Here is a 110705-nt window from a genome sequence, read left to right as displayed (position 1 = left end):
CAGGAGTACCGACGCTGCAGCAGTGTGTGCAACAGAGCGCAGCCTTAAGCTGTTTAAGAACTCCAGTCACGTTCCTTTGCACGAAATAAGATCAATCCCCGCGCCATAAGAAAGAGCAGCTGCCTTTTGTTCGCGAAGGGAACTTGCTCCTGTCGCCCAATGGATGCTAAAAAGCGTGCCAAATTCTCTTGTCCTCCATGGGCAACTTTCCTCGTTTCAAGCAAGGCAACGCCTCAGCACTTGTGACTGTTTAGCTGAACCCGGAAGTTGTGCTCTGTGGGCGAATCTACATTCGTAAGTCTAATTCTCGTGACAAGCTCCTTCTTCGCCGAGGACAAAGCTGAGAGCGAGAGGCCGAGCGCGGGAGCGCGCGCGCCCTCATGGCGAAGCGAGGAGGACAATGCACAGCCGCGTGCGCAGGAATCATGGAGGGCGCGGGAGCGCGCCCCCGCATGGGTCTCCTCACCGCCGCCTCAGTGACTAATTTTCTTAGAAGTTTACAAAAAGACAAAATGCAAATATTTTCCCAACAGTTACCGTACGATAACCATGTGCGTTGTTAAATGCCGAGTTGCATAATAGCAGTGTTTAATCTCGCATGTGCCAGACCCTAATGAACGCACAGTTTAAGACAAAGCAAAAATCCGGGGCATTCGAATAAGAACGTAAGAAGAATTCAGCTGGATTAGGCCATCATTGATCCAATGGTCCTTCCAGCCCAGCATCCTCTTCTCACAGTGGCCCACCAGATGCCTGTAGGAAACCTGAAAGCAGGATTTGAACCCAGGAGCACTCTGCCCTCCTATGGTTTCCCGCAACTGGTACTGAGAGGGATTGCTTCTTCTGACGGCGGCAGTGCATGGATGGGCATTGCGGCTAGTAGCCATTGATAGCTGCCTCCTTCATCTTTAGAATCCATCCAAGTTGGTGGCCATAGTTTATGTACTGTGTGAAGAAGTATTTTCTTGTATTTGCCCTGAGTTTTCCAACAGTCAGCTCTGTTGGATTTTGTCCACGAGTTCCAGAGTTATGATAAGCAGAGAAAAACTTTTCTCTGTCCGCTTCCTCCATGCCATGCCTGCTTTTATAAACTTCTGTCATGTAGCCTCTGACTTGCCTTTTCTCTGAACCAAAAGATGGCAAATGCTACCACCTTTCTTAAGTTTCTCCATCTTGATCATGTTGATTGCCTTTTCCTGAACCTTTACCAACTCTATAATATTATTGCACACTGCCCTAATCTCCAAGTGCCCCAATCTCCAAGTGGTGTGAGATTCCAGGAGTTCTGGATGCTTGACCAAGGTTCAGTTTCCTTGGAGTGAAGAACTGTGGAGATAGTGGTATCTTTATGGTATAGTGGTACCTCAGGTTAAGTACTTAATTCGTTCCGGAGGTCCGTACTTAACCCGAAACTGTTCTTAACCTGAAGCACCACTTTAGCTAATGGGGCCTCCTGCTGCTGCCGCGCCGCCAGAGCACGATTTCTGTTCTCACCCTGAAGCAAAGTTCTTAACCTGAAGCACTATTTCTGGGTTAGCGGAGTCTGTAACCTGAAGCGTATGTAACCCGAGGTACCACTGTATATGATTTATTTACAACCTGAGCATACAATGGAGGGGCCCACAGCATTGACACCCCAAGAGGGTCTTGCTTCTCCTACAGCTTTGGATTCCAGCAGAAATCAGACATGACTCTCTCATACAGCTTCTCTCCACCCCCCCCAACTCAACCAGAACTGTACACAGTATTCCAAATGCAGTCGCAGCATAATTTGTAAAACTGCATTTTGATACTGAAAGATTGGGAGGTTCCTCTCTTTCTACTCTTCCCATGGAGGTATGTCTGCCTACTGTGCAAGCTGAGTGGCATCCCAACACTTCCAACGTAGTGGAGCATAAATTCCCACCGTGGTTCTCGGCCTTGTGCCCTATGCTGGGAAGTTGCCACTTCAGTTATAGGAACCCAGCCTGCTCCAATGATCTTTTATTTAAATGGAGCAAGGGTGGCTCTGCGTGTACTGGGGCTTTTGTGATGGTGTTCTTTGAGTTCCAGGATGACAATGGGGCGTCCTCACTGGTGCAGGGGAGGGGACTAGTACTACAGGCTCATGTTGCGGATGTGCTTCTGGGACTGGCCCTGCATGCAATTTCCTCCTCTGGCTCAGAGTTCTCCATCTTATCTATCCCCTGAAAAAGGGGAATCTGATCCCAAGGTCATGACACCAGTGGTCTTTAAAACTGTTCTCCCCATGTGTTCTCTGTTGTGCAGTCAAAAGGGTACTTATGAACAATTGTGTGTGTGTAGATACTGGGACTGGAACCCCCATGTACAAGACTCATTTTTATTCAGTATTTATTTGGAGAATGCTTTTATCCCACTCGTCAGCTACGGATTGAGTTGTTTACATACAACAAAAAATACAGCCCATGCCCTCAGACTTACAATTTCCACAGACATAACACAAGCAGGAAATGGATTAGATAGAGGAAAAAATAAGCAAACTTGCATTCATATTCATAGGTAATTGTTCTGAAGACCAGATCGGATAGAAAAGTTCAAGGAGAGGAGACACCAAATATTGCTTTCTCTCAGCATAAGAACATAAGCCAGCTGGATTAACCCAATGGCCCACTTAGACTAGCATCCTATTCTCACAGTGGCCAAAGAGTGTGCCTGCATCCTTGCTTTTCTCTCTCTTACAGCCTGATGCAGTGGCTGCTGCCAGGCAACATTTAATGGAGGGTGAAATCTTACTTCTTAGCAGAGGTTGGGGCCTAGCATTCTTTCTCTTCTTTGAGGCAGGCATGGCTGTGCCGGGAGATATTGTGTGGGTGTATCACCATCTGTAGACTGGCTTGTTCTGTAGCGGTTTTTCACAGCAGCGCCATTGCCATGCAATCTGTGACTGATGATGGCATCAGTGGTGTTGCCATGGATGCTGATGATGCAGCTGGCATTGTTGAACCATTTTGTGCTTCTTGGAGTGGCATTCCCCCACTCCTGTTACCACAGATTTCTTTTGCGTCTGCTGCAGGAGCTACAGCCAGGACCCTGTGCTTTAAACAGTTGGGTAAATGGCAGTCTTTCCACAGGCGCTGGTTTCTTTCTCCAGCACAGAATTTTTTTTCCTTCCTTACATTATTTCTGCCTGCTGTCAAAGGCACACTGGCCCTGCCAGAACAGTTTCTGGAAAGGTGATAACTTTGTGGAAGTAGATATTAACGGAGAAAACAAGCACATTCCACTGCCCCAGGTCCTCTTGCATAACTAGCATAACAGTAGCATAACTAGGACCAGGTCAGATGCCTGCAGCCTAACCCAAGAAAGCACATTCAGACACAGAATACCTCTGGTGAGGAGGAAATTATCATAGATGCACAGACATCTCAGGTGTTACCATTTACCTCCCCATGGTAAACTCTCCATGGAATGGGGACCTGGAATGCAGAAAAATATGCCTCAGTATAGAAGTGGTTGGCTAGAGCATTTTCTAGATAAATTCCAGATGGGTAGCCATGTTTGTTGCAGCAACAACTCCAACTCATCCTGTGGTGCCTTTAAAAGACATGGCCGCTTGTTGTTTCATAGGCAAGAGCCTACTTTTCCGGAAGACATTGGTCTGGAGGGCCTGTGCTAGATAGCTAGTGATGGAGTGACCCCAGAGATTCTTAGTTCTTTTTAAACACCCCTCATAGATGTTGCCCCCCATTAGATTAGAACACTATTCCCCTGCAAGCATATCTCTTGTGTTAATGCAATGGTGGGGAACTGATGGCCCTCCAGATGTTTTGATAGACTATATCTCCCACCACCCCTGGCCATTGGCCATGCTGGCCGGAGCTGATGAAACAGAGCCAGTGTGGTGTAGTGGTTAGTGTGTTGGACTAGGACCTGGGAGACCAGGGTTCAAATCCCTACTCGGCCATGAGGCACACTGGGTGACCTTGGGCTAGTCACTGCCTCTCAGCCTAACCTACCCCACAAGGTTGTTGAGAGGATTAAATAAGGAGGGGTAGAACTGTGAACACCACCTTCAGCTCCTTGGAGAAAAAGGTGGGATATAAATGCAATGAATCAATAATAAATCAGTTATAAGCCTACAACATAAGGAGGACCAGATTTCCCTTTGCTCTTTAAATGGCTCCTCCATTAACACAGCAATTGGATGGTCATGGCGGTAGGATTATAAAAAGTCCGACCTAGTTCAATAAGTTCAAAGGTAACAGGTGTTCACAGAGCCCTGTGCTAATATTCCCAAAGACAAAACATGATGACCATCTAACAATGTATATTACTACTCAATCATTCCTTCCCAGCATGGGAGAGCAGGCTTTCTCTGCAAGTGGAATGTTGATTCCTGCTGCTCTCTAGTGGCAAAAACTGAAATGTTGCATTTGAAATGGAAAAGCAGCTTCCCCCTCAAGTCTAAAAAACAAAATTAAGCAGACCTCGCAGGATTGTTGTGAGGCCAGCTCTATAGTGTGTGTGTGTGTGTGTGTGTGTGTGTGTGTATATATATATATATATATATATATACACACACACACACATACATACATGAGGAAGTATGGGATAGAAAGCAATAGAAAGATAAATATTGCTCCCTGTCCTCTTCCTTCAACAAAGCCTTTTGTTAACTACTCTGGCCTCATCTTACATTCCAAGTGCAATGGTCACTGATATTAGCAGCAATACTGTGCACTTATCTGAGAGAAAGCCACAGTGAATACAGGGAAGAGGGGTGTCTCAACAAAATGTCTCTGCTCCCTGCCAGTGTTAGGAAGTGGCAGCAGTTTCAAACAAAGGTCAGATGGCAAGCCACCATTTTAATTTTCCACAATGAGAAATGTCAATGGCAGGCCTCCAGGGCAGTCTGAGGTCTGTCATTTTAATGTCCTACAAAGCCCTGGACCAAGGTTACATTGGAGTCATTATAGGAAATTAAAATATCAGCTCCCCAGACTGGAGGGAGCAGGAGTGGGCTCTACTGTGGGGCTGGGGCCTCAACAGCTGCCCAAGAGTGCCACATGCTGATACCAGCCCTGGCAGTGGGGCTTACTTCTGAGTAAACTTGCACAAGGTTGTATAGTTAGAGAGACCTTCACCAATCTCAAGATGTTTTGGTGTGCAATTCCCATCAGGCCCAGTCCTGGGAATTGTAGTTCAAAACATATGGAGTGTACTAGCTTGGGTAAGCTCAGTACAATCTGCCCCGGGGTGGGGCCAGTGCTGTAACCTGCCTGCCATTGGCCAAATAGGCAGGCAAGCTGCAATCCACTTCCCAGGCCTGGGTGAAGCTGAAAACAGCTCACTCAAGCCCACGAAAACCCCTCGTCTTCAGCAGGACCACTGGATTCCGGGGAGGTGGTGTTGCCATCGCACAATGGCACCTGACCTGGCAGTAAGCATGATTACACAACAGATGAGACATGTACTAATGGTTTTTCAAAATTTTATTCTCATCTTTCCTCATGCTTCCACCAGTCCCTTATTTTTATTCAAGGCCCTCCCAATTGCACCCGATGCTACTACTGCCCCCCTGGATCATTCTAGTGCCCCTGCGGGGGCGGTATCGCCCACTTGGGAAACACTAATCTATAGTATAGAAGCACTAACACATTGGCTTTCTGCAACTAGGTTGGAAGCAATTTGGTTTGGTTTTTAAACAGTTTGATAACCACGGTGGATTAAAATCTGTATGCATCAATGCATTAAGGAAGAGTATTCTAGTCATCATCTTTTTGGCAAGCTGCCTTTTTTTACTCTATTATATTTCTGCCAAACTACTTGAAATGTAGCCTGAACCTTGTCCTTGCCAGGGAATCATTCGCCCGCATCCCCAGTACCGAAGAGAGAGCAAAAAGCACCAGGAAAGATTCTTCTTTGGAGAAAAGAGTTTATTGTAATCTGTGCACAGAGACAACCAGCAGAATAGCTTCTGAAAAACTGGCTGCGTCGCAATACACTTCAGCAAACTTTCTTATACTTTCTGAACATTCTCCCCCCTCCCATACCTTCCCCAAACTTCTCCAATCAGCTGGCAAATGTTCAACTTATTCCCTTATATGGCACATCTATATTGCTTGCTAAACATTCCATCTCCCTCCTACATGTCTTTCTGCTGGCTAAGCACTCCCCCTCCCCTTTTGCTTATACGTGTCTTTCTTATCTTTGCATTACTAAGGCAGGAAGCGCAAGGCAGGAAACGGCCTCCTTAGCAGGCCTGGTTAAATTTGCAAACAGCTGCAGTTTCTTGCTAGCTGGCAAGGCAGGAAATGGACTCTTGACCTGCCAGACAGATTTAGCAAACAGCCACTGGCTGTGTGCTAACTGTCTGACCACAATTGCAGAAGTAAGGATTAGCACAGGATTAGCACAGAAATTTACTGCAGATAATATTTGAGAGCAACCCTTCTTAGGTACAAGGTACAGAGAATATTGAGAGAAACCCTTCCCATCTCCCTTCAGAAAGACTTTCACTTTAAGGGACTTCCGGGTTAGCGCCATCGACTAATGGCGGATTCCCTCCGAGCTCCGGAGGGAATCGGCTCCGCAGGATCGGGTCTTGTCCGCACCGGCGACGCGGGGACCCTTAAAAATCACAGGCGCTGATGCCTGTGAGCGTGGTGACTCGGCGGGCACCATTTGCACCCCCCCAAACCGCGAAGGAGCCTTTTTAAAGGCTCAGGAACGGGGACGGGGGACGGCGCGGTGCTGTGAGTAGATTGCTCCTTCTGCGGAGCGAAGCCGTATGCCATTGTCGGAGAAGCGCTGACTTTTTCCTTGGAACATTTGGACTCAAAAACAAGAACCCGTGAGTAAATATGGAATTTGGAATTCAAACAAATTTTTGCTGAATTGGTAACGAGCGGGGAAGGGTCAAAAAGGAAGTCGCCCCCCCCCTCTGTGTAGATACTTTAACGCAAAGAGCTTGCAACTTAAGGTCGAGAGAACTCTTTTCTTTTTTATAAAAAAGCCTTCACGGCTTGACGCTATAGAATTTTACCGGAGGATAAACCTAACGTTAGGAGCTAAAGTTTCACCCCCCCTGAACCCGGGGGTGTCCCGCGAGAGAACCTGCTGAGGAACCATTGAAGATTTTGACAGCTGTCAAAATAGCTGTCAAAAGGAAAGGATAAAGGGAACTTTGTCTTTGTTGCATCTGCTGGCTATATTTGTTGCAATTTCTGGAAAATAAGGGAGAGCTGCTACAAATTAACTTGCTTACTGGTTTTTAAACTGAAAGACATTGAAGGACTAAAATCCCCCTTCTGGGGGACAGAGACACTACAAGAATGGCTGAAAGAAGCAAAAATCAGACTAAACTCAACAAAATACTGGTTCTCCTGGGAAAGTTACAAGATCAGACAGATGTTTTGACTACAAGTGCGAACACTCTGGCCCTGGCAGTAAACAACTTTGTTGAAACTGACAGGGAGTGGAGGCAAGAAGTTTACACAAATCAACAACAAGAGAAATTTGAGAGCCATGAGACTATGGAAGAGACACACGTTGTTTTTGAGGAAAAGGAAGGTGGAGTGGTAACTTTGCAGATGTCAAGGGAGAATTACAGTTTGGGGCCTGGCATGCAGATAACAAAGGAGAATAAAAATTTGAGGTGGAAAGTTTGGACTGAGCTGGAAATTGTAAATTTGAGAGTGGAGCACCTCATTAGCACTAATTTTAAATATGGAGGGCCAACTGGAAAAATCATGGATTTTGTTGGGTCAGAGCCCCTCCGAGCCTTGGGGCTTAACCTAAAGGACTATCCAAGAGGCCGGCAGAGAGGAACTGAGGATGACTTGAGAGCCTCGGACGTGAGATCTCCAGGTTAAACAGTATTGACTGATGAACACTTATTGGGGACCAAAACCGGGAAAGGGGGGGGGTGGAGTTTGGTAATCCAAAGGGTACATAATTATTAATTACTTTGTTTTAATTTGTTTTGTCATTTGTATGGAAGTTGGGAAAGCCGTGGAAGGGAAATATTGACCGACTTTAAGAAATATGTTAAAGAACAAGAAATGATGCATAAGATGTTTAAGATTAGATAAGTTAAAATTGGTGTTTAAAATGGTTAAAATGAAATGAAAATGAGGAATGCAAAAACAATTTAATGGAAGAATGAGGAAAGGTAAAATTACAGTATGTAAAAATCATTAAGTTAAGGTTGAGAATTAAGTAATAAGGATTTGCAGGATTAATAACTTGAACTGGAATACAAGAAGGGGAGGGGTGAGGAGGTCTAAGAAAGAAGTTATATGAAAATAAGCAATTGAAATTCAATTTTTTTTTAAATTGTCTTTTTTAAGTTTTTGTATTTTTTGTTATTTTCTCTTTTTCTGTGTGTCTATGTCTATTATTGAAAATGCTAATAAACATTTATAAAAAAAAGAAAGACTTTCACTTTAAAACTCAGTTATTAAATTAATCTTCTGTAGTTGTAATCCATCAAATTTAAATGAGATTATATGCATGCAAGGAGAACCACCCGCTCATTCTCATTGGGGAATTCTTTGAACAGTACACTACTGGAAAGGCAAGCAGAGAAGGATCAGAGCTTAGTGGCAGAGCATCTGCTTTGGATGCAAAAGGTCCTAGGCAGAAGCCCCAGCACCTCCAGGTAGGAGTGGGGATGTCCTGCCTGAAACTGAAGAGCTGCTGCCTGTGATATAGGCAAAACTGCTAAATGGATCAATGGTTTGACTTCCTATAAAGCAGTTTCCCATGCTCAGTCTAGGTACATATGCACCTAGTTTAAACTGAATAGCAGACCACTTTTGCTTGCAGTTGGAATGCAGCTTTAAACACTGGCATTTCTCTTTATTAAATTAATTGTGATATCTTAGCATTTTATGCATTTTGTATTTTTGTTTTTATCTTTTCTGGTTGTAAATGGCTTTCCTGTTTTTAGGCTTTATTATATTTAAAGCAACATTAAATAAAATACTATTGGACAGTGATGGATCCAAAAGTACCCCCCAAGCTATGTAGCTTCTTCAATTGCAACATAGTTGCCATCAAAAGCAGGCAGCCACTCAGCCATCCGGTCTAGGGAACCACCCACTAACAGGGCCTCAGCCTTATCTGGATTGAGCTTCAGTATGTTGGCTCTTGTCCAGTCTATTATCGAGCGAAGGCAACTGTCTAGCACACCAACTGCCACACTTGCAGATGTGAGTAGTGCTTGCGCGCTTTCTTTTCCGAGCAGGCCGTACCACTCTGGGTCACGCCGGGGCGGGAACTGAGCGCGCCGCTTCCATTCTCCTGAAAAGGGGCGGCGTGGACCATTCTCAAAGAGAGGGGCAACTTCATTTGTGCGTCAGACCATCGCAAATGGAGGGAGAGGAGCCGGAGAAGAACGGCGGCGGCGCCGCCAAAGCCTGTACCATCCCCCGCCGCGGTACAGGGGGGAGGGTGGCGTGAGGTGAGCCGGACGGTACCATTGTGGCAAGGCGCGCGACGGGGACGGGAGGTGCCTCGTGCGCTTGCGCGAGGGCGGCGGGCGGGGCCTTTCTCCCGGCGGGCCTTGTGGTTGGCGGGTGGCCGCCTGTCTGTCTTGTGTGGCTGGCTGAGGGGGAATCGCGCGTCGCGTCGGCTGCCGGTCAGGTCCGGTTTGGGAGGCTTCGATTACGCGGCGGTGGCGACGACGACGCGGCGGCGCTCCCTTCTTCCTCTTCCCCCTCCGCGGCTCTGGCCCGCTTCCGCGCGTTGACGCAGGTAGAGGGGCCCTCCCTGCCCGGGCCGTGTGGGAGGCGCCCGGTCTGCTCCGCGCCTGGACGTTCAATGCTCTCGGTGGGTGAGAGGACGACGACGAGGCGGCGGCGGTGGCCGGGGCCTTTGCGGGAGGGGGGGATGAAGGCGCGGGGGGGAATGGGGGAAGGCTGAAGCACGAGGGGGAGGCCCGCGCAGGCGGGGGGCGTAGGGAGGGGAGCGAACGCCGCTTTGAGATCCTTTACTTCGATTGGGGGGTGTCCCGGTATTTGTGGGCTGTCTGGGGAAGGAAGTGGGGGGACGGCGTGGCGAACTGGGGAGCTGCTCGGTGGGGTGGGGGGAGAAGGGGTGGGAGGGAGGTCAAGACATTATGGGGGTGAGCGTTGAGGGTCATCAGTGGATCTGCACAGGGCCCTTTTCAGGCCCTTCGGTTTTCTTTTGATGGCGCTGTGAATTTTCCTGAGTGGAGAGAGGGAGAGCCACCCATGGGACTTTCGAGTTAGGAGGTTTCTGTGGTGGTGAGTGGGTTTAAGGGGAAGAATGGGAGGCAGGCTGGCAGGGAAAGGAGATGGGGAGGATGCGGAATTTAAAAGGGCATGGGGATTGGGAAAGGGCCATTTTCATACGCTACTTCCTCTGGTGGTTGTGCGACTTGCAGTGAATGGGGCCACGCTTGAAATTTGGAGTAGGAGGAAGCGGCGTCTGAAGGAAAGAGTGGCTAAGTCTAAGGCAGACACTGGGAGCCGGCAGGCTGGGGTGCTGGCAGCGGGGGGGGGGATGTCTGGGACTGGGTCTGAGAAGCTGAACTACAGGAGGGGCCTGGTCTGTTCGAGTTTGGGGAGAGAGATGTCCATCATAGTCATATATTTCTTTTTGACGTTTGTAAGCCCCCCCCTTTTTTTGAGTGGTTGCTTATAACATAGGATGGAAGATTGATTGTATGGTTAAAGGGAGGATTACTAAGGGGATGCTGTGAGGAAAAAATGGGAATACCACAGGAAGGTTTGCAGAAATGGGGTAGGCCAAAGGGAAGAGAAGGCCTGATTTGGTGGAGGGAAGAAAAGTCTTTTCAGACCTTTCGGTTACTCTTATATATTTATTTTTACATTTATATCCCACCTTTTCTCCATGAAGCTCAGAGTGGCATGCATGGTTCTCTTCCTTAATTCATCCTCACAACATCCCTGTGAAGTAGGTTAGGCTGAAGTGACTGGCCCAAGAACACCCAGTGAGCTTCATCGCTCCGTTGTGAAGGAGGATGGGCAAAGTTGTTGATTTGTGGAGGAGTGGTGAAGCTGGCTTGACCTGGCCTAGGGGCAGTACTTTGTTTTAAAAGATTACTTTTAAAAGAGTGGTCATCATGGAAAGGAAATGTACTGGAACAGTGTAGAGCTTTAGCAACATGTGAAGGGAGGAGACCTGAAGGAGCAAAAACTTTGGATTTAGAAGTAATACAAGTCCTCCAAGGAACCAGAAGGTAAAGATAAAGGGACCCTGACCGTTACGTCCAGTTGCGAACAACTCTGGGGTTGCGGCGGTCATCTTGCTTTATTGGCTGAGGGAGCCAGCGTACAGCTTTCGGGTCATGTGGCCAGCATGACTAAGCCCCTTCTGGCGAACCAGAGCAGCGCACGGAAACGCCATTTACCCTCCCGCCGGAGTGGTACCTATTTATCTACTTGCACTTTGATGTGCTTTTGAATTGCTAGGTTGGTAGGAGCAGGGACTGAGCAACTGGAGCTCACCCCATGATAAATATTATACCCCAATAGATGATAAACATTTGTAAATAATAGGTATGCTATCTTTAGAATGATTTGCTTTTTGTCTCTTGTTCTTACGGGATAATTTTTTGTTTGAGTTGCCCAGAAAAACATACGTACAAACTTGGTAAAGGAGGGTCATGGTGTTGTGGGGCATACTAAGACAAAAAAGTGGAGGCTTAAGGAAGGATTCGTAATTTGGAGGGAAAAAAGGGAGGGGCAGCTAGACCACAAGGAATCAGTAAATGTTATGATGGGGAAATGCTACAAGGAAAATTGCAGGTTAGGTAGGAGCAGTAAGAGAGTAACAGCATAAAACTGAGCCTTAGGATCAGACCTCTGGAAGAATGGAGGAAGTGGGTGTGTACTGAAGAATGTCTCCCAGGGGGACCTACAAGTCTCTAGAAAGGAGGAGAGATTATGCAAGTGAGCATCAAGGCTGGAGCTTCAAAGATGTGCCTATAGCTTGGGGAAATAATTTGGAAGCTAAGTGGAGGTATATGGAAGGACTGTGTAGGAAATACAGATGTTGAGGAAGGTATTTACAGGAACTGACAGTGTTGAAAGACCAAGGAGAAGAATGAGTGTGTGTAGGAAGAGGTGGTGGTATATTGGAATGGAGTGCAGGACAAAGCCTGGAGTACGTATGCTGCCACATAGTTTAGAGGTTTATCAAGGAAAGCTGGAGCAGATTTGAAAGAAAGAAACAGAGGCAGAGGTTGCTGGGGAAATAAATGGGAAGTGAGGTTGCATTGAGTAGTCAAACCTAGAGTGAAGAAGTACAACAAAGAAGTGTTAGGTGATAAAAGACCAAGATGGTGTAAGGAAGCATAGTCTAGTTAAATCATTAAAAGGGGAGTCTTTGTGCTGGAAATAAGTTTCTTGGGGGGTGCATGAGATAAAAGCACAGGACAGCCCTTGACATTTGAAATCTGCTGGCATCCCCTGGGTTTCTTTGGCTATGGTTTGTTACAAACCACTTTCCCCATGTGAAATAACTATGTGTGTGTGATTTTGGGTACCTATGAGCAGACTAGCACTTTTCGCAAGTTGTAGTATGAACATTCTCTCTGCTTGTTGAATGAACAGGGAAGGTTGTGACTCAGAACTGCAGTAGTAAGGGAAAAAAGGCACCTCCCTATGTGACTCAAAGTGCAGAAATGTTATCTTCACTTAGACTTCTGTGGGGTTGGAATGTCTACAAGAGGTGGGAGTTGAGGTCTCAAACTAATATATGATTTTATTTGTGGTAGTGAGGAGGAATCTTTTGAGCATGCCGTGGTTTAGCTATAGAACGTCTAGACACGACTAAATTGAAACAGTTTTCACTAACACTTTGTGAATAATTTTCAGTTTACTGTCCACATTTTGAACTTTGTCCTTCCATAGAACACTGCACTAGTTAACTGTTGAGGGGCCTTATTAAGGAATAGAGCTGATGTGATTGTAGTGTTGCTTGTAATTTTTTAAAATTAAAAATAATCTCTTCAGGCTCCTGCTTCTTTTAGCATCAGAATCAGAAGAATCTTTATTTGCATCAGCCACTAGCCATAGCAATAAAATATAATGTACTGATTCTTTTTGCATCTTTTCTGATATTGTTGTATAGTTTTACTAAAAAAAGTGGTGTCTTTGACAAAGACACTTTACTGATAAATGCTTTATAACAAGGGTGGACAAAAATGATAGACCAATTTAGGTGAAACAAATCTGATTTTACCAAATTTAGTTTTCAGCTACAATGTTTTATTTTACATATACACTGGTCTAAAATTAAATCTGAATTTAAATTGCAAAAATATTTATTAAAACTGGATTTTTGACTCATAAGAAGCTGCTTTTCTTTGTAAAAAGAGAATGCTGGGGAAAACATACTCAGTTATCATACAACACTACTGTTCATCTCCTTATATTTTTCTATTCCGAGGAGATGACTGCAATCCTCTATGCTTTCTTGGGAGTAAGAAGCTCCTCTGAAATTGTGGGATTTAACATCAGAACTAAAGTAACATGGGATCAGGCAGCAGCACAAATCTAAACGGACAGGGGACAGACTATAATTCAGTTTTGGAACACATGTTTGGCCTGTGGATGTAACAGGTTCAGTCTGGCATCTCCAGGTGGGGCTGGAAAAGACTTCGCCTGAAACTCTGGAGAGCTATTGCCAGCCAGAATGCAGTATAGAGCTAGATGAAAGAGTTGTTTTACTTGCTATAAGACAGCTTCCTATGTTTCTAAAGTGAAGAGAAAATTCATTTTTTTAACAAGTGACTGGGTTGCATTCTTAAGAAAAAAACTTTTATTCTTTTTAAATCCACATAATTGCTCTGTAGAAGTGTATAGTGTGCCCACATGTAGATAATTTTATGGGACTACCGATAGTGATAGCCAGAAGTGCAAATTGTGTGTCTGTCTGTGTGTGTTTTCTTTAAAGTATCTCTAACTACCAGATGTTGTAGGCTAATAGAGTGGATATTGATTGTGCCATGGTATCTGGCTGGCCATTTCTGATAATCAGAATGCAGAGGATAAATGGACTTAGTCTAATTAGTGGATGCAGTCCGGTCTAACATAGTACTATGTTAAATAACACCATTCTATAAAAATATTATCCCCTAAAATAATATTTTGGGTTTGATCTCCCTGCTATAAGTTCCTTATAGTAAACTTGCTTTCTGAAAATAAATTGCACCAACTTAATTTTCCGTGTGACCTGGAGGACATCAAATAATTAGTCATTTGGGTAAACAAAACTGCTGTTGATATACCGTATTTTTTGCACCATAACACTCACTTTTTTCATCCTAAAAAGTAAGGGGAAATTTCGTCTGTGCGTGTTATGGAGGGAATGCCTACGGGTGGCATGCCTACGGATTTTCCTCCTCTAAAAACTACGTGCGTGTTATGGTCGGGTGCGTGTTATAGAGTGAAAAATACGGTAGGTCATAGAAACTTGTGGGTGGGTCATCAAGTTGCTAGAAGCTGACATCTGGCTTTGATTGTTGACTATAGAAAGATTGGCTATTTATAAAAACAACACTTTCCATCCATCTACATATTCTACCCTCCAATTGGAAATGTAACTGGGAACACATTCACATAATTGAAAGCTTAAAATTGGAAATCCATCAGCTATCTTCTAATGATTTTAAATTTAATTTACTTTTAGAATTATTTGCGTTCCCTTACTTTTTAATTCTGGAAAATACTGCACATTTCAGAATCAGTTTATGAAATAAAAATGCAGCAAGTGCTTCCCAATTTTCCCAACTCTCTGCCTCTGTCTGTAAGAGAGTTTTGTCAATTAACCTAAAAAGTGTAACTAAATTATTTTGTATGTCGTCACTTTGGTATAAATACTGGAGTTCTCCAAAAGGCATGCTATTTACATAGTACTTTGAATCAGAGAGAGAGAGAGCGTGGCACTTCATAAATACTAACAGAATTTGGATCTCAGGCCACTTCAGAATTGGCCTTTTTAGGGAATCTGAGAAAAATAGTGCTTGTCAGCATGACACCTGTGGACACACATAGGTGACACTGATGCTTTTCCTGGTGCCTGAAAGGACCATTGAAATGTGAAAGAAGCATTTTACTGTAGCCAGTTGATTAAGCTGCGGTGTGTGCATAGTGCCCATTACAGTTTCTAAGGTTTGTAAATGTGCCCATGATTCCAAAAGGGGTGAACTCTGATGTAGAAAGAGCATGTCTATACAGTATAAATAATGTTTCTTCGTCACTCTAGATTACTCACGTTAAAAGTACAGTGGTGCCTCGCAAGACGAAAAGAATCTGTTCCGCGAGTCTCTTCGTCTAGCGGTTTTTTCGTCTTGTGAAGCAAGCCCATTGACGGATTAGCGCTATTAGCGGCTTAGCGGATAAGCGGCTTAGCGGCTTAGAAAAAGGGGGGGGGGAAGGAAAAAAACACCGCAGGAACTCGCAAGACATTTTCGTCTTGCGAAGCAAGCCCATAGGAAATTTGTTTTGCGAAGCACCTCCAAAACGGAAAACTCTTTCGTCTAGCGAGTTTTCCGTCTTGCGAGGCATTCGTCTTGCGGGGCACCACTGTATTTAAGGGGTAGACTGAAGTGGACAGTAACCTGAGACTGTTAGAAATACTTTAGAGTTTGCACAGAATACGGCTTGTAAAGGTGAATGAGGCATTTGTGATAAGGTCAAACCTCAGTTGTTGAATGTAATGCATTCTGGAAACCCGTTCAGCTTCCGAAATTTTCATCAACCGAGGTGCGGCTTCTGATTGGTTACAGGAGCTTCCTGTACTCAAGCGGAAGCTGCATTGGACAGTCGACTTCCGAAAGCCAGAGCATTTATTTCCAGGTTTTTGGTGTTCGGGAGCTGAAACGTTCCAAAACGTGGGCGCTCGGGAGCCAAGGTTTGACTGTAATGGGAAGGAAGTGGGCACAGTGACTGAGCGATAGGAAATTTAAGGTGAGATGGTGAGTTTGCAGTAGAAAATGTTCTTGTGCACATCCTCCTCTGCTCCATCTACTGTGGATATCTACTTAGTTCCATTGATGAACTTAGTAGCACTTGGGAATGAAATGTTTGTCCAAGAACTCATCTAGGATAATGGGCTCACATGCCCTTGTTACTAAGCTTTCAATAACCTGCCAGTTTTTGTTTCACTCACCTGTTTTTTTATTTATAAAAGTAACTGACATTCCTTCTAGGCAGGTGAAGCATGGAAGAGTGTTGCTCTTGCTAGCCTGGTCAGCTTCACTTCTTCTGTAGTCAGTATGGGAACCAATCATGGTGGTAAAGCAGAAAGACTGCTCAGCTTTGCCAGTCAAATCTGTTGAAGGAAAGCACCAATGTTGGCCAAGCGAATAGTTAAAGACAAGGCTGTGCTTAATGTGTATGTGTTTTGTATACAGGCATCTCTCTCTCTCTCTGGGCCTGGAAACTTGAAAAATTCAGGGCACTTGGTTATCAAAACCTCTAGAAATTTGATAGCACTGCCTGGAAATTTCAGGCAGATCTAGCCACAGCTGGAAAACATTTATTTGTATCTGGTCATTTGTGACAACATTACTTTCCATTTTCAGCACTTCAATTATATTTTTTTTGTAATTGCTTTCAGGCTGTTAATCCTTAAACCCTCTGTGCAGCACTAGGATTAGGTTTTTGCATCTTGGATTGACCACATTAAAGCTTGCAGTTCTATGAAAAAACTATAAATATATTTTGTGTAGGACAATTTTAAGCACTGGCACCAAAATGAGCATATGTATGTTTTAGGCTGCTTTGCTTCCGAGGTTGTAAAAGGGAATGAACAAGAATGGTACTTTTTCTGGGGGTACTCAATGGTACGCACTGCTGGCACCTTTTCCCTTAGAATAAAAGCCCTGTTTAAAAGTGTGGCACTTACTGTAACAACTTCATGGTGAGTACCAGCACCCTTTTTTTCTAGAGGAAAAGCACTGTACAATAATGTTAAAGATGACCAAGCAACTAACAGTAGCTTTTGTTAAATTATTGCAAAAGGGCTTCTTTGTTAAGATTTGGGTACTATTTGGGTAGCAGATTTCTAGAGAGTGCACTGTTAGAAAAGTAGAAATGGAAGTTGTTCATGATTACATCAAACCACAAAATTACATTGAAATTAATAGGCAGTGTTAGTTGAGTTTCTCAAGGGCATAGGCCTGCAGCTGTGCAACCCATGTCCACACAAAGGGCAGGAAGTTGTTGGACCTCTGTAGAGAAGAACAGAGAAAAGATAAATTTGTTCCCAAATGTGAGCAAACTGCATTATACAGTGGTACCTTGGGTTAAGTACTTAATTCGTTCCGGAGGTAAGTACTTAACCTGAAACTGTTCTTAACCTGAAGCACCACTTTAGCTAATGGGGCCTCCTGCTGCCGCTGCGCTGCCAGAGCACGATTTCTGTTCTCATCCTGAAGCAAAGTTCTTAACCTGTAGCACTATTTCTGGGTTAGCGGAGTCTGTAACCTGAAGCGTATGTAACCCGAGGTACCACTGCATAAGGCATATAAAAGAACTTTGGAGGAGGAAGTGCATGGTTGCATGAATGGGCAAAGAGCAGGCACCTCTGTCCATGTTAACCAGCACCATGAAACTGTTGAAAAGCTGGCTGCTGTTCAGAATCTTGGCAGACTCTGGCGTGTATTTATTATTGGCTTGCTGAGATGTGACAGTATTTGATCATGGTAAAATTATATCTAACAACATTCCAAAACCTGTTCCCTTATTTCTGTGCTATTACAAGTTAAGTTTTAAGAAACAAGGAACTTTTGGAGATTTGTCCCTCAAATAATTTTTGCTGCTTTGAGAAAGCAATTTTTACACTACTCTTCATGGCAGTTCATTCTAAGCATACGAAAAATAATCAAGTGTGGAACTCAGCTAGAAGTAAAATGAGTTCAGATAAGCTAATCTTACAAGAGGTTGCTTGCCTATACTGGAGGGTAATCTCTGATGAATGTCTGACAAATTAGCAGGTTTTGCTTTGTACTATGTTGTTGTGCTATGCTATGTTGAAAGGTGATCCAAATAACCTTTTCCAAAGTATGTCTCTTGCAGTCCTGGAAAGGTACAGCTGGTGCAGTCCGTCTTATGGCCTCAGTCCTGAAGGCAACAAGCTGAAATGCAAGCTGCAAGGGGGGTCTTCAAAGGCAGGGAGTATTTTTGGAGTAGTTCTGTCTGCAGTAGGAAACTGAACTAAAAGTTGGGTAAATCAGAAATGTAGGCATCTAGTACAGATGAATTTGTTACTTTTAAAAGTTTATGGGTCAGCTAGATGCCATTGTAGTGATCCTGGTTAATCTCTCCTGGACAGCTATAAGCCCAGTGCCAGGCTGTTGGCAGGTTGCTTTATCTCGGACTCTGCTATCTGTGATTCATGAGATGAGACTAATGGCCTGCCAGACCACGTTTATATAAAGTTTCAGTCAGTGTGTAAAAATTATTTAGGTCCCAAGCTTCTCTGGGTTCCCTAAATCACAGATTACAAAACTTCCTTGTGTTCACCCCCGCTCTGCTTGTTAGTGTTACAGAACTCTAGTTGTTCTGAAATGGTGTGCGATACCTTCTTTTGGGCTTATATTATCATTTGCCATTTACTTCACTACATGCTGTTCTTTAATTGCTAGTTCTCAGGCAGCAAAAGGCTCTCATGTGCACATAAATTTATTGTGTACAAACCAATCTGCAAAGAGTAAAGCCCTGTTTTAGGCTTCATTTCTTCTAGGGCACAATAGGGATGAAATCTGGAATATGCTTTGCGTTCCTAGACAGAATACTGGACTCCGCAGAAGGTGCCTTTGTGCATGTTGATAACACATTTTCCTGACTCTGAACTATAGGTTATTTGCTCTCTTCCCACACTTGGAGAGCATATGGCATGACTGTTGCATAGGCCAGAGATCTAGCACCATTTTCTCCTTAAAAATTAAACACCCCACAGCGTATAATGTGCAACCTGGTCCTTCCCCACAAAATTCACTTCTGGTTCTGTTCAATTATCCTTTTATAGCCTCTTTTTAAATATATTCTCACCCACCTCACAATCAAACAAACTTCTTATTCTCTCGCTTAGTCCTAGAATTCAGTAGTAGGGCTGAACCCAGATTTGTAACTTGCCTTGGAGTCTTTGGGATAATAAAGCAAAATAAATCTTTCTTTATCCTTGGGAGACTGTGGTAGGGTTGCTAGTTCCCTTCAGTTTCATCAGTAGGACAATAAGTTAAAGCATTAGTTAATTTATCATGGTCAGTTTTAATTGGTGGACAAATTAAGATGTTGAGTTAATTTTGAGACTTTTCTGATATATTCCTGAAGTAAGGTTTGGGCATGTATATAATAGCTGGATGTTAAGTAGTTGTTACCTTACACTTGAGTATCAAGAGGTTTTGATTTTTAATAAGTGGGTAGAATTAACAATTTGACTTGACAAGCATATGTGGATTATTTTATGTCACTTTAAGACATTCTGTGGTTTTGGCAGGAAAGAGAATTAACTTGAGATGCTCTTAAGCAGCTGCAAATATTTTTTTCTGGATGAATACCTTTGTAAGACCTCTTGCTCTTAAAGTTGGTTTGATAATCCAGGATGGTAGTCTAGGAACACTTTGTCAGCAGGAACTATGTTGCTCTTAACACCTTCATTGCCAGGGAGTTGATACCCACATACAGATTTTCAGTTGTGCAATCGCTTGCTTAATAGCTAGACCTTGGGAGTAAATTCCCATTTATTTGGGAGAGCTTTGCCTGGAGTGCAGAAATAAGGAAGAAGATCTGGTAACTTTCCCTTTATGTAAGCGACTTACCAGTATCCTCTCCATTCAGTTTTGTATGACTTCACACAAAACTACTGGTTTTTTCATTGTTAAAAAGGAAATAAAAATGGATCTCTTCCTCTAAGTATTACACAAAACATCAAAAGTTCTTTGGTACCTGTTTATTCTAGCTGGAAGAGAAGAGGGGCCAAGCTCCCAACAGCTTTTGTTCTTCTCCTTAATGGGTACACTTGTTTCCATATTCTGTAGCTGCAGGTCTAGTGATGGTTTTGAAGTAGTGATAATGCTAAGATTCAAGTGTAGCATTCTGTAGGAGAAGATTTCACAGTTGAATCCAGTTAATATTCCAGAGCTCCACTCACACAGGTGGTGGTGCGGGGAAGACTAGACCTCAGTTAGGTGATTGAGCACACCTCTGTCCTTGCCCCTGACAACTTAACTAAAATGTTGTCTTGTTTTGGAGCATCACTTAATGGAGGCAATTAAGAACCTGCAAAGGAGTGACTAAGGGCATGCCAGTGGCCCACTGTTATCTGAGTTAATTTTTTAAATTGTATTTTATTAAAATTCTATGAACAGTGAATAAAGGCACACATGACAACTGGGAGAATCTTTTCTGTGATTTGCCCTCCTGCTTTTGAGTACATAATGTAGAATTCTTCTACTTGGTAACATGTTGCCTAGTCACCACTGGTGACTAGAAACTGCCCCCTCCCCTGGAGACCAGTTGTTAACTCAGAGCCCCAGATTTGCAAACAAACTTTTGGACATGCTTCATTCTGTATTGATTGGATTTTGGTCAGTTCTTAGACCTAGTACATCTGGACCAGAAACCACCTTTGTTTTGCAAAGCTCTGCTGTTTTTATCATCTTAACATTGATCAAGATCCAGTAAATGAAGGCAGAACCTCAGTCAGTAGATTTGTCTGTATTGTGTGACTATAGTCTTTGTTTTTGGAAGGAGATTCTACCTCTTTCTGTGTACATTTTCCTTAAGGCCGTCAGACGGTAAGGTGTGAAATAACTCTAGCTGGCTGTTATTTTTGCTTCTGCCATGTGAAATCTATTTGAGGGCTAGCTCATAGTTACTCAATGGCCTGGTTTGGGCTGTTATTTAAGGCTTCATAAACCATGGTTGATGGAACAAAGGTCAGGGCTGAGCACTCCTCATGCTGGTTTTGGTGCAAAGATGCTAGCTTGTATTGAGCCAGAGTACCCTGTTGTGTTTGAAATGTGCCGCTCTGGCTTAATATATGTTAACAAATCAGGAATCCTGGCTTATTTTTCTAGTTTGTTATCAGATACTAAATCAGAGTTACCTAGTTACAATGTAATAAGAAACCTTCAAATAAATGCCACACACTCAGCCTCATAAACCATGAATGACCATCTCTCGAGCCAAGGAATAAAAAGACAATTGATTACTTCTTAGAAACACCTTTACTTCACAAGTTTGTGGACTGAGCTCTGCCAGTGAAAACACATTCTGGCCTCAATTCTAGCAAACACAAGCTTAGTTTGAAAGCGGAAGGGAAGAGTTGAGAACTGAATGTTCATTAGACAAAACTGTGAAGAGTAAATTGGTGACAATTTGAGCCAGAAAAGGTTTTGATCAGATAGGATCTGTGAAAGGGAGCCAGTAATGAAGTTACTGTGTTTGTGCCACTGACCTTTTTGTATACTCCTGTGAACATCCATCTATGTATACTTTTTTTAAAAAAAAAAACAAACAACCCGTAATTCTGGAACATTTGATTTTTTTCAAATTCCATTTTCTAAAGTTTGAGATTCCTCACTCCCCCCACAAAAAAGTGTGTTTTTTTATTTGTATGCGTTAGTAGACAGTTTACTAAAATATAGTAACCTTTGTGAATTCCTCTAAAAGCCTGGTTTGAACAATACATTTTTTCATGTTAAATTTGTGCCTCTAGATAGCCCACACTCAATTTCTTAAAATGTTTCTACCTTTGTGTTATTTTCCTTACCTAGCTTGTAAGGTTCTATAGTAGTTGGACCATGATACCTGATAAAGTCTCATGTAAAAATTAAAAAAGTATTACAACTAACGAAATTTAAGTTTTTCTGATAGTTGTTGACACAGTTGCAGGTGGATTTGCATTCATTTTTGCTGAACATCTTGCTCAGCATTCCACAGGTGAATTTTTTGCTGTCATATGTTGGAAAGGCACAGCTGAGGAAACTGAAGAGTAGGTGCATAGTCTAGGCTTGGTTGCTACCCATGAGAAATTTCATCCCCATGGAGACTACAGAAGAGAACCACAGCAAGCATGTTTATATGCAGGCTTCAGTGTCTTCTGTGAACAGCAGCAGTTATACTAATTCCTTCCCTCTTGCATCTAGTTTACATAATTGAATCCCCAGTGCTAAATTGACTAATAGATGCTTTGCATTCAATACTCTTTAAATTAGAAAGTTTTCCTACTACAGTGCAGGCTATATGTCTCTGTACAACTTCAGGACCTGGTAGCATTGAGACTTTGTAGGGTGATGGACTGTGTTTTTTTTGTCTGTGATTTGTTCCCTGGCTTAAAAGATTGAGCTCTGTTTTTATATGCTTTTGCACTAATGATTTACTGGTTTTATGCTATATTTTTGTTTTAATTATGTGTATTGTTTTAGGTTGTACACCACTTAAGAGATTTTTAAACTACTAAGCAGCTTCTAAAAAATATGGACTCTTGAGTGTGGGACTCTGCCTCACTCCCTGCCTTGGAAGTAGGCTTTGAGACAGAAAGATGCATATGCAGCCTCCATCACACAGCATGGGTTTCTTGTACTGGAGCTGCTTGTTGGAAATCTTCCTTTCAGCATTGAAAACTAGTCATTCTTTAAGCTTAGAAGGGAAAGACCCACACAGTTCTGTTTCTGCAACAGGTGAACATGAGATTAGGCTGCTTTCAGCCTTTCTGAAATTTATATTTGGAATTCCCATGTTGTGAGGGCTAACATACAGTAATTTTCACATGTAATAAGTTTTGTAATTTGATGTGGATGCTTAGTAGCACTTTCCAGGACAAAACCCATCTGTATTAACCATGCAGAATAGTGTGGAGGAGGATACTGTTTGAATGTTTAACTGTAATATGTAACCAGGCTACATAAAATCCTTTCCTTGGTGCATTGTCTTAGATGATATACGTCATAACCTTGGTAAGGATCAACACTGAAGTGAGCAGGTTAGAATTTCCTGGTATTTGTTTTATACTGTGCGTCACGGAACAATTTGCCTTGTGAAAATGTGAACTGGACTGCTCTTGGCTTTCAAGTTCCTTTTGGCACAACTTGTGTGCATGTGGTTGAGGCAAACAGAGCACTTAATGAAACTTTCAGCTCACATGTTTGAGTTGAAACCAAATCTTCCACAAGCAGTTTATGAAAGGTAAAAGATTTTTATGGATAGCATATGTTTCTTGATACGTATTAAGGGTCCTATTTGCTATACTTAAGGACTATTTCAAACTAAGTTGTGATAATTGCTTGAATCTGCATGCAGGGGAAATAGTGCTGTGTGAGATTTGGAAACCCTAGGATTGCAATCACAGACAAGGCATAAGGATCAGATAGTATTATGAGCACTGGCCTTGATTAATCGGAATGAGCATACAGATCACAGAAATGTTGTTTCACTTCGTTAATATATATTGTTCACTCTATGACTAAAGCAATTTCAGATACTTGTTTGCCATTTGAAATCTTAATGCTGTAGGTGTTTTGATGCTTCTGTACATATAATCTGTGCACAGCTGTCTCTAAACATGAATATTTCCCCCTCTCTTAGGTTTTCCATTCGAATCCACGTCACACATTTATGGCGATTCTGAGCGTCAGGGCAGATTTCTGCCGGGCCCAGCACAGCACCCTGGCTGACAAGTGAGCTGGGGGCCAGGGTCCTACGTGCCATAACGAAACTTTGCCTTGAAGACTCCAGACACCAAGACATAAGCCTCAAATATATGGGGATATTTTCTGCACATTGGACACCTTTTCCTCTTGGTGACACTAGAGAAGCAAAGCTTGGCCAAACACAAGTGGAAAGAAGATCTGCCCTTAAATTTTCTTTGCGCCTCACCAGTGCCTAAATGTAATAAAGGCTGCCTATTTTGTGCATGTAGTAGGGCAGAGTCTTGAGGAGAACCGCCTGTAGTAATTGAGGCTGAAGTTGAAGTGCAGCACGTTTTAAGCAAATCTGCTTTTCTTGAAGTGAAGAATCATCTTAAAGAACTTAACAAGGAAAGCTCTGATCTATCCCCAGACCCTATAGTGATTTTTTAAATGTTTTCTGCTGTGAAACGTTGCAAGGTTTGATTTTTTTTTGGGCCACATCACTCCTCCTGCCACTATGAACCGTCCCGCTCCAGTGGAGATTACTTATGAGAGTATGCGCTTCCTAATTACCCACAACCCAACCAATGCAACCCTCAACAAATTCACAGAGGTAAGGAGGCTATCTGTATTGTATGTTTGAACAGGCAGCCAAAGAGTGCGCAAAAGATGCAGGCCAATGTAGTAGTCTACCTAGATGAGTGGTTTTCAAATTTTCTTCCGGGAAGCCTAGTGGAGGTGGGAAGCTTATCAAGGACTCTTCAGTGGAAAGACCAGTAATGGTAGACAACTGTACCCTGCAGTTATTGAGACCAGATTCCAACAGATGATAGCTAAAAGGTAACTTGCCCAATATTTCCAAACTTCCCCCTGGCAATACACAGACATAGAAATTGCTGGGTGAGTTCTAAAGTAAGTTCTTGATTAATGTGGGACTAAAGTAGGGCCTAGTAGATAAATTCTCTAGAACTCTTATCCAAAACCCGCAGTCCCAGGATTTCTGGAGTGTAAAGCTGCAGTGACTCATATCTTGCATGGCCTATTTATTTCTGGAATCCCCATGCACTAGGGCTGCTTGCTAGTCTTTCTCCCCCTTCACCTCTCTTCCTGTAGGGTTACCCCCAAGAAAAGGCACTCTTCAAGCAGACCCCCTTGCCTGGAGCCCACAACAGTATGTGGGTTGAAACAAGTTAACACATGAAATATGAAATATGAAAGCAGGAAAGGCCAGAATATAAATACAGTGTTCACACCTAGTCCAGGGATAGTTCGGCCATTGATACACCATGTCTGTAACTTTGTTACCTCAGTCAACAGAGCAACAGGGTTAGCAGGAATCATGAGAGAAGCGATGACCGGCTTCATGGTCTTTCATGATTGTTTACATAGCACACACACAAACATTGTGATTCTCAGAATATCACCATGTTGAATATTATGAAACCGTTACCATGATGTGGACTTCAAACTGATTTTGGAAAATGTATTGCTACACCATCCAGCCCTAGAAGGCACAAGACTGCAATTACTAAATTGACCTACAAAGTGTCCTCCTCTCTCTTTTCATTCATCCTGTTCTAGCCTCTACACCAGATACTGGAATTAATCAGTGAGACTTAATTGAGGAATCATTCAGACACGAATAAATTCGGGGTGGCTAATCACCTGAGAGTTCTTCAGGGTGATGTCACAACTGGGGAATTTTGCTCTCATTGTGTATTGTGGGTAGAATGTATGTTAAAAGTAAATTAAGGGATTTTGAAGTTCAGCTTGTTTTTTTTTCCACATTTTGTGTTTGTGTGCCTTAGAATTTATACTTGTAATGCATTTCCAGGAAGCCAGAAAACAAGGCTGTCCTTTAGACCAGAAATGTCTGAGGCTACATAACCCAGACAACCACATGCTTCCATGTGTTCCTTTTTCTTGTTTTAGGCCACTTTACAAGTAATACTTTTCAGTACTTACCTCTCTTCTAGCTTGTAAAATGTTAAATGTGTTTTCTTTTATGCTACCATATGTTCTCTCTCTTGTTTTGAATAACTCGCTTCCAATTTAAGGACAAGGGTGCTTCTTAAACAAATGGGATGGTATCCAGCTAAGTCTTACTTGGGGTGAGCACACTTAAACCAATGGTCATGACTAACTTGGGTCCATTAATTTCTGTGGATTTACCGTATTTTTCGCCCTATAAGACGCACTTTTTCCCCTCCAAAAATGAAGGGGAAATGTGTGTGCGTCCTATGGGGCGAATGCAGGCTTTCCCTGAAGCCTGGAGAGTGAGGGGGGTCGGTGCGCACCGACCCCTCTCGCTCTCCAGGCTTCAGGAAGCTATCCACTAGCCGTGGGAGACCCAGCTCTCCCAAGGCTAGCGGAGACCTTGCCAGCACCCAGAAGCTTGGGGCGCGCTGAGCTCCGCTCGCCCCAAGCTTCGGGATTAGCGTAGCACTCCGCTAGCCCTGGGAGAGCCGCGCGGCTCTCACAGGGCTAGCGGAGACCTTGCCAGCACCCAGAAGCTTGGGGCGCGCTGAGCTCCGCTCGCCCCAAGCTTCGGGATTAGCGCAGCGCTCCACTAGCCTTGGGAGAGCCGCGCAGCTCTCCCACGGCTAGCGGAGACCTTGCCAGCACCCAGAAGCTTGGGGCGCGCTGAGCTCCGCTCGCCCCAAGCTTCGGGATTAGCGCAGCGCTCCGCTAGCCCTGGGAGAGCCGCGCAGCTCTCCCACGGCTAGCGGAGACCTTGCCGGCACCCAGAAGCTTGGGGCGTGCTGAGCTCAGCACGCCCCAAGCTTCGGGATCAGCGCAGCGCACCTGGGGGGGGAATAATTTTTCCCCCTTTATTCCCCCCCCCCAAAAAAAAACTAGGTGTGTCCTATGGGGCGAAAAATACGGTACTCTGAGCAGAACTTGGTGGATACAACCTAGGATGATTAATGTTGGATATCACCTACTAGGCTTTAGATTATGTTTTAGATGATTTTGTGCTGCAGATTTAAACTTTTTGAAATACTATTATTCAAAGATTTTCAAAATATACAGATAACAGCCATGGTAACAAATATTAACAATAAACACTGTTGCAATAGTGTGCAATGCAAAGTCAATTACATTAACCTAAAGAGTCTATCCAAAATTTGCACACTTAAACTTAACCAGTTGCAAATTAAATAATGAAGGAGAAAGGAACAGGCTTTGTGCAGCTAACAAAGCTTTTAAGAGCTCTGTAGTTCCAGCTGTTTTAAGAGAAGACGCTCGTTGACTTCTCAGTCTGTCACACCCATTGCTTCTTTGTGGATCCTTCCATTGGCAGGTCATCCTTTCTGCTTATCCTCCTTTACACCCTGCTGTTTCTGGACAGTTGAAGTATGTGCAGCAGTAATTCAAGGAAGAGATAGTTTTCCTTGGAAGGCTGCCCCAGGCTGTCACCTGTCATCAGTTATTCATACAGCTTTGCATGCCTCTGGAAGCAAAGGTATTTTTTCACTTGGTATGAAAAGTTGATTTGACTTCATTTTTTTCTAAAAGGAGCTGAAGAAGTATGGAGTGACAACCTTGGTGCGTGTCTGTGATGCTACCTATGATAAAGCACCAGTTGAAAAAGAAGGAATTCAAGTTCTGGTGAGTATAAAGTTCTGAGAGGGAATTATGATTCAGCAGAAAATGGTGGGGTTTCTTGAACTGCCTAGTGGTCTTGCTACTTAGTGAGATGGCACTGTCTGGGCTAGCCTGCAGCTGTGGAACTGTGCAACACTTGGGCGTGGATTCTGGGTCACTGAGCAATCTACAGTCCTGCCATATCAGGTGCATTCAAGTATTTGGTTAATCAGTTTGGGGGATTGAGTTCCAATGTCTCTGTGTTTCTCTAAGGATAGACTTTTGTGAGTATTAACTAGATAAACCTTGCCAGTGGGGATACCCATCCACCTTCAGCTTTAAAGCCAGGAACAAGTGTGTGTGTGCATGAGAAAGTGAGTGACACGGCACAGTACTATGTTTTCTTGGCTGGAAAATGATTTTGTCCTGGGAGAAGGTGTGTGTGTGTGTGTGTGTGTAAATTGCAGTAGTTCAGGGCCGGGGGAACTACAGAGGCAGCAAAGTAAGCCGCCTTTGCTGCCTTCACTGTCACTAGGTAGGCTTGATGATGAGCCCTCACCAGTATTTGATTGCATTTGACCAGAGTTTTCTTCCACTCACATTTGAGCCGCCTCCCAGCTTGTTTCCTTGACTTAAGCTATGGAGTATAACAGGGAGCCAAGTGAGCTCCACAAAGCAGGAGGGGGCATTCAGGAACAATTGTGTCATCAACAAACCCAAATTTAAACACACATGTTAAAAAGCGGTTGAAAACATTTTAAATTTCTTTAAACAATTAGGACAATAATAACAGCAACAGAATCCACCAACAACCACCCCCCTAAACAATACCCCAACCCAAGATTCTGTTCATCTGCCTCAGCTTTTGTAGCTGGAGTCGGTCAGGGCCCTACCCTCCCAGGCCAGGTGGCAAAGGCCTGCAAGAGAGCAGGTTCTCCAGAAGTCACAGCCAGGATAATCTCTTGTGTCAAGCAATGCCTGGAAAATAATCTGCTGCAGCATGAAAAGGTAGTGATGAGAGAGATCTATGTTGCGTGATACTCAGACTACTCTCTCCTAGAGGTCAACAGCATCATCTTGTGACTGTAGGCCAGCCCTTCCTCTTGCTCTTGTTTTCTCTAGTGTGACAGAAGAATGGCCACTTATGGTGTCCTTGATCTGAGCAATTGCAACAAGCAGCTTGCTATGTATACCTCATTCCCCACCTTTGTCTCCATTGCCTGCAGCAGTAGTTCAGTCCATTCTGAGCGGACTATCTCTAAACCAGTTCCACAGGATAAGGAACTCTGCCCAGATCTTTCCAATGCTTTGACTTACTTCTGGGCTCTTAATTTGCCAGCAAAACCTGAAAAAACTGTTAGAAGAAAATGGAAATAAAAAACCAAGATGTTCTAGTCTCCCAACAATTGTGTCAGAACCATCCTGTGAGATAGGTTTGGCTGAGGGATAGCTACACTACCTCAAAGGATGGTTGTAAAGATAAAATGTTTGTCCAGACTTTACTTGTAGAGATGTTTAGGAGATGGGACACACAAAGCAATTGCTTATTCTACCCTAACACATGGTAATAGGCCATCAGAATTAGACATAAGCTGATTGAACTGGTAGTGTTCAATACATTTAATGCAGGAAAAGGCAAGGGAGGTGGGGTGGATAATGCTGGCATTGTTCCATGCCAGCTGCTGACACTTCACAGGTTCATGTGTCTGATTTTAAAAATAGCTTGTCTAAACAGCAGACAAGGCTTAGGAAAGACAAGGTTGAATTATCTTCTGAAAATGTTTCTGCAATATAGTGCCTGCAGAAAAGCAGGTGTACTTTTGAAAAAACAGTAGACTTTCCTGAGGCAGCTGTGAGATCAGGATTGGCCCAAAATGCATGTCTGCTGTCATTAGGTGCTGAGCGATAACAAGCTGAGAGCAGAGTATAAGCTGAATGATTTGGTTGAACAAGCTGAAGTTCGATCTAGGAGATTCGTTGTGTGGCCTTTGGCAAATCCTTCTGGCTCACCATCAGTTCCCTCATATGTAAAATTAGGATAATTGGGGCCAGCTTCACAGGCTTGTTGTGAAGGCAAATAGACATGAAGCAAATGTAGCACAATATAAATATTACTCCCAGTAGCAATGAATGCAGCGTCTATGCTTCTAGACTCTTTTAGGGCTTGTTAATCTAAAGGCTTGATCTTTTGAGCTGTGGAATTTCCTCAGTGCCACTTGGCTTGTTAAAAGAAGAACTCAGTGCTTTCCTGGATCAGGCCATGCTTAATCAAATTTAACTGAATGTCTGCTAGGGGGAACTTTTCATTTGAGTGATTCCACCACTGAATGTCAGTTCTTGTACTTCCTTTAATCTGCCCATTGGAAGTCCCCCTGGTGCTGGCATCTGGCCTGATAAGCTGCTGCAGTGGAAGCCTTGTTTAGCTGTTAACCTGTGAAAAACCCCAGGCTTTGCAGTCAGCATTGGTAGTCTTATTGTGGTGCTTGAGGTCTATTCTGGGAACTGTGATCAGCGGCTGACAGTTTCATGCTGATAACGTGGTGTTCTGTTGAGCAGGCATCTCAGCAGAAGAGATACAATGAAGGATTTGCTCTTTCCTTTCAGCTCTCAATGGATCTTTCCTCAGGGTGCTCAAAGGAAGACATGTTTTATCTTTCTGCCCTATTTGGGGTCATATCTTTTGTCTATGGCCTTGGCTCCTCCAAGCCTGCCACCTCTAAGTTTCCTGTTTTCTAAGAGGATTCTACCCATTCTGTCTCTGCCCCTTCTGCTCAGAACACCTTTGTAGGGTGGTGGTCTTCCCCTTCCCTCCAAACCGTGAAAAGACACTTTTGAAGTTTTGGTTTCTATTTTCTAATAAAGCAAAAGCAATAATGGCAACTATAAAAAAAATAAGAGAAGAAATCAAAGCAAGAAAAGTGGGATACGAAGAGAGAGGAAGGAGCAGTAATAATATATAATAATTATAATAATAATAGCATTATAATTCCGGGCAATTGTCCTTCATAAACATAATATTCAATAGTGTTTTTTCATAGGAATCCATGAGAAGAGGGGGGCTGCCAATCATGTTCCTTAACTTAACACTGCACTTAAACAGATAACATATTAAATATTTTGTTATGGCTAAAACAATAAAACTCCCTCACCCTGAGCCATGTGAACATTGTCTCCTGTCCCTCAAAAGATACCAGCCTTGTCTCCTTACTGCCCTGTACTGTTTGGAACTACCTTATGATCATCAAATCACTCCTAAAAGCTCACCTTTTCCTTGAAGCTTTTGGCACAGGCCTTTAATTTCAACATTGTACTGTAACCCAGCCTTAACATGTGTAACTGAAACAACTGCATATTGCTTCCCTGTTTATCCCTGCCTCCCCTTCCATGTGTTTGATTTCCCCGTGTTGAATTTAAGATTATAAGCTTCTTGAGGCAGGAATCTTTCTTCATGTACAGTCATACCTTGGGTTACAGACACTTTAGGTTGCATGTTTTCAGGTTGTGCACCGCGCCTAACCCGGAATTACCGAAATGGGTTACTTCCTGGTTTTAGCACTCGCGCATGCGCAGAAGCGCTGAATCGCGACCTGCACGTGCGCAGATGCGGTGCTGCAGGTTGCAAACGTGCCTCCCACACAGATCACGTTCGCAACCCGAGTGTCCACTGTATTTTGTAAAGTGCTGTACACACTAAAGGTGCTATAAATAATAATTTTTAAAATATAATATATGAACCAAATTAGCATCAAAACAGTGTATTGATGCCGCAATAAAATGCAGACCATAAAAGCTTACAGCTGATATCCCTCCCAGATATCATATTCAGTATTCAAGGTATTGCTGTCACACACATGAAAATGAGAGTATGCTTTTTTCTCTTGTTATTGCCAAAGTGGTATAATTAGTTGCCAAATTTGTTTTGTTTATTGTAAAACAGATTTATATCACTCTTCGTTTAAAAATTCAGACACAACACACGGATAGTCAATTAAGATCCAATAAATACAGGTTGCAGGTACAACAATTTAGTGGTAGCAGTGCCCAGAGTGGGAGGGGAGAAAAGGAAAGTGCAATGATTCAGGCAGACTTAAGTTGCATCTGCCTGAGAAATGGGATGGTTACGGGTCTTCTGAAAAGACGTGGGGTGGCATTCCACCATGCTTTGAATACTGAGAGGAAGTAACATGTTCTGTCTCCTTCCAAAGGACTGGCCATTTGATGATGGAGCACCACCTCCAAGTGAAATCGTGGATGACTGGCTTAACCTTTTGAAAACAAAATTTCGTGAGGAACCTGGCTGCTGCGTTGCTGTACACTGTGTTGCAGGGCTTGGAAGGTAAACTTCCTGTTCTCAGATTGGAGAGGTTGATTTCAGGATTTCCTGTTTCTTGCAGCTGAACCTGTGATTTGAGGTCTGTAGCACAACGAACCCACCAGTATATTGAGACACATTTGGTTGTCTGCTAGGATGCTGACTCATTGGTTTCAAACACTGCTGTCTTCCTCCCCAGCCATTTTTTCAAGACTCCTAAATCAACAGGGATAGTTCTCATCTAACACCAACCCCATGCTCCATTGTAAAGCACTGCAATTAACTTTTAAGTTTTTTACACCATGAAGAAGAATAGGCCCTTGGGTTTTTAAGAGGAGACCTTTTAAATCACTAAGTTTGGCTTAGGCACTCTTGAAGCAAGCTGCCCACAACTAGGACAGCTGCAAAGTAGTAAATGGGTAGATAGTTCCTTCCCTTGCAATCATGCTTATGCACGAGGTAAGAATTGTAATCTGCTGGTGCATGCTGTGGCTCTTGATGATTTGACCTCTCCAGCTCCCTTCTTAATTGCAATTGCATTCCTCAACATGATCAATATTGTGAAACAATGCACTTGCTAAAATTGGAGTGCCAGGAACTGCTGCCCTGAGCTACTTTGTGCCACATGCCAGCAGGACTGTTAACATTTGGTCAATGGATCAGTTTATCAAAACATTTTTACCTTAAATATTCCCTTGATTAATTGGAAAATCTTTAAAATAAATATTTTAAAGTATTTTTAAAAACTGCAGGTGGCAGGTACTTTTCTTTAAGATGCATCGCCCATCTAGTCTCAATTATAGTTGATAAACTTTTTAACTGAAATGTGCAAACAGTGTTGCTGTCCTATATTGGGCACCCATAAAGCTATTGATTTCATACTGCATGCAGCATTAAACAAAGCAGGCCAATATTGTTCTATAGCTGAGAGAGAGAGAGAGAGAGAAGCAGTCTTGGGCCCATGGCTGCACTAATTGGATCTATTTTTGAGAGGTTTACTGGACCTAGTTTAAATTTGTATTGATTTCTCTTCTCCTTCCAGAGCCCCAGTTCTGGTTGCCCTAGCACTCATTGAATGTGGAATGAAGTATGAGGATGCTGTGCAGTTTATAAGACAGTAAGTGTTGCCCCTCTTCTCGCTTTCTATAGCATTCTTTGCATTGAGCAATCTTCTGTCACAAGGTTGGTTAGCAGCTGCTGCTTCCTCATAGCATTGCTGAGCTTGTGACCTACAAAAATGTTTGAGGCCTAGGCACAGTCCCTCCTTCTGGGTGGTGATTAGACAGAATTAGCTAGGCTTGTGACTTGGGCCACTTGGATATAACATTCACTTAAGAACAAGCAAGCTACAGAACTGCCCCCCCTCCCAGTTTTCTTTATTGGGAAACTGACCAAGTCTCTTGGAATACAGAATAAATGTAGCCTGTCTTGGCTGGCACTGCTGATCTTAGGCATTGCTTTGCTACAACCCAGCTAGTAGAAGTCAGTCATTCCGAAGGAATCCAGAGTTGGGGGGGCTAGCCGGTCAGAGAGCCCCCTCCGTCTGCTTTTAAAATACGAGGTAGATGGCTCTTAGGCACATCATGCTTTTCTTTATTTATTTTAATGAGACACTTCGCTCTACATGAACTGTAGCCTAATGAGTTCACCTCAGAGCAGAGATAGGCATTTCAATACAGCCTGTGTTTACTGATTATTGTATTCTTACCTTACCTTTCCTCCAACAAGATCAGAGCAGCGCACATGATCTCCCCACCCCATTTTATCCTGTATGAGGCAGGCTGGGCTGAAAGGTCATATCGGGAGTCATGCTAAAGTTAAAGCTTCAGCTGGTGTATTTAAACTGCAGTTTCCTGGTTTGTCCAGTTAAGGCAAATTGAGTTGTGCAAACCATAATTAAAGCAGTATATTTATATTTATACCATCATACCTCGGGTTAAAGTCGCTTTAGGTTGAGTGTTTTCAGGTTGCGCTCCGTGGCGACCTGGAAGTAACAGAACGGGTTACTTCCGGGTTTTGCCGCTCGCAGATGCGCAGATGCTCAAAATGATGTCATGCGCAGAAGCGGCGAATTGCGACCCGCAGACGCGGGTTGCATTCTGCTCAGGATGCGAACGGGGCTCTGGAACGGTTCCCGTTCGCATCCAGAGGTACCACTGTAATGGACACTTTAATAATATTTGTTTGTGCTGAAAGGAGGAAGAAGGGGAGTGCATGAGCCTAAGGTACACTGGAGTGTGTTTTCATCTCAACAAACCATAGATTTATCATGTCTGACACTGGTGAATGACCCAAAGTCACATAATGAGTTCCATAAACTGAGTAGGATTTTGAACCTGAATAATATATTATTATTTTTCCTCACAGATTAGAATTTGGCTGTCACTATTTAGGCTGGGTTCTTGGGTTAACTTGATGGTGTAGGAGCCATATCTTTCCAACACCACCGGGTAACACAATAAGTCTGGGGCCATATGAGTTCCTTAAGGCTCAATATAGGGTCTGGGGGGATCTCATCAGAATGAAAAATACACCTGTGTTTGGCAAGCGAGTTTGTGGACCTCCATGCCAGTGTTTAATGCATTTTCCAAAGACTGACACTAGCATGGGGAGGAGCTGCAGTGAGCTTTTCCTTTGTGGTTTGAGGCTAACATTGCAGAAAAGAAAGAGTGACAGTAATGTAATAACTCTGTCTTAATTAACTAAAGCTTTTGTTGATCAACCTATTAAACTGATCAAAGCTTGCAGTCCTACTGATAATTTATAGATCCAGTTTCATCTGCATATGCACCTCATGTTTTCTTTCTCTTGGCTTCTGCCAAGCTTGAAATGAAGCAGAGGTACCATATAGGAAGTTAGGTATGAGCTGTGCAGGTCTATTAAGAATGTCAGACAAACTTGCTGGATGATGCTAGGATCCTACTCTCACAGTGGCTCAACAGTTGCCTGTCGGAAACCAGCAAGCAGAATTCAAGCACCAGAGCAACTGGTATTGCTGCCTCCAACTGGAGAAATGCATTTAATGTTTGTGCTTGAGATCTAATGTCTTGGATGTGCTTCTGTTTCAGGAAGAGGAGGGGAGCTTTCAATTCTAAACAACTGCTCTACCTTGAGAAATACCGACCGAAGATGCGATTACGCTTCAGAGATGCCAACGGCCACTGCATTATGCAGTAAGGGGGAGGCCCTCCATGAAGTCTTGACGCTATTATGGCTGTCTTTTTGGACTCGTGGAACCTGGAAATGTAATTCTGGAGCTGAACGACATATTTACCGTAGTGGAGTGGGTGCTCCTCTGCCTTTGTCCCAATGATGATGATTGTGATAAAAAATAAAAGTAAAAGTAAACATTTCAGTGAAGGATTGTCTTCTCATGTTGCAGTCTGAACATCTGCCAAGAGACGAGCATTATTTGAACCTTCTGTATTTTTAACTTTTTGGAGAGAGATAAATTAATAAAATGAATTCTATGTCTCAAGGAAAACCAGAGTATCAGACTGTGCAGAAACCATTGGAGCAGGACAGCATCCCTCACTTAGGTCCTAGCCCAAATTTATTTTTTAGCTTTGTACTAGTTATTCCTCTTACTGGTGAAAGATGGCAGACAGAATTTAAGGTGCGCCTGTATAGCTAGTATGTGGTTGGCAGCCTTAATCCCAAGTGGGTGTTCCAAGAAGTTCTGTACATTGCGTTTGCAGCTGACAGGCATTTGGGGAGAGTTGCTTTTGGTAAACCTATCACAATGGGTGAAAGTCCTTTTCTTAACTGAACATTTTCAGTTATCATTCAGTTAACATGTAAACAGTCATTTGAAATGAAGGATGGCCTACTTTGTAACCCTTGGGACTCTGTAGCTGAGGATCTGATCCCTCTAAAAGAGTGATGTGCGGATGTCCAAATCACACACATTAAGGCAGGTGTTTCAGATGGGATCCTCTTTGCTGAAATGTTGCCCACCATTTGGCTGCAAATAGATTTCTCTAAATAATTTGGAAGTTAGCTTCCTGCCATTTAGGCAGAAGAACTGACACAGAATAGGAAGAGAATAGGCATGTGTGTTTGATTAAGGTTAAAACAACTCCTGTTATAAAATCTCGATGGGAAGGCTGTGTGCTGCTTGTCTGGATGATCCCCGCCTCTCTGAAGGGAATAAACTTGAATGAAGTCTAGTTCTAATAGGGCTTTGGTGCCCATTGGCATCTCTTGATCTTGAGTTCTCAATGCCTGTATTTTTCCAGACTGGGCTCATGTATAGTTTACTGTAACCACTGATTGCCTTGTTTCTGACTTTTCATCAGGTTCTTAAGGGAGCCTTGCTGGTTGCACACAACCAATGCCTCATTGGCATATGCTGTATTCAGAGCGTAATAAATACGGAGAATGTGTCCTGAATTTTGGTCAGAAGGGCAGAAGAGCATTGCTTGTGCTTAGCTAGTTTTAGGTGACCTCTTTAGGAAATTGCTTTGGCTAAGCTGGGTCCACAGTTGCAGTGCCAACAGAACCCATGTCCCTTTCTTCTATTTTAAAATTTGTTTGGCTACTCAAAATTATGAATTAGCTTTCAATTTAGTCTCTTGCACAGTGTCAAAGGCTTTGGTAAGTCACTCTCAGCAGCTCTTTCAGTGGGTATAGACAAGGCCTTACAGACCTTATAAACAGGGCACTATTTCTGCGTTGCATCTGATCACTTAACATTCCCTTTAAACATTTTTAGTGCAGAAAGTGGATCACAGTCTTTAAAGCTCCATACAGACTTAAATCAATCTAATTGTGATGGTACTATGCCAATCAGTTTAATTTGTGGGTGGCTTAATAGACTTAAGTCTGAAAATGTTGGCTACAAATGCCATCTTTCCTCTAAAATATGGCATATATTTGGAGTGGGTGTTGGCATTATATTTAAAACATGCAAATGATCATAGTACCATGGACTGTGCGTTAAAAAAAGAGTGCTTATCTGGAACAATGATTATAGGTTGAGAAATGTGGAAAAGAACAGGTTGTTGAATTTTCCTCCTCATCTTCTGTCCCATTTTGCCCTCGTGCACATAAAGGCACAAATTGTCCTTGTAACTAGTCTCACTTCTACAACACGTGTAAGAGTTTTTTGCTTTAAAAAAAGCTACAACTTAAGATGTTGTAGCCAAATATAAAACAGCCCCAGACTTGTAGAACAAGTGGATTACTTTTGTTTTTCCTATGTATAGTTTTGTTTCTCCCCCTTTTAATTTCACATCGATGTATTACAGTATATTAGCTTGTATTGCAACCTTAACAGAACTGAGAAGGTGGGGCGGTTAAGCGCACAGGGATGCACGTTCTGTCATAGAGTAGAAATGCTAGAGCTTCATTGTGAGTCGGGCTCAACAGGCACAAACATTTCTGGTTCAGCACTTGGAACACAGTGCAATAAAATTCTTACTGTATAAAGTCTCCTCCCTGGTTCTCAGTGAATTTTGTTTACAACTACTAGCTCTGGTGGTATGTCAGGGCAAGTACCTGAGGGTGGTGGTCCTGTGAATTGGATAGAGGGGGTTTGTATGCACCACTTTAGTAGAATAACCATGCCAAACTGGTACAAGATACTTTCTTCAGACAAATAGCTGTGTGTGTCAGATATGCAGTCCAACAAAAATTGATCCAGGAATGAGCACTTATGTTTTGCTGTGCCTCTTGGTATCTGGGAAGCTAGGAATGAAATGCACCATGATCAACATCAGATTTTTCTCAGGTCCAAGCTTTGGCCTCCTGCTGGCTTGTCAAGAGCAAGAGCCCAATGATCCCCCGTACTGACAGAGCCAGTGTGATGTAGTGGTAGACTGAGTTTGGGGAGGCCAGGATTGATTCATATTGCTAAGTGATTCTGGTAATATGATGTTAAGATGATGGTTGTGATAAAGGACAGTCACATGAATGGTGCCCTTGGCACCTTGCATGAAGAGCAGTGTGCAAATGTGATATTGGGCTGTGGAAGCATCTTTTTCCTGGATATGGTGAGCTGTGGCCATCACATGCATCAACATCCACAAGACAATCACTGTGCTAAAAATACGGCTGTTACCAGCTAGTAAGATAGTGCTCAGTAGAACACAGTTGTCAAAAGTCCTTGGCTGGATCTCACTGCATATGCGATATAAAACCTGGCAATTCACTAATTACACTTGGGCCCAGCTCTGTTATTATGGGAAACCATGATTTCCTTCAATGTGAATGAGTTATGATGAATTTTGTACACTCCAAAACCGTTTTGTGCACCAAAGGAGGAAATCTGAAGCATATGCTTTAAAAGAGAAAACAGGATTTGAAGTCACCATAGCTCAGTTCGTATGAGACTGTTAGGGTTGTGCACCACATCGGGTGTAAGATTCCTGCATTGCAAGGGGTTGGACTAGATGACCCTCTTGGTCCCTTTCAACTGTGATTATGTGATTTGATCCTGGCTTGTTCTCACTGATTTGAGTTTAAGCCTGCTGCAATTTTGCAGTATAACTGTCATGCGGAACTATAGCTTGTTTAAAAATGTAAGCAGATGCTTCTAAACCCATCACGTACAAATCATGAAGGGAATACCCAGCTCCAAGTCTCTGCAACTTGTCCAGGAAACCATGATTTTACACTAGGTGAACATTAACTGTGATGTTACAGATCATTACCTCAATATCTGCTGCTTTCAGAAAACAACTGAGTTTTGAGAAGGTGGCACCTTCCATATTCTGACTCTGTAAAGGCTGATTCACAGAAACTTATTTTTAGGTAAATGAAACTCTGAAGTTGCTTAGAATACAATCAATAAGCAGGAAGTACTGAAGTAGTTTGAGATCGGATCTCCTGCAGGAATTGGGAGGGGGAGGTATTTGCAAGCTTATTCAGTACTGGAGTTTGCATGTGTGTATTCCTCATCAGCTTACAAGACTAGTAGTGTTCATCTAAATAGAAAAAACTTAAAGGGAGATGTGGAAGTTCCTTTTCCAAAGTATCAGCAATCTGTTGTTTCCAATCATACCCCCAGTCTACCAGATAATCATTTTTATAAATTCATACATTTATGAGGGTATATTGACACATGTCAATAACCCAACTTTCATAAGAAAGTTATAGTAGCTATACATTCGATCATTTCTTTCCACATGATACCCTATTGCTTACCAATATAATTGTGGATTAACTCTGGAAAGAGACTGAGACTGCAGATCATAATGAACCGGATTTAAATACATTTGTAAAATACATGAAAAGAAGCAGACTATCCCGAACAGGTTCCAGCTGGATAGTGGCAGTTCACCCTCCTCAAGTGTGGCCTGCAAGAAATCTTTTCTGACCCTGGTCTATCAGGGTTTATAGTGGTACTTACCGTATTTTTCGCCCTATAGGACGCACCGGCCCATAGGACGCACCTAGTTTTTTGGGGGGGAAATCAAGGAAATATTTTTTATTCCCCCCCCCCCCCAGGTTTGCACAGCCATCCCCAAGCTAGAAGAGGGAGACGGAGCGCTCCGTCTCCCTCTTCTGCCTTCAGGGACAGCCTCTCTAGCCTCCGTGGGGCAGCGGCTTGCCCCGCTGTCCCCCGAGTTTGTGGGGCTGGTGGGGGGGAGAAGCAAGCTTGCTTCTCTCCCCCCCCCGCCAGCCTCCAAATCAGGTCGGGGAATAGCGGGGTGCCGGCGCTGCGCCTCCCCGCTGTCCCCGGAGCTTTTGGGCTGCAGGCTGCTGCCCGCAAGCCTTGCGAGCCCGCGGGACCTCCCGCCGGGCTTGCAAGACTTGCGGATAGCTTCCTGAAGCCTGGAGAGCGAGAGGGGTCGGTGCGCACCAACCCCTCTCGCTCTCCAGGCTTCAGCGAAAGCTTGCATTCGCCCCATAGGACGCACACACATTTCCCCTTCATTTTTGGAGGGGAAAAAGTGCGTCCTATAGGGCGAAAAATACGGTAACTGCCTTCTCCACCCAGCAGTTTAAATTGTTTGATTTTTTTTTAAGGTGGGTCATTGCTTCAGCACTGGCTTATAGTACCTGGCATGCAAGTTTTCATTGAAAGGAATGGCTTCAATTGTCTATGCTTGGATAACTTACAGGTTAGGCTATTGCAATGTGCTGGATGTTGGAACTGTCTTTGAAGATGGTTTGGAAACAACAGCTAGTGCAGAATATGGCTAGAACAAGAAGAAATGAACATAAAACTGGTTCTGGTCTGGCTGCCAATTTGTTTTTAGAGTAATTTAAAGTGCTTTAGAGCCCTACACAGTTCAGGACCCCTATACTGAAGAGAACTGCCTTTCCCCCATATGAATCTTGGACTTTTGGGATCAGCATCTGAAGGAAGGTGACAAGGAAAGTTTCTTCCCCAGAGCCAATTTGTCTTCGTATTTATTATTATTGTTGTTGTTATTTGTACTGTTCTCTCTTTTTTTACATGTTGGTTCTTGTGGGGTGGAGGCATTCTGCACATACCTTTTAACTGCACTTTCTAGTAGTTGTTCTAGGGGTTGTTTTTTTAAATGAAAAGTAACTTAAAGCAACTTACAAAATAAAAACAACATACATTAACACCAACTGAAAACTAAAACAGAGTCAAAGCTAAAAACATGTTCATATCTATAAAGACAGACCTAGGGCATCCCACCCACGGAAGGATGCTGCAGATAATTAAAGGCCAATGGCTTGGTGGACGAGGAACATTTTTGCTTGGGGCCAAAAAGACAGAAGTGTGTGTCTCCCAGGTGTGTCTCCCAGGGGAGAATGTTGCATAGGTTGGAAGCCACCCCCAAGAAAGCCCATTGTGTCAACACCCTCTGCAGCCCCCTTGTTAGGGAAAGTGGTAAATGAAAAAGTTCTCGTGTCAGGTGAATTTCACCCCTTCTCTGATGTGACCTGTGAAAATGCAGCATTTAAGCGTTGATTTTTTAAAATGCTGAATTATTTATTAATAGTTTTAAACTGTTTTTACTGATAATTTGTGCTTATGTCCTGGAGACGGGCGGGTGCCAACACGCACGTTGATAATTTTTGTAAACCACTTTCGGAGGCAGGGAGGAATCCGCTCCGAAGAGGGGGGGGGAACCCCCATTCTTAAACGCTCCTGCTGCTTTTCTGTCAATTTTGCCCAGGCAGGCCCCGCCCACACAACTCTTAACAGCCGGCCAACGGCCTTTCGTTTTCAAACCCCAAGCCTCGCCTCCTCCTCTTTGTGACGTGCGTCTAGGCAAAGAATCTGCAAGTTTCCCGCTTGATCCAAGGTCACGTGTCGCAGATTCCTATTTATCCCCGCCCCGTCTTGGCGTCGTGCTGGCGTGGGCGGCGCTGCAGGTGGAGCGCGAGGAGGCGTAGGAAGGAGCCAGCGCCCGGGAAAGAGGCTCGTGTGGCAATCCTTAAGGGAGAAGCGCGTGCTTGTTGACTCTCTGCATTTTCCCTCCCCCTCCCCCCCAATTGTTCTTCCCCATCCTGCGCCTGTTTGGCACACCCGTCTCGTTTTTTTGAATCGTTTCTGAGGAAGGGAGAGGGGTGTTCTAGAGTCGATAGGAGAGACGGTGGTCAGCTCTGGAGGGAAACTGGAGTTATGAAGAGCTCTTTAGGTTCCAAGCCAGCCTATCCTCTTCCCAGAACAATATATATTATTTTAGTTACAGATAGGTAACCATGTTGGTCTGCCAACATGTATCTGAAGAAGTGTGCATGCACACGAAAGCTCATACCATGAACTAACTTAGTTGGTCTTTAAGGTGCTACTGGAAGGAATCTTTTTATTTTATATATTATTTTACTGACGGTGGAAGTCTGGGCAGCTTTTAAAAGCAAAAGTAGTTTAAACCTGCCTTTCTGGGCATATTGGCCTTTCAAAGTAGCTTACAAGACACTTAAACACATGGAAATTATTTAAATAGGGGAAAACGTAGGTGTGTATGTGTATATTGTATACACGCACACTGTGTGTGTGTGTGTATGTGTAATACATATATATATATATATATGCAACACAATTCTGCCAAACAGGCTTGAGTAAGAATGCTTTTATTAGTGTGGTTTTTTTAAGTGATGAGGCTGTACCTATATTCCTGTGGAGGGAGTTTCAAAGAGTGTACGATGGTGATATTAGTTGTTAGGCTGATATGAACATGTATTCTATGTGGATAGTAGCATCACAACATCTGGCAAGAGGGAACACCTCTAGATATGCTGGGCTTATCTGTTAATGTGAACATGTACATTCTGCACATGTGTGGCTTCTGCAGAGCATGTGCAAAGCTGATTTTTAAAAATGTTACTTTTGGTCCAGCCTATATATTTTGAGCGTGCATAGGGTACATTAGTCTTTAGAGACATTGAGGGGGGATTAGGAGGCAGAGCTGATGCTGTGCCTTACACCACACCACTACCATAATTAAAACCTTTTCTTTCCTACCACAGTTTGCAGCATTTCCCGAAATAGGCAGGTTGCAGTCAAGGTGGAGAAAACAACATGGGTCAATGAGCACCTTGCAGGAAAAGAACAGTACAAGCAACAGTTAGCTCTTACTCTGAAAGACATTGCAGATAAGATCTCAGAAAGGAATCTGTACCATCTGAAAAAATCTCACACAGACTGTTGGCCTCTGAAACTTTGTCCGAACCTTGGCCAAGCAGAATGAAAGGTATAGCAACAAAATTAACAAAGCCTTGCTATGTGCTTTTGAAAGATACCAACCAGCAAAGAAAACAAAAACATTGTTTAATGCATCTGAATCCAAAGAAATTGCCACAGAAAATGCAAAACAAAAGGAAGGACGGTATTTATGAAAAACTAAGGGTTGCTCTGTTTGACTTGTTGGATAAAAATTGTACTAAAAAGCTAAAGACATCCCCCAAGATTAACAATGCAGGGGGACAACTGGAATATGAAAAAGTGAACAAGGTGGGAAGTGGCTTGGAACTTGACACTTCTGTTCAAGTGCTAAGTTCTGGAGAATCAGACCCTGGGGAAACAAATAATGATTTTGGCATTAAAGCTGAAAGAGCAAAATCTACAGATATATCTGCCCTATGTGATGAAGGTATTTTTGCAAGATTTTCTTCTAAGGAATCATGCCATGATAATTCCATTATCCATCATTGTCATGAAGAAGGAATTGAAAAAGAGAAAGAGTGTTTAGATACTTCTCCAATTCATGAGACGCAGTATCAAGAGTATCAAGATCTGGACACATCACCTAGCTTTTTAGGAGAAACATCAGTCAGTGATACTAGTCAAAATCTGATAGCTACTTTTCATACAGAAGCTTTACAGACTCACAAAATGTATTCCTCTTTTTCATCTGAAAATTCATTTAGTGAAACCAAGGTCTCCAAAATATCCCGAAGAATGGGTGCTGCTTCTCTGTTGCCTGATACAACTGTTAAGAAAGCAGACATATGCCAAGCAAACTCTGAATTTGAACCTAACTTTGTTTCAGGGGCCAATCTTAAATTAGACTTGAAGGACACAGTTTCTGACGTAATGAAAAGTGAGATGTCCTTAGGAGAAAGAATTGTTTCAGATTCTATGGATGCATCGGCTGAAGAATTTCTCAGAGAACAAGTGGGTGTGGAAGAACATGAGACTCTAAACCCAAACAATACCTTGTCTGGGAACATGAATATGGATAGTTGCTGGTTTCTTCTGAAAATTGATGAAGTTATAGATCAGGAAGATTCTGTGTGTGCCACAGATGAAGAAAACAAATTCAGAGACCTGGAGTGTGGAGATGTTATTTTAGATCATGGTCTTGACTTTCCACAGTTGGAGAGCAAGTCAGGGTATCAGTCATTCACAGATGGCACTGCAGTTACCAAGCTCATTGAGAAAAAAAGAATGTCAAGTGATCACCAAGAGGACTTGGATGGCGAGATCAACAATGTAGAAGAAAGTGTGAATACTCAACCAGCCGAAGAAAGCAGTCCTGTGCAGGTGTGGTTATAGTAGCATGTTCACTGTAGGCTGGTGCAAACACTACTGTAGTTAAGAGACCAAGAGTAAGCCAATTAGGATAGCATATTCCCTCCCCCTATTCCACATGCTTTTTATTGTAAATTCTTCCCACCTGGCCTTAGCAGCCGTTAAGTAATACCCATGTTTGTCATATGTATCTTACCTTTACATCCCAGACAGGAAGCTCAAAGAGGCTGGCAGTCTTGGTAAAATGTATCAATTAAAATAGTCTAAAAATGTAAGTCCCAAATAACCTGCCTTCCCACTTCACCAGTGATTTCTAATTAGCTTCAAACCTAATATAGAATAGGGAAAATCTGTGGACTGTTTTAAAAATTATTGTAAACAACTTAAGTCATTAGCAGGATTGACATAAAAATGTGCAGTTACAATTTAAAGGGGATACAAAAGGAAAATTTAGTAAACAGGTTTGAATTGGATATGCAGGGGTAAATGATACACCATAAGTAATTGCAGAAAGCGGGGAGGGGGTCATTAAGATTTGGCACATTGACTGTAAACTTAGTCAAAATATTTGTAAAATGGAAAAATAAAAAAGAATTAAAAAAATTCTAATTAGTTTCAAACCTGGGTTAAGAATCTTGGTGAAGTAGAAAACCTGAATATTTGTATTTTTTAAAAAATGGGATTTGTTATTTTATCCTATCGCAGTTTCAGGACTATTTATAACATAAAAATATCATCTATGAAAACTGGCCCTAAAATGAGACCTCTACAGAATTTCATGATAAAAGCCTCAGCCAATCCCGCCAGAGTAAGAAATGTAATTCCTCCTGCCATACTTGGCAAGCTTCAGAGAACACTTGTACACTCTTTAAAAATTATCTGGATTTTGAACACTGATGGTTGGAAAGGTGTTCTTTGGGAACAGTGAGTGTGGGGGATGGGTGATCTGTTAGATATTTCTCTTAATCAGCCAACTAAAAAACAGATTGCTTTTAAAAGTTGGTTTATAATTGGTGTGTTCTCTTTCTGTCCAAGGAGGAAGAAAGCCTGCGACCACATCAATCTCACGGTGTAAAAATGGTCTTTTACGTATGTCATCTTCTTACTGTCCTCATTGCTTTATGGTTATGGTTTGGTGAGGATTAAGTAATACATCTAATTTTAATGCAGTATTTGAATTCTAGGCTTTACCATCTTATTTCTCAAGTTGCAGTATGGTTATGCAACATAGCTCCTTTAAATTTAATAATAAAGAGGTAGGATATACAACTTCAGCACTGGGATGGAAATAAGCTGACTCTGATTAATTATCCCCTTGAATAACCGTTAATTACCTACCGTAGATGCCTTGTTCCAGGTTAAAACTGGTCAGCTTTAGGGTGCTAATTGTAATTTAAGGTTGCAGTCTTCTCAGAAGTCCCATTAAATTGGGAGTAAGTAGGGCTAGGACTGCAGCTTCAATTATTAGCCCTTTGGGCATGTTAATATCAGAAGGGCTGTAGCTCAGCATGCAGGTCCAATGTTTGTTTAATTTCATTTCATAAAATCTACCATGTGATTATAAAAAAAGGTCAAAGTGGTTTCATGTGTGGCATCTCCCAAGTAGGGCTGAGAATGTCCCTATGAGAGCCTATGCCCAACCATTGTGGGCAGCACTAAGCTAGATTGACATTTCTTCCCATGTTCTCTGGAAATACAGCAGATAAAATATTGTGAGGTTATCAGGCTTGACGTGAAGAGTCATATTCCCCTGAATCACACCAACGCCTAAAGCTGGGCCTGTTCTCTGAAAGTTAATAAGTAGTTCTGTCTCAGTGTTCTGAACTACATAGGCATTTGGTTATGTACACAACTCTATGAATTTGTAAACTGATGCAGATTAACTTTGAGCTTGTGATGGCCACTTAAAATCTGATAATGGGGCAGTTTGCACAGCACTACTTTTGAACCCCAGTGTGTGTTTGTGATGGCCTGTGGAGCAGTCTGCTGCTGCTTCATCTTGTGGATGTACTGAATAGACAGGTGTAAATCAGCTGTTGCACACACAGGTTAATCTGCGCCAGCTCAGTAATTACTTGCAACCCAGCCTCTCTCTGCAGCTATATTTGTGACTATCTTGTAGATATGTGTCTGTGCTAGAGCCAGCTCATATGTAGGCCTATTTGTTTTGTCTTACCAACAGCCAAATGGAAGGGAGAGGAAAGCAAGAAGCTACAGACTTTCCAAAAGGATCAGTTTTGTAATTATGAAGTGAAATGAGGGGTGAAAATGATCCTAATCATCACAAGGAGTTGACAAATATCAGTATTGCAGAACAGAGGAATCAGATTCTTCTAGTGGACTCTTCTTCCCTTGAGATTTGTCTCTGGGATGTTGAGATACCACACTTTTTCATCTCTCTTCTTTCTCTAATTTTATCTTTTTGTATGTGGCTTTTTGCCCTCTTGCGTCTCTGCCCCCTTAGGGCTTGCGTGGCTGTTGGTTGCAGCAGGCCTGGCTATAAGCTTCCCCTAGCCAATGGTGCCTCTGGGGCTGGCCAGGGGGTTCTGGTTGCCAGGATGAGGGAGCCCAGCCAGCCAGTCCACTAGTCCTTGCTGTGGGGAATGGATAGACAAGTGGGGAGTGAAGAGGCACCTCTCTTTGGGGAAAAGGGTAAAGGGCTGTGGACTCTGCAGACAAGGGGTGACATAATTGGGCTTCTGAGGTTTGGAGCACATTTCCCCACAGGGAAGCTGCAGAAAGAATGTAGTTGGTCAAGGGAGCTGAGGTCCCCAAAAGGTTGAAAACCTCTGCTTTAGATAGTTGGCACTTCTGAAATCAGAAGTGGTTCAGTGTGGGATGGCCAGGCACTGACTGGATGAATTGAACACTCATATCCTAGTGCTTTTGGTTGAAGCCTTGCTTTTCCATGATTGCCTGGAAGTGGAATTAGAATGATAGTTCTACACAGTACTTCATGTAACTCAAGCAATATCTATTCCTAACACCCAAGATCTTCCTATAATGTTGAGTACTGTTTAGCAAAGGTACACATCAACATTAATTAGACACTTACACCCTCTGACTCTAATATTGTTCCTTTGAGGTAACAGAAGATGCAAGGAAGATGTTTTTAATTTAAGGTGTAAAGTTCTGAAAAGTCTTAATGGAACTTTGCCACCATTTGCTTGTGCAGCCGTTGGGCCTGATGTCATCACATGATGATAGTGAGGCTGACTTGATATCTAGCAGGTCAAGTCAGGTCAGGTCAGCACTTCCCCATTACCATAATGCCCTGTTTTAGGGTTTTATGTAAGCTGCCACTTGGGGTGGAGGGGATCCCACTTGCATCACTTCCACCCAACAGGCAAATTGGGAGCTCTGTTACCTGTGGAGTGACACCTCTTAAACCGGCTCCTCCCCAGTCCAATGCAAGAGGGGGTTGTGATTACAGTGTTAGTTGATTAATCAATGAGTTTCAGTTTATAATTTGTGAGACTGCTAGTGAAGGGCACATGTGCTTATTAACTGGTAGAAAAATGTATATGATCAACAATTTTTTCAGGTTGCAGTCACTGGGGGAGTAAGCGGCACTGAATACAATGGGTTTTGCTTCTGAATAGGATTCTGCTGCATATTGATTGACAGCTGCCTTTTGTTGCTACGATGATTTTTTCTACATAACACTAAAACTTTCCTCAACCTTTCTTTTTACTATAATGACAAAGTGACTTAAATAAGGAGCTGTCCATAATTTTAAAAAATAAAATAAAATTGTGTGACCATGTAAATATTAATGTGAGGTAGCAAGTAGAGTCACGTTAAATTGAGTGTACAGTCTGTCCACTTTAGATTTTGCATCTGTATTACAGATACAGAAAAGGGCAAAAAACACTCTAAGAGCCTCTCTCTTGTCCTGCTGCTTTATTAATGTCCAAAAAGAAATCAGAGAAGAGGCATTTGTAATGGAAACGAGCGCTTTGATCAGTTTATTATACCTACATTACAAACCCAAATGTGTCAGTTAATGCCTTTTAGCCTCATGTATGAATTCCTGTTCCTGGATCCAATAAAGCAGAAAGCTTAGCTGCCAAATATAGATCCATGTTGGGATTTACGACAGTTCCCACTCCTCCCCCATACTCTCCTAGTCTTATATTTAAAACCATTTTCTGTTTGATTCTATTTGTTCTATAATTTACTTCTTTTAGGAATTGTCTGGGTCAACAGTCAAACTCCTTGGAACTCAAACTCACGGTGATGAAATGTTCACTTTGGGGAAGCTCATAGAACTGGAGGATTCATCAGATGACGAGGTGCACATTACTAGATCCCATTCAGTATATATTTCCCTCTTACATTGCAGCATGATGAAATAACTGAGTAGAATGCTTAGCAGCTGACAGCAATAAAGGTTAAGATAGTTGAGGAAGCTCCTTTTTAATGAAGATGATTGGATAGGAGTTTGCAATAAGTTTCAGGCCTCTTTCTGCTTCGTAGTGATGTCAAAAGCTTATTAATTTGTTGGAAGCCGAACTTGTCTCTGGTGCCAGTCATGCTGCAGAGGCTGTGTGAAAGGAGAATGTGACTGATACCTCTCAGCACTGAGCTGGCTAAAGGGAGTATTTGTTCATCCATCCCTTTGTTCATTGTTGCGTTTTTTAAATCTTGCCTCTGGTGTCAAGTGGATTGCCTTGTTGAAAAATCCAGCAAAGCAAATGCCATGCAACAAAAATATCCCCTTTCTAAACTTCCTTTCTTGCTATCCTTGCTGCTGAAATATTATTATTATTCATTGAAATCTGCATGCAGCCATTCAGTCATAGATCTCGGGGAAGTTCACAACACAAAAACACAGTATAAAACCCACAAAATATGTAATATAAATAAGAACAAAAACAAACCAAGTATCTTCCCAGCAGATTTAAAAGGGTATCAGATGTTAATCAACCAAAGGTTTGATTGAAGAGGAATCTTTTTGTCTGGCGTCTAAAGGTGTATAATGAAGGGGCCAGCCATATCTCCCAGGGGAGAGCATTCCACAAAATGAAGAGCCACAACAGAAAAGGCCTGTTCTCATGTTGCTACCCTCTGGATCTCATGAAGGAGGCACAGGAAGAAGGTCCTCAGATGATGATCTCGGTTTGGGTAGGTTCATCTGGAGAAAGGTAGTTCTTGGGATATTGCGGTTCTGAGCCATTTAAGGCTTTATAGGTCAAAACCAGCACTTTGAATTGGACCCAGAAGCTAATTGGCAGCCAGTGCTGAAACCATCTTGCCCAAGTGAGCAACCTGGTTGCCAGATTCTGCACCAGCTGAAGTTTCTGAATCGTCTTCAGAAGCAGCCCCATGTATCACACACATTGCAGTAATACAGGCTAGAGGTTATCAGAGCATAGACAACAAAACTTAGGCTAAGTGGATGGGAAGGATCACAAGGAGAGAAACCCATCTCTGCACTTCTCCCCCTTAGAAACTTACAAACCATTCAGAGTGGAAAGCTATAGACCAGCAATATTACTGACAGATTGACTTAGGAATGCCAAGAAAGCACCAAGTTGTCAATTCCTATCATAGACAGAAGGTATCCTGTTGGTGAGATGGGTAAAGAGAATAAGAAGTATTGTACCATTTCTATTTTGTCGGTTTGATTACTTATTTGTGCAGCACTCACACTGCTTTATCTGAAAAGAGAAATTTAACATAATGAGCAGATCAAGAATTTTCAATTAATTTTCAATTAATTTTTAATTAAGAGAATTTCAGTTTCACAGAAGAAAATGAAAAAAGAAAAAGAAGAAAAAAGTGCAAAGAAAAATAAAAAGAATAAAAAATTTACACCCACACCCACCCACCCACTGTAGATATATAGAGTAGGGTATAGCAGACTAAATAATAATAATAATAATAATAATAATAATAATAATAATAATAATAATTTATTTATACCCCGCCCTCCTCGGCCAGAGCCGGCTAACACCAATAAAATTACAGTAAAAACATAATAGGAAAAAACTAATTTAAAATCCAGGTTAAAATGCAATTTAAAATGCAGCCTCATTTTAAACATTGCCCATAGATCAAAAACCATAAGGGGAGGGAAACAAGGGTCAGACTGAGACCAAACCAAAGGCCAGGCGGAACAGCTCTGTCTTACAGGCCCTGCGGAAAGATGTCAGGTCCTGCAGGGCCCTAGTCTCTTGTGACAGAGCGTTCCACCAAGTCGGGGCCAGTACTGAAAAGGCCCGGGCCCTAGTTGCGACCAATCTAACCACCTTGCGACCTGGGACCTCCAAAATGTTGTCATTTGTGGACCTTAAGGTCCACGGGGCATACCAGGAGAGGCAGTCCTGTAGGTACGTGGGTCCTAGGCTGCATAGGGTTTTAAAGGTCAAAACCAGCACCTTAAACCTGACCCTGTACTCCACTGGGTAAAGCACTGGATGAATGTGATCCCACAGCAAGGACCCTGTAGGGAGCCTCGCCGTGGCATTCTGCACCCGCTGGAGTTTCTAGGTCAGTTTCTAGGCAGCCCTGTGTAGAGCGAGTTACAATAATCAAGCCTGGAGGTGACCGTTGTATGGATCACTGTGGCTAGATCAGGGCGAGAAAGGTAAGGGACCAACTGCTTAATATGGCGGAAATGGAAAAATGCCACCTTTGCTGTGGCTGCAACCTGTGCCTTCATGGAAAGGGAGGCGTCAAAGGTTACACCCAAGCTCTTTACAGAAGGTGCTGGCACTAATTGAGCCCCCGCAATATAATCAGTTACACTTGCATTTTTCTATAGATATGTACCGTAAATTTCACTCCACAACACGCAGATTTTTCCTCCTAGAAAGTAAGGGGAAATGTCTGTGCGTGTTATGGAGCGAATGCCTACAGATGGCGGGGGAATCTGCTGCAGTTGTGAGCAGTCCGTGGCTCGCTTTGAAACAGCAAAGCAGGTGTAAGCGGCTCCTGTCAGCGAGCCGAGCTGGGGAGGAGGGAGAGAAGCAGAGCGGGCTTGGCTGCTTTAAAACAACCCCGTGCTCTCTGTCCCTGCCTGCAGTTTTTTGCTGTCCGATTTTGGATTAGCCACTGTAGGGGCTGTGTGTGTGCTTGAGCTATCGTTCTCCTCCTCCTGCTTCCCGTTCACTCTCCCTGCCCTCTCCCTCCGACTTTAGAATTAACACTCTGTGTGTCTGTGTGTGTGTGTGAGAGAGGGCTCCTTCTCCTCCTCCTGCTTCCCATTCACCCTCCCTGCCCTCTCCCTCCGACATTAGAATTGACACTCTGTGTGTCTGTGTGTGTGAGAGAGAGGGCTCCTTCTCCTCCTCCTGCTTCCCGTTCACTCTCCCTGCCCTCTCCCTCCGACTTTAGAATTGACACTCTGTGTGTCTGTGTGTGTGTGAGAGGGCTCCTTCTCCTTCTCTTGCTTCCCGTTCACTCCCCCAGTGCCCCTGCGACTTCCAGCGCCCTGCGACTTTAGGGCCAGTTCTCTCTCTGCGTGTGTGTGTGTTTTGACCTCACTGCGCTTGTTGGGGGAGAGTGTTGGTCGCAATTTTTCTTGATTTGTCTCAGAGTGGTTACTATCATGGTTTCCTTGCCGGGGATGAGGGAGAGACGCAGATCCTGCTTGTTCTAAAGGAGCAAAGCCGGAGAGGAGCCTCTCCTGCATTATCAGCAGCATCCTTCTCCACACACCCCACGCGTGCTCCTTGTCCCTTGAGTTCTTTTCCTTCCCTCCCCACTTAAAACGTGGTTACAAAGCACGGATCCACATGGATCCTCAGGATTTTTGCACTAGGTCACCCCAAATTCACCATCAGATCACATAGCATATCCATGGCTACAGCCTGCACCAAAAAACACACGCACCCACTGTTTCATGGGGCCGCAATGGCGCAAAAACGTGGTTACAAAGCATGGATCCACATGGATCCTCGGGATTTTTGCATTGGGCTACCCCAAACTCACCGTCAGATCACATGTCTGTGGCCACAGCATGAACCACAAAAATCATACACCCACTGTTTCGTTTAGAATATTTTTTTCTTGTTTTCCTCCTCTAAAAACTACGTGCGTGTTATGGTCAGGTGCGTGTTATAGAGCGAAAAATACGGTAAGTACTGTTATTGTCATAATATATATATGATTGTTGATAGCCTACTATATCCTGTATAAATTATTTCCAAATGCCAATATATTTCTCCAAATGAAGTCTGTGTCAATAAGCAATCCGTTCATATGTTGTGAGTGCTGTCATGTCTTCAATCCATCAATTAAAGGGGACCATATCTTTATTCTTTCCAGTTCATCAATACCAGTCTTGGCCATGGTTAGGGCTCATAGAAGGAATCCGTTTATGGCTATTCAGCAAAAGGTCTCTTACTTTATCAATTTTTCCTGATTAAAGGTCCAAAGAAACCAGTAACTTAGTTCCATTTTTCTTCCAACCATCCTCGCTGCAATTCCCACAGCACAAGGAAAGCCAAGGCAACTGTGCTCTTCTGCTACCAAATAGTAAAAATGAAGGGAAGCTGTATTCAGAAACTGTCATTCAGCACAAGCCTTTGAATTTAGGTAAGTTGCTGCTTATTTACTGAACATGTATGGCTTTTAGCCATCAGTCTCCATGGATGGGCAAAAGGTAAAATCGACAGGTAGACATCTTTACAGTAGATCCGTAAATTCTAATTAAAAATAATTCTGTATCGTGGCTGGGCTTTTGCTAGTTGCATATCGGTTTCTGTGTTCCTCTTGTAAAATTTGAATATTGATTTGTTAACAATATATATAAGAGTTCTTGTTCATATACCTGATTTGCCACAACACAGATACAGATCTATATTCCTATATGCAGATTATTCTAGTGTATGGCTTTTGAGACACAATAGATAATTGACTCCATACACTCAGCCACAATTTTACGCCTGACTCTGGTTGGTGGATATTGGAGTTATCCAATGGAGATATAGCAAAAATACAGAATAGCAGAATAGAGCTCACAAGGCTGAAGTCTTCCCTCTCACCAGTGTTACAAATAATGAATGAATGAATGAGGAAGACACAAATCTATGGAGAATAAAAGCTATGTAGCCAGGATGTCTTATGTTTGCCCTCCACTGTCAGAGGCAGTATGCCTCTGAATGCTACTGGTTGGAAATCGCATGAGGTGAATGCAGTTGCACCCAGGCCTGTAACTTCCCATAGAAACTTTGGTCTGATCCATTGGGGCTCATAGATAATAAAGGTAAAGGTAAAGGACCCCTGGCCTGTTAAATCCAGTCAAAGGCGACTGGGGTGCAGCGCTCATCTCGCTTTCAGGCTGAGGGAGCCGGTGTTTGTCTACAGACAGCTTTCCGGGTCATTTGGCCAGCATGACTAAACCACTTCTGGCACAACGGAGCACCGTGACGGAAACCAGAGCGCTCGGAAATGCCGTTTACCTTCCTGCCGCAGCGGTACCTATTTATCTACTTGCACTGGTGTGCTTTCAAACTGCTTGGTTGGCAGGAGGGGGCTCATGGTATCACTGTTCACAGTGCTTTATGTGGTATAAAGCTGTGTACACGACATGTATTAAAAAAAAAAACTTCCCCAAAGAATCCTGGGTACTGCAGTTGTAGCAGAGAGCTGTAGTTCCCAGCACCCTTAAACTACAATTCTCCGGATTTTTTGGGGGGTGGGGTGGGAAATTCATGTCCTTTAAATGTGCATTAAATAGATGCTTTATATACAGCCCAAGAGGATAGGGCCCTGCAATCATAACTTCTAGAAGGGTCCCTATCCCTGCTCAGTTACAGCTCACTAGCTACAGATTTGTGTGTTCTACTTCTATATAGCTCAAACATTTCAGTAACCAGTTCAATATTGAAGTGGTATTTGATAAATCCCAGTATATTTTCACACTGATGAAGGGCTAGTTGAGTCCATGAGGTGTTACAAAACCACCTGTTGGTGGCCTAGAGTCAGAAGATTTTCTCAGGGCAGAATGTTCTTTCCTTTTCTTGAAAAGCAGCAACTGAAAAATGCTTATAGTACACCTTGTCTGAAGCAGTTAAGGGTTGTGTGCTCAAATAGTTTCAGCTCTGATGCTTTTCCAAGTGTAGAGAAAGCTGTTGGCAGTGTGGCTTCCCTGGGGAAGGAACTGTGAAGAGGGCAAGTTCTTTATTTCTTGAACGGTTTATCACAGCACTGGCAGTAACCAAAGCAAGCCCATCATGGGTACCAAACTGTTGAGAGTCCTGCTATGCCCAGAACAACAACTGCTATGACACATTGTGGCTCACACTTTTTTTTCATTCTGTGTATATTTTAAAATTTACTCTAGAACTGAGGCTAGTACTTAGGAGGGGAAATAAACTCAAATTTTGATTTTAAAATGCTGCAGTTCAGCAGCTGGAGTACATTAGGCAAATTAGACAGTGTTGATAAAAAAACACTGAATTTGCATTTTTGCTGTGGTAGCAAAATGTTCCTTTTTATTCCTCGGTGGTTCCAAGTACTGTGGAATGAAAGCAACAGCATTTCACAACATCTTCACAGCTCTAGACTCCAGGGTCTGCTCATGCTGGCTACTTCCCCCTCCTTTTTATAGGTTATATCAATGAATGTTCAGATGTTAAAAATGGGGAAGTGCTCATGTAGCTGACCATCATGCAGTCATCTTGTAGTGTCTCAGTGGCAACAGGTGTTAGCTTGAGGGTGAATTGCATTTAACCAGCAATACGAAGGTGTTGTATAAAACAAGCACAGCCCGGGGCAGCAGTGGGGGGAAATATTTGCGCCTTGAAACAAAATTGTGGGGCCATTACTCCCCAAAAAGGATTGTTTATACAAGTTCTAATTATATAGTTCTATGATATATTTTGCTTTAGGCTGCTGATTACTAGAGAGCAGTCTTCAGCTGGGAGAAGAAAATGAAGGTTGGCTGTTTTGAGTGCATGTGTGTTTCTCACTTCTATAACTGAGAATGTAGCCATTGATTTTTCAGAAAAGCTTAACCCCTTAAACAGATGGGGAACAATGTTTGTTCCATTCTAGGCAATGTTCTGAAGGCCACATGCCAGTGGTAGGTGGAGCCGGAGGCAAAACTGGGTAGAGCAACAAATAGAAATTTTACCTTTGTACTGTAGACTACTTTCTCCACACACACACCCCTCCATCAAGAAAAACAAGGGCCGCATATTTCAAGCACACAAGGCAAAAATTCTCTTGCTTTAAAGTAAGGCCAGTGATGGGTGGTTGTGGTCTTGAGAGTTCCAAGGGTCATACAGAGAGGTCTGAAAGGCTACATTTGACCCCCAGGCCTGAGGTTCCATACCCCTGCCTTAAAAGCAGGCAGTACTGGGTCTTCATATAATTTCTGTTCTGTAAGTTCCTTTGGGAGAATGTTGGAAGATCTGAAAGTTCTTTCTTTTGTTCTAAGATGATAATAGGACAAGGAAGAATAAGAGACGCCAGGGACCTAATAAGGCACCAGCTCCAGTTCACAGTTCTCAGCTGACTCAGGAACAAAGTCGTCGTAAGGTTGTGGATGCCTTGAGGGAAGCTCTTTTGAAAAGGTAAAAATGCCTGGACATCTCAGTCTACACAGGAAAGGAACTTATGTATGAGTCTTGATTGTAAGGTGGTAAAGCTAATCTGAAACATTTGTAGCATTATTCATTTTATCCCACCATTCCTTCAAAAAGTACAAGACATGATACATATCATGATATCCCATGATATCCTCACAATGGCCCAAGTCAATAACTAGCAGTTATACCACACTGGCATTACACATTTATCTGTTGCATTGAGATGTTGTGGACTCTGGGCTTGGCCCACTGACCAGTTTATTTGTGAAAGTGCAGACATGTTTGCAGATCAGCCTTTGTGTGGATGCCCTGTCCAGGTAAATCAACACATTCCTTGCCTTCTGTGTTTCAGGTTGGATGATTTGCCTGACCTGTGTGTACAGAAAAAAACAGTCTTGAAGATAGCAAAGAAAGTGGAGCAGGAGATTTTCAAACGGTTTTGCTGTGTTGAACAAAACTACAAGAACAAATACCGCAGTCTGCTCTTCAACTTAAAATCTGCAGAAAACCAGGTCAGAAAAACAAAATGAAAAAGCACACAAAACTCTTTATTTGCCTCATGATATTTTTAATGGGCAGTGTGATTCTCCTTATTAAGCAAAGATTGTAAATCGCGGTGAAAGATAGACATTTCCCCCCCTATGTTTTGTTGACTTGTACCCTTTGTTACACTTGTCATCCAGTAATCTTTATTCCCTCTCTAGGGCTGAAAGATGTGTCTGGCCATCACTGTTATTTTTTGAATTGGCTGTGCTAGTAAGATATCCTTGACTATGCAAAATGGCTCACTCTCTCAGGTTGCTGCTGTGGATTGATTTATTGTTATTCTAATAAATAATCTTTCTAATGAGGATTGCTTGTTTCACTTTATTTCAGTACCTCTTCCGCAAATTAATATTTGGGGAGATTACCCCCAAGAGACTAGTTCAGATGAGCTCCTTTGAGATGGCACCCCCGGAACTAGCAGAGTGGAGAGCCAAAGAGAGCAAACGTGTAAGTAATCATTTTATGCCCAGGAAAAGGCAAAGCAGAGCGAATCAGTTTCCAGCTTGGACCCCGAAGTTGTTTCTGAGTCAGCAGCTTGCTCTATGCTTATCTGACGGCAATTTACTTACTAGAGAAAAATATGTCCTAATAGAAGCCCAGCGGTGGGACATGTTTGGCTTTATTTTTCCATATGTATCCTAGCCTTAGGACTCTTTCACACATACGTGGTGGCAAGCCTGTGCCACTGAGTGTATGCTTCAGGTCATAGCCAACCCTGGTTCTATAACAAGTGTATGATACTATCTTGGTAAACACATGTTTATTGCATTTGTGCATTATATATCAAGTGTAAGCCCAAAAGCATTATATGTGAAGTGGCCCCCAAAATGCATATTTAGAGCCATGCCTACATCACTGTGCTGTTTGCAGGCGCTGGAAATAATAGAGAGAGAGGAACAAGAAGCACCAAGGTGTTGCTCTGCAAAATTCAACCACAAAGGAATTGTAGAGATAGAGAGAGAAGCAGAAGAGGACTTGATGTTCCAAGAAATATTTGTGAGTAGATAGCGATGTTCAGACAAGCACAACCAACTGAGCATATACTGTGCAAATCATTTCATGCTCAAGGAAAAATATATAGGTGCCTGAGATCAACCAGATTGCATGAAGCAGGCATTTGAGCTGCATGTGATGAATTTCTGACACAGGTTTCTGTGCAGATTGTTGGGTAGTAGAGAACTACTTAACAGTACCAGTGCCTTGAGTCCAAGCAGGTGCAGCAAAAACAGAGCCTAAATGTGGCCCTAGACTTTTCCCTGCATGTCATTAAAATTTCCTGTAATCACTATAAAAGAAGAGCAATGGGTTGCACTTGCTTGTACTACGGAACCTGCGTAGGGACCCTGGGGTGCAGGTCTGAAAAGTAATGGTGCACCTCACACTACAGTCCCTTCGACTTTTTGTTAGTGAGTTTGATTATGCTTTCAGTAGTGCTTTGGTCAGAGCCTGTTCTGGATAGGATCAGAGAGCCGCATAATTTGCCAGATGCTGTAAAGGAGTCAACATTAGCTCTTACAAGTGCTGCAAACTTTTAATTGCCCCCCCCCCCCGATTAATTGACTATTGAGTTGTTTAACTAATGAGACTAATTGTAGTCAGTGAAACCAAAAGTTAAGGGCACAGTAACTTGCCACCTTGCATTATTTTTAGGGATCACAGTCACCCAAAGAGGTGAACCATAGTCCTGAGATTCCTAGAGTATCTGTGAGAGACCCAGATGATGTTCAGCGGAATCGTTCTGAGGATCCTAACTATGTTAGTTGTTTTGGTAAGTTACCAAACTTGTTAACATTCTGCAGCAAAAAGAGGGATTGCTTTTTTGGACCACCGAATTAAAGATTCCAGCCATTCTTTATAAGACTGACCTTCTGAGTTTGAGAGTTTTTATTTATTATTTCTTCAAATACAAAACTCCAAAGTCAATCTTCAAATCCAAGCGGCAGTAGAAAAATCTTGGGCCTGCCAATTAAATTTGACAACGGAGAAAAAGGTTTCTTGAAAATTGATTCAGAATCTTTTAATGTGGGGGGAAAATAGCACTGTTCCTTCTGGCTTTCTAGGACAAATTACTGCCGGCGGTGAGCAGGGATTTAAGCCACCTACGTACAAGCATGCTTTAAAACAGAAAGCAAATGCCACCAAACATTGGCACCCAAGCACCATATTCTCAGAGGAAGGAGAAAGGCCTCTTCATGTGGACAGGTCTGTATAATTCATACTTCTCAACCCCCAGAACTTTAATATTGAAGATAGAAACCCTATAAATAACGCAACACTTTTAAAAATGCGATACATTAAACCTTAAAAGAAATAAGTCAGTCTGAGATGTGTGAAGCTTTGTTCATTTGGTGGATATCAACACAGTTACTTTTAAGCTGTAGCAGTAACTCAGGCATGCATTGCCATTTCCCCTTCATACAAGGGTAAGAGGAAAATTTCCATTGGATAGCCTTTTAGGTCCAAGAGAGAAATGAGATAATAAAGCACAGCACATCTAGATTTATAGGGGAAATGTGATTCTTACTCTTCTACCACCCATCCAACAGATAGAAGAAAAATTCTGAGACTTAGTCTGGTGTTTTTGGAACCTTTGTAGTTGTTGGCTGTCATATTTGGTATCAGTATGTCCTCTGTTATTGGCTGAGTTGTTGAGGAATAGTTCTGAACGTTCCGACTTAACAAAAGTTTAAAAAACAATGATCCACAGAAACAGATGGCTTCCATTGCAACAACTTCCAGAGGGGTACTTTTGTTAGTCTCTTGAAAAGAAAAGAAAAAAAGCACTTTAAAGACTAATAAATTTATTATGGTGTTAGTTTTCATGGATTAGAGTCCACTTCATCAGATGCATTGCAATACCTCTCAGTTTGTATGTGTGTAAGGGGGCGGGGGAGTGATGGAGTATAAAAACTGGAGTTCATTGGTAAGGAAGTACAAAAGTACAGCCTGTGCCAATTTAATTAGAGCTTAACTGTCTGCAAACACTATGAAACATTACAACAATTGGTGATAACAGAATCTGCTTAGCATTGCTGAGTAAAATAACACCTGTAGTTGGACAGGAAACAATTGTCTCTATTCAGGTCCAAATGAACTAGAATCAAATTTCTTGATAAATTGTAACTCGGCTGTTTCATGTTGGGATTTCCCTTTGAAGTTCCTTTGTTCAGGGATAGCTACCTTAAGGTCCACAACAGAGTGTCCCAATACCCAATAGCTTGAAATGTTCTTCCCCAGCCTTGCCGATCCCACTTTGAATAGCCAATAGCTGCACTCCTTGGGATAGCTAGCAGCGAGAGGAGCAGGAGGAATAGCAGGCTCCATTTACCACATTCCTTTGTGTCTGTTTGGATTGGACCCAATAAAACAAGCAGTTGAAAAGAATGACATTTAAAAACAGTTTTTAAAACAATAAAACCAGAAGTTCAGTTCAGGGGAATGCTTGCTTAAACAGGTGTGTCTTCAAGAGCTGGCAGAATGCCAACATTAGAAGACATTTCCTAAGAGCTATTTGATGGTGGAACATGCATCCGGAAGTGGCAAGTTCTTTTCTGAAGGTATTTAAGCAGAGTGGATAGCCATCTGTTCGGGATGTTGTAGTTGCAAGATCCTGTATTGCAGATCCTACATTGAGCCCCAGGGGTTGGACTAGATGGTCTTCGAGGTCTCTTCCAGTTCTACAATTCTGAACAGAACTGGATTTGCATATTTCCTCATCTCTTTTAGCCCCATCTCACCTCACATTCCAAAGAAACACCGACGAGTGGAGAAGCAGCCCAGGAACTCCGCCATCTGGGAAGGAGTCATTCACATGTTCAGTGTGAAGCAATTTGTGGCAAAAGCATATCCTGTTTCTGGATCCAGCTGTAATCTGTCACAGGTATGAGCAGTGGTGGCTGGTAACACTTTGACTTGGTAGTGCTGTGTCATAGTCCCGTTGCCAAGCAACAGCGTGCAGAGCTCGGTGGAGTGCGAGCCCAAACAAACAGGAAATAAGAGTCTTTGAGATGCACCTGGCAGAGTCAGCATACAAAGTCCGTTCCAAGGGTTGGGCAAACAGCAATCCACATAGACAATCCAGAGGTTGGGGAATCAGATGATCACGAAGCCAAGGGTCCAAACAGAGAGCAGGAAGCAGCAAGGTAGGGCCAGGAACCACAGGGTTTGTTTCCAGACTCTGACTGCTGCTGAGAGCTCTGTTTAAGAAGGCTGGAGCCAGCTGGTTCTCATCAGTGCCTTCTTTGTGTCCTTGAAGGCTGATCAGCTGCAGGTGGAGTCACTCTGCCTTCTCCCCCTTCAGGCTGCTGTTCAGCAGGAGAAGCTGACTCCTGGCCCATGACAGGTTGCAGTTTTTAACCTTGCTTCATCACAATAGGACTCATACAACACTTGTTTAAGAAAGTGTGCCATTACAGACGTGCAGATTGCCACCGTCTCCTTGATGGAAAACACCCATTATTCTTTGCACATCTATGGACAGGGGAAGAGCTAAGCAAGAGGGTTCAAGTATCATTTTCAGACAATATTGACTGCATATCTCTTTATTTAGAAATTCAGGCAGACCTCACAGCATAAGTTTGTGAATTCGTGTATTGATTACAGCTACATATCCATTTCCAAAGAACTAAAGAAACATGCAAAAAGTTTTAAAATGTGAGGAACACTTGCTTCCAGTTGCATGTAGTTATCCTCACCCCAAATCAGTTTTAACTTTTCATTATCCAAAACACATTTTTTTTCTAAATTAAAAGAATCCTTACCAACACCTGCTGCAGCTTTTAATGAGTGAGTACAGGGAAATGGTTAATGCACAGTTCGTTGCAATACATACACAAGCTATCCACCATTCTTCCAAAAAATTCACAAAAATAAATGCAAAGTGACCAAATAAAAAAATAGATATTTTTAAAGGAAAACGACTCACAATGTGCCCACTATTGCTTGCTTGGTTGCTCTCTAGCAAAGTCACAAAACAAAATACTAAAATAAAAAGGCTCTTTTGGGGAAGGAAACATGTTAATTCTCTGGTTACTAAAATCCAAGGGTTTTTTTTGAGCAGGAGCTTGGTTCCCTTACCTTTTTAAAATTAATTAAAAATTTTTTTCTTTGGGGGGGGGGGCTGAAACAGATATACACCTAATGCCTGAGCCAAAAATCCACCTATATCTGTAATCAATAAAGTTGTGGCCATTTCTAATCCAGATCATTGTTTGCTTGAGTTTATTAATCACATCTTACATTTAACCACTGCCTGTATGTGTGTGGCACTGCGACTGGATCCTGCATTAAACAAACAAACAGACAGACAGACAGACAAGCTTTGTGTTGAGTTCCTCCACATTTTTCCAGAAAAAAGTACTGCTAAAACCTATGAGGAGATCTGGCCTTCAGGGAAATGGCTCGTGAGTTTGCTCAGAACAGTTGAATGATTTGATAAGGCTGGAACAGACTAGGTCCTCTCTAGTCAATGTAGATTGCCTTCATAACAGGAAGGAGGGGAAACTGTTCAGCCAGAGCCCATAAATATGATATTGCAAGTTCATTTTATTTTAGGTAGTTTGTAAGTTTTCATGGCACTTTGTAAGTAATTGTCTCTTTCTCACATATTTGATTAATGGTGTAAAATTATTTTTGAAGAACTGAATATTTTTCGCCTACGTGCTGTACGAGTTGCACTATCTTTATTAACGGCACAGGTTGCATTTTTCTAGCAGGGCTCAAAAACTGGCAGTTCTCCTTGAGGAATATGGGAGGGACCTCTTTACTATCCAATACTTTTGGATTAAGTGTGGCTAAGTGATACAGAGAGTAGATTGGCCAGAGAAAAGGAGATGGATGGAAATATCCCCAGAGGGACAGGAAAGAATGGGTGGCTTTGAAATTGGGGAGGGGGGGTCCTTTAAAAATGTGTTTGACATTCTCCTTGGGAGGGTTGTGCCCCAGTAGTCCTAGTGTAAGAGCCTCTACTGGGTATGAGCAGGGCTAGATTAGGTACAGTGCAATACCTCCACATTCCCTCCACCCATTTAAGAACTTTCAGCAAGTTTGCCACTACTCTTATCGGAGCATCCCTTTTATGTTGCTGACCAAGTCCTAATAGCTCTGGAGGAGGGATAAGCAAAAGCTAAATTGACCTTACTGTCTCTGTTAGAGCAGCAGGGTAAAAAGAGAGGACAAAATAAGGTATCTTTCTACTCTTCCCTCGTTAAGTTGAAACTGATGTTCCAGGGATTCTGATATTGCGACAATAAGTCATAAAGCTGGTGTAGTGTACTAAGACAGTAAATTATGAGATGAAAAATCCATGCTTCAAATCATATTCCTTCCATGAAAGTTTTAGGAAGCCTCCCCTCACTCCCCATCTTCAGTAAGGAGAGAACTGCTGCCCTTAAAACAGCCCTAGAACGGCTGCTAAGATAATGTTCATTCTAGATCTGTTTCCACTAGATCAGTGTATTGTTGGAAAACCAAATTCAATCACAGACATGTGGATTTCTCTTACGATAGTGATCTTCCTTTATGCTCTTGTGATTCATCCAGGCCTTACCACATATTCTACAGGGAAGGGGCTGTATTCTCCCGGAGGATGTCTGGTCCTATCTAGACAGCATATGGCCAGCAAACAGCAAGGTAAACACTGAAAGGTTCTTATTTTAATCAGGCTCTGTTGCTTATTTGATACCACAGTTGACCTTGAAGGTTCCCACAGCCCCATCAGGAGCATCCAATGCAGATTTGTGCCTCCTCAGGATCCTCCTTTGTAAAGAGTGGGATTTGGAGCCAAATTACATGTTACATAGCATCAGCTATGTAGCAGATTTTTTGCTTCTGTAATTACCATAGGTAATTCTGCAGGTGCATGTGTGTGTCATCTGTATAGGGAAGGTAGCACAGATGCAGCTCTGAACAAAAGTTCTCTCATCCAGACTTTGCTTTTCTGCTGGTTGATATTTCCACTGAGTCCTTGGGTCCAGGGATATATCATTCAAGGATTGTAGTTTTGCTCTGAACTGTTTCAGGGTTGTAGCTTAATGACATTGCTTTAAGGTTTTTGTGTTAGGGCTGGGAGATATCTGGTTTTCAACATTGCGATATATCACCACCTAAGTCTTGTGATATACCAATATCACGGTGTCTGAAATAAGGCTGAAACTATGTAGAGGTGAACAGTAAGGCTGGGCGATATCTGCTTTTAAACTTTGTGATATATCACCAGCTAAACATTGCAATATACTGATAAATCATAATGTCTGAAATAACGATGGAGCTATGTAGAGGCATTGGCTGGTTTTACGGTTTTCGCCACATTGTGATTTTTGCATAGCACACATATTGTCCGGTCAAAAACTATGAAACTATCACGCTATAGACTTCAAACTGGTTTTGGATGATATATCATCATATTGCCCAGCCCTTGTGTGTGTGTGTGTGTGTGTGTGTGTGTGTGTGTAAGTAAGTAACACCCAGTATACTGCAACACCAGATGCGCAGCATAAATCAAAGAACAGTATGAGCCCTTGTAGCTAGATTGGAAGGTGAATAACATTGCTCTTAGCAATCTAGGGCCTCCTGATAGTTACATCTGTAATTTCTGAGCTAAAGAACAAATTTAGTAATTACTTCTTGCCTTTCCTATACATGCAAATCTGTTTCATCAAACAGATGGTGGTGGGGCATTTATAAGGAAAGAAACCCATAGAAGACATCTGAAGGCAGCCCTGTTTAGGGAAGCTTTTAATGTTTAATAAGTTATTGTATTTTAGTGTTCTGTTGGAAGCTGCCCAGAGTGGCTGGGGAAACCCAGCCAGATGGGTGGGGTATAAATAAATTATTATTATTATTATTGTTGTTGGGTGGGGTATAAATAAATTGTTGTTGTTGTTGTTGTTGTTGTTGTTGTACAAGGATTTTATCTTACTATGTTGGTAGTTCCTAGTAAAAAAAATTATGTCAGCACCATCCAGAACTCTCTTCTGTTACGCTTTCCTGTTTCCAGAAGTGTTGCAGTTGCAGATAGTAAAGGACCAGACTGTGGGCCGGAATAGGTAGGGCTAACAAACACTTTCTGAGGAGGCAGGATCTTTCTTGAACTCCTGTCATCTTCCTGCCTTGATTAGGGAAGGTTCTTTCTCGGAGCCTCTTAATGGCTAAAAGTGAGCAATGTATACAAAAAAACAAACAAAAGTACAAATAGAATGAAAGAGATAAAGAATGCAAAAACTAGAAGCTTAATGTGGGAATAGAAGGGCTGAAAGCCTCACATCCACTGGAAACGAAATGCATTCTTCTTCCCTCTCTGTCAGAGAGGCTGCAACTGGAGTGGACACCACTTGGGAACTCCCAGATATCTTGTGCAGCATCTGATGTTCCCCAACCCACCCCCAGTTGCTGCCAGATGTGGCAACCTAGAAGTTACCAACAACTATAAAGTGGTAGCAGGGAGGCAGATAAGACACTCATCTTCAGGCCCTACCTTCTGGCTTTGAGTCAAACTGTAGCTAGAAACAGTCCAGCATGACCTAACGTTACAGGAGTGGATGTGATTTCCAGGCCCCGGACTTGATGAGCCATTCCCTGCTGCCACCCTCATTCTTGACTAAAGAAATTTTCATCCCGACCTGACCTGATCTGCAGGGTGGCTTGAGGCCACAGTGGTGTACCAGCAACAGTAAGTCAGATGGCAGAAGGGAGGTGTTAGGCTTTCTTCCAAAGGAAGTGTGAAAAGCTCTTCAGCCACAGAGCCCCTCCTGATCTGGCAGCTGTGTTGTGTAGGCCTGAATGCCCTGACACTTACAAGAAGAGCAGGTGCTCAATAGGCAAAATGTTCCTTTTCATAGGAGCTCAGTACTCCCTGATAATAGCGTCCTTTCTTTTTCTTCCCATGTTTGCGCAGGAGATGGGAGTGATAAGATTCCACCCCAGCTTACCCAAAGGCTTCGACCCTTATAACACTCTGTATTCCTACTTGAACAATAAACAGAGATATGGCATCGTGGACAGCAACCAGATGGAGATATTCATGGTGCCATTAGCAGCTTACCAGCCTGTGCCTTCTAAACTGCACGCATTTGGTGGTCCAGGTAGGAACTGGGAACAAATCTTTCTCCTTTTTCTTGAAGTTCATGGAAGTGGAGTTGAACAATTATCATAGATATCTTTCTGGAGAACACACTTTGTGCCACATTAAGTCAATACTCAGATTTTCCTTTCCACTGTAAACTAATATGGCTATTCTACTACAATTTCTTTTCTGCATGAATTTTGTTTGTATAAGCAGTTTTGTTAGATTGGGGTGTGGGGAAGACTGAGGAGGGAAGGACATGATAGAGGTTTATAGGATTATTTGTACCGTGGCACAGAGAGGGTAAACAAAAGAGAAATTTTACTTCTCAGCATACAGAAGCTTGTAGAAATCTAATGACACTGATAGGCAGAAGGTGTAAAAGCGAACAAGAGGGCTTTTTAAAAAAATGTTTTCTATTAAAGATTTTCTGGGGTTACAAAAGTACATACATCATCTCTATTTTCAGATCATAAAGTTCTTTCTACAGATCAGTTATATTCGATGTGAAACTTTGATGTATACAGTACATCAGTTGGGGGAGAAGAGAGTTGGGGAGAAAGTGGGGTGGGGAGAGAGAAGAGGCTAGTAAACTTTCATTTTTTCAGTCACGTGGGTAGGTTTTCTTTCCATTCATTTATTATTTTCATTGATTCACCAGAGATAACGTACTGGATGGTGTGAAGAATGACATATCCCTTGGAGTAACTCAGTGAAAAATACCCAGGCCATGTGCTAATGGCAAGAGTGCCAAGGCTTTGTATATTTGCTACCAAAACAAATCCAAATTTTGGAACTAGGAAACAGATGTTTAGCATATATTATTGCAAAATATCTGTCAGAGAATACAGGCTATGGAAAGAAAATAAGAAGTACACTGAAGGATTCTGGGGCTTCTGAGTCCTCCCTAGATGTTGGCCCTGACTCCAGTATGTGCATGGAGCTGGTTTGTGTAGCAAATTGGATCATTACTGATTTTTTGGAGCTGCCTGTACTCATTGGAACCGCTGTATGCACATTGGAGCTTCTGGAGTGATGGAGCTTCCCAGAGTTTGAAAATGAATCTTGAATGTTTGGCGTATGAGGCAGATATGTGTATGCCGCCCTGAGCAGAATCCTTCAATTGCTGGTCATCTTAAAAAGTCCACTTTTCTGAATCCCTCTGCCATTGGCCTTTTTCATCATGTTATCTGATATGACCTTTGCATGCCTATTCTGAGACAGCACAGAATTTGATCATCTGGCTGGAGCAGGATATTAAAATGTATTTGTTGACATTTGGAAGTGGTGGTATCCTTTTATTTCTCATTGCAAAGCGCTAGGGAATCATGTGTCCATTTATCAAGAATGCTATTTCCTAGGACTGATGTGAGGGGATGAAGAGAGGCACGCAGGGCAGTGGGAAGCACCAAATTGATTGAAGTGATTCCATCATGTAAATGAAGTTTCATAATAAGGATTATTCTACTACATCACTTCGGTCTGTGTCTGGTGTTAAACCCTTAGACACACACCATAAATTTTACATTTTCTAAAGCAGTACACGTCTGCTTTTTTCTAAACAGGTTAGATGATTGCTAGTGGGTTTAAGGACTTGATTTTTTTTAATTATTGAATGATTTGCCCCCCCCCAGTTTGCTTTTAAAAAGTCAGGGTGCATGCTGCAGTCAAATTATTGTAGTTTTCTAGGAGCTAAGGCACCTGTTTTAAGAACAGCTGAGATTCTCATGCTTTTGTCCCTGGGTTGTCACTAGAGTTACAGAAACATGTCATTTCGTTTATTTGCTTTCTTTCTTTCCATAGGGCTTGAGCCATGCCACCCTTCTTTGTTGCTGGGACTAATTCTGCCCAAGAGAACATGTACAGGCAGTTTGGAAACAATGTCTAATCCTTTACCAAAAGCCAGGAGAAAGAATATCACTTCAAAGGACAGCACTGGAGCTGATAGCTTTTCTCTTCCACAAGTGGACACTTGCCAGACATGGCCACCACCACAATTGTCCATAGATAGCCTTCTCTGTGGAAATGAGGGGCCCTTGCTAGTCCTTCCAAGACAAGAGCCTTTATCAGCTGATGCTGTCTTTGTTCACCCTGAAGAGCTTGGTGGAGAGACATTTCATAGAGATCCTTCCTCTTTGCGGCATGAAGAGGCAGGAAATGAAGCCAACCACTTTCCTGTAGGTGATACTCTCCAGTCACTAAGTAGTTCTTCTTGGGCAGTGGAACAGTGGAGCAATTTGAGTCTGGGAATCTTGGGAGAACAGCCACATCAGGACAGGGATCATTGGCAGCTCTGTGGTGATTCTGATCAATCACATATCTGGAAGACTATTGAGCTTCTTTTGTCTTCTGAGCCTGTGTGCCCAGATCAACATGAAGCAGATGGAGCAAACATAATAGATTCCTCATTCTTACAGAGCATCCTTTGTGCTGATGCTTTGCCACCTTGCGAAGTGTCACAAGTTCTATCTTCGCCCCAGATTCCTTGCATTGCATATGTTGCTGGAGAACCCAACTCATTGTTGCAGGAAACTTTATCCCTCATCCAGCAGGTTGAGTCCCATCTCCAGACTCAGGGGCCTAATGCACAGATGCCCTAAGAGCCTTGTGGCCCTCAAGGACTAAACTGTAGTTGTTTAAAAACAAAATGCAAAGAAAGGGAAAGGTGGCTTTAAAGATTGTGGTGAGGCATAGCAGCCATCTTCTAATGCAATTAAGAATTTATCTCGGGGAAAAAGTGGGGGGCGGGAGGAAACCTAATATTGGATTTGTGCTTTTCCAACTTTTAAAATATATATTTGCTTTTGTTGTTGTTGTTCATGACTCTCATAATCCTTGCCCTCTGGCAAGATTTGATCAATATTCAGAATGTGCTTGTGGTGAAAAAAAACATTATGACCATTGGTGATGATTTTGCAAGCCACTAAGAGGTGAATACTGATGACCAACTTTACTAAGCATTCTCGTAACAATTTTGGTCAGTCAGCCAGCTGTATTGTCCTGCCACGGAGAATCTTGTCATGCTTCTGTACCTGGCCAGAAAACTGGAGAACCAGTGGGAGAGATAATGTGATCTTCACCTCTTGTTAGGAAGATGATACCACATGGACTGGTTTTCCAAGTAATGTTTGCACACCACTTGTTAAAGGGCCACCTCTATTTTCCTGGAAAGCTTTCCTGCTACCAAATTTGATGCAACAGTGGCAGGTCAATGTATTGAGACTTGTATCTCTGCCAACCATATTGTAAACAGCAGGTGGGAATTCTAATGGCAACAACAACAGCATTCAGGTAGGGGGAAATCACATTGGGGAAAAGACGGTGTAAGCTGCAAGTGGTGGAAGGTTTATCACCCTCCGTTACCCTTCAAATTGGACTCCCTCGTTTCTAAATGATCAGAGCAGATCTGGGTTTTAAAATAATGCATTTGCCACTGTGGTTCATCTTGATTGGTTCTGTAAATGGTGTGAGCCTTGGCATGCAAAATCTCAAACTGTCTGTGGCAAAGCTGATTGGTACACCACAAGCACGTTTTCAGTATAGCCTGAAAACAAGCATTCTCCAGTATGACCATGCAGATTCATGCTTAATAACTTCCTGAACAAAAGGGTTTGATGGTGAGAGATACAAGTGAATAAAGTTCCACTATTTCTGGGTTTTTTTGAAATTAGATGTGGTTGTGTGGGGTAAGAGAGAGTGACCCTAGTGGTAAAAAAACTGATGTTATAAGATGAAAGTTGGGTTGGTACTGGTGTTATCTGCACACAGAATGCTAGCATGACAGATTTTTCTGTTTTTCTGTTAAGCTGTTCATAGCAATAAAAGCTTTGTTAATTGTTATAAGAGGAATTGTCTAGACGTATTGTGTATGAAGAGGTTCAAGGTAGACCCAAAGCTTCACTGAGGTTGCAAAAAGTTACTAAACTTAGTTTTCCAACAACCTGTATCCTGCAGAGTTGGTTGATAGTATTATGCTAGTAAAATGCAATAGGACCACAAGATTGGGAAGGAATATCTGATCCAGAGTCGTCTTTCTAGCATCAGGCCTCTCCATCCCCTCCAAAATCAGCTTGTAGCACACAAAAGCAGAAAGCAAATGTTTCTTCATTAACTACAGAAAGGCACCTGCAAAACCAATAGTCCCAGATGCTTCAGCTCAAATGCATTTCTTTCAGAATAGTTGTTGCATGCTGGTGGTGTAAGGCATTCCAGCTAACAACCTAGCTGCTGCATTCTGCACTAGCTGCAGCTTCCAAACCAAGTTCAGGGGCAGCCCCATACAGAGTGGATTGCGCTAGCCCAGCCTTGAAGTTAACAGTGCATGGGTCACTTCACCAGGGTCTCCCTGTGAAGGGATGGCTATACAGTGGTACCTTGGGTTACAGACGCTTCAGGTTACAGACTCTGCTAACCCAGAAATAGTACCTCGGGTTAAGAACTTTGCTTCAGGATGAGAACAGAAATTGCGCAGCAGCGGCACGGCGGCAGCAGCAGGAGGCCCCATTAGCTAAAGTGGTGCTTCAGGTTAAGAACAGTTTCAGCTTAAGAACGGACCTCTGGAACGAATTAAGTTCTTAACCCGAGGTACCACTGTAGCTGGCAAACGAGCCATATATGGAAAATGATGCTCCTTGATGTGGAAGCCAGCTCAGCCTCCAGCAGCAGCAGCAAATCGAGCAGAACTTACAGACTATGGGTTTGTCCAGTTTTTTGTCCCACTTCTAGAAAACATGGGTCTGAGCTTTTTGTTTGCCCTTCCGCTTTCCCTGGTAAACCACTCTTCAGAGCACAGGTGGGGAACCTTTTGGGTCTAACAGCCCAGATCCTTGACAGGTGGGTGGGGCAACTCACCTGTAAAGATTCTTACACAGCACTTCCCAAGCACCCCAAAGCCAGCTGGTTGTTGGGTGCTTGGAAGTTGCAGCTCAAGGGGCTTTGCTAGACCTGCTCGGTGTTTTCCAAGTCCCAAGAATAGAGCAGAGAAAGCAGTTTTCTGCAGGGATCAGCTGCATGTTTGAGTTCTACATGGGACATCAGGTGCGAAGCTGGTGAGAGTATGCCATATTGAGACCTGTCCTGTTTCAAATTTGACCCGTTGGCCGGCAGATCTGTTCCCCTGTTGCAGATGGAGTTCATCCTCATCCTTTTCAAGTAAGCTATCCAAGCCACACACTTAGTCCATTTTACTGAGATTCACCTTCAGCTTATTAGCCCTCATGCAACCCACCGCTGCATTCAGTCATTGCTCCAGGACCTGTGGAGCTTCACTTGACACATGGTATAAAGAAATAAAACAAGACCCTCCTGCTGCTGTTGGTGCAAAAAGGAAAGTAGGGAGGCAAAATTGCAAAAGTGAGCAAAAATAATAGATCTTCCAGTTGCAAACATTGTTTCATAATGCATTTATTTGATTTGCTGGAAACAATCTTTAAATATAGCTGCATAACTTTCCTTTAAGTGGCCCTGTATTGTACAAAATGGATTTATTCTTATGGCAATAAAAAACAGACTTATAATCCTCAAGCTTGATGGGTAGCCTTAATTGCAAAAGCAAGTCATTTAATGGAGTTATTTTTAACTTAAGGCACGTGAAACAATGACTATATTTTTAAACACTCCCTCCACCGCCATAATAGCTTATTATTATGGCAATCTGTAATTTGACTTTTAATGCATGTGGTATCTATTTCAAAATTGTGCAGTGCCTCCCACTCCCCCACATTTTTCCTGGTGAGTTAAGGTGAAGGTGCCATTTTCTGGAGGCATACAGATCAGCCACACATAGATAAAAGTGAGGTATCAAGGACCTTTGATGTTGCAGAATAGAGTAGCTGCTAAAGGATTACTTTGTGAGCTTCAGTTTCTTAGAACAGATTGTTTGGTTGAGTAGCTGCTTTAGCTAGCTTCACATGGCAGGCAGAAGCTGTAGGAATCCAAGATGTGCTTCTAAGACATGTCAGGAACAGTCTGCAGCATCCCTGATCATATGTAACAAATCCATCCACCAGCAACAGGGCAACTGCACAAGCAAGTAAAGAAGAGGGTCCCTTGGGACAGCAGTGTTCGAGTGTAGCATCCATGTGTGAGGTATGCCCCGAGGATCTTGTCCATGATGTGATGCATGCAGGTGACCCAAGAGTTGTCTTCCACTGTGGAATTTAAGCCTTTGCCTGTAGATCCTTCAAAACTCCTCTTTAGAGATGGTCATGAGCAACTTTTTGGTCTGCCTTTCATTGTTCTGTTGGGTTGATGCACTTTCCCTGTAGTACCTTCTGGGACCTTCCCTGCAGAAAGGACTGAAGTCTCCATGAAACTGCCTCCCAGAACCATCTTTGCTAGTTGGTGCAGAAGGATACCATGGTCAATGTAATGGAAAGCTGCTGACAGATTCAGGAGAACCAACAGAGTTGCACTTCCATAGCCATCCTCCTCCTCCTCCTCCTCCTAGGGCAGGTCATCTACTAGGGCAGCCTTCCTCAACCTGATGCCCTTTTAGATATTTTGGACTCCCATCAGTCTCACCCTATACCATAACAGAGAAGGCTGCATTAGGGCAAACAAAGCTCTTTTCAAGTCATCCTGGATTTAGTGCCTATGGCCTGTGTAGACCAGTAAAAGTAAAGGTAAAGGTACCCCGGACCGTTGGGTCCAGTTGCAGATGACTTGGGTTGTGGCGCTCATCTCACTCTATAGGCTGAGGGAGCCAAAGTTTGTCCACAGAGAGCTTCTGGGTCATGTGGCCAGCATGACTAAGCTGCTACTGGCAAACCAGAGCAACACACGGAAACACTGTTTACCTTCCTGCCGGAGCGGTACCTATTTATCTACTTGCACTTTGACGTGCTTTCGAACTGCTAGGTGGGCAGGAGCTGGAACCGAACAATGGGAGCTCACCCCGTCACAGGGATTCGAACTGCCAACCTTCTGATCTGGTAGACCAGTACCCTGTGCTAAAACCCCTGATTAGTTTCTGAATACCATTACAAAGTGGTGTTTTAAACTCAAAGACCTTTAGTTAGTGTCTGAATCACCTAAGGGGTGAGGATTAGTTACTTATGTGGGATGTGTTTGCCTGCATACATCGATCTTTGAGGTTTCTTCCTCGCCCAGAATTAAACAAGTCTCTCTCTTAGTGGTAGGGTCATCACTTTGTAATCAATTCCCAAGAAGCTCTGGGAGACTAAGCCCACCCTCGCCTTCCAAAAAGCAGCAGAGGATGCGTTTTCATTCTCATCCTCTTAATGCAAGAAGGGGCCTGCTTTTAGCTGAACTATATATCATTTTACTGCTTATGGATTGCTGGTGTTTAACTAGTATAAATGGTAATTATTCTAGAGATAGTCTAATGGCAGTTTTTCTTGTTGATTTGTAAGCCATCCTGAGAACCTTTTGGGCAAATGCATGGGGTAGGTGCTTTAAATAAATTAATAAAGGGAGGGGGAGGGAGAGAGAGAGAGAGTCTCTTAATGGCTGCTGCTAAAAGCGAACTTTACAATCCCCAGTTGCCCAATAGTCGTGTCTGGTAATTAGAGTATCTCTATTACCCCATTTGATGGAGGGAGATAATTGCTCTTTAAAAATGATGCTTGTTTGTTACTAGCCTTGAAACCCACCGTTCTACTTTCCATAGGCTGCATTTGTTGTTCGCGGGAGTAATGATCAGTTCCACATTATATGGTGAGGCACAGGTGTGCCTAAATTAAAACTTTATTAACATAGCCAACATATGCTACCAATTCCACTTTGCATATAGTACCTAGGAAGGAAGGATTGTAGCCTGAGAGAATCCTCCATTCCAAGAGAATGCAATCTTTCAATTCCAGCTGGTCATTATGAAAACTATTTAACTTTAAGAACTGGTGCCTGGGTTTTCTCTCCCCCTGCTTCACCCTTCACCCCTTTCCCTTTTGTGTTGCAGCTTTTAGTTGCAAGTCTTTCAGTTTGTTTTAATCTATTGTAAATCATCCACAGGGACACGGGTGGCGCTGTGGGTTAAACCACAAAGCCTAGGACTTGCCGATCAGAAGGTTGGCAGTTCGAATCCCCGCAACGGGGGTGAGCTCCTGTTGCTCGGTCCCTGCTTCTGCCAACCTAGTAGTTCAAAAGTGCAAGTAGATAAATAGATACCGCTCCAGCGGGAAGGTAAACGGCGTTTCCGTGCACTGCTCTGGTTCGCCAGAAGCGGCTTAGTCATGCTGGCCACATGACCTGGAAGCTGTAAACCGGCTCCCTCGGCCAATAAAGCAAGATGAGTGCCGCAACCCCAGAGTCGGTCATGACTGGACCTAATGGTCAGGGGTCCCTTTACCTTTACCTTAAATCATCCACACTGGAAGCCTTTCTGACCCTGAGGAGCAGGGCACAAATGCTATTCAAAATGAATGAATGAATGAATGAATGAATGGAAGGAAGGAAGGTTGTCTGGCTAGGGCTGATGGGAGCTGTAGTCGGAAGCCTTTGGAGGGCACCACTTTTGCAAAGGCTGCCTTACATCATAAACTTTCACAGACTAGAGATCACTTTGTGAGATCCATGCTGTGTAATCCTCAGCTTGGTGAAAGCTGCACTAACATTCATTCATTCATTTGATAAACAAACAAAAAAACAATCTGCCCTTTATCAAAAAAAATCCCAGGGTGGTGTGCAACATTAAAAACACATTATAGAACACCAATAATAAAAAGGTGATGAAAACATTAAAAAGCATATTTTTATTTATTTTTATTTTAAAGCCTAATAATAAAATTGTCATTATAAATATTAAAAGTCTGCTTAAATGAGCAATTTAAAAAGTGCTTCCAGATATGAAAATAAAATCTAATTGGTCTCTCCAAGGAGGGCATTCTGCGATTTCCATACGACCTGCAAAAGTCCTTTCTCACACTTCACCTCTGTTGCTCCAATGAAAGGGCCCAGAGCAGGCAGTGCCAGTTCTTTGAAATGTTGCAGGTACCCTGCTGGCACCCCAGGTAAGAAGAAGAGTTTGGATTTGATATCCCGCTTTATCACTACCCTAGGGAGTCTCAAAGCGGCTAACATTCTCCTTTCCCTTCCTCCCCCACAACAAACACTCTGTGAGGTGAGTGAGGCTGAGAGACTTCAGAGAAGTGTGACTGGCCCAAGGTCACCCAGCAGCTGCATGTGGAGGAGCGGAGACGCGAACCCGGTTCCCCAGATTATGAGTCTATTGCTCTTAACCACTACACCACACTGGCTCTCAGTCAGGTGAACTCCACTGCTTCCCAGACCCACTTTTGTGTGGTCTTGTGTTGGCTCTCCTTTGGACTGCCTTCAGGGGTTGGTGTTGCTGGGCAGCCTTCATGCCTCAGCAGAGTCCCCATCTACTGATAAGCGGGACTCTCCTTGCCGCCACCGCTGCCCCTTCTCCCTCACAATGCTGCTCACTAATGTCTCTGAGCATGCGGCCTTTATTTTAAATATCGCTAACCTTCTCATCACAGGATTCCATGGCAGCCTACAAAAGGGTGAACAAAATTAATTTGCAGAACATACAAGCGTGATTTGAAACCAACAAATAAACATAATAAAGCACAAGACAATTAAACAACACCAACACCCAAAGGCAAAACAGCACATACCCAACAATTATCTAGAATCTAAAATTCCTGGGCAACTAAAAAGGTCTCTTCACCACAAGACACTTGTTCACTGCAGCCTTTGTAAGGAATAAGCCTTCTATCATTCTGGCCAACGTTCCCTGGGACTCCCCCATTATGCCTCCCTGGGACACCCCTTCAAGGCACATGAGAGGAATCAGAAAAGGAACACTACCTCTGAAGAATATGGGACTCTCTCCCTTCACCACCCTCCAGCCCAAATGTTCAATCCCACCTCAGTTGCCTATCCCTTGACCATGCAACACTTTGTGCCCAGAGGACAGCTCTATGAAGACAGAACAGGTATTGCGCTAGCCCTGCAGCCTTGTTTTAAGGCCAGTTGTGCCATCATCAGGGCAGAAGTTCAGGGCCCCAAGCAGCAGAATGAGTATGAGCAGGGCTAGCTTACTACATTTGGAATGGAGGTAAATAACACACAACTGATGCCTGAAAAGACTGCCCCTCCCAGCCCTGGTAAGATATTAAGTCCAGAGTCTAAACCTACCCTAACTATGTCATTGTTTGCAGCTTCTTTGGAACAGGAGCTGCTTTTTTCCTGCTTCTTTCTCTCCACCCCCACCTCCCTGACCTCCTACCCAGTTTGAACACAAACTGGGTTTGTTTCCCCCTTGCCGTTGATCTTTGCTGCTTTTCAAACAGACAACCCAAGAAGTGTTTTTTGGCTTCAGGGTGGCATATGTGATGGTCAGAAAGCAGCAAAGGGCTGGGGCTCATCCGCAGAACTTCCAAGTGCCTGAGGAGGGGTCTCCTTTGCCCCAGCATATGCTAGCTTCTGTCTCCCGCTCTGTGCCCTGGGATAGCAAACAAAGCAAGGGGGTAGTGGTGGTGGGTTCTGCTGATAACCAGGAAACTTTCCGTTTCAGCGCTAAGTGCAGCCTTAACTGATGGTGTTGCTCCTGTCTGCTTAGTAGGGCAAAAGCTTCTGGAGGGCCAGGAGGAAGGGAGCTTCCAGACACAGTAGGGATTGTGCCAAGGAGGGACAGATACCATACCCTTCAACATTTCTGCGGTAAAAATAGGGACATCCCATTGCATAATGATAATTTTACTGTTTATACCCCCCGCACCTGACTGGGTTGCCCAGCCACTCTGGGCAGCTTCCAACAAATATAATAACACAATAAAACATTTTTTAAAACTTCCCTATACAGGCTTTCTTTCAGGCGGCTCAGGGGTCTGAATACTGGAATACAGTATTCAGGAATACAGGAGGGGTTAAAGGAACGTACTTCACAATGCATCATTAAACTATGGAACTCACTCCCTCAGGACACGGTGATGGCCACCCAATTCACAAAGGAGAATCTTGCTCGCTGGTTTCCCACAGGCATCTGTTCAGCCACTGCGAGAACAGACTGCTGGACTAGATAGGACATTGGCCTGATCCTGCAGGGCTTTGCTTATGTTCTTATGGCACAGGCTCCTCATCCCTGTGGTAAAGATGATCCACCTAGAGGGAAACAACCGTAGGACTGGATCTGTTTGGAGCTGGTTGAAAAGCTACTTTAGCTTTGCAGAAGGACGTGTGAAAACCAGAGAGTTTGGTGCAGTGGTTAGAATGCTGGACTAAGGCCAGGAAGAGACCAGGGTTCAAATCCCCACTCAGCCATGAAGCTCCCTGGGTGTCTTTGGGTCTGTCACTGTCTCTCGGACTAATCTACCTCACAGGGCTGTTGATGTTGTGAGGATAAAATGGAGGGGGTGGGTGCAGGGGAGATGTTCCTTCAGTTAGTTCAGCCTTTGCCAACACCTCAAGGGTGCCAGGCTGTCAAAGTTAATTCCTCCTAATGAGGTTCCCTGTGAACAGCTTCTGTCTGCTCTGTGCAAGAAAGCAGTGGAGAGGTTCAAGCCTGATCTGGCTGGGAAATGGTGCTAAAGTGCATCGGTCTATTATTCCACCTTCAGTTCCTGGAGGGCTTTGGAAAGAGGTCTCTCTGCTGCCCCCTGTTGGGCAGAGCACACCATTGGCACCTCAGTGTCCCCTTCTGCTCAGTAAGATGTTTTATGATGCACTTTCAGAGAGTTGTTTTCGGATGGGATCCAGTCACAGGCCAGCAAATTAAGGCTGCTCATGAGCTACCATTGGCAGCAACAGCAGAGGACAGCAACAGCAACGTTTAAGACAATATCTTCTCTTGCTAATTATACTGTTATAAATATGTATTCTATATTTGACCTCCTCTAGTAATGTACTGAAGGGACGCGGGTGGCGCTGTGGGTAAAAGCCTCAGCGCCTAGGGCTTGCCGATTGGAAGGTCGGCGGTTCGAATCCCCGCGGCGGGGTGCGCTCCCGCTGCTCGGTCCCAGCGCCTGCCAACCTAGCAGTTCGAAAGCACCCCCGGGTGCAAGTAGATAAATAGGGACCGCTTACTGGCGGGAAGGTAAACGGCGTTTCCGTGTGCTGCGCTGGCTCGCCAGATGCAGCTTTGTCACGCTGGCCACGTGACCCGGAAGTGTCTCCGGACAGCGCTGGCCCCCGGCCTCTTGAGTGAGATGGGCGCACCAACCCCAGAGTCTGTCAAGACTGGCCCGTACGGGCAGGGGTACCTTTACCTTTACCTAGTAATGTACTGGTGGAATACAAGTGGGCTGCTGTGGGATCAGGCTCACCACCAGAGCAAGCCACCCTTTTAACATCACCTTTTGGGTGATGGCCTTGCCCTGTTTTAAAGTGTTTCTACCTGTTTTGGGTTTAATTTTTGTGGTTGATTTTTGTTTTGTATTGTTGCTGTTGTGTGGGAGGGAGATGATGTAAAAATTGGGGTTTGGCTTTTGCTGCCCAATTCCCCATGGGAATCTGAGTCCCCTAAGTCCATGAGAAGAATGGATGGAGGCAGGATCCAGTGGAAAGCAAGGCAGATCTTTATTTTTCTGTTGCAACAGAGTTCCCTCCCCTCCTCCCAAGGAGGGGAGGACGCTGAACAAAAGTGTGCAGGAACCTTTAAAGATTTTTGACATTGCCCAACCCTCTTAGCCAAAGACCACCCCCCCAATCATCATGCATACATCATAGGAGGTGGTCTACAGCAGAAATCCTGTCGGTCAGGATACCTGATAATGGTCGTTGATTGCATTACCTGGGCAGATTGGCCATTCTTTTGTGATGGTTAATATTTTGGTTCCTGAATTCAGGTCACAGGCTCACCCTATTCATACACAAATATGCCCTTGTCAGGATTTGTAAGCGAAAAGACAATGGGAAGGCTTTCCCCATTTGCCTCCCTTACTGCAGAGGAATATTTGAGGTCATTGGGAGAATCAAAATGGCTTCAGGATCGCTCTCCTGTACTATTTCAGATACATGGTCCATAAATTTAGATATGTGTGCATTTATGAATATTTATTCTATATCCGAGACCTTAAAATTCTTATAACAGAGGGAGGCTGGGGAGAGTGGGGTGACCGCAATCACAATGGTTCTGTACAGAATCATAGAGTTGGAAGAGACCCTGTGATTCATCCAGTGCAACAGAGGGGACTATGCAGCTGTCTCTTACGGGGGTCAAGCCTGCAGTCTTGGCATTATCAGCACCGTGCTCGAACCAACTGAGCATAAGGGGAGCTATGGTGTGGGCAGTGGGGCAGGCCAGGTAAGGGGCACATAGCAGAGGCAGTTAGTGACTCTGCCATGTGCCAGCTCCAGCCCCACACCTGAGGAATTGCGGTGCCTGCCACGCCCCCTGGGATGTGCGCCAGCCATGCCCCCGGATGTACACTGCTCCCAGTGCCAGAACAGGTAGCTCCACTGCTGGCCCTTGGGTCAGTGGCTGCTGTTGCTGAATGCTAGGTTGGCTCTGAAGACCTCCCTCATCTATGATCTGATTGTGGATGAGGAGGTTGATCTGGTCTGTATCACTGAGCTCTGGGTGGGTGAGCAAGAATGAGTTGGTCTCACCCAACTGGGGACTCAGTGCAGCAATAGGGCAGACTTCAGGGTTGGGGAAGGGGGGCTGCTGTAGCCTGCATAGATTCCATCTCTCTCTCCAGGCTCTCTGTCCAATTGAGGAGGGGTCTAGATGGTTTGTTCTTGGCATTGGGCAACTGGCACAGATTAGGGATTCTGCTGGTTTATCACCTAGCAGGCTGCCTGCCTGAGCTGACAGAGCTGGTTTTGGAAGCGGTGTTGAGGACTCAGACTTCTGTTTCCGGTGGACCTCAACATCCATGTTGAGGCGCCTGGCTCTGGGGTGGCTCAGGACTTCATGACTGCCATGACAACCCAGCATGTCATCAGCCCAATGCATGTGGCAGGCCACACTCCGGACCTTGTTTCCTCAACTGGATAGGAAGAAGGTGATCTGAAAGTGGGGGATCTAGACATCAGTCTCTTGCTATGGCCAGATCACTTCCTGTTGAGATTTAGGGCTTATACATACTTGGCTTTCCTCCGCTCTTTCCAGACATAGGTAAAGGTAAAGGGACCTCTGACCGTTAGGTCCAGTCGCAGACGATTCTGGGGTTGCAGCGCTCATCTCGCTTTACTGGCCGAGGGAGCCAGTGTACAGCTTCCGGGTCATGTGGCCAGCATGACTAAGCCGCTTCTGGCGAACCAGAGCAGCGCACGGAAACGCCGTTTACCTTCCCGCCAGAGCAGTACCTATTTATCTACTTGCACTTTGATGTGCTTTCGAACTGCTAGGTGGGCAGGAGCTGGGACCAAGCAATGGGAGCTCACCCCATCATGGGGATTTGAACCGCTGACCTTTTGATCAGCGAGCCCTAGACTCAGTGGTTTAGACCACAGCGCCACTCATGTCCCATGACATGGATTGCACTGAAAAGCTCTGTGTCAGATAATAGTTTTCCAGAGAACTAAATGTTCTCTTAGGCATCAGTCCTGTCCCAGGAGTATACACATACATTTATTTTGAGAAGTAGAGACATCACCTTGCCAACAAAGGTCCGTATAGTTAAAGCTATGGTTTTCCCAGTAGTGATGTATGGAAGTGAGAGCTGGACCATAAAGAAGGCTGATCGCCGAAGAATTGATGCTTTTGAATTATGGTGCTGGAGGAGACTCTTGAGAGTCCCATGGACTGCAAGAAGATCAAACCTCTCCATTCTGAAGGAAATCAGCCCTGAGTGCTCACTGGAAGGACAGATTGTGAAGCTGAGGCTCCAGTACTTTGGCCACCTCATGAGAAGAGAAGACTCCCTGGAGAAGACCCTGATGTTGGGAAAGATGGAGGGCACAAGGAGAAGGGGGCGACAGAGGACGAGATGGTTGGATAGTGTTTTCGAGGTTACCAGCATGAGTCTGACCAAGCTGCGGGGGGCAGTGGAGGACAGGAGTGCCTGGCGTTCTCTGGTCCATGGGGTCACGAAGAGTTGGACACGACTAAACGACTAAACAACAACAACAACGAATGGTCTTATTTGGCCAAACAGGTGCAGCAGGTTTCTGATGCAATAACAAAACCTGAAAAACCTTTTTGACCAGCAATGAAAGTGAAATTTGATTCCTCTTTTAAGCTGCCTCCATCCCTTTAGAAATGTTAATATATATCTTCAAACTTAGTGTAGGCATGGCTGGGCAAATACTGAGAAAACGATAATAGGGAGAAAATGACCCACACAGCACTTAAATCTCTCAGCTGTGTTAATGGATTTTGCGGATAGCAATTCAAAGCAACTCTTGCTATAGGATGCTTGGTAAGTTTTATTAAGCAGGAAAATTTCATAGATGTTGATGAGCAGAAGAGAGGATGGCTGCTGGCAGATGCAGCCAAGAGTTGCTTGGCCCCTTCAAATGTGTATTTAAACATCAACCTAGAAATAAATGATGGATTTTCAAAGACAGTTCTGTCATGCAGAAATTTCCCAGTCCCCAGGAGAAACGTCCTGCCTCATTCCTGGTACAGTCCAGTGGGGACACTACAGATGTTGCTGCATTGTAAACAAAACAAATTAATTAAAGGAAAATTAGAACATCGGCACATTCATAATTGGCTAATCCACCAGCCCCTAATATAATTAATTATGTTAATGCAGGTGGCAGCTGCCATGGAAGGAAATACGCTGCTGACGAATGCTGCCGGCAGAGCATGGGGTGTCAGAAGGGAGCCATCGCTCCTGTGTAGGGGGCTAACTGGAAGGGCCTGTCTCTTGTGCAGCTCCTGCTCCATCCAACAGAGCTTGAGCAGGAGACATTCCCATGAGTCTTTTCTCCTTTGCTCAGACAGGGAAACAGAAGACACCTTCCCGTGAGCCAGGTGGAAACAACAAAAACCGGAAGAACGTAGGAAGCTGCCTGATGCTGAGTCTGGCTGCACTGGTCCATCTAGCTCAGTACTGTCTGCGCTGACTGGCAGTAGCTCCTCAGGCTTTTCCCACCCTGCCTGGAGGTGCCAGGAACAGAGCTTGGGATTTGCATGCAAAGCAGATGCCCTACTGCTGACCTGTAGCCCTTCCCCTTAAGAGTCCAGTTGCACCTTAAAGGCTAATAGATTTCCATAGAGCAGCACTTCCCCAGGCTGGTGGTGCTTTCTGGATGTTTATGATGACAGCTCCCATCAGTCCCTGCATTGCAGGGGGCTGGACTAGATGACCCTTGGAGATCCCTTCCAACTCTACAATTGTTCTATTGTTCTATGTTCTGGAGGGCACCACCAGCCTGGAGAAGGCTATCTTGTAGCCTAAGCTTTCATGGACACGTGATCCTCAGGATTTAGTGCACAGGCCCAGATCCCATTCCTGGGCTGCATGCGCAGAAACAATCTGCAAGTGGATTCATAATGGGAGTGGAGACAGGAGACCATTTGGATGTTCCGCCACCCGGACTCCCAAATCCTGGAGAAATAATCAGCAACCAAGTGGAGATGGCCATGCACGTGGCATGAGAGAAGAAGAGGAAGAGTTTGGATTTGATATCCCGCTTTATCACTACCCGAAGGAGTCTCAAAGCGGCTAACATTCTCCTTTCCCTTCCTCCCCCACAACAAACACTCTGTGAGGTGAGTGGGGCTGAGAAGTGTAACTAGCCCAAGGTCACCCAGCAGCTGCATGTGGAGGAGTGGGGATGCGAACCCGGTTCCCCAGATTACGAGTCCACTGCTCTTAGCCACTACACCACACTGGCATGTGGAAGGGTAGAAACTTGCTGGAGCATTCTGGCTAGGCTGAAATGAAGCCCCGCTCTCGATAACTACTTCACATTCCCAGTGCAGAGCAGCAGGGGGCAGCAAAGCTCCAGCGAAGCCTCTGGCAGCAGCATCATGTCATGGCAGCCACACAGAGAGAGCAGGCTGATTGTGTAAGTAGTGAGAGTACAACATGAAAACAAACCTTTTAATGTGTATCAGCCAAGATACCACCCCCAAACACCCCCCTCTCCCTGCTCCAAAGCTCAGAATGTAACGCAGAAGAGTGAAACATTTAGAAGAGTGAAACATTTGCAGCCTGGCAACCGTAGAATCATAGAACCGTAGAGTTCTATGGAAGGGACCACAAGGGCCATCTAGCCCAACCCCCCGCAATGCAGGAATCACAGCTAAAGAATCCCTGACAGATGGCCATCCAGCCTCTGTTTAAAAACCTTTCGAGGAATGAGAGTCCACAACCTTCTGATGTAGTCCACTCAACTGTTGAACAGCACTTACTATCAGAAAAGAGACGTGGGTAGTGCTGTGGTCGAAACCACTGAGCCTCTTGGGCTTTCCAATCGGAAGGTCAGCGGTTTGAATCCGCACAATGGGGTGAGCTCCCATTGTTCGGTCCCAGCTCCTGCCCACCTAGCAGTTTGAAAGCACACCATTGCAAGTAGATAGATAGGTACTGCTGTGGCCAGAAGGTAAACAGCGTTTCAATGCGCTCTGGTTTCTGTCACGGTGTCCTGTTGCACCAGAAGTGGTTTAGTCATGCTGGCCACATGACCTGGAAAGCTGTCTATGGACAATCGCCAGCTCCATCGGCCTGAAAGCGAGATGAGTACCACAACCCCATATTCCATGGGTAGGCCAGATGCGGCCCAATCGCCTTCTAAATCCAGCCTGCGGACGGTCCAGGAATCAGCGTGTTCTTACATGAGTAGAATGTGTCCTTTTATTTAAAATGCATCTCTGGGTTATTTGTGGGGCATAGGAATTCGTTCATTATTTCCCCCCCACCCAAAATATAGTCCGGCACCCTGCAAGGTCTGAGGGACTGGCCCCCTGCTGAAAAAGTTTGCTGACTCCTGCCATAGTCGCCTTTGACAGGGGATTTTTACCACCAGAAAGTTCCTCCTAATGTTTTGTCAGAATCTCCTTTCTTATTTGCATCCATTGCTTTGGGTCACACCCTCTGGAGCAGCACATAACAAGTTTGCTCCTTCTTCCATGTGACAGCCCTTTAGATGTGATTGCAAAGAGGACATAAGCCATGCGCTGGCTAGGGCTGGTGGGAGTGGTCGCTACCCCAAACAGAACCAGGCTGTAGATGTGTGACATAAGGAATTGTTTGATTCCTGGCGACTTGAGCTGAAAGAACAATCAAAGAGCCTTGCCCAGCCTTTTCTGACCTGGGTGCTTCTAAGATGTTTCTTACTATTAACTCACACCAGTCCCAGCCAGCACATGGGAGGTGCAGCCCCAAACACCTGGAGGGGACCCAGGCTGGGAGGGCTGCCTTAGATCATTACAGTGAGAAGTGATGGAGAAGCAAGTCTGCCTAGAAGCTCATGCCCCCCTCCAAGTTGTGGGATGGGGTGAGAGAGACAACTTCAGCTATCCCAGAGCTTAACTCTAGTGTTCCAGAGCATAAGTGCTTCTGAGAGTTGTTAGGAGACCCCTATTCCCCTCATAAGGGATGTGGGTGGCGCTGTGGGTTAAACCACAGAGCCTAGGGCTTGCCAATTAGAAGGTCGGCGGTTCGAATCCCCACGACGGGGTGAGCTCCCATTGCTCGGTCCCTGCTCCTGCCAACCTAGCAGTTCGAAAGCACATCAAAGTGCAAGTAGATAAATAGGTACCGCTCCAGCGGGAAGGTAAACAGCGTTTCCGTGTGCTGCTCTGGTTCGCCAGAAGCGGCTTAGTCATGCTGGCCAAATGACCCGGAAGCTGTACACCGGCTCCCTCGGCCAATAAAGCGAGATGAGCGCCGCAACCCCAGAGTCGGCCACGACTGGACCTAAGGGTCAGGGGTCCCTTTACCTTTACCAATTCCCCTCATGGAGTTACAATTTCCAGAGTTTTCTGGGAAAAGGAACTGGCTGTTAAACCACTCTGCCAACTGTAGCTCTGTGAGGGGAATAAAGGTCTCACAACGACTCTCGTCACCCTACAATTTTCAGAATTCTTTGCGGGAAGCCATGACTGTTTAAAGTGGCATGATACTGCTTTATATGTATAGTGCAGATGGGGAGCAAAACTAGAATGAGCTGGATCTGCCTGTTGTTTGCTCTGGCACCACCTATTGTTGAGCTCCTTGTTTCTCACCCCACCAGTCCCAATGGGCACCAGCCACAACTGCCAGCGACAGGCATTTATATGGAGCAATGAAGACATGACTGCTTGCGCTCTATGTATGCAGCTATTACAGAGTAGATCATTTACTCTCCGCCTACTTAAATTCCCAGGGAAGGACCTCTGAATGGTATTTGGCCTATTTACTGGCTGGCATGAACAGAATAATAACATAATCAGTTGCTAGATTTCTTTTTTCTGCTGCTGCAAGGACGGGTAAAAGGATTTTGTTAATATAATTATATCTTGGTTAGCTTCTGTGCTTTATTTATATAAGTACCATATATTTTAACTCAGCGTATGTTACTAATGGCATGGTTTTGGAGTTTTAATTTGTTTTACTGGGTCTGTGACCTTATAATAACATGTGCTTGTTGTTATTTGTCTAAAGATTTCTATATTAAAAAAAACAAACCCTGCTCTTACACCAAAATAAAAGGCTGCTAGAGCAGCTTATAAATCTCTCACCAAAAAATATATATGCAGTATCGTCCCCCAGACTTACTGAAAAGGCATGATACTAAAGGAAAATAAATTAGGAGGGAGGAGGAAACAAGCAAACCCAGGTAGGTTCAAGTTCTTAGTTGCAAGTGGGGTAGAAAACTCAAGGAGAGGGGACAGCAAATGTTGCTGGTGCAGTGGCAATGGGTCTTGTCAGCAGAGGGATGATTTTGCCTTTGTTACATCCCATTCCTCCAACCCGCCTTCCAAGTTGCCAAATGGCAGTGCTACTTGCCAAGCAGGGCTATGCATGGACGGTGCTGCTGGAACTCTGCGCTGTGCACTCTCCTCCTGATCCATCCTGTCGCTGCTGAAAAAGCCTGCACAAAATCCATTCCTGCCCTCTAATGCCCTATTATGCCACGCAGAGCCACGGCCAATTTGAAACACTTAATTAACAGACAATTGAAGTCGTCTCTCTCTCCCCTTCTCTCTTTCTCCTTTCCCACCCTCCTTTCTCTCCTTCCCGGCCACTTTTGCTCTGCAAAGCTTGGAGGAAATTCTTCCTGGGATTGTGATGGAGAAGAGACTAGTCAATAAATCTCCCGGCCTGCGCAGACGTGATCAGAATAATCCTGATGCTCAGGCAAGAAGTGTACGCTGAGCACCCCCAAACTCAACAGGAATGCTGTTCACTGGTCCAATTCCCAGGGAATTACCCTCTTTCCTGGGTGAGATGGATTCCCCCGCCCCCCGCCGGAGACTGAGTCCCATGGAATCTCCCTGCCTCCCTCAAGGCTAGCCTTTGCCAACCTGGTGCCCTCCATAAATTTTGGACTACAACTTCCAGGAGTCCCAGCCAGCTGTGGCTCATGGGAGTTGTAGTTCCAATGTATCAGAAAGGCACCAGGTTGGTGAAGGCAGCTCCAGGCACTCCCCATCCTAACACTTTGGACCAACTCAGTGCATCAGAGAGAAACTCATTCCTTTCAGCCTGAAATCTCTCCCGGACTCTGGATGGCAAGGCAGTGCATCACTGGATTTGGCCAAGAGGCGAGTTTGGGCCTTACAGCTGTGTCTGGTTTTATCTGGACAATTGTCAGTTTGGTTGCGACCTTATTGTGCCTTCAATAGCAGCCTGACAGGCATTATTTCCCTGGTGGTCTTCCTTGGAGAAGAGTGGCAGGGAAAACCTCTTCTTTAATTCCTCTGGTTTGGGCTGTTAAAGGCACAGGGGGAGGGCCAGTAAGGGAGGAGAAAGGACTAGTCATGTTTCCTCTTTAAAGTGAGAATCATGATTTCTGCAGCTGTTAGAGCTGCCTGAGGGTCCCATTCTATTCTGTCAGTGGCCAGGACCAGAGCAACAACATGTAAATGTTCCCTTTGTGCAGTAGGCTACTTTCTCCATACACTCACACCCCACTCTACATCTTCCATTGATAAAAGCAAGGGACTTTAAGAAGAATAAACATTAAAGGGTTGAAGGCAGAACAAAAAGCATGTTCTAATTGTTTGAACCAAGAAAGTTTTAAACCATCAAGGGAGTTCTGAGTGCTAAGAATTTTATTTTTTTTTAATTCTCTGTTTTCCCGACGAAAGCGTTGCCTTGAAATTGAAATGTTGCTACTTCATATTTCCTCTGTGGGAAAGGAATGTGTTTTGATAAGAGAGAACGCTGTGAAGATCCTAAGGTGGAGATGGGAGATTGAAGGTCTTAAGGTGGAGACGGACTTGTGAATAAGGTGAAGAATGTTTAGTATGGCAAATATACATTGCTGGACATTCCATTCACTGTTGGCATGCTTTAGCAATTGTTTGATGAGCAAATAAAAGTTATTAGAGCAGAGATTGATGTAATGGTGAATGAAAGCGGACCAGAGAAGGATGAAATAGAAAATGGAATTAAAGAGGGCACAGGGACTTCAGAGAACAATATAAACAGGAAGTGAAATGCTATAAAAGCAAAGGGCATGATCAGAGTTCAAGGGCACTTCCCAGCCAAGCAAGAACACTCAGGGAGGGTGCAAAGCAGGGCTGGTGAGGGGTGTGGCCTAGGGAGAAGGGGCGTGGCTGGGAGGGGTCTGAGGGTGAGGTGGAGAGGCCTGGAGGACTTCTCCATAGATCTCTTGCATGGGACCCTCACCTGTTCCTGCTCCAGCTGAGGAATCACATCCCTCCTCCCAGAGCTAGTGAGCCCCACCTGGCCAGCTAGGGAGCTGGGCTGTGGGTCCTTGCCTGCCTCAGCCTCCTAGAGCGCCCCTTCTCCTGCTGCTCCCTACAGCTCAGAGCCCACTGTGTTTGTGGAGACAAGGGTCCCTCTGGCTCTGGTGAGGGGTCCTGCTGCTCTGGTTCCTGTGCACTGACCGCCACACGGGCATAGCTAACGGGGGCAGCTGTGCCCCCAAATCAAGTAAATACAGTGGTGCCTCGCAAGACGAAATTAATCCGTTCCGCGAGTCTCTTCGTCTTGCGGTTTTTTCGTCTTGCGAAGCACGGCTATTAGCGGCTTAGCGGCTATTAACAGCTTAGCGGCTTAGCGGCTATTAACGGCTTAGCGGCTTTAAGAAAAAGGAAACAAACTCGCAAGAACTCGCAAGATGTTTCGTCTTGTGAAGCAAGCCCATAGGGAAATTCGTCTTGCGGAACGACTCAAAAAACGGAAAACTCTTTCGTCTTGCGCGTTTTTTGTCTTGCGAGGCATTTGTCTCGCGAGGTACCACTGTAAAGAAAAATACTTAACTAACTGATCACAAATAACTCGGTTCTGCTCCCACAACATAAAACCTGCCCCCATAGAATAAATCCTGACTACGCCCATGGACCCCCATCCCCTCACCAGCTTCCATCACCCTGTGAGTATTTCCTACAGCACCCACTCCTTCCCCTTCCCCAGTTTGCCCCAGTGTGTCCCAGTCCTGCTACACCCCTCACCAGGACCCCCTTCCTCCTCTCTGTGGCCCTGCCAGTTCATGACACCCAACAAGTGAGCAGGGGAGGTGACTGCTGGAAATAAGTTGGGTTTGTGCTTTGCTTCATTTGCTATTTAACACATTTACTTACCTCAGATACGTTTGCAGCAACTTGAAGCCCAGCTGGGGAGGGCAGGAAATTAAAAAGGCAAAGGTGGCTTCCATAAGCAGGATTCTAGTTGTGCAGCAAAGTTCAGTGGCTACACACCCGTGCATGGAGCCCCAGAGCTGTGGCAGGCCCATGCAAAGCAAATGCAAGTCTAGAGTAGGAACTTTTTAGGGCGTGTGTGTGTGGCAAACCTTTGTTTGCCTCAAAAGCAGCAATGCCTCCCAGCAAGCCTTACACAGGCCTAGAGATGGGAAGGCCTGGAAAACCCTCGAAAAATTTGAAAAACAACAACCCAGTTTCCCCCCCGATTTTTCCCAAAGATGCTTTTCCCCAGAAAAAGCGAAAGAAAAAGTGTGTGGAATATTCAAACTATATCAAACTGTTTTTTCTCCAATTTTTCTGGGGGGGAAATGGCTTTGGAAGAAAATGGAAAAAATGGGGGGGGGGACAGGAAAAAACCAGACCCCTCCAATTTTTCTGTTCCCCCTTGAGGCCTTCCCATCTCTACACAGGCCCTATGCCAGTTAGCCAAAGCCATACCTGCCAAATGCCCTGAAAACCCCCAGGCCTCCTGTTTTTTCGCATGAGATTGTAATGGCCATTTTGGGTTCTGAATTCTTGTGTCCTCTCATGCCGAAAAAAAACACACACTTTTTCAGTGCATGAGTGAGGCGTGGGTCGCGTGACCCACCCTGGAAGACACTTTTGTCCAGTTTTGGGGCTTGAAAAAGTTGGATGGTAGGCCAAGCCACTCCCTGCCCCCCACTGCCTCTTCTCAGGTCACCACACACTCACCTACATCAGAGCATGACCCCCAGAACCCCCTTGAGGCCTTTGCCAAAGATGTCACCCCCCCCCTGAGCTAAGGAGCAGCAAACTCCCAAGAGCCTGGTCCTCATTGATGAGGGGAACGCACAAGATCAAGAGCAACCTTTAATTAGCACCCTGGGCGGCTTCTGAGTGGTGGACGGTTATTGTCATTGAACTCCAATCAATGGCTGGATGAGGGACCAGTGGGATAATTAGGGGAGAATAGAGCAGGTTAGCTGGATGTCAATAGGGGGATGACTAATTTTCTCTCCTTACCATTCAGGCAGAAGGAGGGGGCTCTGGTCTCCAAAGGCTTGGGGTGGCAAGGCAGAGGCAGCTGCTCTCTGTGGTCTGCTTCCCTGGCAGGGGACCCCCCCACCTCAAACCAGATTTCCTCCTGGGCCAACCAGCCACTGTCCCACCTGCATTTGCTAATCTCCATCTGCTGCTTCTTGTTCCCTTCTTGCTTAGGTATCTATTTCTGGACAGGATCGCTTCAGATTCAGGTGGGGGGGGGGATTGGGTATTCACACTTGCAAAGCTAGCATGTTGGAGAGGAAACTTGCTGAGAATCAGACTCTCCCTCATAGGGTAGTTCTGAATGGACAGGGAGAATCAGCTGATGGTTGCTGCTGCTGCTGTTGCTATAGATATGGCAGAGCAGTTAAGAATTTGCCCCCGCACCCTCCACCCCTGCAAGCCGAAGTGCTTGCACAGGGCATAATCCTGGCTCTGGATCCCTTGAGAAGGGGCATCTTCAACTGGTGCTTCTTCAACATCTAGTATGTTGTTGTTTAGTCGTTTAGTCGTGTCCGACTCTTCATGGACCAGAGCACGCCAGGCACTCCTGTCTTCCACTGCCTCCTGCAGTTTGGTCAAACTCATGCAGGTAGCTTCGAGAACACTGTCCAACCATCTCATCCTCTGTTGTCCCCTTCTCCTTGTGCCTTCCATCTTTCCCAACATCAGGGTCTTTTCCAGGGAGTCTTCTCTTCTCATGAGGTGGCCAAAGTATTGGAGCCTCAGCTTCAGGTTCTGTCCTTCCAGTGAGCACTCAGGGCTGATTTCCTTCAGAATGGATAGGTTTGATCTTCTTGCAGTCCATGGGACTCTCAAGAGTCTCCTCCAGCACCATGTGTCATTAATAGTCCCAGTACGAGCAACAGAGGCGAGGGAATCTCTCCATTTTGGTTTCTCTCTGTTTCTCATCTCTCAGTGCTTTGCATTTCCACAAACTTTTTTTTTAAGTCTTCATGAAATTTCAGAAGCATTTTATTGTGAATCCCCCCCTTAATATCCCCCCCCTTTTGGTCTGGGGTATTTTTTATCTTGGCTGCATGAAGGTTTTCCCTGAGCACCTTGGTCTGACCATCCCTTCCCTGAAATCTAAAATAGTGCACCTGGCGGAAGTGGGCCGAGATGGCAAATGCTGCTGCATGCTAGCCCTATATTGGTTTCAAACAAACTCTGTGATTCCAGAGAGCTGACTCCCCTCCCTCTGTCTCTCATGGCTGGCTGATGCCCCCTCCCCCACTAGTTGGGCCAGTGGGCTAGTTTTGCTGCAAGCCCAGATTGTTGTGATCACCCTCCAACCTGCTTGTGGAAGGAGTCCAGTGGTGTGTGTGTGTGTGTGTGTGTGTGTGTGTGTGTGTGCGCACCCCTGCTGATCCACATGCTGCAGAAGCAGGCGTCCAAACCTAGCAAGTGATGGCAAGGAAGGGAAATGGCAAAAACAGGTCTGTGCAATGAGAGAGAGAGAGAGGGAGAGGGAGAGGGAGAGGGAGAGAGAGAGAGAGAGAGAGAGAGAGAGAGAAAGAAAGAAAGAATGAGTGAATGTCAATCTGGCTGGGCACACCACACAGCCTTATCGAGCCAGATTGGTGGTGGTGGTGGTGGGGGAAGCTCTTAGGGAAATGAACTTCATGAAATAGCACCCTGCTATGAATGGAGTTTTAATGAGCAGGGGACATGGGTCTAAGTGGGCAAATGAATAAGCCTATTAAAGGCAGATGAACGGTGATGTTTTTTCATGATGCAATGAGCACTGATTAAAAGGGCAGTGTCAGTCACTTCTAGTGGGAATAGATGATAGTGCTTTCCCTTCCTTCCTGGGAGGCTTTTTTTCTTTGGAAAGGGCCTGTTTGATTACAGGCAACTGCACAAGGACATATGAAGAGCCTTGCTGGGGAACGAGCTCTGTGGCCAGGGGTGGCCTGCCCTGTTTCAGTGCCGGAGGCAAAATGGGAATGTGACACAGCTACTGCCTTCCACCAGGTTCTGCTGTTGCTGCTACTGTTGCTGCGGCTTCCAGCAAGATTGTGTGAGGTCTTGCAGGATTCTTGCAAGATCTCTCCAGAAGCCACAGCCATGCAATCCTAGCAATGGCAGCAGGGGTGTGTGGAATATCCATGGGTACACCACATCATGGGATTCTCCTGCTCAAGGTGGCGGCTTCACTCCACCTCATTTGTGGACCGGACCGGTGGGAGGAACATGATGACTATTGTGTGCTCCAGTGCTTTTTTTCTCGAAAAAAAAAGATACCTGTACTCACCAGGTTCGTGGCGTTCTACCATACTGCGACAAGCTCCCCTCCTGCCTGATCTCCCAGTACCCATAAAGGCATGAAGTGGGAGGGGGAAAGGCAGGTAGGCACAGTCACAGATTGCTTGGGAAAACTCTGAAGAGGAGGGGATTTAGGGAACTGTGGGAAGGTGGAAATCTCCAAAACTGCAACGTAGGGGCAAGACCTACTGGAGATGAGATGCTGTGCTCATCAGGCCTTGCACTCCTGTGCAGATCCTGCTTTCTCTAATAAAGAGTTATCTTCACTCACACGGTGTGATTTACTGCTGGCTTGCTCCTGACACCCCTCCTCTGCCCCCCTGATGCCTGCTCCTCCTTCTTCCCCTGCCCCACTGTCTTCAGTGCCCCAAGCTGCCTCCAGTAGCAGTGGAGGAGGAGGCTATGGCAGCGAGGGTGTGGGGACAGAGGAAGTATCAGAGGCAGGGGGCATTTTGTGTTTTGTCTCAAGTGGGCCGGCCCTGCCTGCCATATAAGCTCCTTTACTCCTCCCTCTGTGAGACTGCTGTATTCTCTTGAAGGGACTCCCCCCTTGTCTAACCCATGAAGGTTGCCAGATAGATTCAAAGACCTGGTCTTATTAAGCCTCTGGTCAGCGTTTGCACTGTTCCTGATAAATCATCTTTCGACGACGAAAAGGGAAGGCGATCTGACTGCCCTGCTTCCTCCAGTGAGCGCATCTTGAATGAACCTGTGTGGCGAGAATTTGTTTAGCCTAATGAAAACATCAGATCAATTTAGTTGCCATTAAATCAATAGCACATGGTCCCTATTACAGCCGTGGTTGACAGTGAGGCCTGTTGGAGACCCCTTCTAAATCGCCCAGCTCTGACAGTCGCTAAGGCCTGGTTTCCCCTGATCGAGGGCACTGGCAGCCAGGGGTGGGGAGAAATGCCGCTCAGTTCACATTTCAGTGTGTGAACTGGCCTCGTTTGCACTTCCTGAAGGAACACACAAAGCACATCGTGTCACCCCTTTGCCGTTCACACTTCTTTGAATTTTGCAACAGGTGTTCTCCAGCCAAAACACGTGCCAAAATGTGTACACTGGGGGGGGGGGAGTGTGTGCATGTAAATGCATATATTTGTGAAAACAACATACAGCAATGCATTATTTAGGGTTGCCATATTTTGAAGAGCAGAAAAGAGGACACACCTGCCAACTTCTACTTTTAACTATGGATCACTATGACAACTCTACCCATGAAAAAGAGGATGTGTCCTGGAAAAAGGGGACATATGGCAACCTTAGCATGCATCTTAGGCAAAATGGCATGCCCAAAATGTGCATAATTGGAGAAATAAGCACTGAAGTGTTTTCAAAATACACATATACACATACACATGTATATATGTATGTATGTATGTATGTACAGTGGTACCTCAGGTTACATGCGCTTCAGGTTAATTACTCTTCAGGTTACAGACTACGCTAACCCAGAAATAGTGCACTGGGTTAAGAACTTTGCTTCAGGATGAGAACAGAAATCGTGCTCTGGCGGCACGGCGGCAGTGGGAGGCCCCATTAGCTAAAGTGGTGCTTCAGTTTCAGGTTAAGAACGGACCTCCGGAATGAATTAAGTACTTAACCCGAGGTACCACTGTATAAGGGATGCTGGTGGCGCTGTGGTCTAAACCATTGAGCCTCTTAGGCTAGCCAATCAGAAGGTTGGCAGTTCGAATCCACTCAACCAGGTGAGCTCCCATTGCTCTGTCCCAGCTCCTGCCTACCTAGCAATTCAAAAGCATGCCAGTACAAGTAGATAAATAGGTACCACTGTGGCTGGAAGGTAAACAGTGTTTCTGTGAGCTCTGGCACTCATCACGGTGTCCCATTGCACCAGAAGCAGTTTAGTCATGCTGACCACATGTCCTGGAAAGCTGTCAGTGGACAAACGCCAGCTCCCTTGGCCTGAAAGTGAGATGAGCACCGCAACCCCAGAGTCACCTTTGACTGGACTTAACCAGGGTCCTTTACCTTTACCTTTTACCTATGTATGTATGTATGTATTGCAAACCAATTCAGGAATGAAGTGGACTGAATTTAGGACTGGAAAAATGAGACACTGAGAGAAGCCAAAAGTGTTACAGCCCAAAGTCCTGCCACGTTGCAGCAACCTCTGCCCCAAGGTGTCTGCAGCTGGCGGAGCAGCCCCAGCTGGTCAACAAGGCTCCTTGAGCGGCAAAGCTGGATCCATGGAAGCATCGGCTCCCTACTTACTGTCTTCTTGGGACTGAACTTCAGCTTATTGTCCCTCCTCCAGCCTCTCAAGGGCTCAGGACTCTGGCCCTGAGCCCCACCATGCCTGAGGAAGCGGCCTAAGGGCAGGCCATGAGAGTCGGGCCTCCTTGTTATCCCCTCCACCTCCGTGCTCTTCTGAAGGCAGCAAATGGCAGTCACGTCTCATCAGGGAAATGTGAAGCAAATTCTGCCTGAGCAGAAGGCGCACCCCGGCTTCTCTTCCTCCCTTTACAATTTAAATGTCAAAATCATTATCTGCAGCAGAGCACAGCCGTCAACTGCTTAGAAGGGAGGTGGATGGCAGTGGGAGGGGGGCAGAGAATTGTAGGGGAAATGGCATATCCTGCTGAAAGGCTAACGGAGGGATGGGAGCAACAGGAAACCGAGGAATGTAAAAGGCTGCGCCAACGGTGAGATCCTTACAAGTAAACATTATATAGAGTCATAGGAATGTAGAGTTGGAAGGGATCCCAAGGGTCATCTGCAACGTGTGCCTTCCTGTGGAACACACAGCTTGGCTCACTTGTTAAGAGCCACACGAGAACGCACGAAATGGCAGGATCCATTCCTTGTACAGTTAGTTCAGAACGCACAGCTGCCATGCGGCTAACTGGGACTAGCTGATACCTTGCCAGTGCTTGAAGAACACCATTGCCAGCTGCTGCTCTGTTTCTGGGCACAATTCACATGCTGGCGTCGCCTATGGGAAGGTGACCCTTCTTCAACATGACTCTGCTCACATGTGTAGCCTCAGACCCACTTCTGGCTGCCTGAAACGGAGGTGGTTGGGTCAGCCCTTCCATTAGGTAGAGAGAAGCATTCATCTCAGGGCATGGGCGCAGCTGCACCCCCCAGATCAAGTAAAACAATAAAAATGCTTAACTAATTAATCAATCAATCAATCACATTGGTCCTGCCCCCCTAACAAAAATCTTGGCTACGTCCATGCCTCAGAGAGGTGGGGGAGCAATGGCATGGGGTTGGGGGACACCACTGTTTGTGCTAGATGGCCAGCCCTGGGCCCCCTAAGCTATCGTGCCCTTGGAGGCTGTGGACGACACTGTCATCCCATCATCACCAGCACTGAAGTAAGACCCACCTACCAGTCTGGTTGGATTCTGTAGGTGGAATGGGAAGTGGCCTGCCGTTATTATTCTTACTTTCTGCCCAAGGTCCCAGGACAGGCTACAATGGTGTAAAACTACAATACTGAACTCCGTTAAAATAATTTATGATCAAAAGAATTGTGTGGGTCCTAAAATATATATCTCAGGTGTCAAAGGCCTGGTAAAGATGTGCTTCTTAAGTGCACCCTGCCCTTTAAGTAGTACAATGTCTTGGACCAGCTCTGGGGGGTGGCAGTGGGGGAAGACGCCTTTCACAGCAGTGAGTGGCATGCCACTGTTGATGTTTCCATTCCACCTTAAGGAACAGGCATGTGGAATTGTTGCATGTCACATGTCTGTTTACATTCCAGCACAGTATGCTGGGAGCTTCTGTTGTGTGTATAGCTTTTGCTTTTGCTGCTCTCTCTGAGACGATATGGGAGAGAGACGACATGTTTCTTTGTCCTCATTTATGCTTAATAAATCTGTAGTTGTAGTATGCTTCCATAAGCCTCACACCTATTCTATGTGTGCAGTTCGATCTGTTTATAGTGTGTCCTGGCTGAGTAAGCCCGGGTCGCTGATTTATGTTGGGCAGAGGTGATGTTCCTCGCAGCGGGACGGCTGGAAGGAGACGGCCCAGCCAGGGCTAGCCAGCTGGCCTCCCGGCCCTCTGCATGCTGACAGCCACTTGGGGGATGTTTTCCTCATGGAAGTGCATTGATGTCTTTTGGGCACTTACACAAGGCCTTTGGAAATTTTTTTCAGGCTTTAAAACTTTTGCATTGTTTTAAGTGTTCTTTTCTTCTTAATTGTGCGGGTGTGTCTTGTTTTATGATTTTTAACTTGGCAGCTGCTCTGGAAATATTATATATATTTCCTAAGTGTTCTTTAAATCAATGAGCTTTGCTAGATACGACCAAACAGTTGATCCCATCCATCCTCCTTTGTCCACAGCAGGCAGGCAGCTCTTCTTGGGGGTGCCTTAAACTACCTCGACTCCTGAGTGCCTCTGGCTATTCATGGCACTAGAAGTGAATGAATGAATGAATGAATGAATGAATGCAAACACGGCTTCCTCTGACAGGCTTTGGAGTTACCAAAGGCACACCATGGGCTTGCTATGGCCAATAGCCACAAATCTTCCATGAATCCATTTAAGTTAGATAACCTGATCTGCCAATACCTTTGGGTCTCTTTGCATCCCATCCCCATAGAGGATTAGGGGCTCTTGACTCACTTCTCTTCCATCCAAGGCTACACAGTCACTGGATGGACCTGTGTGTTTTATTTAAGGTTTGGGTCAGATATAGGTTACATGTCAGATTTTAATTTCTTAGAGATGTGGAACAGTCCTTACTTCTTCTGTACCCCAGATTCCATGCTGTGGAAACCGGATTTCTGTGGCACAGGAGTGGGACGTCACCATGATGCCAAGTGGTTTGTTTTCCCCTTGCAGCCAGGCTTGAACTTGAGCCACGCTGCCAAGAAAGATGCCAGCTCACTCCAGCAGTACTGGGATGCCAGCTGCATGGCCATGGCTTCAAACCCCACTGGGATTGGCTACGCTCTGGGCTGCCTGGTTGGAAATCCCAGAGTGTAGCTGATCTCAACAGACTTCCTTGAATGCATCTAGGCCTCCACTGATCTTGGGGCTCAATCAGCTGAAAGCAAACAGAGGCATGCTCAGTACATGCCATTTGTATGTTCTGCCCTTGGATGGTGACTGGCATGGGTGGGGGGATGGATGGAGAAGACAGTGGTCAATCAAGAAGGCCTCTCAGGTTTTGCACATACTCAGGAGATGGGGGCTGCCCATCCACAGGAATTAAGGCAGGAGAGGTGTAAACTCCAGGGGATATTTTCCTCTCTTGCCTGCCAGACAGGAAGAGAACATATTGTTGTGTATTTAGGAGAGAAACAAATAAAAAGGCAGGCGTGAGAGGAGTGAAGGCAGCTCTTTCATTCCAACTGTCCTTGGTATCGTCAAAGTATCTTTGCAATTGGAACAGAGAGCCTTGTGGCACATTCAAGACCTGCACATTTATTATGGCAGAAGCTTTCGAGGACTACAGCCCACTTCATCAGATGCATGAAGTGTTATCCCGAGCTACATCTGATGAAGTGGCCTGAAGTCCATGGAAGCTGATGCCATAATGAATGTGTTGGTCTTCAAGGTGCCATGAGCCTCTTTGGTTGCTTTTTCTGCAATAGACTAACACAGCTGCTCTGGAAGCAGCGGCGTAGCGTGGGTTGTCAGCACCCGGGGCAAGGCAAGTAATTTGCGCCCCTAACCCCTAACCTGCCGCCGCTGCCAGCTTCTTCTTGCTGCTGCCTAGGCTGGGGTATTTACGGTAAGGTAGCCACGGCGGCGGCGGCGGGTCCGTGTCAGGTGATCTGAGGCGAGTTGCCGCTGGTGCTGCTGCCCAAACGACGCCGCTTGCCCGGAGGAGGAGGAGGGCAGAGAGGCGAGGAAAATGCAACATGGCCCAGCAGCTGCAGCTGCAGCAGCAGCAGCGGGGCTGTGAGGAGGGGCTGCCTGGCGCGCCATCTGCAGCCCTGACGCGCAGGGACCGTGGCGAGCGCTGAGAGCCACTGCCTGCCGGACGCCTTCAGATCATCGGTTCTGCGAGACATGGGGCTCTGCTACAGCCTGCGCCTGAGGCTCTTCGGCGACTCCGGAGGCAGCGAGCGCCCCCCCCCAGATATTGCGCCCGGTGCGGCCGGCCCCCCCCTGCACCCCCCACGCTACGCCACTGTCTGGAAGTCCTTGTAACTGGAGACTGCTGAAGATCCATTGTGGCTACGCTTTTCAGAAAATGTGGTTCTTATGCTCTCTAGCAGGGAGGGAGACACATAGCCTTCCTTCCTTCCTTCCTTCCTTCCTTCCTTCTTTCCTTCCTTCCTTCCTTCCTTCCTTCCTTCCTTCCTTCCTTCCTTCCTTCCTTCCTTCCTTCTCTAAAGCTTGGGACAGGTTAAAAGCAGTAACAGCAATACAAACACCAGCAAAATGGACTGCCTCTCCTCATATGAACTGACCTGGAGCCTGCAAGTGTGCGTCTTTTCTGTGGTGGTGGCTCCCTGTTTGTGGAGTGCTCTCCCCAGGGACACCCACCTGGTGTCTTTGTTACATATCTTTAGGCATCAGGCAAAAACATTCCTCTTTTCCTGATTTTCATATGTCATCTATTCCAGCCTTTTCTGATCTGGGGGCCTGCAGCTGATTTGGACTACAACTTCCATTGGCCTTAGCTAGCACAGGAGTTATAGTTCAAAACTTCTGGAGCAACCAGTTTGTAGAAGGATGCAGCCATTTATTTATTTTTTTAAAAAACTTGCTCAAATCCTCCTCCCTATCCTCCCTTAGCCAGTGTCAAGTCTGGCTATGTGTTATTATCTTGTGAACACTAGACCCATGTATGCAGTCTTCCGGTGACTGCTGAGATTCCTGGCTTTGCCAGAGATAGGCAGATAAATCTGGAGAGGACAGTAGGCAAACACTCACAGCAACAGGATACTCTGCTCTACTTCCTCCACTCTATTTACTTTTATCTCTAATTAAGCATCTCCTTGTCCCTGTTGCTCCACTTCAGCCGCCAGGGGAAGGTAAGCAGGAAGTCTGCCCTCCAGTCTCGTATTTGGGAAGCTGTCGTAATTCTCCCCAGTCAGAGAGCCTAGATTTAGAGGGACAACATTTCGCTGGCTGAGTGCAATAATATCAATAACTGGGTGCTGCCAATGGCAGCCTCTTCCCCCATAGCTCCCCAGTGTGTGTTTATTTATTAGGAACATTTATAATCAAAGGCCCCAGGGCAGAATGAAAATCACAAATGAAAAATATAAAACTAATAATGATAAAAGATTTTTTTTTAAAAAGACAGCAACAGCTCCACAATAAACTGAGAAACCAATAAAGTCCCAGGTAGCCAGAGTGCAGGGAGCCCCCCCTCCTCTGCCTTGCTCAGAGACCAGTACAAAGAGGTGGGTCTTCACCCGCTGAAATAGCAAAAGCAAGATGCTGTAACAGGTCATGTTGGCTGGGGCGGGACATGACACCCACAAAGCCCAATGTTAGCACTTCCCCCCTCCCACACGTTGCAACAGATCATAGAATCAAAGAGTTGGAAGGGACCCCAAGGATCATCTAGTCCAACCCCCCACCATGAAGGGATCTTAACTAAAGCATCCATGAAATGCAAAGAGTGATGTTGCCACTTTATGTATTTCTTCCCAACCTGCAACTATACATTGCCAGGGAGATGCAGAAGGGAAGCATGTCCAGGGGCTGTCTGGAGACAAATTTGCTGCTTGAGGAGAAGGAGAAGAAAATAGCCACTTGAGGAGGGCTGGAAGACCAGTTACAAATCTGAGAAGTGAATAAGTTGTCGTGCAATGGAAGCCATACAAGGTACCTGGTTTGATGGCATCATTATCATCTACTTATTTATAAACTGTATAAACCATCACCCTGCATCTGAACAGAAAGGCATATGCAAAATTGTAAATTACAAGAACAGAGCAGTGAGACTAAGCAGAATAAAGCTGTCCAACCAGCTGAAAACATGATCTAAAATGCCAGGGCAAACAAAAAGGTGTTATCCTGAATGCAGTGCTTGTGCCAGGGGAAGCACATCCCTTGGGACAGAGGGCATTTCAGAGCTGGTGTACCACCTCTCCTTTGCAGATGCATGAGAAATGCCTTCTAAACATGGAACACCAAGAAATATCTCCTCACCTGACAATCTTAATGCACAGCTTGGTACAGGAAGAAGGGATCCTTCAGGTATCTGGGCCCCACACCATTTAGGGCTTTCAGGCAAAGGACGATCACCTTGAATTGGGCTCAGGAGCATACAAGGAGACAACATACTGTATTTTTGGCTCCATAAGCCGCACCTGACCATAAGATGTACCTATTTTTTAGAGGGGAAATGCAAGAAAAAAATATTCTTTAAAGGGAGCGCTGAGCAGAGCCTGTATGCATCCCAGGCTCTCCTCAGCGCTCCCTTTCACAAGCTGCGTGGAGCGTGTGTGCGGCATTTGCAGGCCTTTTCTCCTTGGGAGCGCAGCTTAAAGGGAGCGTAGCTCTTGGGGGCTTTTCTGGGAGGTGGGGGAAGGGACAGAGGGGCTAAGCCAGAAGCTAGAACAGCAGGAGGGAGCGCTGCACAGTGATCCCTCTGCTGTTCTAGCTTCTGGGATAGCCGCGCAGCCTGCATTCGCTCCATAAGACACACACACATTCCCCATTACTTTTTAGGTGGGGAAAAGTGCGTCTTATAGAGCAAAAAATACGGTAATTCCTTTAGAACTTGTGTCACATAGAATCAAATGGCTCACATGGCTCCACCGTGGGAAGCCGTTCCCAGTATGCAGGAGGAGACTAAGGGCTCATCCACACTTCCCTTTGTCCCACAATTTCTTCCTTTTGGTCCATGGCTTCTAAGCACAGCTCCAAGACGTTTTTCTTTTGTCCCACTGGTTTCCCCAGAAAACCAGCTATTTACTGCTGAATCAGAACAAACATCAGTTCTCAGAAAACTCAGTTGATATTTGCTCCAATTAAGCAGTAAATAGCGGGTTTCCCCTGGTAAACAAAGCAAAACCTCTTAGACCCATGCTCAGAAGTCAGGGACCAAACAGAAGTTTGGACGAGGCCTAAGTCATTTTGTCCTCTCCTGCTCTGTTTGGTTGTGAGAATCTCAACGGTGCTGTTCACCTCTTGCAAAGCTTATCTTAGTTCCCCAGCAGAGCTCCTCTAATCACCCGATGACTTGATTCAGCAGCTCAGCTCTTGCGATTCAGATCTTGCGAGAATTTGCACATGACTGCTGGGCTGATGGTTTCAGCGAAGAAGAGAGAGTTGCTCTACAGCAATTTAAATGGAGCGGAAATGAAAGCAAGTGACAAATTCGTCAGGAGGGTAGCTGAACAATTGTATCAATAATGTAATATCCAAAGAGGTCAGCTTAACAGGTCTCCCATACATAATACATTTTTCAGTGCCTGCGTAATTCTGGGATGCAAGCCGCAGCCTTGAAGAGAAAACCCTGAGGGAGAAGTTTCATGGCAGCTTTCTTAAAAGTGTGGCATTTGCGCAACCAGAAGCCTCCTTCTCTCTGCTCTGTTTAAATTAGTAGGAAGTAATTTAGAGTGAGGAAAATAAACCCTCTGGATGCTATAAATTAAGAACGCAAGCATTCCACATTTCCCAACATAACTTTAAATAAAAGCAAACCCTCCCTCAACCCCACACCAGCCTTTTGTGCATGTTGCCAAGAGATTTTAGCAGGAGAAGGACTTTATAGTCGAAAATCCATATAACGTACTCCAAATTACCTAGCACTCATTTAAAACAATTACAGTTTTTATCCTTGGATATTTTTTTAAAAAAGATTGTTCACTGTGGTTTAAAGAAAAAACAAAAACTGGAGGCTTAGAAAAATCCACCGTTTAATTTTTATAGCACTAAGGGGGAGAGTGTTGCTGCATGATATGGAAGGTTGACTACCTCAAACAATGTGGGCAATGGAGAGGGTCTGAGTAAGTTCCACTGAACAGGAATTGGACCTGGGAACCTGGGTGTCCAGAGGGGGAGGCACCCCCAGAATAAATAATGTTCCCCAGATTTCCAGCTTAATTTTTTTTTTAAAGAGTGAGTTTCTTAGCATTTGTAGAAGAAGTATTCTTCTGGTTTTTTCCTTTTTTTTGGTTGTGATAGTAGCTAGCTTCCCCTTTCAGTATTTTCCCTTGCCCTGCCTCCCTGGGGAAATCCCTGCAGATGTCCAGAAATTCGTCCATTGATCAGCTCAGCAATTGACAACACATTATTTTGTACATTTGGCAACAACACTGTAGAGTAGGGCAGTGTTAATACTCCTGCACAACAGGATTGAAACAGGGATTTTCCAATTTGTGTGAGACTTTTAAATAATAATAATAATAATAATAATAATAATAATAATAATAATTTATTTATACCATGCCTATCTGGCTGGGTTTCCCCAGCCGCTCTGGGCGGCTTCCAACAAAATATTAAAATACAATAGTGTGTCAAACATTAAAAGCTTCCCTAAACAGGGCTGCCTTCAGATGTCTTTGGGGGTGCTTTTTTGATGTAAAACCATGAACATCTGGAGGGGTCTGTACCAGGATCCCCTCCAAAGACAGAAGATGCAAGCTGGGGACGCACTTCTGGGATTCCCACTTTGGGTTAGATCAGCTTTCCTCAACCTGGTACCTTCTGGCTGTTCTGGATTACAACTACAATCCAGCCTCAGACAGCACAGCTGATGGGAGATCAAAACAGCGAGAGGGTTCTGGGTTGGGGAAGCCTGGCTTACACTATAACAAAATGTGCTGGTCCTTAGGGTGCCATATGACTCTCAGTAATTTCAGAACAGGGATGGGGAACTCCAGTCCTCAGGTGGAATGTGGTCCTCTAAGCCTCTCTATTCAGCCCTTGGGAATATTACTAGGTCACAACTCCTCCCAGGCCACCTCCTCTTGTCTGCAGGCCCCGCCCCTCACTGTCCCTGCTTCATGTCTTCTTTGTGTGCTTTTGCTTGGCTGGGATGTGGCCTTGAAGTCTGACAATGTCTCTTCATTGCCTGGACGGAGAATGGAGAGGTGTGTATCCATCAATCAATCTACGGTACAAAGTTAAAACTCGCACCCATTGCTCCGCCCATTTTGACCACTAACCCCGCCCACCACGGCATGTGGCCCTTGGCTTGAAAAAGGGACCCCACCCCTGTTTTGGAGCAAGAGAGTCTAACAGCTGCATATCAAGCACCAGCCTCCAACTGCCCCACTTGGCTTCAGTGCCCTTTGACCAGGAGATCCATTTGGGTCAGGCTGCCCACCGCCTCACCCTGGAGAGCAGTGCTGCCAGAGCCCTCCAATCCCTCTATTTGCCCATCCCCAGACGGCTTCTGTCCTGCCGACTGTTACTCTTCTAATCTTGAGTAATTGGATTTACAGGGAGTGCTGTATCCAATTACGGAATCCTAATTAAAGGACCAAAGTTACAAGTGTGATGTGTCTTGCTTTCAGCAATTATGATTAATTTTGCCAGAATACACACGCAGACGTTGATTATGGGATCTGCAGGCAAACAGGAGCTGAATGCTGATAATTGAGCCATCAGCGGGGGGAAGAAAAGTACTCTGGCACCCAGGGGGATGATGGCATTTCTGTATAGGCTTCTGTTTCTGTGGGGTGGGAGGAGGGGGAAGAGAGCCCCCCCCATGCTGTCAACATGGATGGCACAGAGGGACAAAGTGGTGGTGCGGCTTAAGCAGCTGACTTCTTGAAACATCACGTCTCCTTTTCACAGACTTTGCAATGTGGCAAATGGAAAAGCCTGAGGGGAAAAGGGTCAAGGAAAAGAAGATTTGGCAAATGGGTTAGGCTGACAGTCTTCCACCATCTCAGTCTGGCTAATAGCCTTGGTATTTGGCGCTGTGGTTTTGCCTTCTTCTGCAGAGAAATGGAAAGGCCCCAGCTCAGTGGTAGAGGTACTTTGCATGCAGAAGGTCCCAGGTGGGGCTGGGCTGTTCTCTGCCTGCCCCATGGAGAGCCACTTCTAGTCAGTGTGGACGGTACTGAGCTAGGTGGACTGTTGGTCTAACTCAGTATATGACAGCTTCCTATATTCCCATGCTAAATAAGCTTGGGCTATTGGCATGAAGAATATAAGCAGAACCTTCCTGCTTATGACACATCCTGGAATGGACAGTGCAGGTGGTTATTGCAAAAGTCTTCTGACTCCTATCTGCATCTTCAGTCCAGCAGTCTCCTCACATGTGATTCCTTTTTCTTTTATGGGTTTCCTATTTCATGCTAGCAATTTTAAATGGTAACGCTTTTAAAGCATGTATTTCTAAAGGCTGCCTCAGAGATCTCTTCAAGCTCATTGTGCTTTGCCAGTTGAACTTCTGCAGCCAGAAGAAAGGACCACTTATTCCCAGAAAACCTTGTATAACATTGCAGCCAATTTGGTTCTAATAAACTGGCTGTTGTGCTCTGTTCCTCTGCTGTTTGGTGTGGATACCGACACAGCTGCTTTTCTGGCCTCTACTTGGAGACAGAGATAATAATAATAATAATAATTTATTATTTGTACCCTGCCCAAGACTTGTCCTGATGAGCTCCAGCACTTCAGAATTTGCCACTATACCCCTGCAATTCTGAAAGGAGCCATGTTGAACCAGCAGTTCCAAAGGTTGCATTTTTAGAGATGGGAATGGAAGAGAAGAAACCATGGACAGCTCCTGTGTGTCAAAACAGTCTGGTGTTGCTCACCATATTCTGCACCATTTCTTTCTAGGGTAATGAGAGAGAGGCCTAGTGTGTAAGCAGAAGGCACAGCAACTTCCTCACCCTTGGTGCAAACCCAGCAACTCCTGACCACCATAATTTACATGTCAGGAAGAAAAAAAAGCTGGTTCGGTCACCATTCTTGCCAGCTTGCCACCCTCCCCAATACTTCAGGCATATTCAAAAAATATGCTTTTGGAACCAGCACATGAATGTTTATCACCATATGCATGTTAAAAAGAAACATTTTTTAAAGGAGCTGCAAAAACTGATCCAGGGATTTCAAGGCGGATGGTTGGTTGGTGACATCATGGGCACCAGCCAGTTGGAACTGTTCACAGCCTCCTTCTGCTACAAACTTGCAGAACAGAAGGCATATTTGAAATAGTGAAGCTGCTTCCTAACCACCCCCAGATGTTACACCTGCCTTCTCCCGAGATGTACATGTAAGGCCAACCCTCTCCCTGCCATAATTATACCTGTGTATATGTGCATTTAGAGGGTTTAGCCATCTGGCATTTACCTTTATTCTCTATAAAAAACTCCAGCCTGCTTCTGAAGCGGAAGGGTGGGTTGCAACATCTCAAAGCAATCATGTTTTCAAGAGCCCCCGTGGCCCCGATGGCATCTTCTCCCAGAATCAGTCCCGGGTATTGTGTGATCCTGGCAAAAGGATTACAAGTGAAGTGGGTTGCTGAGGGATTTCTGTGCTGAAGAAGAAAGGGCAGTGCAGGCGTCGGGTGCCTTGAAACATTTGTTTGGGGGAGGTGGGGAAGGGATAGGCATGTGAGATGGTTCACCAACGTCTCAATAATGGATGTAAAATATAAAGGGTGGGAGAGGAAGAACACCCCCGCATTTTATCTGTTTTCTCCTCCCCTTCCCCCTGTTTTCAAATAGACAATTTGATCGAAACAAAGGAGCAGGCAGAGCCTTTGGATGCAGGCAGGTAATTATAGTTCTTGCCTGGTCTGATTTGGGTAAGCGCTGCCTTCATCAAAGGAAGGGAACTTTGGGGAGTTGGGGAGGGGAAATCTTTTGTTCTTCATAGCAGGCTAGAATCAGGCGGGATGGGCTGTGGGGAGCAAACAGCAACACAAAGCAAAAGAAAGGCTCAAAACGATGTCTTCTAGCTCACAAAAGAAATAAGGAATGAAGTGGGGGCACCCAGAAAAAAAAACACCAGGAACCTCAGTGGGATACAGAACAGCGGAGGACAGGATTCTGGCAGGAGAATGAGCAGCTCCTCAGAAGGTCTGAAATAGAAAACAAGGAGGTGAAGGTGGGGGAGAGTGTTTTAGAGGCACAATTTGAAGTACTGCAGTGTGGTGTAGTGGTTAGAGCAATCCGCCCCAGCATAGTGTCATCCAGGTGTTTTGGACTACAACTCCCACCAACCCCAGACAGCAAATGGGGAGTGGTCACTCAAAACATCTAGAAGGCACCCGGATGGGGAGGGCTGGGTTAGAGTGTTGGATAAAGGCAAGGGAGAACCTTGTTCAGATCCATGCTCAGTCATGAAGCTCTGCAGACAATGTTGGGTCAATTGCTCTTTCCCAAACTCATCCACCTTGCAGGGTTGTTGTGAGAATAATGTGCAGAAATTTTAGGAGAAAAAGTATAACTTGGTTGTTGTCTCACAACCCAGTCCTATGCGTATCTACTCATAAGTTAAGACCAACTGAATTCAGTGGGGCTTACTCCCAACTAAATGTGCATAGGGATTGCAGCCTTGATGGCTGTTTCTGCCACCCCCACTATCACTCCCCTGCAACATAACTTTGTTCCAACTCTCTGACTCCAGATCTTATTATATACTTACCTGTGACCTTTACTTACTCTTAGCCACCCAGGGGTCTCCTGCTCTAATAAATTACTCCATTCATTCCTCCTTATTGCTCCTACCTATTGCCTAAAATACTCTCCCAGTTTCTCGATGCAGTGCAAATCAGGTCACCCCGGGAGTCATTGCACCTTTACACTCTCCGTCTGGGCAATTTCTTGCTGAATAAAGGCACAAGCTATCCCTTTGCCCTTCCTGCAGGGCCTGTCCTACTGTTAGGCAGAATGAGGTGGCAACATGTCTTGGTCTGCCCCTGACTTCCAGACAGCTTGCCTGCCTGGCTCAATAGGGGAAGGGCCACACCTCTGGCATCTCTGTATAGGACTGAGAGAGACCCTTGTCTCAAATCCTGGAGGGTAGCTCCAATATTGTGCTTGATGAACCAATGGTCCGATTCTGTATAAGGCAGCTTCCTAGATTCCTGCTCCTTTGCTCCACATATGAGCTGCTTTCCCAGAAACTGGAAAACTGGAGCATGCCTGTACTTGGACCTGGACACTTACTGGAATGCTTCACAGAAAACCATCCACACAAAAAGACACTTCAAGAAACAATTGATGCTGCTTTTTATTTATTGAAACAATTGGTGCCTAATTTTATTTATTGAGACAATTGAGGCTTAATTTTATTTATTGAAACAATTGGTGCTTAATTTTATTTATTGATGTAAGATTGCATATAACCCTCTCCCTTTCTATTTGCAAAAGTCCCAGGGTGACTGTCAAATGGAAGATAAAACAATTACAAATACCATAGAAATCCATACGGATAAACCAAAGAAACAGTAAAAATAGATCTGTAGGAGAAGCAGCGTAATCAATACAACTACCAGCTAGATGATGTACCGGGAAGCCTGGACAGATAAGATACATTCAATGGGCATCAGAAAGGCATTAGGTTCAGTGCCAGGTGAGCCACCCTGGGGAGGGCACTCCACTGCACGTGGTGTGTGTGCCACAAATTAGAAGCCCCTTCCCTGGGCACCACTTGCCTAACTTCAGAAAGCTTGAAAAAGGCTCTCTAAAGGCAAGTGTAACATACAGACTGGATTCAGCAGCCTAGTCTTGAGGTTACCACTGTAAGCATGACCAAGACCATGGGCTTGAGCAGCATTCCCCAAGTTGCTGCCCTCCAGGTGTTTTGGACTACAGCTCCCATCAGCTATGACAACCAGGGATGATGGGAATTGTAGTCCAAAACATCAGGAGGGTTTCAGCTTGGGGAAGGCTGCGTATGAGGTCTCTGAAGTTGTCGGTCCACACTGCAGTCTGGAATGTGTGAGTTGACCTGTGAGGATTGGTGGAGATGGTCTTAGCTTTGTGGGTGAGCAAACTGAGATAGATGGCCTTTTGGTCTCTTGAGTTCTTAGCAGTGGCAGCTGGTACCCGCTGGACTGAGCAGGGCTGCCAGGAAGTCACTAGGGCCTGGCCAGTTGTTTGGTTTTCTCTCCATCCCCTTCCCTTCCAAAGACACCATGGACACTTAATTACAGTAAAGGGACCCCTGACCATTAGGTCCAGTCGTGACCGACTCTGGGGTTGTGACGCTCATCTCGCTTTACTGGCCGAGGGAGCCGGCGTACAGCTTCCGGGTCATGTGGCCAGCATGACTAAGCCGCTTCTGGCGAACCAGAGCAGCGCACGGAAACGCCGTTTACCTTCCCGCCGGAACGGTACCTATTTATCTACTTGCGCTTTGACGTCCTTTCAAACTGCTAGGTTGGCAGGAGCAGGGACCGAGCAACTGGAGCTCACCCTGTTGTGGGGATTCGAACCGCTGACCTTCTGATCGGCAAGTCCTAGGCACTGTGGTTTAACCCACAGCGCCACCCTTGTGCTGTTGTAGAAATACTTAGCACCTTAAAAACTCAACAAATTTATTATGACATAAGCTTTCTTGGGCTACAGGTCATTTCTCAGATGCATCATTCTCGCTAATCCATGAAATCTGACATAATTATACATTTGGTAATAATCATTTTGCTTCTGCTGTAAGCCATGGTTAGCTGGCTACCCCTTTGATTGAAAGTGTACCACAGTAATATACTCAATACAATACAAGGAGACTGTGGCAGAGAGGAGGAATCTTAAATTGGGCCTCTAGATCTTTCAGTGTGGTGTAGTGGTTAAGAGCGGTAGTCTCCTAATCTGGGGAACCAGGTTCACGTCTCCGCTCGTCCACATGCAGCTGCTGGGTGACCTTGGGCCAGTCACACTTCTTTGAAGTCTCTCAGCCCCACTCACCTCACAGAGTGTTTGTTGTGGGGGAGGAAGGGAAAGGAGAATGTTAGCCGCTTTGAGACTCCTTAAAGGGAGTGAAAGGCGGGATATCAAATCCAAACTCCTCCTCCTCCTCTTCTTCTTCTTCTTCTTCTTCTTCTTCTTCTTCTTCTTCTTCTTCAGTGGGCTGGCTTTTTAAAAAAAATGTTAAAAGTAAAGACTTTTTCTAATTGGCTTACCGAGAAGGAAAATGTGTAGACATGATTGGGAATTATGAACCTTGGAAATAAATTAGGGTTCTAGATCTTCTGGTGGGCTCCAATTTGTTTAAGGTCTGAAAGCAACTTGCCCCTTGCCCCCCTGCACATACTCCCATGCAAGTGTTCCCAGGCAGTCCCCACTCAGACACTGAGAAGTTTCAGACTCACCTTTCTCCACCATCCCATTGGCTTTTCCTTTTGTTCCTCCAGGCCTACTAAACTGGGTCAGCATATTTTCCTCATGAACCACATCCCATGTGTATTCTTACTTGCTTACCTTTCCTGTCAATCTCCCTCTCTCCCCTCTGGAGACTAGTTTTCCACCAGTTGAGCCTTGGACCTGTCACACGTGCAGACCACCACCTTGGGGTAGCCTTCATTGCACTGGCCAGCCCTTCAAGACTCCAGCTCCCAAAGGGAGGCCCTTTCCTCTGCCCAGGATAACATATTCTGCTTTTGACATCTGCTGCAACCCTCCGGGAAGCCTGACACAAGAGGGAACAGTGGTTGTTGTTTTAACCTGCCTGGAATGAATCTTAAACAGGCACCCTTTGGATGTGGACCATGTGCAAAAAAGTTTGGAGCCTTAGAGAAGCTGAGCCCTGCTGCTGATACTTCCTTACATGCCCCGGCACAGGGAGGGGGCCACCGAGCCGCTACCCTGAGGATTTTGGAAGGAGCTTCTCACCTTCGTTTTCCTAGAGTGAGGGCTTTAGAAGATACTCCGGATTTTTCACAGCCTGCTTAGTGGTTTCAGATGATGCTCAGTGCTGGAGCTTATAAGGCGATTAAACTCCTTGATTTATTTAATTCCACTTTGGAGTTTTAGTCAGGGAGATGAGCAACCAATTGCATGTGTCGACATAGGTGCAAATGTGCAAGAGCTGAAGCAAATGGGATACATTCCCAGCGGAGGCGGCGGCTGTTGTATTAGCAGGGAGTGTTGTTCAGAGATTCACAAGGACAGCCTCTGGTTTACTAGCATAACACTCAGGGCAGTGGTGGTAGCTCTTGGGCTGCTGCTACCTCCTTAAAAGTTTATGCTTTTGGTCAGTCTGGTGAATAAGCAGAGTCTCCAGGTCTGCCTTCACCTATCAGGTGCCCTCCAGATGTTTTAGCCAACAAGCCCCATCAGTCTCAAAAAGCAGAGCTGTGCTCCTATTACCCCCAGCATCATATGGCTGCACTGCCTAGAGTTATAGTCCAAAATTTCCAGAAGGCACCAGGCTGGCAAAGGGTGCTCTAGACAATCAGGTGGGGGAAGCATGAAAAAAGTAAGTTCTTTGTAGGTGTCTTTAAAACCAGAAATGACAAACAGGTATACAGCAGTCCTGCAGGGCAGTAACTTATTCAGAGGTGGGCAGATTTCAGGTTTGCCAGATCAGCCAAAATGAGTGGGGTGCAGAAGACATACGACAGAGTACCTCTGAGCCTGTTCTGAGCCTAGGAAATCTACAAGGATCAGGAGGAAGGAGCAATGGTCAGTGGGGTTAATAAGACTTGGCAGCTTCTCTATCACATCTTCAACATATCTGTCAACTATCCTGGGAAAAGCAGGACATCCCATTTTTTGTGTGCAAGAGCACAACAGCCATTTCGGGCAGCATCATCTTGCCCCAAGACCTTGCCCTCCCCCAAGCTCTTTTTCCTGGGGCTGCAACCTCACACAGTGTCCCAAAACATGCACTTTCAGGTGCTGTGCTCTCTTGTCAGAGCATGCCCCTGAAAAAGCGCTTTTATTTTGGGCTGCAATCTCATGAGGGTCATGTGACTCACCTGGGAGCATGGCCCAAAAGACGTGCATCCCAGTTTTTGGTCTGGACATGTTGGAGAGTGTGCTTTCAGAAAGAAATGCTAATACCAAAATCAGAGGCGACTCCTCCATGCATTCTGAGACTTAAGATCTGGCATTGCAATTGGGGCCTTGCCGTGAACTTCAGCAGACAGATGGATAGGTCTGTGAAAGAACCTGGTGAAGGCAATCATATAGCTCTGCTCCTCAGTCCTCATGCAAAGAACCACCTGCCTTTTCCTTGATCAGGCCCTTGCAGTTAATTTCCTTAATTTGCCCCCCTCCCCCCCAAAAGCTGGCAAGTATCCACAAGGCTAAATAACTGTTTCCACACAGAGGAGAAAGGCAGGCAGGCAGGAAAGGCTTCCAAATTAGTGAAAATGGAGAGGGAGAGGATGCCTGGAGCTGATGGACTCACTTTTACTAATAAGGCCACTTGATAGAATTGAGCAAGATTCTCCCTTTTAACTTTGACCTTTAACTCTCACTGGCTAATTAGTCTCCAAGATGACAAAACCTGATGAGGCGCGTTGCCTCCGTGGTCTTGCTCTGAGACAGCTCTTTGACAAATGTTGAAGCTAGACGGCACTGAAGGAAACAGGCAGAATGACCCCCTTGAGGTCTTGCCTGCCCCTCGCTCTTCTCTTGATAGAAACAGAAATGCATTTCATTCACCCAGATTACTTTGGCTAATGCCAAGGTGGCCATTTTGTTCTCCCTCCTCCTTTCTGACTACTTTGGTTCCTAAATGCACAAGCCCAAATTGTGCTACTTCAGATATAAGCTGGCAGGCAAACGTTGTTGTTTTTTGTGGGGTGCTGGTGGCGTCCTCTGTTCTCCTCACTGGTCCTCTGCTCATTGCCCCAGCTTCTATCACCTCAGATGGGTCTTACTGTCCACATTGAACATGGCCGGGTTTCTGAGCCGTTGAAAACCCAGGACAGAAAGCTTATCCAAGCACAAAGTCATTTAAAATAAAAATTAGATGCACTTTGTTTTTCTGAAGAAATAGCTTTTTCATCTGTAGATTTGTCTTATTTCCTGATGGGTGGCAAAATAGTGACTCCAGGCCACATCTTGATTGAGATACCTTGTGAGTTCTGAAGTGGATGCATTTGTTCCTTGACTTTGGTGTGCTCTCCTCCTTCCGCACCCCTGGAAAATGCCAAAATCTGCATGAAATTGCTCTCCAAACAAGCCAGGGAAGGAAATCTGTAGCTATCAGGCTTCTTGGATGGAAAGCACGGCATCCGTCAGCAGAGGAATGAAGGGAAGCAAAAGCAATCATGGCCTTTGTCAGCTCCAGCTTGCTAAAATGATGTTGCTTTACGGCGTGTGATGGCTTGTTGGGATTGCTAGTGGAACTGTATGAGATTGCGTCGGAGTGAGTT

At 44.7% G+C, this 110705-nt stretch overlaps 2 protein-coding genes and 3 long non-coding RNA genes across 10 annotated transcripts; 2 read left to right on the top strand and 3 right to left on the bottom strand.

Moving 5' to 3' along the window:
• The first annotated feature begins 9561 nt into the window (after nt 1-9561).
• PTP4A2 (protein tyrosine phosphatase 4A2) lies at nt 9562-36929 on the top strand. The gene is made up of 6 exons (XM_079988633.1): nt 9562-9795; nt 23553-24209; nt 27116-27208; nt 31390-31520; nt 32539-32613; nt 34565-36929. The coding sequence occupies exons 2-6, from the start codon at nt 24114-24116 to the stop codon at nt 34671-34673; spliced, it is 504 nt and encodes a 167-aa protein (XP_079844759.1). The 5' UTR covers nt 9562-9795; nt 23553-24113; the 3' UTR covers nt 34674-36929.
• LOC307222988 lies at nt 35387-40609 on the bottom strand. The gene is made up of 2 exons (XR_013841938.1): nt 39417-40609; nt 35387-38842 (listed from the first exon to the last, which is right to left on the bottom strand). It is a non-coding gene; the product is annotated as an uncharacterized lncRNA (long non-coding RNA).
• Nucleotides 40610-40824: 215 nt separating this feature from the next.
• SPOCD1 (SPOC domain containing 1) lies at nt 40825-68388 on the top strand. 6 transcript variants are annotated; one of them, XM_079988588.1, is made up of 16 exons: nt 40825-40843; nt 41892-43407; nt 44431-44484; nt 47586-47690; nt 48370-48522; nt 51837-51939; nt 54788-54923; nt 55291-55450; nt 55815-55931; nt 56355-56480; nt 57135-57252; nt 57545-57686; nt 59211-59364; nt 62025-62114; nt 64378-64564; nt 66349-68388. In XM_079988588.1, the coding sequence occupies exons 2-16, from the start codon at nt 42109-42111 to the stop codon at nt 67143-67145; spliced, it is 3741 nt and encodes a 1246-aa protein (XP_079844714.1). In that variant the 5' UTR covers nt 40825-40843; nt 41892-42108; the 3' UTR covers nt 67146-68388. The 6 variants fall into 6 exon arrangements, with proteins under 6 accessions (XP_079844714.1, XP_079844716.1, XP_079844715.1 ...); XM_079988587.1 differs by lacking the exon at nt 40825-40843 and having other exon boundaries at nt 41474-43407; XM_079988590.1 differs by lacking the exons at nt 40825-40843; nt 56355-56480 and having other exon boundaries at nt 41472-43407.
• LOC307222989 lies at nt 68088-70045 on the bottom strand. The gene is made up of 2 exons (XR_013841939.1): nt 69137-70045; nt 68088-68904 (listed from the first exon to the last, which is right to left on the bottom strand). It is a non-coding gene; the product is annotated as an uncharacterized lncRNA (long non-coding RNA).
• Nucleotides 70046-79824: 9779 nt separating this feature from the next.
• LOC307222609 lies at nt 79825-81545 on the bottom strand. The gene is made up of 2 exons (XR_013841810.1): nt 81468-81545; nt 79825-80069 (listed from the first exon to the last, which is right to left on the bottom strand). It is a non-coding gene; the product is annotated as an uncharacterized lncRNA (long non-coding RNA).
• Nucleotides 81546-110705: the final 29160 nt, after the last annotated feature.

Source organism: Podarcis cretensis (assembly GCF_951804945.1).
Source record: "Podarcis cretensis genome assembly, chromosome: 8".
Lineage (NCBI taxonomy): Eukaryota > Metazoa > Chordata > Lepidosauria > Squamata > Lacertidae > Podarcis > Podarcis cretensis.
Note: the sequence above shows the minus strand (reverse complement) of the source record. Positions and strands in the feature narration are given on the sequence as shown.

Bases quoted from the DNA above. Each gene is read 5' to 3' on its own strand.
- PTP4A2 (XM_079988633.1), top strand. From the start codon at position 24,114: ATGAACCGTCCCGCTCCAGTGGAGATTACTTATGAGAGTATGCGCTTC. The intron at 31,521-32,538 runs GTAAACTTCCTG...TTCTCCTTCCAG, and splicing joins TGTGTTGCAGGGCTTGGAAG to AGCCCCAGTTCTGGTTGCCC. The intron at 32,614-34,564 runs GTAAGTGTTGCC...CTTCTGTTTCAG, and splicing joins GCTGTGCAGTTTATAAGACA to GAAGAGGAGGGGAGCTTTCA.
- SPOCD1 (XM_079988588.1), top strand. From the start codon at position 42,109: ATGAAAGGTATAGCAACAAAATTAACAAAGCCTTGCTATGTGCTTTTG. The intron at 47,691-48,369 runs GTGCACATTACT...TGGCGTCTAAAG, and splicing joins AGGATTCATCAGATGACGAG to GTGTATAATGAAGGGGCCAG. The intron at 57,687-59,210 runs GTCTGTATAATT...CATCTCTTTTAG, and splicing joins AGGCCTCTTCATGTGGACAG to CCCCATCTCACCTCACATTC.